The sequence below is a fragment of the Coloeus monedula genome (genome assembly GCF_965178545.1).
Source record: "Coloeus monedula genome assembly, chromosome: 2".
NCBI classification, from domain to species: Eukaryota; Metazoa; Chordata; class Aves; order Passeriformes; family Corvidae; genus Coloeus; species Coloeus monedula.
Window position 1 is genome coordinate 59671693 of NC_138782.1, and position 144179 is coordinate 59815871.

General features: G+C 40.5%; 2 protein-coding genes across 4 annotated transcripts; one reads left to right on the plus strand and one right to left on the minus strand.

Moving 5' to 3' along the window:
- Positions 1-659: 659 nt before the first annotated feature.
- Positions 660-42128, plus strand: IPCEF1 (interaction protein for cytohesin exchange factors 1; the record flags this gene model as incomplete). Its single annotated transcript, XM_082276745.1, has 11 exons — positions 660-826; positions 993-1122; positions 5631-5667; positions 6334-6503; positions 14247-14320; positions 15455-15526; positions 18435-18496; positions 22873-22961; positions 28329-28698; positions 38176-38369; positions 41928-42128. 11 exons carry the CDS (start codon positions 660-662, stop codon positions 42126-42128), a joined length of 1566 nt encoding a protein of 521 aa, XP_082132871.1.
- A 17309-nt stretch (positions 42129-59437) lies between these two features.
- Positions 59438-82356, minus strand: OPRM1 (opioid receptor mu 1; the record flags this gene model as incomplete). Of its 3 annotated transcripts, none has more annotated exons than XM_082301931.1 (4): positions 59438-59470; positions 65945-66465; positions 67419-67771; positions 82037-82356. In XM_082301931.1, the coding sequence occupies 4 exons, from the start codon at positions 82354-82356 to the stop codon at positions 59438-59440; spliced, it is 1227 nt and encodes a 408-aa protein (XP_082158057.1). The 3 variants fall into 3 exon arrangements, with proteins under 3 accessions (XP_082158057.1, XP_082158056.1, XP_082158055.1); XM_082301930.1 differs by lacking the exon at positions 59438-59470 and adding an exon at positions 59941-59979; XM_082301929.1 differs by lacking the exon at positions 59438-59470 and adding an exon at positions 63083-63133.
- Between the last annotated feature and the right edge of the window lie 61823 nt (positions 82357-144179).

Genomic DNA, 144179 nt, shown 5'->3' on the forward strand with positions numbered 1-144179 from the left:
GCCCTGCTTTTCCATGTAGACCTTTTTTTTCTTTCCCCTGAAACAGCCTCATATACCTATTTCACCCCGTTTTTTATTCCTGGGTAACTTGCAGGCTGTCCCTGACCCAGGACACCTGGAGCCTTTGACACAGCTCCCTCTGATTAGGAAGGGAGAAGAGCCCTTTAACCAGTGTTTGGGAGGCTCCTACCCTGACTGCAGCCAACAGAGCCATCAGTTTGTGCAGCAGGGTGTGAAGGAATGAAATAAGGGGCCTCCCTTGAAACAGTGGGGCTGTAACAGTCTTAGACATGGTGGTAAGAGGGCAGTTTCCCCAGAAAGTGCAGAAGCAGCTGTCCCTGCTAAGGCAGAGGCTTCCACACAGAGTGTCTGCAGCCCTTCAAGTCCCAGACTTCAGGGGGTGTCAGGGACCTCTCCTTGAGGCCAAGGGAGATGTCTCTTGGCCCTGCAGGAAGTCTTGAAGGAGCTGTGCTGGCAAGTGGAGGAGATTTGGAAGGAAGAGTGCAGACTGTGCAGCATCAGAGAAAGTGAAAGAGAGAAAGATGGGGTCTTCTCTGAGACACAACACTTGAAGACCATCAGTCCCCATCTGCAGTGGAGAAGCAGGCAGTGTCTACTCCCACTACCAAAGTAAGCAAAACCTCTGGAGAATTGGAAGGATGGAAGTTGATGACTTCTTGTATCAAGAGGAAGCTCTTGTCTCATCTAAGAACAGGCTGACTGTCCCCATAGTTGAAGAGGAGCCAGATGTGTGCCCTAGCAAAGACCTAGTTCACTCAACTGTAAACCATGCAGGTCTACCAGGAAGAAATTGTGAGACCCTGCAGTGGGTGACTCCCTGTTGTGAGGGACAGAGGACCCATCTGTAGGCCTGTCCAACCATCTAGAGATGTTTTCTGCCTGGGAGGGGCCAGGATACAGGATGCTGTGCAGAGACTGCCAAAGCCTGTCCAGCCTTCTGACTTCTATCCCCTGTTGTTATTCCATTTGAGAACAAGTGGTACCACCAGGGGACACCAGTGTATGCTGGGGACCATAGAGCTGGAAAGTAGCTTTGCAGAGAAGGACCTGGGAGTCTTGGTGGACATCATGAGCCAGCAACATGCCTATGCTGCACAGAAGGTAAATGGGTATCTTTGGCTGCATTAGACAAAGTATTGAGAGCAGGTCAAGGGAGGTCATAATTTATTCAGTGCTGCTGAGGCCACCCCTGGAATGATTCTCAATATAAGAGACACATGACATACTGAAGAGGCCTGATGGAGGGCCAGAAGAGTAATTAAGGGACTGTACATCTAAGATATGAGGAAAGACTCAGTGAACTGGGATGGTTTAACTTGGAGAACTGGCTCAGGGGGGCTCTTACCAATATGTTTAAATACCTGAAGGGAGGATGCAAAGAAGAGGATATGGTTTAATGGTGAACATGGTGGTGGTGCTAAGTTGACGGTTGGACTTTATGATCTTACAGGTCTTTTCCAACCTTAATGATTCTATGACTCTTTTTAGTGGTGCCCAATGACAGGACTAGAAGTGATGGGCACAAACTTAAACACAGGAGGTTCCCTCTGAACATCAGAAAATCTTTTTTACTGTGAGGATGATGGGGTACTGTCACAGGTTGCCCAGAGAGAGACTCTGTGGAGTCTCTGTGCTTGGTGAAATGCAAAAGCTATCTGAAATGGTCCTGGAAAACCAGTTGCAGGTGAGGAGTGGACTTAGATGACCTCTTGAAGTCCCTTCAGTCTTAATTATACTGTGATTCTGTGGAAAAATAGGACATCTTAATTGACAGAAGTCTCTGCTAAAGTTGTTGCTTCTCTCATATGTTTTTGTTCATCACTGGAGTCTGCCTGGCACAGAAGTGGCTGTGAACAGTGCACAGTTGAACAGAATCCTTTGCAACTCATTCATGGTGTGTTTGCCAAGTGAAGGAGTAATGGATAGCAAGTTTGAAGTCTGTGTTGTTCTGCAGGATCACTATCCCTTCCTGTTCAGTCCTTAGCAAACCAAAGCATACCAAAACAATTGAAACCTACTCTCTATTGCCAGTCTTGCACAAAAGTGTGCGTTTTGCAGTTATCAAAGAGCTTTCTCAGAACTATTGCTCTCAGATCTTCCCTGGTAACAAGAAGAGATAGAAATACATCTGTCATTCTTGGTTTGTTTTTCAGTTGAACCTGTGATAATGAAATAAATCACTTTCCATCAGGAAACTGAAAATCATAGGAAAACATCCACCATTGTCAGAAGCAAAATCATGACATTTGGTTTAGTTTCAGATTGTTCCAGTGACTATGTCTGCTAGTTACAGTACATTCACCTCTGAATCTGCTGTTATACCCCTGGTTTTATCGGTAACAACTCTGCCTTCCACAGTTTTCTCTTTATTCTGCACAGCTAAGAATCTCTATGAGTGAAACTTTAAAGTATCTCTTAATCAACGCTCACCCAGGTTCACTGCAATAAAAGATTATTGACTTTTATAAAAGAGTTTTCAGTGACGAAAACTTTAATTTATTTCTTGAGTAAAGGTTTGCCACTGGAGACTTGCTAATGTGTTGTATTCACATGGAAAATTGAATCCAAACTGTGCTGGTGAGGCATTTATGAATTTTGTGGTAGATTCATTTAAATATAGGGTTTCTATTGGTTTGAGAGAAAAACAGTTTTACTGAAAACTGTTTGTTTATTTCATAGAATATCTATCTGACTCCAAACATTGTGCTTTGGAGAAAGAGGGGTTTTTTTTATTTGTTTATAGATCAACAAAATTTGAGAAGGCAATTTTGTGAATCATGCCAGATTTTATTGCTGCAGTTGGGGATTAGAGCTTTCTCTTGCACGGAGCAGAACACATATTTTTTTGCAGGATGAAGCTGGGTTTCTGAACAGCACTAAAACACAATGAAAAATGCAGAATTCCAGGCTTAGTACTAATTTGTTGAAAATTTACCTCAGTTTTCAGGGATACTTGGAAAGATAACAAGAAATGTGTCTTAGTTTAAAAAATTTCATTCAGCAGTTATTTTGTTAGAGATTTACCACTAATTTTATCCAGGAAAACTAAATACAGTGCTGGGTGGGGAAACTGCTCTTCCTTCCACCATCAATTTCCCAACTCCTCCCACAATATATGAAGAAAAGAGGGTAGGTTCATGACCCCTATCAGCTTGCAGCAGGATACCATCATTGCCACAGATTAATACACGTAAATTTATAAATTTTTTTAGCTAGCCCAAGCTCTTACTTGGTAATCAGTTTTTGCCTCAGTCTGATAATAAAGTGGGCCCCAACAGATGACTTACATAATGTGGGTATTAACTCTTCCTTGACAGATGAGCAATGGACCATGTTATTTTGCTTTAGATCGTCAACAAGGTTAGTGGAAAGATTACTTCCTCCTCAGTTGTGTAGAAAGAGCCACATCCTGTCTCAGTATTGCTCTTCTTGTTGTATGATTTTATGTTGGTTATGATGCCATGATGATTTTTTGCCTTTTCTTTTATACCCCTTTTATACCTTTTTACAACTTCTGTATTCTTTAGTGCTTTTTGCCTACATTCTTGGACTTGTTTGTTAAGCTAAGAGACCAAACATTTTAGAAGCTTTGTATATAGGGATCAGTGTGCCCCAGACCCCAAGGTCCTCTCCAGAACATATTCTGTAAACCAAGATAGAACCATCCAGGGGAAGGTTCCTTGGGGAGGGGGGCTCATTGGAGTCTCTCATTGGGGAATTTTTGATAGATATGCTAATTAGTAAGACCTATAATGTTATACCAGATCTTTTGGGAGTGTGCATTGAGGTGCATTCAACCTAGACATGGTGCACCTAAAGATCCTTTAAATAAATACCAAGGTAAAATCCCTTTTTCCCTTTAACCATGTTTGCCTCTTGATTTTAAGACCAGGGAAAGGCATCAGTTAGAGATGAAATGACCCCAATATAGTATCATGGCAAAGATGTGATGTTGCTTTGCTACACAGTTTTTGGGCCAGGAGACCTGATTCGTATTTGTTTTTCTTAATAGCATTTTGGATAGCTCTAAAGGAAAGCAACTAGTTTGTGTGACTCATTGATTCCCTGAGGCCATTTATTATTTCCATGTGTCCTAAATAGGGCAATACTTTCTCCCGAATGAAGACATGAAGGGTGGCCTATATAGGATGGGGAAATAGCAGAGCCTCTAATACAGCTGATGTGTTTTCTTATTGCTTTTCTTTGTGTGTTGTCATGGAGAATAGTGTGAGAGAGAGGGTGGTAGAATAAAAAAAAAAATAAGGGAAAAAGGGAAAAAGAATACTAGGTGATTAAGCAGGAGTCTGGGATTATTCATGCCTTGTAAAGCCTCCCACAGGAGTGTTGTTCAGGTCATGTCAAATAGGCACCAGATAAGCACAGCACTGCGATCCATGGTTCTGTGCTCTGTGATACACGCTGCAGAGATCCCTGCTTCAAAAAGTTGTAGCTCTTGTAAATACTGGTGACAGTGGTCTCTTCTATCATTGTTTGCAGACGATCTAGCTTTACTCACCTTCAGTTTGCCTGTGAGAAGAGCTATCAAATTTTTCAAGAGAAATGTGAAGTGGGGTTTTGTTTCCCCAAGAAGCTGGCTGGTGAGGCAGAGGGGCTACATTAGGGATGTTCATAGCGTAGCTCTGCAGCGGATCAGGTAGCTACCGGCTTTGCATAGCAACATTGTGGCCAGCATATTAAATCATACATCACTTTATCCAGCATTTGTCATCTGGCAGCTTCAAACCCTTCCTAAAAATAGAAAAAGGTGAATACTTTAGTTCCCACACTAGAGAAGGAAAGGTTGAGGCAAAGAGAAGTCAAGTACTTTGTCTGCAGTCACACAACCAACCAGCCTGTCTGGGGAGAATTGACTCCAAAAGGAATACCTTCCATTTTCCATTACCTGCTTTTTTGTTATTTGCTGGTCTTCTCTTTTAGTTTCATTTTCTATGTGTTTATGCAGGATGAAATATGCAGACTGCAAATGCGTAAATAAATTCAATTGTGTTATTTTTGCAGTGACTAAAATGTCCATACATTTTGTGTGATTTTTTTCTTAAGAAATACTATGAAACACTTTCATAGGGAAAAATACATGTTCTGAATTAAATAAAAAAAGGCAAAGGTGAAGACCAATTTTTTTTTTTCTTTTTCAAGATTTCATAGAATGAGCTAAATAATTGTCAGTCACCTGGCATGTATTTTAATTTCTCCATGTTTGTAAATGCCCCTTGTGGAGTGTAATGAAGCATTGAAATGCTGGAGTTTTAACTTTTAATTTTTAACTTCAAAACACAGATAACAATTCAGGCAAACACAGCAAAGTAGAAGCTGCCTGTGGATGTGAAACAGGAAGCACTAGTAGGTAGACACATGTAATAGAGTTGCATTTGCTCTTGCTCAACTAGATATACATCAATTTTAATTAACACATTTTTTGCTTCAGCTGCTCACGTCCCTTCAGCAGTGAGTGGGTTATGCGTTTCCATCCTGCATATACCACCAGCATCACCACACGTCCTTCTCTAGCTTCCCCCTCCCCTTTCTACACAAATGTTGCAACACAATCTGAAATTTCCTCTTTTCTTTCCTTCCTGCATTTCTTACAGGTTCCTTTGCGTCAGAAGGCAAAAAAGAAAAGTCAAGGTAATGAGAGATTGTTTTTTCTTTTCTCTCCTGGATTCCTCTTTTGTTATTTGCTTAGTATGTCTTATTCTTGGGAGGGTGAGGATTTTGTACTGCTACTCAGCTGGTGAAAAGCTGCTTTTTATCTCCACTGATTCTTACACTGATTCTGAGAAAAATGACAACGGGCTGTTCCTTTGGACTAAATCCTTGTGGTATGTTAATTGAATCAAAGCTGGAAATCAGTGAGGTAGAATCAGCTGCCTGCACAGATGTACACACTAGTGGTTTTCATGTACTTGGCATAATAGTTTTCTCTAGCTGACTTAAATAGATGTATTCTTTTCAGTGCAGCTGTGTGAGGGAAAATATATGCGTGCTTCTCTTAAAAGGATCAAAGGCTGTATTTTTAATTTGCAAAAACTCATTTATGGTTATCTTAGCATTAATTACTATCTGCATTATCTACAGTTTACTGTTTTATTCCTGAACATCAGCATGCCTTTCAAATGAATGTGTGTTACTGTCACAGCCATTATAAAACTGAGTGACTTCTAAGTATATTTTAAGCTATGCTTGGGTGACTTGCTGAGATTCCTCAGTAAGGATGATATCTTTAATTGGCAGCAACATCTTTCCTGGAACTGCACTTTTAAGCAAGCACAACACTTATTTTTAATGGCACAGGGTTCTTTATAATGAGCCGACGGAGGATATCGTGCAAAGAGCTGGGGCAAGCTGATTGTCAAGGATGGCTCTACAAAAAGAAGGAAAAAGGAGCTTTCATTGGCAACAAATGGAAAAAGTTCTGGTGTGTGCTAAAGGAGTCATCGCTGTATTGGTACAGCAGTCAGCTGGTGAGTACAGTGTACATCCAGCTCTGGGTGCCAGACAAACAGCATCTGCTGAGAGAAGGGAAGCTGGGGTCACAATTTAGGTGCACCCCGGAGGAGTACAAATAACTGGGTTTATTTCTCAGTCCTGGCACTTCTTGTGATCTGGGAAGTGTCTATGTGCATGTGAAATATGCAGAAAACAATGTGTTTTCTAGTTCAGCAAGTACTTGTGAAATGTTAACTTGCTGTCTGTTTTGCCCTGTAAAGAGCTGCTCTTTCAAGGCTCTGGTGGCACTTGAATTTGAGAAATATTTTCCTGGGTATAGGCAATTTGCAAACACTTGCTATAAAAACTCAAAACAGGAATGTTTCTTCATTTCTTATTAATTTAATTTTCAGAAATGTCTCTCCTGTTTCTTTTCCCATCCCTTTCCACACTGAGGTTATTATTTTTATTTGTCTGCTTGGTTTCTTTTTCTTTTGTTTTCAGTATTTTTCTTTTTTTTCCTATTTAATTTTTTTCCTTTTTTTTCTTTCTACTTTTTTTTCTTTCTTTCTTTCTTTTTTCCTTTCAAATGGTAGAGGGCAGCTGGCTTTACTCTGGGCTTGTTTGATTGGGCAGAGAGGGTGTCTTGCCCATCCTAGGAAGATTCAGATATAATTATTCTGTTCACTTTGCTGTCTGGCACTGATACCTCTAAAAAGCTCTTAACACATTCAAATGATGGCGTGACAAAGCCCAGAATTAGGGTGTGAAGAGAATTAGGGTATGCCAGCAAAAACATAGGTTGAAAGTCAGCAGCTTCAGTGTTGAATTGTGGATGGACATGAGGTTCTCTAAATGCAAATTAGCTGCTCTGGAAATCAGCATGTCCCAGGCACAGCAAAGGATGAAAGATTAAAGGAACCTTTATTAATTCTTAGAGCATTAAAAAAAAAATCAAAGGCAATCTGGGCTGTTTCCACTTGTTTATTTCCATTGCAATAATCCTCATTAAAAATGTTGCTAACAGTCTCAGGAAATAAATAAAATAGTTTAAGCCATTTAAAAAAATCCTCATACCCTAAACAAAGCTTTACTCATGTAGAGTACGTCACATTCTCCCTTCAGTTGTGGGTATAGTGTTAGTGTTTTTTGGTGGGGTTTTTTGTTTGCTTGTGTGTGTATGTGAGAGAGAGAGAGATTTTTTTGTTTGCCTTTTTAAAATAAGAATAAAAACTTTGACTGGTACTTCAAGATGATATTAGCTATTTCTTTTTGAGGTAAAATGAAAGCAACTCTGCTAGTCTTGGGCTGTTGTTTTATGATGTTGTGGTAGTCTGATACAGATTTCTTTCAAGACTAAGTTAAATGCATGCATAAGAGAAAGCAAAGAAATAGAAAAATTAGATTAAAAAAAGTTTTAAAAGGCACTTTTTTCCCTAATGCTTACAATATCTCTCTTTGAAGGACATGGCCTGGCAGATATTCTAATCAGCAGCATTAATACGTTGCAAAACCTTATTAATATTGTCTGTTATAAATCTGTATTTGCAGTTATACTTCCGGCCAGCCATTTTAAGAAAGGTGAGCTGGCTGGCTGAGGTGTCTTTTTAGACATGGAAAGTATCAGAAAGGAGTAATCCAGAGGAGTAACCAAGCTGGGAGGAAATGAAAAGGCAAGACTACGAAAAATTTGCCTCTGGGAAGAGAAGGGTGATGGGGGAGAGGTGCAAATTCCTCCTCTTCTTTCAGTTGTTTTGGCCAGGTTAAATTCCACTCCTGAGATCCAGAGAAACCATGATCATGCTGGTCCCAGTGCTCCTAGACAGCAGTCATCCTTTTAGTCCATGCCTACTTCCTGACTGCCACTGGCTGCCCCCAAATGAACAAGGCTGAAAAATAAGTGTCAGTCTCACTCCAACTTATTTAATTTCCCCTGGAGAGCTCATATGGCTTCAAAATACTGTTGTCTTGTGTCAGCCCTGAGTTCTCACCTGTCACAGTTGTTCTTTAAGCGTGCCAGCTGGTAATACCTCTTTGCTTTTAACTTCTGCCAACTCTCACACACTATTTTAAGTTAAAATCACAAAGATTCTTTGGGCAGCCTAAAGTGCTCTATGTAACTATAGATCCAGGCAACGTTTGCAGAATGTCAGTGACTGTGGGGTTTGCTAAGACCTGCTTTCTTAAATTCTTGAGAGCATGCTCAGAGTCGTATGTTAGATCAATTAGACCCAGATATTCTCACTTCTAGATTGATGAAGGAGAAATAGCAGTGACATATTCACTTGCTTGCTTGACATTTCTTTTAAGTCTCTGGCCTGGCATTAGGACTGCCCGCACTTCCACTGTCTTCAGTAAAGTTAATCCTTGGTCCTAAGGTGGTGTACAAGATGACAGTCTAAAGTCCTGTTGAAACAGGAGTCCTGCTTCTCACGTGCCTGAGGCTTCCTGCGACCAGCCCTTTTACAGAGGCTGATGCCAAAGGTGGTGATGAAAGAGTGGGGCTGACGTCAAAGCTACAGGTTGCCTGTAGGTCTGCTTGAACAGTTCTGTTCTTGTGAGAAATGAGTGTGGTTTGTTTGTGGCTGTGTGAAAACCAGACACCGGCAACTGTAGCATAGCAACAGGGTGCTGGACCTTTTCTCTAATGGGGATGGAGAAAATAGAGAGTGGGTGGAATTTGTATGGGAATGTGCATTATCCTGGATTTGAGTAGATTACCTCACCTGAATATCATCTTCTTGGTCAAGTTTGTCTTCATGTGCCTCTGAAGCTCTGGATGTTTCTGTGAGTCTGGTTTAAATTTTCTTCAAGCCACTCTGGTTTTAGGTCTCTCAGGAGAGGCAGATTTTGGTATATGATATAGGACACTTGTTGTGACATTTGCATCTGATATTTCCTTCAATCTAGCATAAAAATATTTTGTGAATGCCACAACTAAAAAGAGTAAAAATAAACAGGTCAGCAATAGCAAATCAGACACCCCAAGAGCCAAGATTCTCCTTACTGAAAGAAAGCTAGAGAACACACGCAAATCTGAATAAATTTTCGATGAGCTAGCTGAGGTCAGGGCCTGGTGGTCTCAGCAGGTTTGGGTAGGCTGCCCTGGAGCCTGTTCCCACACACCCTTCTTCTTTCTGCAAAACACGAGGCACATAAACTTCTCTTTGCAGCATGGAAGCACTCCCAGTCTGGGGAGGGGAAGCTGTTTGGACTAGGAGGAAGCACAGAAGGGTTGTTTTGCAACGAAAACACAGGAAATGTCAGAAAATGGATCTGAGCAGTCAGACTTTCTGAGTGCATTCAAGAACACCAGACTCCTTGGACAATGGCTCTTCACTGTGTTAGTGTTTGGTTCCTTTTTTTTTCAGTACTGCTCTCTGTAGGCAGTTGCCTTGAAGAAAAAAGTGTTTAAATAGTACAGTTTGTGATCCTGCCTGACCCTTTAGCAGTTTCAATTCTCATACTGAAACTCCAGAGGGAATTAGTATTCTTATATAGGAAGAGGGGTGGTGGGGGAGGATTGTCACATGTAATCCATGCTCCTGGTTCTTTGTGCTTGTTTCAGCTATGTTGGATAGTGTTGGCTGGAATGGGACACAGTAATAAATGCCTCTATCTGGTGGGTCTTTAGGGTAGCTTGACTGGTTTTCCAAATAGAGTTGAAATAGATTTTTGCAGAATGTGTCAACGATGGTTGTCATGGGGATTCAGCAGAAAAGAAATATAAATATAAAATTAAAGAGTTGCAGGCTGTGATCTACTGTCACTATTTATCTTTGTACCTTTTCTCCCCGCCCCACCATTCACTGCACTTAAATTGGTCCTCACTCCACCAGCTTTGCTGGAAGCTGTATAATTACAGTCTTTTAAAAGTAAAGTCTTTTACCTTTGAGTTGTAATATCTGCTTACATGGATGAGAAAAAGTCATTGATGTTGGCTGATTGTGCTGAGAGGCTTGGGGACCTCTGGCCCAATATCTTACACAAATTATTCAATGTTCTACAGGATGGCTCATTGGTGTACTTGGCAGAGAGAAAAAAAGGCTAAAAAGTCTGAACTGCTTTTCCAGCATCCATAGGGTCTTCTGGGGGCAGTGCTGAAACACTGTAATGAAGCCATGAGGACAACCCTGATTTGCAGATTGGAGTTGTTCCGCAATAACCAGATATTTCATTTTAAAGCACCATTTTTAAAAATCTTGCTGCAACACTACACTCACTTTAAATGACTTACTAAATCTCCTAAAGCCACAACATTTAGATAATGTATTGAAGCAAGCTCAGAAGGACATTAGCCTCTTTCATTGGATTCATGCATTGTGTTTCATAAATAATTTTTTTTTGAGTGCAAAGCTTTTTCTGTGAAAAAATGGCTTTCTTTTTTTGCCACAAGCATTTGCAGAGACTGTTGTTATTAATGAAATTATTTTTCTACAATTTGGAATAGCGAAAGTACAGATTTATGTTAGGCTAACCTCCATAAAACCCACAAGAGATAACAGCTTATTCTTTTAACCATCCTGATTAAGTAGAAAGCAGGTCAAGGTTCTTTTTATCTGAGTTTTTAGAGCTAATTTACAGCTTTGCATCAAAATTTGAAGGAAGCTTGAGTGAAAAATGTGAGTTAAATAATAGCATGCTAAAGTCATGTTAGAGATAACATTTTGGAAGAAAGAAAGCACTTCGGATTTCTATATGCTTTAAAATGTCATTTTTATCCCAAGAATGACTGGGAAGACGACTTTCACATGTTCTGTTCCTAGGGTTTATTTGGAATTCCATTTGCTGACTGTAATAACACCCATAAGGTTTTAATGTTGTGACTTCTTTTCCTTTTTTCATTTCTTTTTTTCCTGATAATTATGAACTACATGCACATCAAGCCCCTCTTTTCTGTTACATAGATGGCACATTTGAGATGTGTACAAATAGTGCTTTCAAAGCTTCACACCATTGTCCTTCCTTTCACTCATACATAAAATGAAACATAATTTTTTCCTTAAATTAACAAATATGAAATCACAGACAGAATTAATATAAAATCTGAATGGATTGAGAGAGAATGTGTATGTGAGAACATAATCTTTTACCAACTGGAACATGCCAAATACTGCATAAGAAGTCTGGGGTTTCTCTGCTGTACAGCTGTTAACATTAAAGTACTGAAATCAAAGCCTACAGACTTATTTTCATTAGTAATTTAGAGGGTGCTTCTCTAATTTAGGTAGAGGAGTCTATCTAAATTACTAATGGATTAGTTCAGTGGTTCAAGTCCAAGTTCCATTTTTGCATGGGTGGGAGCATTCCAGGGGGGTGTCTCCACAGTGGCTTACGGGGTCCTGATAATTCACTAGTCCAATACAAAATCCAAACACTCAAATACTTTTATACATTGACAATAGAGACAGTGACTTATCTAACAGCATTTCATGGACTTAATCCCCTCATGAGTGCTTCTGCAGCACTCTAAACTGTTTGTAGGATGCAATCTAGACCAATGGTTACTGCACTGATAGACAGAACTGGCTGAGCTGTGATTGCATTTGAAACATTTAAGAAAGGCCAAACCTGTCCCAGAACTGAATCACCCACTCACCCACCTGATGGCTTACCTAGCTCAGGCCATGGATTTATTGCTGCATGGGTACCTGGGTATATTCCTTCACACAGGGTCTCATGCATAACTTTTTCTTAAACTGGGATTGTTGATTCATATTGCAGAGAAACAACTGGCACTGTATGCATTTCTCACTTGAGGCAGGTTTCTCATCCAGCAATGCCTGCAATAGTGTTTGTTGTACCTCATGGACAGCTTTTTTGAGATTGGTCTCTGGTATTCTCAGATTGGTCTTGGGAACTAAATAGGAATTTTGATGTTCCCAATACGGTAAGTGACCATCTTTTTGGTACAGAAATGCAGGACAATACAATCTCTATCTTTAGTACAGTGCAGCCCAAGAATAGAGCTCCTTCATTACTCACCCCTACTCATTTACTCATCCTTATATACTTAATATACTGTGGATCTGGGATGGTAATACTAGCTTTAGTTAGTTGTTATTTATCTCAGTGAGTTTAGTCTCATGAAATTCCAACCTACGGAATGGAAACAAAAGCTCCCTGAGCTAGTCTCTAAACAAGTTTTACAGGTACAAATACAAACAGAGAGTGCTAAAAGCCTACAGTAGCAAATAAACACTTTTTCATACAAATATTACAAAATGAATGTTTTTCAGCCCAGATGTAAAAAAATCATTTTTTCTCCTGTGCTTAAAGAAAATAAGAAAACCCCCTTCCACCAATGCTGTGTGTGTGTGTGTCCTGGAGCAGCAAAACCCTTTACTGGTGATGATGCAAAATACAAACCTCTCATGTGAATGCTTAATACATGTAAATGGCAGGAATGATAGTTAGGCCATGATTTATTGTATACCAAAGAACAGATATGCAGACGTGAGGGGAAGCCACCCATTGAAATATCCATTCTGTATCCATATTTCAGTTCTTGGAGATTCATACTTCCAAGCATTAAAGCTCAAAGGCTTTTCTTGATGAACATCTTTTTATAGTCTTGTCATATTCATGCATAATGAGACTTGAGATACTGTCAGTCATCTTCATTTATCCTCTGCCTTTGTAACTGCTGTGTATATTTTACCTGCTTTAACTCAGTGTACATTTTCAGAATTTTAATGTGTCTACGAGTAATGGCTGGGAGCAGCAACAATGTGATTCAGGAATGAGCATTCTGTGTTTTGGAAAGTACATTTTTTTCCTGATGTTATGTCCTACAGACTTTCAGCTACATTATATATTGCTCATCTTAGGAGGATTCCTAATCTTATAGTAGATGACCAGGTGTATGTAGATAGATGTAGTAAAGGAAGATGTTTCTGCTTCAGATGTTTCAGTTTCAGGCAGCACAAACAGGGATTTGAGGCTTGTCACTGCAGTTTTGCTGGAGCAACGCTCTGACTCAGAGTCCTGCTGACTGAGAGCAGAGACGTCAATGCTCAGCAAACCTTCTTGCATCCAGAAAGGGCTGACTGGATATAAACAGGGTACTGTAAATGTCTGCCTGGATTTTGCTACCTCTTGTACCATGCCTGCAAATTTCTGGGGGGAGTGATAGCTGGGTGACCAAAGCCATCTGAGGCAGGTTTGCAGTGTTTAAAAACAGAGCTCAGCTGCATGGGATGATCCCCTTGCACCTCGTGGCAAGGCAGCAGCCTACATTGCCTCTGCTTTGCTCACGTACAGGTGACCCTGAAAAATGGTCCATGCTGCAATTACACAGGGGACACCCTACTCCATTTCTACTTAGAATCATCTTGGGGAACTTCTGAATTGTATTTTTCAGCTATACATAGGTCATTTTATGTGCTGCTGTTACATGTAAGATGTACATGTGTAAGATGCATACACGCTGTGTCATGGCACAAACACACCTTTGAGATTGTAGGTACCATCCCGACCTGAACAGATGATATAACCCTTGTTCATCCTTATTAGTCAACGAAATCTATGCTCACACTCTGCCACTTGCACCAACAGGAGTGATGGCTCTCCAGCACCCAGGATTTGCACAAATATAGCTGGTATAGAAATATTTCATCAGGCGTTAATCTGTCCCCATGGTGATGAGCATATATTTTCACAGTATAAAAAGCTGTCAAAAACAAGCACTTGCATGTTAAATATTATTCAGCATTGGAGTCTACTGTCTTACCAGTTGGTTGATTTGGTGATATTTAATTTTTTTTCTTTTATGGAAGGCTGAAAAAGCAGAAGGATTTATAAGACTTCCAGACTTCAGTGTGGATCGAGCAACTGAATGCAAAAAAAAGCAGTAAGTTTATCTCTTGTTCCCACTTTTGCATGATTTTTTTACAACGTTGCAAGGAATGAATCTCTGTAATCTTTGGCAGTGAAACTGTGGGGAGTTCTTTTGTGTTGTATAAATAATGAGATATTAATTGAGCTACTGAAAGAAAACTATATTGCAAAAATATTTTTTTAAAATCTCTGCCAGATGTGCTTTGGTAAAACCACAAACAAAAAAAACAGGTCAATGTGCCAAATGCTTTCTTTTTATTTCTCCTTTTTTTCATTCACTGCTTATGAGTAAGCTGTAATTCTCAGATGCCCCCTCTTAGTTGAGGAGGTCAGCAGTGGTGCAATTAATGCTGCATCACTCCAAGCCTGGACTATTCTTTAGGCTGCTGTGGTGCAACTGAGCTTGGGCTGTACTTGAAGCCTTTGGATGTGCAGGGAATAAACACTTTCTTTAGCGGGGTGCACATTTAAAAATATTCTCTCCAAACTCCATATGCAGCACTGACTTCCAGCTGCTTCTGAGCACACTTCAAAGGTTTGGAGGGGTGCTGCTGTTGTTCAAAGTTAAAAGCTCAGCATGGTTTTAATTGTGTCACTCAAGAGAAAGTCTTCATTCTTCTGTTGGAGAAGTCAGAAGAGTCAGTCACTGTTCACCAGCTGTGTGCTGCATGTGATTTTACTGCATCACATGTCCCTTCCCTCAGCCATCTGTTTTCTGTGCTGGGGGGTCTTAGCCTTATTGACCACTCATGGAAGCCGTTCCATGTCTTGGGTCACTATCGGTGCTTTCTCCAAACCCTTTTCAGGTTTGCTTTACATTTCAGAGCTGGAGGAAGCAAAACTGCACATAGTATTTGAGTAGTGGGAAAGCAACAGGATTATGTAATGAAATAATGGAAGCCTTTGTTTTATTCTTTATTCCTCCCTTTTTAGTTCCTGTAGTTTATACTCTCTGGATACTGTGTGGCCTAGGAAATGAGCTAAAAATAGACTAGAGTTATAAAGAAAGAGCTATATTGATGACAAGCTAATCCGGATTAATTCAGTAGAGCGAATAAATATTTTAAATAATTCATTCAGCTATTATTTTTTCTTTTTTATGGAAACTAGTTTTCTTCATATCTCTTCTATTTTTCTTTTCCTGAAGTGCTATTAAGATCAGCCACCCACAGATCAAGACATTTTATTTTGCGGCAGAAAATGTTCTGGAAATGAACACGTAAGTAGGAGCAACTGGTCATGTTTCATCCTGTCTCATGCATGAGAACACTCGCTGAAAGTTCATTCTTTCACTGTCAAGCAGTTGACAAATTTATTTGCAGAATTACTGAGTCTAATTTTTCTGGTCACTAAATGGAAGAAAACTATTGCACTTTGCTCATTAATTATAACTGAAATCAGAATTGCATAATTAGCCCAATTTTGATACTAATCTTCCTAACATTTGCTGATATAAATCCCTTTCTCTTATAGAGGTGCTACGATTTGATAGCAAGTACATCACCTTGGAAGAAGTGAGGGGACGAAGGAAAGAGAGGGAAGAACTTAACACAGTTTTGTCCCAGAAATTGTCTAGGACTAGAATATAACAATTTCTGATTTCAGAGTACCACGTCAGCTAACAAGGAGGGTTAGAGGGGTATAAAGGGCTGTTTCTTTATTGCAAATAAGCATTAATCAAGCACCAAACTACATTGTAGTTGAATGATCCTCATGACAGGTCAGAAATTTTCCTTCCACAAATGTCCAGAAGAAAAACAACCAGATAGTTTTCAACGGAAGAAGTAAAAATGGATATGAATGCTGCCATTTTAGAAACTACCGAGCTATCAGAAAGATATTATTTTCTGCTGATCCAATTTTGGCTGATTTAGATATATCTCATATCTTTGCCTTTTCTACTTTAGATTGCAGTCTGTTCTCTATGCTATTGCATTAAATGGCCAAATACTAGATACAAAGCAGTACAGTTTAAATGGGAGGAGAGCTCCTATGACAGTCAGGTCAGGATTTTAATCCTGGCTCTACTGGTGATCTTTGTGAGAATTTTCACAGGACATTGACTACTCATTCCCTCGTACAAATTTACCACTATAGAATAAGAGGGAGGTTGAGAGAATGTGTGTGATTTTCTGAAAGGCCTATAGATACAGAAATGTACAATATTACAGTAATGTATGTACACAGATATGTATTAATAAATCTGTGCTCTACAAGTAAATATAGATGAGAAGAATCTGTCGCCCTTTGCAAGTTGGAGCAGCACAGAGCATTCTGGTGGGGAGATAACCATCCATTTCTGTGTTCTTGCATTTCCTACCAGAGCTCCTGAATGAAGTGACAAATTCCTGAGGCAGATAGGATAAGGATGACTGAGAATGAGGGACTTCTAGACAGGAATATTTCCATAGAGAGGGTAACCCTGGGTGAGAGCAAAGAGATGGAAGGACATATGGAGAAAGAAAATTAGAGCTAATGGAGGAGATCAGTGAGTGCTAACAGCCAGTTTGGAGCCCAGCTGGAAATTCTCATGTGAGAAATGTTTAGGCTCCTGTGAGTGAGTGACTGAAATCTATGCAGGTGTCTTAGCTCTTATGCCTCTCGAATGACTTTGTTCAAACTCCACTTCTGAGTCAATTTCATTTTGGCTTAAAGCCAGGTAGCCTAGTGTTAGAGCAGCCTGTGCTGTGTTGAACTAAGTCCTCACTGTTGCAACTGATGATGTTTTCCTTGGCAAAGTGTAAAATACATGCATTTAATCCATAAAGTACATGCATACTCACGCATATGTCGAAACAGACTGAAGGACATCTGTTCTCTTGGCTCCAGTGCTGCAAATACACGTGTGAATGGTTCCACTGAACTCACTGGAGCATTTGTGTGTTGAGTTTCTGGTGTGCATAAATGGTTGATGGAGCATAACCTTTTGTAACTCTTCATGCATATATCTATATACCTGCACATACATCTCTATTAAATCAACAGTATATTTATTAACACAGTCATTTGTTCCACTAATTTATTATGTATTTACTATTGTCATGCACACATGAAAAGTAAAGGCATGCTGACTAGCTGCATGCATTTACCTGGCCAGTTGTACATAGTTATTAGTGACTTGGCTGCCCTTGTCATTAATGAAGTCCCAAAATTATTTACCAAATCTTTTCCTTGTTAAGGTGGGTTTTCATTTAAAAAATCATTCTCTTAGAATTAGCTGTTAGAAAAGAGTCAATAGACTACTCTTACAGAAATGACACTTTGTTTTTCTGAATTGTTTGTGGCTCTATTGTTCATACTGTAGTCTAAAAGTGCAGTTACTTTGACGCTGATCTTCCAAATTTCCCATTGCTTTAGTAGAACCGAAATCAAACAAAGTGGTGTTTTTTCCAGTAATGAATTCCTGCCCTTCATACTTTCTCTATTAATGCCTTGAGTTTTAATCTTAAAAGCTTGAGCTTTTTTAGTTGTCAGCTACTTAAAATCTGGATAGATCTGAATGAGCTACAAGCAAACATAATATACAAAAAGTATAACTAGGGAATGTTTCTAGCACTGGAAAAATGCAGCCACCTAGGAAGACAAGTGAAAAGAACCCTGTTAATATCTTAAAACAACCCAGGAAGTGACTTACTAAAACGAAAAGTACATAGCAAGGTGAAGAACGTGGTATGTTATGATCAAAAACTTGGTTTCAAGTGGCACAGACTGTGCTGCAATACTTTTGGCCAGGGCAGCTGATATCGTCTTCTACAGCTGCCATGCCTTTTTCTTCATCTCAGGTGCAGGATGGCACCTCAATGGCTGGACTAAATCTCTGACATGGTGTTACAGCACAAAGACTTTTTCTTTAGCTTCCACAAATGCGACTCCTGGTCATCAGTAGTACCTTTTTACAGTAGCAGGGAAAGAAGATGTCCCAGACAACTAATCCTGTTCATTACAGGAAATATTAATATAGAGGTGACTGGTGCCTTTCTAGAAGATGATCTAAGAAATAGAAACTTTGACATTTAGTCTTCAGGCTAATGAAAACAGATGTGGTGATGTAGAGCACAACCGAAAGGAACAAAACTCATGAGCGTGAGAGTGTCCCTGACTCTGTGTTCTCTCTGTTTCAAACACAGGTGGCTAAGTAAGCTGGGAATGGCTGTAGACCCTCAGGCACCAAATGGGAAGAACGAGGAAGGTATGCTCCTCACCGGTTTCAGCGTGTAACTACATTGTGCTCTTCACAGTTTTTGTTTGGCCAAATTTTTGTCAGCTATTTTCTTTTTTTTTTAAACTATCATCTTGGGTCTGTCTACTCTCTGAGCTCAGAGAAAGCACATTGTCACAGCACAGAGTAATCACAGGAGAAGAAAAAATGGTGAGAAACTGTGTGAGTGAGAGACACTTGGTGATCTTGTCAGAGGTGTGTAACTACTTTCTGGTAGTTTGCTGGCTTGCTAAGCCTACCAAGTGTGAAGATGTACAGCTGTGCTGCTCTGGGTTTTGAGCTGATGAGTTATATTACAGGAGTTGTGCTGCAGCATGGCAGCTTGCAGGCCTGGGAACACCTTGTGCTCCGCAGACCCATCCCTACTGTGTTCTCCAGTCCTGGGGGTTTCAACAACCATAGTGTTGGGAGACAAGGGGGTGGTACTGCTATTCTGGAGCCTACAATTTGTTTCAGAGCCAAGCTCGAGAGTTCATTATGGAACGAGAAACTTTAGAAGTTCCCAAGCAATTTATTTATTGTCTTAATTTGCACACTGACCCAATATAACTCTTTGGTGGGAGGATACCTGCACTCAAATCACAAATCTGGGCAGAGGGAGCTGATTTAGAATGAGAAGTGCTCTGGGTAGTATTATGTTACCAAACCAGGAATGGACTCTAACCTGAGGAAGATGTGCCATCATCTGGGCTTTTAACTCTCCGAGGAATATGCGTCATCATCAGAGCTTTTAAGTCTCCATTTTTAGAGTATTGGAACCAAGTGCCATTTTTAGAACTGCTGAGCTTGTGAAGGAGCTGTCATTATGAAGAAGAAACTGGTATTTGCAGTAGTATGAACACTTAAGTGATGCAACCTGTTTTGCAAGGAAATGTTCCTCTCTGCATCCTTTCTGCTTTATCACAAAATTCAAGATTGGGGTTTATGTTCAGGCTTGGGACATGCAATTCCATTATTGATTAACTTGATTTGGCTCCATTTATGCTCTACCATTAAAAGCAGCTTTGGGGTTGGTAAACACAGATATTACTGATTCCTGAGATCCAGCAAGTCTCATCAGTTTCTTTCTTGTTTTCAGTTCACAGTTGTTTCTTGTCAGGAAACTTGTTAATTCCCACACCATCTAATTCCTCCTCTCTGTGTCCTCTTTGAAGCCAACTGTACCAAAACACTTTAGGATAAAGGGCTATATTGAATATTAGATTGTGTAGCAAGAACTGCAAGATACTTGTACTCAGAGAGGAAGTGTGCAAATATGTTGTCCATCTTTTCATGAAGGGAAGAGTTTGATGGAAAATGAGAATGGGCAAAATTTTATACATTAAACCAATTTTTTTAAGGCTCAAAATGTGATACTGGCTGTGTTGGCTGAATCAAGAATTACAAAGCAACACAAAATGAGTTATTCCACCAATCCTACTTTTATAAAAAAATGACCAAAAGATACAAAATAATCCACTCAATAATCTCTGCAGCAGGCTATCTAATAACCTTGCAATAACATAACATAGCCAAAATTTATTCAGCTTTTAAAGCTGGTGGGCCATCTCCCCTTCAGAAAAAGGCCTTCTGATTCTGGTGTCAAACACCTCCTTGTCTTTCCATGCATGTTTCGTCACAGGTGATCCAGCAGCTGCCTTCAGTGTGGGTGCAGCACCTGCTGGTGCCTGGGTGGACATGCCCTTACAGAAACATTGCTATGCTTCATAAAAGAACTGTCACTAGCCACAGTCACTTCTGTTCCTGCTGACCAGTTCTTCCTCTCTGTATCACACACCATAATTCTTCAGAAGCCCTGGCTCTTTTCATGGCATTTCTTGTGTATTTATGTACTTTCTGTGCATTTTAACATCCCCCCCCCACTACCATTTGTGTATTTGGAGTATCAGAAACAGCTGTAGATTATTTTTCAGTTCTTCTGTGTGCCTAAAAGGGGAGCTGTAGAAACAATAAGCTTTTTACTAAGAGTTACTCAAAAAGGCATTAATAGAGTATTAGAATTCAATATAGGCCTTATTGCAGCCAGTTTCAGTTCTTTATGCTCAGATGTGCCAGCACAGATTTCCAGTAAAGCGAAGAGCATCTATGCTACTCAAAACCCCTATGGTTCTGCAAAGAGTACAGGGAGAAAAAGTAATGAACCTCTTTAAATTTCTCTTTGTTAACATGTTATAAAATTCTCTCTCATGTACAACATTCTTCTCTCATAAAATTTTATACCCCACATTCTGTGCTTATTAGCACCCCCCCCCCCCGCCCAACCAATGACATGCACAAAAATAATATGTGTGGGTATTAAATGAGTTAATTTTAGATTAAATAATCTCAGGTGATTGTCCAGAGACCGTGCTAACACACTGCTTTCTAGAGGTGTGAGCCCCTGAAGTCCATCTCTGATGAAGTACTCCCTGAACTTAAGCAACCCCTGCTCTCTGGGGCAGAGCTGACAGAAGTTCTTGGACTGTCAATATCTCTATTTTTGTTTTGCCTCTGAATTGCGAGTTCTTTTACTCAGAGTTTGGACTGAAATGCAGGAGATGCCAGGCTTCTCTTCCAACTGATGTTTATAATTTCTTCTCTATAATACAGCTGCACAGAATGTGCCTCCAAGTTAACAAGGTGGAAAAATGGCTGTGAGTTCCAACTTCCAAGGCCTTTTAAGGTCCAAATTACCCAATTATGGAATGCAAAGTAATTTGTTTTTACTTATAATCCAATAACTAACTATTCATGATTTGCACTGTGGGTTTTTTTACCCAATACCAGAACACCCAGATTTATGAAGAAGGTGAAAAGAAGAACAAATCCACATCTGAAATCCTCCATATTGTTACACATATATATATTATTATATCCCAGAAACCTAAATTCTCTAAACCCAGGGTTCCAACATTGGACAGCACAAACTGCTGAGTGCATGTGGCCAGCAAAGGGCAGTGCTGGAACCCATGGAGACCACGGGGGCAGCCTCTGTTCTGTGACACTTGGCACTCACTCAAGTTGTCCTCATTAAGCTCTGACTTCGTCTTTGCAAAGTCTCATGTCCCCAGCTCAGTGGGGTGGGGGTGAGTTCTGTCACTCTGCACATATGGTGCAGGGCAGGATGCAAGCACTTGCTCCTGTAGAGGTTGCATCTGTGCTGGGAGATTTAGCAAAAGTGACCCTTGTGGCCCTTCAGTGCATAAAGAGGGCCTGTAAGAAAGAAGGGGGGAAAATTTCTTAGCAGGGCATACAGGACAAGGGGTAATGGTTTTACACTAAGAAAGGGCCAGTTTAGACTAGATTTTTAGACTTTAATTTTTTACAGTGAGGTTGGCAAAACACTGAAACAGGTGTCCCAGAGAGGTGGCAGAAGCTCCATCCCTGGAAACACTCAAGGACAGGCTGGACAGGGCTCTAAGCAACTTGGTCTAGTTGAAGGTGTCCCTGCTCATTGCAGAGAAGTTGGACTATATGATCTTTTAAGGTCCCTCCCAAACCAAACTATTCTATAATTGCATGATCTTGTCCCCAGGTCCTGGGCATAAGAACCAGCAACATTCTGCCTCCCTTTTTCTGTGTCTAATTTTATCAGTGATTACCACTTCATTTAATGCACCTTTAAACAAATTTTTAGAAAACGTTTCCACCTGCTGCACAGATAGTTGAAAGAAATAACAGCATGACTGTCGCTGACACATGTCAAGAGATACTGAGGTTCTTACCAGCTTGTTTTTGCCAAAAAAGAAAAAGAAAAAAAAAAAGAAAAAAAAGAGAGACTACTAGGGTAGTCCTACTGTGTTTGCTTTTGGTACTGCCTCTTCATATGTAATGCTGTGCCGTATGGAGTGTCTATGTGAGTTACCATGTGTGACAAAAGACCCTCACAAGGCTGCTCTATAGTTTCCAAAACATGATATGAACAATCTGTTTACTCCAAAACTGCAGCCAAACCCCCAATGCCTGTTGCTAGCTCCAGGAAAACTTACTGGTTACAGAGATTGTGAGATTGCCTCCGCTACTTGCAAAAGCTCTCCGCTGACTTCTACTACAAATGAAACTTTTCTTTTAAGGCTGCAAAGAGAGGAAAAAAACCCACCCCTAACCTACTTGTAAAGCTACCTAGAAGAGTGCAACCAGTGTTTCCTGTTACAGCAAATTAACAACTATTGTTTTTACTTAAAAATAAATAAATAAAGTCATGAAGTAGTGTAGCATTACAAGTGGGTTAGGAGACACTGACTCGTTAATGTGTGAACCAAAGTTCAGAACACCCTACTTCGTGATCTCTGGTTGCCACAGTGCTGTGAGGAATAAATATGTTGGTCTAACTCTTTATTTTTGCTCATTTTCCATGTCTACCTCAGAATGCTACAGTGAAAGTGAACATGATGATCCAGAAATAACAGACACGCCACCTCCTCCCTACACAGTCCAGACACCACCTCCTCCTTCGGTAAGTGTTCCAGTAACTACCTTGTTTCTTGTTGCAAGCAGGTTGAAACAAACTCCCTAGAGGTGGTGGGCCTGTAGGAATAACCTAAAACCATGTCTTGAAATGTTCACCCTGTGTTCCTGTGTAACACCTGTGCCCTGACTGCCCATCCTGCGGCAGAGAACACAGTTATCACATCCTGCACCACAGGGAGCTTTGCACTGTAGAAGATCAACACCTTCTTATTTATCTTGCTGGAGAAAGGAAGGTGTTATTCTACCTCATGCGCAAACTGTGTCCTTACTGCTATAAGCTGTTTTTTTCATACTATTCTCGCTTTTTTAAAAATCAATCCTGAAATCTCTCTCTTTTTGTGACCCCGGTAGCATCATCCAACAGTATTTATTTATTTGAGTGAGCTGTTTTTAAGACTGCTGAATTTGAAGCTGCTTTTGTGGCAGTGAAGTGAAGGGAAAGAGGCCTCTTCACACAGTGATAAAATCTGGTTTTTTTCCTCTACTTCTGAAAAATAGACTATGAAAAAAGAAAAAAGGCATTCTTCCAAAATCTATGTAGCATATTGTCCCAGAATATTCCTTCCTGTCTCACTTAATTTCATAAATTAGAATAAGCAGTATGCACCCTCATGAATCTAATCAAATTGACTTGCCTAATTATTATCTGCTTCTTGCCCTATTAATCTTGTTTCTATGTCATTGTTTTTCCCACTGATCTCATTGCTCTTACATGTGCTTTAAATGGATTTTTAAATTTTTCTTTAATTATTTTAATTTTTCAGGTTTTTTTTTTTTAAGTAAAAAGAGAAAAGTTGTTGATTTCCTATGATAGGTAGTTTCACAAGTAGGTTTGGGGTGGGTTTTTTCCTCTCATTGCAGCCTTAAAAGAAAAGTAGTAGAAGTCAGGGAAAGTTGCTGCAAGTAGCGGAGGCAATCTCACAATCTCTGTAACCAGTAAGTTTTCCTGGAGCTAGCAACAGGCATTGGGGGTTTGGCTGCAGTTTTGGAGTAAACAGATTGTTCATATCATGTTTTGGAAACTATAGAGCAGCCTTGTGAGAGTCTTTTGTCACCACATTTTTAATTTTTAAAAATTTGTCCGTTAAAATGGAAAGTCAAATTTACTTAATTCTGTGTTTAGAAATGAGTGATCTGCTTTGGGCTGGTAATATAGATGAAATAAGGAATCCTGAGCTTAAGCCTTTCCCTTCACTAGCTGAAAGTTAACACTGAGAGGTGTGCAGTAATATATTTAGTACTAAATGTTCTCATTGCACCTCATGGAAGGGAAGTGTCTGCTGCCTCACTGTTGCAGTACAAGTTCCTCTGTGTCACGCTGAAATGACATCCACTAGCTGGGGTGGGCACCGCAGCAGCAAAGCAGCAGCAAATCTGAAATAAACAGATGAGCTAGAGAATCTTGTGCAATCACAGGCATTAGTATAACAGGAGACCTCACGTACAGGGTTGCCTGTCCGGCAATCTCTAACTCGCTCACATAAAGCTGGGAGTGCATGTCACACTGTCACCCACCTGCCCACCTCATTTTCAGCCAGATAAGTCAGTCTTCACTTCCTCTCCTGAAACATGTAATGTTTATCTCTAGAACAATCCGCCTGGCACTCGGGGGTGTGAGGCATTCACTGCTGGTGAACGTGATTCTTTATTGCCAGCATTATCTGGAAGTTAAATGTGGCTGAGTGGCTATAAATATCAGAGAAAAGAAGAATTTTGGCAATATGTCTCCGGCAGTTATTTTGGGCTGTTGGTCAGTTAATGAAGTGTCTTGGATTTTATGCCTAAGTGGCTTGCCTTTAGGAAGCTGTAGATGTCTTTTCTGTCTGCTCACCTCTGGGTGAATGCCTGCATTTTTCCAGATGATGAGTTTTAAACAGGTGCTGTTTTTTAGTTTTCTGTTTTTCTGGTTTTCTGCTGCTTGTTGGTCTGTTGCTGCAGAGGCGATCTCCGGTTGTCTCCTTCCCACATGCTCCTCTTGAGTGCTGGCCTCCATGTTTTGGCAGGGTACACCTGAGAGGCAGGCAGGCTGTGGTGCAGATGCTGAGGGGTCCTGCTTTATCAAGCTTTTCCTTAAAGGTTATCTTCCCTTCAGCCTTTACCTTTGTCAGATGATTTCCCTTATTCTTATCCCTTAAAATCCCATCCACTGTGGACAAAGGTTGGTGTCTCCTGAGCAAAGCTGTCATCTTTTCACCCCAGAACTGGCCACTGGAATGAGCTCCATTTGCTGTGGGTCTGCCCTGTGCTCAGCTTGCTTACATAGTGAGTAGGAACAGCTCTGTTTGACTTCAAGCCAGAGTCTTCTTTTAAATATTGTATTTAATACCTCTTCTGGACAAGTGCTGAAACAAGAAAAACACTGGGAAAGGACTGGGAAAGTGCAGCTTCTACTGAAAACTCAGTTCTAGGATTGGAGCCTGTGGCTGTCTCAGGGAACACTGGTTAAACACTGCTCGCTGCCTGTTTATTTGATGCAGAGTTCTTGAACCAAGCTGTGAAATCTCAAAAGTGTGGTGGATTTGGGCTCATATTCTGTGGGCGCAGCACTTGGCCTGCTTTGATTTTCTCAGATTGCTACTGGAAGTGACAGTCATCCTGACAACTCAGCCCAGTGTCAAGAATGTCACAGGCATTGACTGGAGTTAATTTCTTTTTATTATTTTAAGCAGAAAGGCCTCCAAACTTCTTGACATCAACTCCAAACCCAAAACTATTAGTATGGAAACTAATAGACACCCAGGTGCAGGCTCTGTTACATTTTAGAGCAGCAAATACTGCTGTATTTCTAGCAAAAAGTTTATATTTGCTGTTCTATTCTCTGCTGACTCAAACCTTTTTGGAATTTGCAGAAGAAACAAGTAGTGATCATGAGCTTTCCACATGTATGCATGGGTTTGGGTACTGTGGAAGAAAAAAACAAGTGAGGAACAAGTAAATTATAGCATCTGTAGGACAAAAGTTAAATTAACCACTTGCATTAATTTGCCCACACGTGAATGGATTCAAAGTTCAAAAATCAGCAGATACGCTGAGAAAATAGATTGCAGCAGTGGCCAAGAAAGCAGCTGAAGAGTTTCAGAGTCAAAATTTTTCTCTAAAAAATATAGAGACTCATTAATCTCCAGTGAAATTTTTATGATCTGCTTTTAAAAATATCCCCAAATGGAAGTTTATTATCATATGGATGATTGCAAAATTTCCAAAGGAGTCACTCAAGTAAGTTAGATAAACATTTGTCACGCCAAAGTAAAAACAAAACACAACACATATGCAGAGAAAAAGAAACACCTTCTGGCAGTTATATTTATTCTCACCCATATTTTTTAATTAGCACACAATGAAAATGAAAACAAAAACATATTCCACTCAGTGAGGCACAGTCTTCAAGTCTTCATTTCAATAACACTTCTTTTTTTGCATGGACAAATGCCAGAAAAATAGAGGTGAGATCTAATATCTTCCTTTCCTGGCTTTGAACAATTGAAATTAGGCCATCTACACCATGTAGGCAAGAGCTTTCACTGTTCGGTTCTTCTGCTTGACTTTACAAATGCTTCAACAATTTGTCTTTGTGATAGGAGATTTTAGATGAAATACTTCATATCACCTGTGTTCCCAAGGGCATTTTTTAGCACTCATAGTTTACTACAGCATCTCCTTGTCCTTTGCTTGAGGATGCAGATGTGAAGGTTTCTATTTTAGAAACAAAACCACACTTGAAACACAGTGTTGTACTTCTCGTAGAGGAATATAAATGTCTGGGTCCTGCCATATTTGGAACAGTCCTAGGGGAATTGTGAAAGGACTAGAGAACATGTCTTATGAGGAATGGCTGAGAGAGCTGGGTTTGTTCAGTCTTGAGAAGAGGAGGCTCAGGGGGAGCCTCATTGCTCTCTACAATTCCCTGAAAGGACGTCGTAACCGGGGGGGTCCAGTCTCCCCTGATGTGCCTGCAGTGAGAGAACTGAAGGAAATGGCCTTAAGCTGAGACAGGGGAGATTTGATATAAGACAAATTTTTTTCATCATTAGGGTGGGGGGCCAGGGATTGGAATAGGTTGCCCAGGGAGGTGGTGACATCACAATCCCTGGAAGTGTTCAAGACGTGTCTCCATCTGGTGCTGGATGATGTGGTTTAGGGATTTAGGGGTTGCAGTGTGAATGTTGGGTAGATGGTTGGACTGGATAATCGTGAAGGTCTCTTCCAACCTTGACAATTCTATGATTCTATGAATGGCTTTGAAAATTTACAGAAGTGAAGAAGCTGCTATAAACAAATAGTACCCACAGTCTGATATAAGTCCTCCTCATCTTCTGAGTTGACTACTCATTACATGATGCAGCTGTATTAGAAGCACAGGAAGACTTTGCTGTTTTTAATATAAGAAGGATGTAGTATACATTACAGAATACAACACTGACTTACGGAAGTTTATAAATCATAACAAAAAAATTGTTACTCTTGGTTTATTTGAATAAAGCTTATTTCTAGTTTACTGGGCTATAAATAGGTATTCCAGGCTAGTCTCTTTACTGTGTTTGCAGCTTTTCCAGGTTTCCCTAGCAACACCTTCTCAGTAATTTTCAATATTTTCAGTCTAGGTATCATCTGTTTTAATCCTTGCACAGATCTATTCTACATAAATATTAAGAACACAAACTTGCCAGAATTGTGGTCCATCAAGTCTGGTATTCTGATACTGGCATTGGCCAATAGGACATGATTTGCAGAAGGAGTAAATTTCTGCAGTAGCCAGAAATCTGGCTTTCACGTCATGGTGATCTCATCACAATTTCTGATAGTTTCTGCTAAACCTTCTTGCCCTGGTGAATGATTATCCGTTGAATGGACTAGGAAAGATAGTTCTTTACTGTACTATAGACCCCTTCTCTCTGTCTCTGGTTATTGCAATGGTGGAACTGTTGAGTGCTTCAAGACAACTACTTGTTCAATGGCTAATTTGGGTCTTTTCTTTGGGTCTTGATCTTGATTAGATCAATAAAGTGAAGACAAGTTAAAGAAAGAAAGAGAGTGTGAGACCTAGCATGGAAAGCTACATTCAACACAATAATTTTCCTTGGCCTTTGTTTCTAGGAGTTGACAGGTTTGTATCTCCTTTGCCTTTGGTTTCCTTGTGGCTTGGTTTCTGAAGTTACTGCTCTGTAGGAGATTGACTGCCATACCCCAGGCTTGTTTGGATAAATAAGTAACCAGATTACATCAATTTTTGGTCACTTAGCATTTCAACTGCATATCTATATATAATATAGAATCTAGAAACAGGAGTAACTTGTAAATAATTTTTCTTTTTTCTTCCTCCCCCTCCTCCCTTTCTCCTTTTGCTTCTGGAAAGAAGGATCAGCAGAAGTCATCATTCACCTCAATGCTGTCAAGTGAAGCATCTTGTTCTCTCTCCTCTCCTGAAAGCACTTTTAACTCCCAAGAATCATCGTCTTCCTTGACATCCAAAGTGGTTTTTTCTGAGAGGCAGTCCTGGCTTGACCTGGTTAACAGCTCTGCCACGGAAGAGGGTGATCAGCCTTTAACGTTCTGCGTGCAGATTCATTCTGATGAGCTGCCAGAAGTGGTCTGTGGAGATGCAGCAGAGAGACAGGAAGTCCGGCTTTCCGAACCCAATGGTGGCTCCCAAACCTCTTACTTAAGTGCAGATACACATTGTCTAGCTGTGCCAGATGCAACAGGACAGCGATCACTTGCCAAAGGTGAGCTAATGAGAGAGGAGATTTTTGCTGCAGTTGTACAATATGAGAGTTACGGGTTTCCTTAACTTCCTTTCACCTTCCTTCCTCTATATGTGTCACTGAAGAGTTTTCCAGTGGCACATCATTTATAACAAACATTTAATTTATTGCATGTTAAATATATAACCTAGTATCTGCTTGCTAGGTACCTTTACAAATTTTCTCAAATTGTATCTATATGTTAGATCATAACCTCTGTATATAAATCTAGCATAGACATAATTTTATTAACAGTCTTTATTTCAATGCAGATGTCTTTTATTAATTAGGATTGAATCAAAATGTTAACAAAGTGTGTCACAGAATGGACACCCTAACCAAAATGGAATATGTAGGACATGGTGAACATGGGGTTAGGTCAGTCCAATTTTACAAAAAAATGCAGCTGCCTTTACGTGAAGTACACACTCCCTATTTGCTTCATTAAGATTCTTTGCAATCAAGAGAAAACAACTGAAATCCTGAATGAGAAAGTCTATTAAGACTGGATTTTCTTTAAGCAAATAGGTATCTGCACAGTATCCTCCTACTGAAATGTACTTCTAATTAAAAAAGGTAGCATTGTTCCAGAATTTGGTCATTGTTACTAAGTCTCCTGTGTCACAAGGCAGTATCTCCTTCCTTTTGAGCAAAGCTACTTCTTTCTGAATTAAAAGCAGTTGAAGCCTAAGAGCTGTTCTTGGCATACAATTATTCTGCCTAGAGGGGTAATACATAAGGGAACAACAATGTTCCTGCACATCAGCTCTTCCCGTGATTCCAAATCCTTGTAAAGATTTGAAGTGAGTACTTCGTTGCTGAAAGAGAAGCGTTGTCTCAGCACAATGCAAAATAAAGGTGCATCTAAAAGCTTAGGCTGAAGGTAATGCAATGCTGGAAAGAAACTGCACTGGAGCTGTTGGGAACAGGGTATTTCTCTGTAGGTGAACTTGTCACTGAAAAATGATACTATAAGGCACATTAGTTACATTGTCAGTCCCCCTATTGTTTTACAAATATCAACACTTAGCAAGTTGGCACCCCTTTATGTTGTCACACCATTTTCTGATTTTACAAAAAAATAAAAAGGGCATTAATCAAAGTACAGTTTTTATCAAAAGTGAAAACTAACTCAGTGTTTTATGCTCACCTTCATTATCCATTTTCTTGGCTTCTCTGCTAGAACGTTCTGCAGCAAAGAAGATCGGAAAGAATTAAAATCCAGAGTGAGCATATGTGCTGTTTCTATGTACTGGAAAAGAGTGCTGTGCTTTGAGGGAGTTACTGTGAAATATAATTCCCCTGCTTCTGGCTTTGCAAGTTGTGAAAAGGCTGGGGCTGGCAGAAATGAAGTCCCTAATGAAAATGTCACAAAGACATATTAAATACATTGTTTTCTGTAATTTTAACTTCTGGGTTATATTTGACAAACTAATGTCTTTGGAAAACATTACTAGGGACATTCAAGTGGATTGTTGAAATGTAGGTCATAAATGGCATAGTGGCTTATAGATCCTGTTGACAAAGATTCAGTAGTTGCTCTTCAGAAATCTAAACTTTTGCTTAGAATACATTACTCTGGTATTGTCAGAAATCCTGCAATAATGCGTGGGTTAGTGCTTTCCATTGTAATGTAAGCGTGACAAATACTTTTATGGATGGTCATAAAATTAAATTAGCATGACACATTCATAATCTCTTATAGTTTGATGGTCTCAACCGCACTAACCAATAAAAATGGGATTACAATGTAAATCGAGGTACATTTTGGTATATTACTGCTGTGTGCAAGATGGTTTAATTTTGCTAGGATTATTCCTGGGGAAATTAATTCTTCTGTTGCTCACTGTGAAGTTGATGGGCAACCCTGACGGCAGAACACAGAACACCTCTATCCTAACCACAATGGTCATTGCTGACAGAATTCCAGAAACAGATCATTTCACCGAGACAGTCACAACAGAAACTGCACAACCTCACTAGTTATTGTCTGCATCATAACCCATTGTTTACTAAGTATAAAATGTACACCATACACAGGTTTGTCTTTCCTTTATCAGTCTGCATATTATGAGTTGGCTGTGGAGAGTGTTTCTGTGTGGGGCCCTCCCCTGCAATGGCCACTGAAAAAATTAAGGAAATAATTTGCAAGGAGATTAAACTACTTCAATTTGAGAATCAGGCAGGTAAAGTAGGATTAATGTAAAATTGCAATTCACTTCCAAATGAAAGTTATCAAAAAGGATGCAGTTATGGTTCTGTGTCTTATCCCCAAGAATTTCCTTCTCCAGCGAGTTATAAGGATGTGCACAAATACTGTGAGACGAATTCAAGTTGTTGGGTAAAATCTAGCTGCAAATTCTCCTGATTTACAATAACTGGTAAGAACACCCTTGTTATCTGATGCAAAACAAGAAGGCATACCTCAGTTCAGTTGGTATTATTTGCTTTACAGTGCTTCTGAATAGTGCATTTCTGACATATTTCAAAGTCATGATATTGCATCCAGGAGGAGAAAAGTCTGTCTTGTGTTGACTTTTGTCCTGAAAGCACATGTTCCCTGTGTGTTAAGATGGCTCTGCTGTCATCAGAACAGCTATATAGTCTTTGATGCCCCTCCCCACAGAACCTACAGGTGTGTCCATGCTCTCTCCTTCTCCTGGTAAGGACAGAAACACCCTGCCACACTGTTTTCTGACTATGTTCTGAGGAATTTTTGGTTGTAGCTAATAAGAGCCCTAGACCTGAGGTAAAAATTTTCTAGAACTGAAGAGCACTTTTGCTGCACAAAGTCTAGAAATGGAGACCAATGTGAGAAAAGTTGGTACCTAGAAGGAAGGAAGAGTAGCTGTGGTTTTGTGGGAAGAGATTACCAAGAAAAAGCACAAAAACTTTGAAGAAACCTTAGTGATGAATTAAACAATGAAAGAAACATTTTTCAGAAATAAATAGATGAACGTCCATAAGAAAAGCTACAGATTCAACTAAAAGACGATGGATTATTTTTCCAACAAATATTACTTAATGAACTCTGCTAAGCAACTGTGAGTATCTGGTGCAAGGAGCATATGGTATTTTTAACAATCTTTCCAACCACTCTTAGTGGTGTTGTGAACATTCTCAGCATTAATTCTCTGCACCAGTTACTGGGGAGATGTTACATACCAGAGAGTGATACACAGGTACAAAGAAGAGAAGTTTATCAGTTTTCTCTTTTGAAGAGAGACCAACATTATGCATTCATTTACTTTTTGGGAATATTTAAGACTTTGGTGATGCAGCTTGCTACATGTGCAGTGACAAAGGATTCTAAGCTGTCCGTGATGCAAAGAAACTGAAAGGTAAACAAAAAACAGCTGAGAATACAAACAGCTATCTGACTACGTGCGCTTTATCCAGAAGCTGGCCTCGCCCCCTCCAGGATGCCTGGACATGCTCTCCAGCCAAACTTCATCCTTTGTATTTCTTCTGGCAACCACTGGAACAAAAAGTATCTGATATCCAACTGTGACCCACCACCAGTATGATCAAAAAACATAACAGCAAAAGGAAGCCACAGGAAATGAAAGGTTATATAGAAAGAAAACAGGAATGTGCGTTTCTATTTATTTAGGGATCTACTAAAAACCAGTAAGATCCTTCTTTCTTGCATTTTCTGAGGGTTTCATGACCATGTGAAGTTACTGCATCTTGGCAAGGCGTTCTTATTTTACCACTTCTGGTTTATTTTGCCTTAGCTCACAGTAGCTGTGGAAGATCTGGTGCGTGCTGATATTATCAAACCTAGACAGCTTTTCAAATACCACTTGGATTTTATCTGGGTTGGTTTTGTGGGAAGGAGTTGGTTAAATAGGAGCTGGAGGCATTCAATTCCTTCTGTTCTCAGAACTGACATCCTCTTCCTCTCTGGAGTCTGTCTGTGCCAGTAATAGCCTGAACAGATCCTCTGGTGTGCTCTGGCCCCCTTGTTCCTTCTGCAAAAGTTATAGAAAATAGCTAGATCATGGCTGAGACTACCCAAGAAGTGTGCCTATGGTGAGAACAACTGTGTAGAGAAACAACTTGAATAATTATTTTGTTTCTCATCAAAAAAGCTTTAGAAATCACAGTGAAAACTGTGGTGCAATGGTTTTTCTGAACTCTCTGAAAAAGAGATGCTTATTTGTTTCCAGTTCAGTCAGTTAATTAAAGTTCTACTCCACACTGCTGAGTCCACTATACTGTCAGACAACAGCATCTAATTGTTGGTGGTAACACAGTTTTCCTATTATTTTCTTCCAATCTTTCCTACCTTAGTTCTGCATTTGCCAGTGAGGAGTTTGCCTGAGCTATGCTCACCTAATTGAAATTTTCCCTGTATTTTCTGTTCCACAGTTATGTGGGAAATGTGATTTCCCTGGGGTGACTTCATATTCCTGTTGAAAAGTCTACCACCACTATGGAGAAGGGCTAGGGGGTGGATAGGTAGGTAAGGACAGAAATAATTTATGACTTTTTTTCCTCTGCTCTTCCCAGCCTTGGGTTTATGTGTTCTCTCCCATTGGCATCAAAATTTTTAGCAGAATTAGAAACAGAGGTGCTGGCAAAGCTACAAGAAGCTCATAAGAGTAGCAAGAACAGGAGGAAGAAGCAGAGTTTTTTCCCTGGGATTAATACACAACTGGGAGTCTGTGAGATCTCATTTACAGAATGGCAGAAAAAATATTTACATTTCAGATAAATTTAGTCAGATCCTTTCTGTTGGAGGTGTTTTTCAATGCAAAATGCACTTTTTGCCAAAGATTTCCAATTTCTATATCTTTACCACTGGGAAATGATCAACTTTATTTTTCACAGCTGCTTTTTGAAAAGTTCTGGATAATTTCACTGGTCTAGGCTTAAAGAGCATTAAAGCTGAGATTTCAGACAAGCTCCTGTACTGATGCTCCAAGACGGGGAGTCTCAATACCTTAATGTCTCCAGCCTGTGGCAAGTTGGCTGACAGGAGAGTAGAAGCTGAAAACTGAGGAGGTGAAAAATAGGCATGTTGAAATTCTGGCGGGTTGTTCTTGTCTGTGTTATCTCCTGTTAGAGGGAAATTCCAGATAAATGGCATCAAGCCTCAGAATTGTGTTTTACTTCCCCTAAATCAGCATTTTTCAGTTGTGCCTGAAATACTATTACTACTTCAACCTAGAAGGTCTCTTTGTCTCGAATGTGAAACTATCTCAGTGCAGAACTTGCCTTTTCCTCATGTCAGTGGCTCTTTTCCACTTTGCTCACTGTGGAGTCTGACAAAGTTAAAAGAGATATACAACACTGCAAAATTTTTCTAGAAGTGCTCAGAAGCTTTAGCAGTCTGCGAGGCTTGGGAGTGAAGGGCATGGTGTAGAATCCCAGGAAGACAGGTCCTTCCAGTGGCATCCCTCAACAGAATTGCTTATAGTTAGTAGTGCTAAGGGAAGAAAAAAGTGCACCATGCACGTGTTCCCCTGATTGCATGTACCCCATCATAGATGCACACAATATGTAACATCCTTCCACTGTGGCCATTTCTTCCTTCCCACTAATCCTTCCGTAGGTCCCAGGAGAAAAATGAATGTGTTTTATCTTTAAAATAGGATGAGATAAAGAAATGCTGTAGTAGTATTTCAGTTTCCTAACTTGCGTGACTGAGACAGAAAGTGCTTAGCTTGAGGAGTGGCTGGTGGAAGAGATAACTTGCTGTAATTTATTCTGAAGTGACTTTAAATGAGCCTGATATGAGCTGTATGACCTGGCTGGAAAGAATCACTCCAGAGCAATGCTAGTGGGGTTCAACCTATCCATATTATTAAGATTTTTTTTGCCAGTGGAATATATCTATCCTTATAAAGCTTCAAGGTTAAAAAAAGCGCAAAGTAGGGATAGTACATTTTTTTTTTTTTGAGTCTGACACAGACAATCTATTTATTTTTACACCAGGGCCTGAGTTTATGTACTGTGTGCTTTTTGCACATATTTTTACTTTGTGATAGAAAGCAAATATTTTGTAACAATTTGGTAGTGTGGTCTAGACACCACAGGTTTCTTTCACAGGAAGAATCCAAATCACTGCAGCCTAAGAGTACAGAACTGGTGAATGCCTGTGCCTCTTCTAGAGACCTGCTCCTCTGCAGGTCAGTGTTCTGACTCCAGGTTCAAGCAGTACCAAGTTCTGCGAAAATGTGCCACGAATGTTTGAGAGACTGAGAAAACCTCCAGTCTGCTAAAGTCTTGAGTTACATTGCTTTATTTCTTTTATCCAATCTTAATTTTCTCTCAGGTGTTTCATGGGAAAAACAAGCAAGTAAATTACAGGTAGGGCTTTCCTAGTTTGCTTTCACGGCATTAAGAAATACTGAAAGGCCTCATGGTGTGAGTGAGGTTAAATATATTTTCTTATCACAGATAATTTTATTTGGCTTGTTAATTGAATGTTGATATAATGCCTCTGCTCTTCCTCCATTACCTCTCCCCTTTTCAGATTTACAGCATCAATCTAGTGCATTAAGTGGCAGCTTCAAGCCTGCAAAACGTGGGCTTTTTTGTTGTAGTGCTAGGTTTCGTTTAGCAAGCTGCAGCTTTCCCTAAGAGCTCAGCGGAGTTGCTCAGGGCAGGGCAGCCATTCCATCCTCCCGCAGTCCATTTCCGACGGCTCCGCACTTTTGCTCCGGTAGCTACCAGCCTTACAACACAGTGACGGCAAAGGAGATGAGAAGGATCTCTCCATGAGGGTTTCAGAGGACTTTTAATCTTACACCTTGTCCCATCTACCCCCAGAGGCAGAGAGACCGCCTGATCCAGGCGCAGGGGATTTTCTCAGGGGCTATGGGGCAGTACCTGGGCGGGGTTGGGGTACAGGAACCAATAGGGAGAACTGGAGGGAGCGGCCAGGGCTAAGGGCGAGGAAAAGCGGGTTGGGGGGGAGCAATATAGGATGGGAAAAGCCATGGGTAAACAGATCACCACACTTTTTCTTTCTGGACTTGGCTCAGCGATACTCAGGACACTGAAGGTAAAATTACAGATAAGTAACAGACAGTCTGGCCTCAGTTTGTAGTAGTTTATTGGCAGACATATCCTTTGTCAATAGCAACAGTATCTGCTTCTATGCAAATGCACAATATTAGGATACTCTTCTATTTTTTAACTGTAGTTGAAATTCATCAAAGATGGAGACAAAAGTGCTATGTAACTCATACCTGGCTCTACACAACCTGTAAGTTCCACACACCCTTGTTTTCCAAGTTTGCTGAAATTCCATTTAGTTGCTTTACTGCCACTTCCTTTATCCACCTGATATGAAGAATCTGGCACACTCCTTTCCCTTTGAAATTAATTGACTATGATTAATCTTTTGGAGGATGAGAATGGTGGAAGAATAAGAAATAGGAGAGGAGTTTCAGGTTGCAGTCTTGAAAGACTGCAGAAGCTGAGTACACTTTGCTGGGCAAGTGCATCATCTGGGAGCCTTTTCCTGGGCTTTTCTGACTTTGGCTCCATCTTTTTCTGTGCTGAGTGTTACTGTCCTCCTTACAGTTATTCACAAGTGCATGGAAGATACCAGAATATTTAGCATGGAAGAAGAGTGTTCAGTGAGGATGTTTTCTCGTGCTTGCTGCTTTGTAACCCTTTTAGGACACTGAGGAAGGTCATGAGCTAGCCTCAAAAGGTGTCTAGAGCAGGGGACCTTATGTCCCCTGTGGGTTGACTTTATCTAAAAGTTGCTGGACAGGATGGAAGCAACTCTTTTTCTTCTTATACACTCTTTCTTGGATAGCTGATAAAAGTCACTTTATCCCTCAAAGTGTTACTGTGCACAGTCCTGATGGGTGATGTTTAGAGTAGAGTTGAGCCAGTCCTGTGCAGAAGCTGGCTAATGAAACAAACAGCTGCTTCATCCCAAGAAAGCAGGCAGGAAACTAGTTATTACGAGCCCCATGGCATGAGCCAACAGTTTTCAGGAAATACTACTGCCGTGTATTATGCCTTACACTTCCATTCTTTTTCTGCTTCCTGCAGCTTATTAAATATACAACAGTTCTCCTTTTCCTCCCCCAGCAATGTACCAATGTTGGAAGTTATATTTAGTTTTTGTCAAGTTACAGTAGGCTTTTTATAATCACACAGTAGTGAAGAATAGGCCAGCAGCACAGTGAAGGCAAATATTTGCTGCGTATCATAAACCTTTCTTGTAACCTAAATATTTACAAAGAACAGAGATGTAGGAGGATGCTCTACTCTATAAAACATGGAAAAGATAAGAAGCAGCCTCCTAAGCATGCTGACATATTGCAGAAGTATTTTTGCTGCAGCATGAGTGAGCAAAAGGACTTGTTCCTTTTGTTCAGAATATATTTGCTGACTGCAGATGATTTAGAAAAGTAAATGCTTAACTTTTCTTTAAAAGAAAAAAGTGCCCAGCCAGTTCAGTGCTAACAGGGAGGACTGCAGTTGAGAAGAATCAACACCACTACCCCCAGTGATATAAACCCAAGTGTTATCCAAAGTGGTTCCTGAGGTATTCATTAGCACCCTGAAAGCAGTAATAGGTGTAAGATTTTCCTTTAGAGATCACTGATGCTGTGTGGACTGAAGGACAAGAAGCAAGTTGTGCAGTCTGTTGCTAAAAATGGCCTTCTGCTAAAATGCTCCTACATATGCCTGGCACATTTTTAGTTTCTGTCTGTTCATTTTTAAGTTGTTTTATTCTGAGAAATGCATTTTCATCTTATTTTATGCTATTCTCAGCTGTTTACTCGCTTTTCCTTTCATGTACTCTCTGTCTTGGAAGATGGTCCTGCAGAGCCATCAGAATAATTAAGGTGGAGATAATCAAGGCATTGTTGTGAGGCACTACAAGAAAATTCTCTGCTGCAATCTGTGAAACTCGGGGGCAAGACATTGGATGCCCCAAGGGTTCTTTCTTTAATCTGTTTTCTAGGGACCTTCTCTTTAGGCCCTGAAATACTTCTATGTTTCATTTAATTGCTCAATTTTTTAAACTCCGTTTTCAATAATTACCAAAACCTGGTGATCAATCAGCACACCAAATAGAATTTGCCTTTTGAGTTTCCCGGTAGAAACATAATTCACGGTGTGTAGCATGTAGGGAAGGGTGAATGGGCATAGATGCTATCAGAGTTGTTTCATCCAGAGTTACTGACAGCTATTCAAAGGCTGTGATATAGTCAGAGCATTAAAGCAGCACTTTGTTAGGGGAGATACAGGCTCACATCTGTTGGATTATTACCCGATTCTTAACAACATTTGAGTTTGGAAGTATGTCTTTCTCATAGGCTTTATCACCCTAGAAATTACCGTAACTGCCCTTAGTTTTAACTCTAATACCATTGCTTTTTGACCTGTTTGAGAGCCTTCCTGATGGCTGAACATAACATTTCTGTTATCTGCTGCCACATTCACCTTCTCATACCCAATTTATTCTTTTCTTTGCAGACCAGGAAAAATGTGATGATGATGACGAGATGGAGAGACTTTACAAGTCGTTGGAGCAAGCAAGCCTATCTCCCATTGGTGATCGTAGACTGTCAACTAAGAAGGAGCTCAGGAAGTCATTTATCAAGCGCAGCAAAAACCCCTCCATTAATGAGAAACTCCACAAAATTCGAATGCTGAACAGCACATTAAAGGTGAGTTTGCAGATCTTGCCAAGGAAAACCTTGACAGAAAGAAAGAATTTGGCTGAAAAAAGAAGCAGCATAGACTTCAGCCAAACTCTAATTATGTATTTACTGAAAGCCCCAGAGAATTTTGTTAAGTTTTCCAATTTTTTTTTCTGCTTCATTGTGAATACTGATCTGTGTTACGTTGTTCAATTTGAACTGGAAGCAGAGGCAATAGCTCAGGAGGGACTCTTCTTGCAGAAATTCCAGCCCATTTGGAAAATTTAATAAAGAAAACTTCTCTTAGTTAACTGGAAAACTTGCAAGCTCAGCTAAATGCACTAAACAGGGGAGCCTTAAAAAAGGAAGAGCAGACAAAGTACACTGATGATAAAGGACATGAAAATGACCCTGAGCCAAAAAAAGTTTTCCTTATGTGATTATTAGAGAATGTACAGGATGTGCCAAAGCTATTGTAAAGACCTGTAACTAAAATATTTTTAATAACAAAAGCATCCTGCTTTTATGTTGGAAATATATCACGAACTGGAGGAGTGCAGGGGTTCAGGAGCTGTTCCATGAAGGGACTGGTAAATCTGTCTGGAATATGGAGATTTATGGAGCTGTTTACTTGCCAGCATCAAGTGTTACGGGAATTCAAAGCCTGCTTCTGAATGGTACTGAGGGAAATAGAAAGCTTAACCAGAGCATTTATATTGTAAGGTGATGAAAGAATAAATGCAAACTTGAGGCTTCACTTGTTTCTTTTCGTATGCATTTGAAGCAGGAATTGAGTATCTTGTTTCAAATGCATGTTTCTGGCATCAAGCACTGTGAGCTGGAGAAATGCATGTAAAATGGTTGGACTTGATGATCTTAGAGGTTTTTTCCAACCTTAGCAATTCCATGACTCTAAAAACTTATCCTATCAGCACAATCATTGGTTTGATTATTAGTTGCAATGGGAGGCTTGGCTTTGGCACCTCAGCCTGTATTGAAATTTCTGAAAGGTACAATTGTAAAGGGAATTGGGGAGAGAGGCATTCTTCCTGACTCCATATGAGACCTGGTGAAGCCTCTCCTTAGTATCAAAGAGTTTTCAGTGATATGGCAGTGACTGTTGAGATATTCATTTGCATCAGCAATAAAGGGAGCCCACCACATAATAGAAAGTCAGTTTAAAGAGTATGTGTATTTTGTAAGATAGGAAGCTTCATACAGAAACATTCTGCAAGGTTTTCCCTGACAGGAGCCTCACTAATAAATCTAAGAACCAGTTAGTACAAAATGGAGTTGTATTTTGTGGGAGAGTCACTTTCATTAGTATGGAGCTGAATGGAAGCCTTAATGTCAGACATGAGCAAGGAGGACAACTGTGCATTGATTTAGCATGGGAGTATTATATGTTGTGATTAACTTAGGCTTGTCTAACACTTGTATTTAATATGGAAAAATAAGTTTTGGAGTGCTCATAACATATAAAATGTGTTGATCTCTTAGTTTTTGTTGGGGTTTTGTGTTTTTTTGTGGTTTTTGTTTGTTTGTTTGATGGGGTTTTTTTGTTTTTTTTTTTCCTTTCTTCAAACTAAGAAACTGGAGTATTGGCAAGACAAATATAGCACAGGCACTTTCTCATAGACAGAGAGTTCTGTACACAGCAGTGTTTAAGTTAGCCTGTCTGAAAGGCCTGCAGTGGGAAAGTGCCATATTCTTTATATCAGTGGAATTATGTGCTTTTAAAGTAAATTTTCTTAATGTATGAGATATAAGATAATTGGAAATGATCTACTGAAAATTTAAAAATCAGGAATTTTTTGCTTCTAATCCATATGTACTCTGCTTTAATTAAAACCCTATTAGTTTGAGAAGTGATTCATGCAAGTCTCAGTGCAATTTTAGACTTTTGACTCCACATATTTAACAACAGATTAATGTTGCTGCCAGAATATATCATTAGCAAAACATGCTTTGAATACTTTGGAAGAGAGGGAAGCTATGTGCAGATGCATCACAGTCTTAGTGAATGTGGGAAATAGTTTTGGTGCTACAGGAGAAATTCCATGACATGACTTCTTGCCACCAGGTTTGTCCAGTAGAAATACTTCTCTCCTTTCTACCTATCTCCTCTCTTCTTCTCTTAAGCTAACTGCACATATCCCTGCATCAATGCCAGAAGTCTTCCTAAAAGGGCTGGCACTGGGTCTTGAGGGTAGGACATGTGTAAACTACAGTTGAACAAGCTTTTGGGTTTAAAAAGCAGCTAAGGCATCACAGAGATTGGAGCAGTTGAAGGTTTATTAGAGTAGTAGTGGGATATGGATGTATAAACAGCTGATTGCTGCTATCAGAAGGTGAAATGAATGCATGGGAGTCCTTTCAAGGTGTTTCCAAGGCAGCCACCAGCACAGGGTGTCCTCGGGTATGATGAATGGGTAGCAGCAGGAGAAGATGGTTAGAGCTATTCCATCACTTTCACACACAGACTGGAGGGATGGAGCCTGGCAAAAGTTGTTAAGGCTTGTTATTGCAGCATGGTGCCTCCATTAAGAAGTTACACCTGCTAACTAGGGCTTCTTTATCCTGTGGTCCATTGCAGGGATAGGCAATATGGGCTGGAAAAGCAAAGTGGTTTGTTATGCCACAACATGTGAGGACATCAAAGAACATCAATATGTGAAAGGAGGATGTAATGAAGACAGAGCCAGGCTATTTTCAGAGGTGCACAGTGACAGGACCAGAAGTGATGGGTTCAAACTGAAGGTTTCCCCTGGATATCAAGAAACACTTTTTTACTGTGAGGGTGACCAAGCACAGGTTGTCCAGGGAAGGTGTTGAGTATCCTTGCAGATATTCAAAAGTCATCTCCACACAGCCCTAGGCAGTCTGCAGTAGGTGGCTCTGTTTGAGGAAGGGTTTTGGACCAAACTACTGCCAGAGGTCCCTTCCAAGCTCAGCCATTCTGTAGTTCTGTGACATACAGAGTCTCAGTGTCCTCGCATCTGTCACTGCTCACATCTTACAAGTGAACCAGGGTGCCTGCAATATATAGTCTGAGCTGCTCTTGCCTAGAAGTAGATACCATATTTATTAGTAGTAGCTGGTGGTAGACGGCAGCCATATGTGCTGTGGCCACTCTATTGCCAGTGCACAAATTATGTCCAAAATAGTGTGCAGTCCAGCTCCCAGAGAAAAGACATCTATAAAGTGGAATAAGTATTTTTTGAGAAAGTTAGAAATGCTGTGAATTACGGATATAAATGCTGTTGTGTCTGGTTTCATGCAAGTACTGTCTTGTTGAGAGACAGCATAACAATGTGTAATTTTCACATGAATCTTCTCTCATGAATATTTGTTATGAAGCCTGTAAAAAAAATCCAGATGAAACCATAACTGCCTTTAACTGGGAAGAATTTTTGCTGCAGACATAACTTTGACGACCTATGCTCTAAAAATGGGAACAAGCTGCAAGGAGGATGGGTAACTGTCCATCTCCTTGTGACATGAATCTAATGTTCCCAGAGTGTTTTTGTTAGGGAGAATTGTCTTGACAGTTTCTGTGGAAATAACCACTTGTTCTCTTCCTAGTGTAAGGAACATGACTTGGCCACAATTAACCAGCTGCTAGAGGACCCAAAGTTGACAGCAGTGAAGTACAGAGAGTGGAGGAGCACAAATATCATGCTGGTCCAAGATATTTATCAGCAACAGGAGGTCCAGGACATGTCCACAGAGAATTGTGAGGAGCAAGAGATGACTCCACAGCCAATCACTGAAAGTGCTATTTGATCAATGGCACATGGCAAGATTTTTCTCCCCGGGTCTTCACGTACAAGCAATTTAAGCTGCTGTACTGGAGGTTTGTTTTTTGCAAGTGTGCTTCAGAAGGAAAACAACCCACTCTCCAAAGTTTTGAATGCTCTTGAAGAACTTATTTAATGTCAAAAGGGCAAGTTCACCAAGGTAAAAAAGCATGCCTGAACTTGGCCTGCGCATGTAAGTCGACTACTTAACAAAAGAGGCAAAGAAATGTTTTTCGGTTTTTGGAGAAGAAAACTGTAAGTGTCCAGCTCCTGGAGGACACAGAACTATGGAATATGTACTGTATAAATATGAGATCATTGGGATTGTTTTAACCATGCAACTTACCTTGAAATGAAGCTAAACTGATACCAACAGGATGTAATCTACTCTACTTTTACCCTCTATGGTAACCTGATGTATGCATTTTCATCTCTGCACCCATTTACTTTCACCACTCTACCAGTTTAAACTGAGATAAGTAGAAGAGTAATTATGCATTAATTGATGCTATAGACAGATGCCAGGCACCCTCTTTGGGCTCTGCCTGATGTTTAATGAGTTTCAAGTTTATTTATGGTCCAGACCAAGAAGGTACTGTCTTTCTACATGAAGAAGAGGTCTCTCAGTTTTGCTAACATGTAATTTACTCTTCAGTGAGACAAGTTTCAACTTTTTTTACGGACTTGGAAGAATTCCTTTCTTATTTTTGACAATTGGGAGTATACAAGGTACAAGCTCATCCCAGAGTCCAGCTTAAGGAAGGTGATCAAGTTCACAAGGCAGAAGCTAAATAACTAAACTCCTAATGTGGACCTGGAAGTGTAAAACAAAGCTGCAAATATTTTTGTAAATATATGTAATTTTATGGCTTATATGAATGTGACTATGTACTGTATAGATGTTTTATTTATATATTTATATATGCTGAATTTCCTAATATAAATAGGCACATGCGGACCAAGGCCACCCAGATGCGAGTGCTTACAGATTGACTTGAAATGCCTCTTTGTTTTGTGTTCCATTATAGATCACAGTAACAGCTCTACAGCTGAGACTGCCCTGAGACATCTGCTGTGACTCTTTCTTCTGCTTTTATAGCTTTGAGTTTTAGATGAAGAAAATCTGTTCAGTTTAGGGTCTGAAAAAAAGGTTTTCTAGAAAGTTTCAAGATTTCCCTTTGGGAGAAAAAAAAAAAAGAGATTTTGCTGCAGGATCATGATATTTTGGCTTCATTGTCCTCAATACAAGGTTTTGGGTTTTTGTCTTCCCCTCTTCTGAAGTATAAGGAATTTTGCAGGGTGTTGAATTTTGAAAAGGAAGAATTACCCCACTATCCTCAAATTAATGCCACTACAGCAACTGTGACAATCTGCACTTCTGTTGATATTTCATAAAGATATTTTTTGTCATTGGTTTTAATACAGTTTATCTTTTAAAGCAAAATACACTATAGAGATGCAGCCATATTCATTTGTCTTTACACATTATATGTTTTATCATAGCTTGACTGAGAAAAAAGGTAATGGTGTTAGTGGGAACATGTGAAATCTTTTCCACCTGTGTAGTGATTAGTTTGACTGTTGATATTGCATTTTTAGTACTCAGCAGCTTTTCTTTTAAAATACAGACATGGAAATAGATGAAAATTACTAAATGGGGAAGCAGACAGAAAACCCTGGATAGTTACAAAGCTATTCTTTTCAGGAAATCATCATATAAGCAGTGATTTCATCACTAATTCTAACTAGAAGTTAAGCTTAATACCTGATGTAATTTGGTTTAGAGTAATTGCATCTTAAAAAGGGAGCCCATTTTTAGGATACTTTTTTTGTTTGTTTGTATGGATTTTTTTAAAAATAATTCTTCCACCATTCCCATGGAAATGCTGTCAATTAACTTCTGAGAGCACCCTGAAAATTAGGAGTGTAGGGATTAATCTACTTGGTCCATTTCATTTTTAACTGCCTGGTGCTAAGTAATTGATAAGTACTGGAGGTCAAATTATATGTACATTTTCTATCACACATGTGAGTTTCTCACAAAACAAAGCATGTAAACGCCATTTTTCTTCAAAAGCATCTTCACTTAAATGTTGAAAAGAAGCACATGCTTAAGTGGCCTGTTCAGCTGGGCCAGACAAGTCAGTGCCTTGCAGTTCTGAGCAAAGTCCTAGTCAACTCCATTTGCTGAAGTAGATTTGCAGTATACAAAGAAAAGCGCTATGTGGCCTGTACGTGCTGTGTTGGCTCTTTTCACACTGTACTTGTACAAGCACATACACAACAGCCTTCCCAAATAGAGAGACAAACAAATGCCCTTGGACTGCCCAAGCTCTACTATTGGTTCTGACGGATTACATAGCCTAAAATTGCTTTTAAATTACTCTCTTTCAGATGGTCAGTAGATAATTACTCTTGAACTATTGAGGCTTTGGAGACCTGCTGAGAATGGGCTCTATCACCTCTTAGAAAAGAACAGAAAATTCTTGAATGGGGTTACTTTAATCCAGTTATAATTTTAACAAATTTCTGTGTTCAGGAAAACAAATGTATGGGTTTTATGCAAGTACTGTGCAGGAAGTCTAACTCCACTCTCTTCAGCTACTATATAGACTCAAAAAAATGAAAAGTGTGAAAAATGCAAAGTGAAAATTGCAGTAAAACCGGATTAATTTTCTGGTATTACTAATTACTGTGACAGTTTTTGCCTGGGTTTATCACAAGGGGTTGCCCAGCAGCGTGAAAGCCATAATCAGAGACAGAATTATGCACAAGCTGACAGCTACAGCGGGGAGCCACCTCAACAGGAGAAATTTGGACAAGTTCTTGCTCTGCGCAGTGATGCTTGGAGTAATTTGTGTTTCTTGGTCTGGATTTGGAAGACCTGCACTATTGACTCATAGCATAGGGAGCTGTACATCCCTAGTGTGTGAATGTCAAGAAGCCTTCAACCCTCTGCCTCAAGGGACTTGTTTTGTGTACTTTTTCAGGAGAAAGTATGTGTGCATGGATATGTGCACGTGCACAATTTTTCCTCTGTCAGTAAAGCCAGCTGGTGCAGTAAATGCAACAATGGAGATTTTGGAATTCCTAGTAACAATATCTAATTTCAACTCTTTCTGCAGCTTTTCTGGAAATTGAATCTCTCTGTTCTGGTGGTGTACATCTCATAAGATACCAGAATGAGGTGGGATCACATTTCCTTTCCTATAATGCAAGAGATTTCATGTGAGGATTGTGAATAATTTTTACATCTAGCTCTGATGATTCAATAAATACTAGGGTTTCACCTTGTCATGGTTTTAAGTCCAGCTGGAGATGGAGCACCATGCAGTTGTTTGCTCAGCCCCCCTCTCTTTTCCCTCCCCATCCCGGTGTAATGGGGAGGAGAACTGGAGGAGAACTTGTATGCTGAGACAAAACCAGTTTTTTAATTTAAAATAAAGTAAAACACAATAATAATGGTAAACAATAATAATGATAATAAAAAGGAAAGAGACCCAAACAAGTGATGCACAATGCAATTGCTCGCCACCCACTGACCTGCCAGATCCCTCTTCCCAAACCCAGATCAGGCCCCCCTTCCAGGTAACCCACCTGGTTTATATACTGGGCGTGCTGCTCTGTGGTGTGGAACATCCCTTTGGTCAGTTTGGGTCACCTGTCCCAGCTGTGCTCCCTCTAGTTTGTATTTTGTGTACTTCCTCACTGGCAGAGCACAAGACAAGGGAAAAAGTCCTTGACTTAGTATAAACACAACTTAGCCAACAACCAAAATATCAGCGTGTTACCAATACCACTCTCATTTGGAATCCAAAACACAGCACTGTACAGCTACTGAAGAAGAAATTAACTGTACCCTAATTGAAACCAGGAATAAACAGGAATAAATAACATGCTACTTCTCTTTTTTTTTTTGCAAATAATTTTAATTTTGGAGGAAACCTTCATATTGAGAGAAAAGGCTGGTTTGGGACAGCCAAAGAGGGAGGGGAAGAAAAAATGTGACAGTATTTGATTTAAAACTGTGTGGAAATTCAGAATTTAAAATTATTTCTAACTTGGAAAAATTATGGGGTGTTACATCTATTGTGTGAGCCTGTAAGCTTACATGTCTATTACAGATTTAGTATGAAAACCTGTAGTTTTAAACTCTTCAGGTAGCAAAGGAGCCCATGTAAGCATGCATCTATGAGAGGAACTCCATGTGTTGTGGCTGGGGTTTGGGCTTTGGGCTTTTTTTGCTGTTTTGCTTGTTTAGTCATACAAAAGTAACCAATTGTAATGATGGTCTGGGCTTACTTCATTTATATGAGACATGTCTTTCTGTCTAACAGGAAGCCAAAGTGGTTTTCTTATAGTAGTAGAGCCAAAGTGGAATTTCCTGTTTTGTGTGGGGCATTTCAAAGCAGCAGACATTTTAAGATGTCAGTGAGCATTTCCTTGATGCTTGCAGATTTATCCCATTTTGGTTTGCTTCACGCTGCAACATTCTTGCATTTTTTAAAAACTGCCTTCATTATGAACTGAAACAAAATTTGAGGTGAAAAAAGGAAAACAGAACAGAAAAAGCTCTGAGCTAAGATCGTGCTGACATCCACATCTCTGCGTAGGGTAATGGGAGCTAAGTTTGCCAAAAGGTAAGAATTTCAACACTCAGAAAAGATTGTAAAGTGTTGAAAAGAATACTACATTCCTTGAAATTCGCTGTGGGAGAAGTTCCAAGACCTGTCTGCTCTGGAAAAATGAATATTTTCCTAATTTATTTCCTCCTGATCAAAATCCAGAGGGAGTGGTTTATAAGCTGGCAGCAAGCTAAAGATGAAATATGCATGTAATTCATTGATAGCTCAACAGTGTTGATGTATGATCTGGAAATGATGGACTTTAGATGACTCAGCCTGTAACACACAAAATCTATTTCTTTGGGAAAGCACTGTAGCTACCAGTGTCTGTAGCTTATGCACCCCATCTGGTCCACATGAGGTCCATTTTGAGGATGTAGGTGAATGGCCTTTCTATAGGGAAAATATCTTGTGTCATCATACCATAGCTTAGGAACCACTCCCTGTATCCTAGATACCTTAGGACCTGCCCAAATTATTCTGACTCTTGAAGTTGCTTATGGCAGTTTTATCTTCTCCCAGCTTAAGAAAAAAAAAAAAAGGATATGAAAACACATCTCCCACTCCCACATGAAAAAAAAACTAGCACTAGTCTAGCAAAGATTCATGTAAGTCACCTTATTTATGAGCGTTTAGCAAAATAACTCACCTGGTGAAAAGCCATTTGTGCACGCAAATAGCAGTGCTCTTGTGCAAAGCTTTCAGTGCAGGGGACTGGCCCAAGGGAAGAATGGGTGTGTTTGAACTGCACTCTATGTAGAGAGGGAAAGTCATGCACAGAGGAATATTTGCAAGGACATCTATCAGGCAGGGGCAGGGCCTGCAGCACCATGAAAGCACATGGAACCCAAATTTGGTATTTTACCTGCTGAGCCTTTTTTTTTCTTCACTGGTTTAAAACTCACAGCATAATGTTGGCACTCAGCGCTGCCTTTTTACTGCTTGTTGCCCACACGTGTGAATCGATTTTCATGGAATGATGCACACATCTTGCAGAATGAGAGCCTTATGTTTGCACTTGTCAATTAAACACTGAAATGAGAGAATATTTTGCTCAGCCTTTTTTTTTAATTTTCACTCTTGATTTTTTCAGTTTACTGCAATAAAATAAATTTTTGCTGGTTCTTTGAACAAGCTATTTCCCTGTGGGACTAATATTATTATTAAGCTGTATAATCTGGAACCAGGAAGAGTCAATGAATGGTTTGACTGAGGAATACCCTCTACTAGTTTGCAATGTAATATTTGAAACTGCTGTTAAATTAGTTAACTCTAATTGGTGGTTGTAGGCATGCTTTAGGAAGATTGGTCTCTTCCGACAGGTATGAGATGTTATTGGATTTTTTTGGCTCACAGAGCAGCCTGTTTGCATTAAAAGAAGATTGGGATTTTTGTCAAAAGGGTTTCAGTTTAGCTGGATAAGCCAGACAGGTCGCAGTATGGTGAAGGTGTGTTTCCTAGGAAATGAGCTTGTCCTAAGGGCTCAAATGAAGGAATAATATCCCTGTCTCTGTCCCCTCTCCTCTCCCAACCTTCTACATGCTGCCACTGCTTGCTTTGGGCTAGTCAGCTCATCATTTGGCACCTCTGTCAGCTCAGCCATGTCCGGCAGCAGGGAACAAGCACAGCAAGCTGGATACTCATCTGCAGCGATGATAACTAAAATTGCCTCATGGAGAGGTTCAGTGCCTGACAGAGTCCTCAGAAGGGCAGCAGCTGGATTCTGTAGGCAGAACCAGAAGGAAGAAGAGCTGTGTAAGTGGGAGGGAAGAGGGGGACATTTTCCTCTCAGAAGCAGAGCATTAGCTTGGCTCAGCTTCCCACAAAGTTATACCTTTGCTTCTACCAAGCAATGATTTCTCTTTTTCCCACCTGCTAGACAGGGAGTTGTGAAGACAACCCGAGGAAACAGTTTTCATGTGATCTCAGCCTGTGCTCTTGCTTTCAGTGACTAATGCACGGCCAAACATTTGGTTTCTGGGCCTGAAAGCCAAATTCTACAAAAGAGCATCCAATGACATCTTTCCCTAGGATCCTTCCTGGTATGCTTGCTGCGGGAATGCTGACAGGAAAGGCAGTGGGGCACCATCTGCCTACCCTTATGCCTGCTGTAACACCACACCTCACTGGCTCCGGCTGCCTCTCGTTTGGCTCTTGCTTTTGCTTTACACCCTCTTGTGGTGGTACAAAACACAAGCTGTTCCAAAGTTTTATAAAGGTATCATTGAGTTACTCATTATGATTTGAACATTTGTCTTTTGTCTGCTTAAGAAAACCCGCTGGGCTTTATTGGGCTTGCTTCCTGTGAGCTTGGGCATTCCCTGTGAGCTTGGGATGAGTATGATCACTGGCAACAGAAGAGGGCAAATGCTCCATCCCTGGCATCTGACCCTATTTCATCACTGCTTGTTTTGGAATGGCTCAGTCGTCATTCTTCTTATTATTGTGGCTTTTTATTATTGCTGGAAGAAATTGCCTACTGTCAGTGAGAAAGTTCCTGTATTATCTTCTTGTTCTCAAGAGATATCCTCATTGTCACTAGGGGATGTTTCATACTGTCTAACAGAAGCCTTGGCAGTACATGGGATACAGAGTACAGTGACAAACTGCTGTTATTTTGATCGGGAAACGTGCATCTTTCCCCTTTCCACTTCTTGGCAAGTGGTGTCAGTCTTGGGCAGACAAGTTCTTGTACAGCTGGTGGGAAAACACAGCTTCTGCAAACGGGTCTCGGCGTGTTCCTGATGAAGAAAACTTATCCCTCAGCACAGCCTGCTGGCTGCTGGCAGCACGACAAGCAAGGGGGGAAATGACAGGTTTGTATGTGAGAGGGGAAACAAAAATAAGAGGTTTTGCTGCAGGATCCTGGTTTTTTTTTTTTTTTTCATTGTCCTCAGTAAAAGGTTTTGCGTTTTTGCCTTCCCCTCTTCTGCATGTGTACAACTGTGTAATGGTCTCAGCCCACATTTGAGGAAGTTTTGCAGAGAGGTGACAGCATTTACTGCAGGTGTGAACATGGAGGTGCTTCTGGGACACCAACCCTCTGCAGACCTGAAACAGAAGCAGTAAAATGAAACCGAGGTCAGTCTGGGGATAAAGATGCTCTATGAGGAAGAGTGAGTGAACACCTGAGTGGCAAAGGCAGACACAAAGAAAGGAGAGCTGGTAAATCTGGGGGTGTGGAAAAGGGGTAATTTTGCCTGTGGAAAAATGGGTGGCAAGAGATCAGCGGAACACCACAACTGGCCATACAACTAATGTCTCAGAGGGGAGGATTTTTAGTAGCTGGCTATTTAGCATCCACATATCTCATCCAGCAATTTGTCAAAGCTGTTTTGCAGAGCACCCTGAGGGTTCAGATGTCAGAGATTGTTTTATGGAAAATGCAGTTAAGGTCCATAGTGTGTTTCTGTCCCTTGTGAAATGTTCTGCACATGCCTGATGAAACCCCAAAGCCACTATCATGTTGTGTCACAGGAAAACAGCTGAAAAGTCAGAGGCATTTCCAATGTCCTCAACCCTTGCAATGGCAGCCATGTCCTGGTAATGGACGGGCCTGCCTGTGCTCTTGCAGCCCTGTTGCTGAACTAGAATGTTTGTTTCTAAGGTGCATTTTCCTAAATCTTATTTTTTTACAGACAGTAAATTCAGTTCACCTTGGCTAGCATTGCTGCTGTTACAGCAGCAATGAAGATGACTCTGATAGTAGTGTCATTGGCTGTGAAATTTGGAAATTTTGCTCTACAAATGTCAGGAGGAGCTCCAAATAAGATTTCATACTCTTGCAAAACACACATATCACCTTCCCAGATAAATGTGATATTTCATCATGAGCATAATTTGTTTTCTGTGAAGCAATTTATTCTGTTCATCTTGCTGATGACAAATTGAGGCAATTCAGGTGGCTGTGTTGTTGCTGAAATGGGTTTTCTAACACAAGAAAAAGAATGACTTATGGTGCTGATATTATTTGGAAGAAGCAGATGAGAATCTCAGGACTGAGGCAGCAAACAAAGCTCAGCACTTTGGAGACAATGACACAAATGATATCTTGAAAAGAGGATATGGAAATTTAGCTCATTAGAGAGAGAAAAGAAGCCTATCCCATAAGGAATCAGAGAAATGATGAAGGCAGAGTTTGTGTGACAGCACTGTTCATACAAAAATCAGTGTGTGAAATAACCCCTGGGAATAAAGTTCAGATGCAGGAAGGTATTGACTGGTTGAGGAGCACAGCTGGTCTGGAGGATTGTAGGGTGACCTGGTTGGGCTATAGCCCAGGCAGGACTGGACAGCTCATCAGCTGACATCAACTAGCTTAATGACACAAGCTTGGCAAGAGGATCCCATGGAAAGAAAAACACAGGATGCAAAACTACCTTAGTTCCTAAGTTCCATTTGTTTCATAGACACCACCTGGCAAAGTAAGCAGAGCATCTAGACATAGTAAAACCTGTCTTGGTGTCAAGACAGGATGGGAAGGTGACATGAGGGAAATCACAGTAGGTTCAGTTCCCAATGACATGTTTGTATGTAGTAGGCAGCTGCAATAGGTCAGCACCCTGGGCCTGAAACATGATGGCACTTTTGGCAATGTTCACAATTCAGTTTCTCCAGCCTTCAGTCTTCCAACGATTTTGCTGCTTTGGAAGATATGAAATCCCAACACATGGGTTTACACCTTCCCTGATATACTATTTACATCCTGGGTAGGAAACGTTGATAAATTCTGTTTATAGCTTAAGGGAAGCTACAGAGACATGCACAGCTGCCTAGCAAGACATGGCTATCTCTGGATGCCATCTGCAGCCTCCCAAAGTTTCACAGTAAAATGACTTTGGATGAGGATCTTTGCAACCATTTCATACTCCTACTTGTCTGTCAAAATTTACAGTAAAGATCAGAAAAATAACTATACACAAACCTGTATTCAGTTCTTAATGTAGCATCAAATTAATTCCACTGCACCAAATTAACCCTTGGCATTAGCTGAAGAGAGAGATATGTGTTTTCCTTTGATTCAGTGAAAGTTTTGGAATAATTTGTAGCTGCAGTATCAGGCTAAATTCCTAAGTGCTACATTCGTGAGGAATATAAAAGTAGTGTAGATCAAGATGAAAGAGAGACATTTATTGTGTATTGCGCCAATTAATAATTTATAATCCAGTAGGCTTTTCTGGAATACACATAAATTTGCACATACCCACAGATTCACAGATTAAGGTGCAACAAAACACCTTGAATTTGAAGAAAGCCCGTAAACTATTGAACACTCACTGTATTTTTTTTCTTCATAACACTTTTTATATAACATTTTATTTCACTGTTCTTTTCATCATAAACTTAAAAAAAAGAGTAATGCTTCTTTTAACACTCTCATTGATATCTCTGATAAAAGCCCAGCAGCAGCCATCAAATACATTATTAGAAACTATGCATTCAAAAGGAAGAATGATTTCTACAAAAGAATAGGACAAGAAAGAGCGTTGCTGCCGTGTTGGAGAAGAGGCAGCAGTAGTTCCACTGAACTTACACCAGACAGAAGGTAAAACAGTAACAGTGGGGGAGCGGAAAGGGGAAACCTTATTAGGACAGCCTGTGGAGATAATCACCTATGTGACATTTAAAATTTGCCCTAAGTTGTACTCCATTACAGGTAAAACTGCATAATAAATTTACCTATACTGTTTACTTTCTTCTCCTCACTCACTTCTAGACTGTATTTTATTACTGACTTATGTTAGTTTAGGAGATTTGCTGAAGTTTTGCCATTGTTACCTAAAATCTACTGCAACTAGGGACCTGTATTAAGCCAAAACACTGTGAGGATTTCTTTAGATGGTGTTTTGCTCACAACCCTCAAAGGCAAAACCACCAATCCAGAGATTTGAAAGCCAAGCCCAAATGCTACAACCTTCTGTTCAGACTCTCTACAGAAGCACTCTGCTAGTCTTTTACCAAGTCCAAGTGGTCCCAACACATGATGTTTTGCTTTAAGAAAAGTGGAGAGGGTGGGTATTCTTGACTCAATAAGTTGAAGTCCCATTATACTTTCACAATAGTTCTGTCTAAAACATCTCTAGTACATGTATTTTCACAGGGGAGCCACCTGAATTGGCCACTGCTTCACTTCCTACCAATTGCAATCCTTTCCTGACTGTTTAAAGACCCCTTGCTATTAAAGGGACTAAAACTTCCAACTGGTGAAGGGTCTGGAGCACAGGTCTTAGGAGGAGTGGCTGAGGGAGCTTGTGGGTATTTAGCCTGGAGAAAAGGAAGCTTATGGGAGACTTTATTGCTCTCTGTGACTGCCTGAAAGGAACTTGTAAGCAGGTGGGGGTCTCCTCTCCCAGGTAACAAGAGATGGGAAGAGAGGAAATGTCCTCAAGTTGCTCCAGAAGTTTAGATTGGATATTAGGAAAACATTCTTCATGGAAAGGCTTGTCAAGCATGGGAATAGGCTGCCCAGGGAAGTGGTTCTGATCCCTGGAGTTATTTAAAAGATGTATAGATATGGCCCTTGGTGGAGTGGTTTAGTGGTGGGCTTGGGAGTGCTGAGTTAATGGCTGGATTTGATGACCTTAGAGGTCTTTCCAACTCAAGTGATTCTATGTGATTCTACTTCAGCTCAACCAATAGACAGAAGTACAGGTAGTGTGTACAGTTACAAGTTCATTACCAGAGTAATTCCACTGGTACTTCTACTTTCATACAATGAACATGGGGTTTCTCTGCCCCATCTAGTGCATGGTTTTCTTGGGAGAGAACAAAAGCTTTCTTACAATTATCCCATATTCAACTTCCAAATTACAGAGATGATGATGGCAGTATAAAAGGAACATAAATGCACTATTAAAAGCTTTTAAAAAATTAGTCTTCTGTTGCTCCATAATGAACTGCATTAAGCCAGAGACCATCAGCACAGGGGGAGGTTATAGTTATTAGCAACACCAATGGGAGGCCTCCTGTTCAGAGTTCAACTGGTGATATTTATCTTCTCCATTGCCAAGAATTAATGTCAATACATGACATTCTGATCCATCATAATTGGATACTTTGATGTGGTCTGATCCTCTCTTGAAAATAAGAGTCTCATAAACATTGTATAATAGCTTTTGTGTTAGTGAGTGTTATGATGCTACCATTCTCTGTTTTTATCTAATAGCATTACGATACATGGAAGCAATTTTGATTTGTAAATCTTTCAGAGTAAGAAATTTTGTCTGCCTTCATCATCAGACCCCTTATCACATTTGGATCTACCAGGTTGTATTTATCCCTCTGACTCAATGTACAGGATTCTGGGAAGAATGAGTTCTTCTGATGCTGCCTACTGACAGCTTTACAAGAGAAAAATAAAATAGATATTTACAGAAAGAGAGTGTGACAGTAAATTGATGTGCAGAAACAACGTGATGCATCATTTACTTGTGAAGAGTGTATGCCTGGAGCTTGCCTGCTCCCTGTTCTTTTGTCTTCTGTTCTCTGGAACTTTAGATACAAGAAAATATCCCAATGAAGGAATACAATTAAATTTGAACAGCCTGTATCATCTCTGCACTATTGCGTAAACCAAGAAAACATTTAATATAAGAGGTTGAATATGTACATTCGCAGCATTGGTAAGCAGTGAGAGAGAATTCAGATTATCCTGAACTAAACTGCACCTTATTCACAAATATATTGCCTCCTTGAGAAATTGAAAAGAAAATAACTAGTTGTTAGAAATCTGTGGTGGAAAAAGAAAAGGAGAAGAATATGATCCCATGTCAAGTAAAATGTTCAGTCAAAAATATATGAAAGTACAAGCACTTTTGCCTTAACTTCATTTGACAAAATGTAGTACATGGAAGCACTAATCAAAAGAAAATTTAAAAAACATAGGGAGAAACAGCAGCTGGTCAAATTAGGAACTGGATACCAGTAAAGTGTTGATCTTATCACCTGGTTTGGAGATTTCAGTATTGGCAATTCCTAGATGATATATTTTTCAAGCTGTTAACAGTCCTGACACAACAGTTATCACTTTGATCCTTGTAGTGGGTTGAACCTGAGTTGATGGACAGTCTTTTAGACTAATGACGCTTCTCACAATTTACATATTTAAACCGCACGGAAAGGCGGGAGTTGCCTTTCGTTCAAGCTGGTCTGCCTGAAGGTGGGGGGGCTCCGAGCCTCCAGGCCCCGCTGGGCTGGGGCCCCTGCCCCCCCTTTCCCAACGCTGCGGCACTGACCCTGGGCCGCTCGGGGGGGAACTGTCCCAGAGCTGCAGGCAGCTATAACCAGCCATGGACTGCCACACAGCCAAACCCATCCGGCATGGCTTCTTGGGAACAGGCAGGCCCTTATCCTCTCCACACGCAGAGCCGGCAGAGCCAACAGGAGCCAGCGTAGCCTCCTGTCTGCAGCCAGCACACTTCGTGCTGAACTGAAGACACCACGCAGCCAGCAGCACAGAGGGAGCGAGGCTTTCCCCACCGTAAAGGCTGAACAAGAACACTCTTCAGCATGGCGGTGTCAGAGTCAGAGAGAAAGAGAAGTGAGTCACGTGGGACGGAGCTGGAAATGGCGACGGGAGAAAAGAGGGCGGTGCCGCGATTCTGGCGCGCAGCTTAAAAGAAACCTTCTTGCATGCCATGGTAAGAAACTGTAATATCACAAACAGTTTGTCTCTTTAATCCATTTGGAGTACATGGGGGGATGGAGAATTCACGTGTGGCCCATGAAGATTGTGAAGAGTGCCTGTGCCAGGCTATATAGAAGCAGTGAGAGGCTTTTAGAGACTTGTGGTGAAGAAAGCCTTTGTGTTCAGGCCAAAATAACTCATCCTTAAAAAGATTAATAACCCCATGTGATGGGGCTCATGTTTTGCAGTGTGAAGGAACTGTGAGATTTTTCATGGGAGAGATGTTTTACACCACAGCAGATTGTTTCTTTCCGGGTGGGTCTGCTGTTGGTGGCAGTTTGGGAACCATATGAAGCAGAAGAAAACCCTTTTTTTCCTTAAGCATATGAAAGAGACTTTTCAAGAACTGCAACACCGACTAACATCCCATGTTCTGTTATCCTTTGTGCAAGCTGGGTAAAAGGAGGAAAGTGCTGGAAGGGGGGGAAGAGGAGGTTTGCTTCAATTTCTTGTTATTTCTTTTTACTTTTAATTCTATTAGTAGTAAAACTCTTTCTTCGTACTGCAACTGTGTAAGTTTTGTGCCTGCTTTGCTTTCTCCTAATTCTTATCCCACAGAAAGAAAATAAGTAAGTAATGGATATTTTGAACTAAACCACCACAATCCTACACATTGAAGAAAATGTTTGATACAAAGCAAAAACTGAAAGAACGTCTTTCCGTTTATTTGTACGAAAAGGCTTTCAAGAGAACATGATCTTAAAAAATTAGTTCTGAGAAAATAAAGTAACTCAGAAGTAGGTCACTGAAAAAAAATTATTGAATTTGGAAAATCAGAGCTAAACTGTTTTTTTGTAAATTTGGCAAAACACTGACCTTATATAGAAAACTGCTTTGGTCACCAGAACCAGTGAAAAATAGGTAGCAAGGACAGGGACACCCCCCAGAGGACCATGTTTGCAGGCAACCCACACTGGGGCAGGGACCCACTGGAGGACACCAAAGTAGTACTTTCACCACTGCAGTTGGTATATTATTGATTTCTAGAATTTTTCCCGATTACCTGAATCCTTATGAAAACTTTGTGTTAATTAGCAAGAATTAGTTGAGACTGTTTTGCCCATGACACAATCACTATAAAGGCCCTATTTTTTTATTAATTTGGAGATACAGAAGGGCATGATGTAGATTTCTAAGGTTTCTTCCCATTATTCAAAATGAGAGTAAGATACCTGTAGCACAGGTAAGCCTACTCATGCTGCCTTGACTTTAATAACAATAAAGCCAAAAAGACAAAGAGTTCAGCTGTTGATGTCTCCCCTCCCTTTGTTAGCTGAGTGAACAGGCACAAGCCAGCTCAAAGCCAGCTCAACTGCATATTTCTTCTGCTAAAGCATCTGCAGGTACACTCAGCTGCATTCCAGCTCCAAGAGAGACAAACTCACATAGACTTGGGTTCATGGAGGCTGTCTCTGCAGTGGAAAATGTCAATTCCAGGATCGAGCACCTCTTGTCGAGGGGACACTTAAGTAGGAAATCTCTTCAATTTTCCTCTTCCCTTACATAGAGGCTCCTGAAAGTAAACAGGGAATTGGCTGATGTAGTTGCCAGGATATTCTCCATCATACTTGAAAAGTCATGGCAGTCAGGTGTAGTCCCAGGTGACTGGAAAAAGGGAAACCTTGTACCTGTCTTTAAAATGGGTAGAAAGGAGGCTCCTGGGAATTACAACCACATCAGCTTCGCCTCTGTGTCTGGGAACATCACGGAACTCCTAGAAGCTATGTCAAGGCACATGGAGGACAGGGAGGTGATTTGGGACAGCCTGTATGGCTTCAACAAGGGCAAATCCTGCCTGACCAAGCTTTTGGCCTTCTACGATAGAGTGACTATATCGCTGGGTGAGAGAAGGGCCTTGGATGTCATCTATCGTGACATAGGTAAGGCCTCTGACATGGTCTCCCACAATATCCTTCTCTGTCAGTTGGACACATATGGGTTTGATGGGTGGACGATTCAGTAGATGAGAAACTGGTTGGACAGTCACATCCAAAGAGCAGTGGTCTAAGGCTCAATATCCAGATGGACATTGGTGACAAATGGTGTCCCTCAGGGGTCTGTATTGGGATCAGTGCTATTTAATGTTTTCATCACAAATGTGGACAGTGGGGTTGAGGGCAAATACACAAGAAACACAGACATTTTTATTAAAGGTTTACAATGCAGATACAGAATTTGTGTAATGATATGCTACTTACTGCAAAGCACTATCAATGAACATTTAAATCTGGAAAAAAAAAAAAAAACAAAGACACTTTTCTACTTTTTGCTAGTGTTCTAATAAAATTTACTTCCTCATATCCTTAAACCATCAAGGCTGCAACATTATTACTGATAAATATATTTACAGTCAGGTTTCTCAATTGTTGAACTGCAGAAACAAAAAATATCCTTAAAATTATTTGGCTGTCTGCTGGCAAGTCACAGTATGTCACTTGTGCGCTTCATCCAAAGTAGAGAAGAAATAAAGACTTCAATCAATTATGTAAATTTTGTGAAAACTGAACTTTCGACTATTCACAAAACTATGATCCTAAGTTTACTTAAACAAGTTTTTGGTCTATCAGTTAAGACTTTTCAAATATTCATTCAATACTTTAAAATTCTTTGAAATTGTTTGTGAGCATGTCAGACTGCTCTGAACCCATCAGGTAGTAATGATGTCATAGGATGGTAATCCATTTGCATCTAGTGTATTCTATGTTGGTTTTGTTATTTAAAGAATACTGCTGTGTGGTAAAAACCAATACAATAACTTCTTCCAAGTGCCTATCTTATGCTGTTTAAAAATTAGATGCAAAACCGCTTGGAATGGTGATGACTGGGTTAAACTTTAATGATGACTATGAGGTGATACAGCTAAACTAACACAAAATTAAACATAAATCCATATGACAACACAGTGGAATTTTCAACAGAAAGAGAAAAAAAAATAAGGCACTTCTGTTATATTTAGCTTCATATTCTGCTGATACATAGGCTACATATTTAGCTTCAACACAGTGATGAAACTCAAATAATCCTTTAATTTACAACTTGCAAGGATTTGGTCTTCAATCTTTATTATGCAGTCTATGGCAAAACCAAACAATTTCACATTGTATAACCTTATTGTTACACAGACTTTAACAATGAGAATAAGAAATGCATTTTGGCTGCAGAAAGAAAAAAGACAAAAAAACCCCCTGTTCCATATAGTTGTATTTTAGAATACACTTAAATTCATCAAAGTACATTTCCCCCCAGTTAACTACTGATGATTTATTTACAAAGCAAGTAAAGCAATGTCTAGAAAATGCCATTGCACCACAAATTATCTACATGAATATTTCTATTTTTCATACTAGAAAACAGCTAAGAAGGCATTTGCTGCAGTACAATGTTTCTTCCTGAAATACTAATGTGTTTTAGCAGCTAATACGAAATACAGATGCAGGATGTATTATCTTAATTAGAAAAGCAAACATATTATGGGTTTGGTTAAGAAAAAACTAGATAGTGAATTTTTTTAAATTTCTTTTTTAAAAAAGGTCTAGTGCATTAACTGCTCCAAGTACTTCACATAGGGGCTGTCGTTTGCCTACAAATTGAAAATGCTGCTGACAGAGCAGCTGAAATTTGAGTAACTACTTGAAAGAGAAGACATCATCAGTCTGTGCAAGCTCTGACAGGCTTATAGCTACATTTTTATTCACAATTTATGTTAATATATGCTGTTTTGGGGATCATTTGACAATCAATAACAATGTGGAATACTTTCATTTACTCAACTCTTTTAGAAATGATAGCTCATTGTTTTGATTTTAATGTCTTTTTTTTATATGTGAAATAGAAGCAGAAGGTGAAGCTTGGAGTTTTAGGGGGTTTTTTGTTAAGGGATCACTGAAAAAAATATTTTTCCTTTGAAACTGCAGAACATTCAATCTTTGCAAGACAAGACCTCTTGAACTACAAATTTGTTGTTCTAGATGACCTTGTGAGACTTCAGCACGTAAACAACCTGCACAGAAAACACCTCTACAAATAAATTTTAAGAGTAAATAGAGTGTACCCAACAGTATTACAATTTCATATCCCATTATTTTTCATCCTCAAAAGGTCACCTTATTTTTCAAACTATAGGTATCTAGCCTTTGAATTTTTGTTTCCAACCTCTTTTAACACCTCTGTAACTCACCAAGAGCATGTCAGATTGCTACAAGCACAGTAGCTTTGTTTTAGGCTAAGGTATGTACTCCTGGTAAACATGACTGCTTTGAACACTGGAGCCTGGAAGGCCCCCAGATCTCCTGGCTCTGCTTGCTGTTACATTTCATGCTTCTGTTATGTGCAATGTAGATGTGCTGCAGAAGCAATTTTTGACAGACCGGAAAAGCAGGCACTTTCCTCTGTGGTATTTTTTTGAGGGAAAGCATATCCTACATGTTCCCACTAGCACACTTGTGGCAGTGGCAACTGCTCTGAGAGCCATGCAGCAGGAGACCCTGTCACGGCAGTGGAGTAGTTTCAGCTTCTTGAAGTTCCAACTGAAAGGAAAGAAATTGCAAATACAATGAACAATTGCTTGATATCTTCCCACCCGTAAGTTTGTGTTTACTTGTGTGTTGGGTTTTTTTAGGAGGAATTTTTTTCTCATTTGCAGCTACTGTTCTGCTGTATAAAGCTAAACACATAGCCCAGAGTAAGGCAAGACTATGGTTTTGCCGTGAAGCAACAAAGGCAGAGGAAGTGATGACAAAGACAAAGAAACATTAGTAGGTCTGAAATTCGAATTCGAATTAGAATATACCTCACATCAAGCCAGTTCTTCTCTTTTTAGGGTGGAACTCTCTATGAATTTTACTAGTATAGAAAAAATTCATTCCCTTTCTGTATTCTTTCTGTAGCAGTTACAGGGGAATTATTATGTTAGTTGAATACATTCTGTGCTCATATCAGGACACTGTCTAACTTTTGGATTTTCAGTTGAAGTCTAGTTTGAATTCTGTGTGAGGTGGACTTGCATCAGCAAACAAACCCAACAACCTCTCAGCCCTGAGTGTCCACAGTACCATGCTGAGTTCTACTTGCCTGCAGGCACGGTAGCACTACAGATGTTTTCATGAGGAAAACCTGCTTACTGCACAGCACGTCCTGAAAGCCTGCAACCCCTTTTTGCTCAGCCCAGCAAATTTCGTACCAGAACGTGTTGAGAGCTCCGTGGGAGACACTGCATATCAAGGGTTTATGGAATGTAAAGCAGAGACACAGATGAAGCCAGGAGATTGACAAAGAGCCCATGTCAATGCATGTCAGCTACAAAAGAAAGGCAAGTTTTAAGGATCTATTGAACTTAGACAAGTGTTTCATAGATGCCACTATCTTGCCAGAAATGGGCTTTTTAAGAAATCAGTACTTTAAAATTATTACTGAAATACAGCATAATTTACAAAGGAGATACATCAATTTTCTAAAAATACACAGGAAGGCCATTCTCTGTTAACACAGGTAGATGTGAATCTGCCAAGGTTTGGAGTAATAGAAGCTGCCCATTTTTTTTTCAATGTTTCTGCAACAGGACTCACCAGCATTCCCCATATTTATTCACAGTCATTCATATAGCACTAGGAAAATTAAGAAGAAAACACTTCATTTATTTAATCAAAGTGAAGCTAGCTTTCAGTTTTTCCTTGTTTTAACTTACAAACTTTTTCTTGAATCCAATATCTTTTTTATTTCTAGATGTGGCTGCCAATTCAGGCAGTAAAGGCAGTAAAGGCAAAGCTTTCAGGGCTGAGCCTTTTGTTAATGAACATATCTGAGGCCTCATTTTCATCATACGAGGAGGATTTGCAGCTTCCATTAGGGCATTCAGACATTTCAGTAGTTGAGGAGAAAGCATCAGAAGCTAAAATTCTGAAGAAGAAAACAAGAGTTACACACAGGATGACTAAATATTCCTGAAGATGTGCCTATACATAATTTGCTTATTTGCTTGGATACATTCAGGTGAAGCTGCTATAAAAGCAGCTATAAAAATGGGTCACAAAGAAACAAATCCACTGAAACAAATCAAATTTCTCAGATTTCTATAATTATTAATAACCTAGTTACCTAATTATTTAGGAATTTTTGTTATTAACACATAGATACTAGCAAAAAACGTAATATATTTGGAAAACACAGTTTTCAGGGAAAACCAACTATCAATTGTTTTTACATTTAAAAAAAATTAAAGCTTCTTTTATCTCAGAGACAAATTAATGCAGAGTCTCTGAGCATCTGAAGTAAAAGCGATTTCAATATACTTGCCAAGATATTTGATACGAATCAGTTAATATCAATGACATCAAAAACCCTCAGCCATTTGCAAAAGCTGGTATTTGGTCCTTTATTCCCCTCCCCTGCCAGTACTTGGTCGTACAGAGAAAAGATTAAAGAAAGCAGTTTAGCTTTTCAAGCATTTTCCCCCCAGGATTACATCACTCCTTCTCCATGCAAATGCACTTACAAGATTGCATAAACCCTCCTGAAAACTAAAGTGTGCCAGGCCTTTAAGCTCACTCTGGAACAGATGTATCCTGTGCATTTTACTGCAGGAGTTAGTGTAACACAAGATACACCCCCCCAGATGTGAAACAGCTCAGTCTTATGGCTCTTCCAGTTTCCACATGCCTGATTAGCCACTGCCTTTTCTCCCTCAGAACTGTATTTCTCCACTGAGCATTTACAATTCCTACAAATGCTCGCACCATCAGTGTTATGGGTCAGATGCTGCTCTGTGCATTCACAAGATGTTGCATTTCTGCAGTTCTGAACTTATTTTGCTCTTTCATTTTCTGTAAATGCTGGTAAAACAATAATCAAGCACTTAATCTCAACCTTTTGGTAATGCCAGGGAGCCACAGAGTAGGCCAAAGGCCAGTATATTAACTCAGAATAATATGAATATTTATGTTTCCTGTTGGTGGTTTCAAACTGATAGAAGACACTGCTGTTCATTCCAACAACTTAAGTGCTTAGGAGTGTTAATTTTAAATGCTTTTCAATGCTTTGAGTGTTAGGCCTTATGTGATTGAGCCTTGCAATTCTCATTAACTTTAGCAGGAGAAAAGAATTCTCATTTGGCTGATGCCTTTTCCTGGTCTTAAAATCAAGAGTCAAACACAGTTAGAAGGGGAAAAGGGATTTTACCTTGGTATTATTTTAAGGATCTTTAGGTGCACACGTCCAGGTGGAATGCACCGCAATGCACACTGCAGTGCACACCCCCAAGAGATTGGGTATAACATTATAGGTTTTACTAATTAGCATATCTATCAAAGATTCCCCAATGAGAGACTCCAATGAGCCCCCTCCCCAAGGAGGCTCACCCTGGATGGTTCTATCTTAGTTTACAGAATGTGTTCTGGAGAGGACCTTGGGGTCTGGGGCACACTGATCCCTAACTACGAAGCTTCTAAAATGTTCAGTCTCTCAGCTTGACAAACAAGTCCAAGAATGTAGGCAAAAAGCACTAAGAATACAGAAGTTGTAAAAAGGTATAACAGGGGTATAAAAGAAAAGGCAAAAAATCTTCATGGCATCATGGCAAAAAAGCAACTTGTAGAGCATCTTTGTCTTAGAAAATTATGTGAAGTGTGCCAAGTACTACACAGCCTTGCAATTAGAATTCATACCAAATACTCTCCAAGGCCTTGTCTATACAAGAAAGAACTTGTCAGTATACTTCAATCAATAGATACACAAGCTAGACTTTCTTGTACAGAAAGCACTTACCTGTGAAAAGAATACCCTGTCTATAAAATTTACAGAATCTCACTGTCTGAGAAAATATTGGTTTGTCTGAGGGTTTATTTTCTTTTTTCTTTTCTGAGAGCTAAAGCTGCATTCACTCTAGGGCTTTTTCTGTTTAACATAATAATATAAAGATATTAGGTATTACACTTGTAGTTACTATTCCAGAGAATCCTTTTAGTGTAGATTAGTTGAACAATCTTGTCTCTCATTCTGATAAAAGCAGACATCAAAAAATGTCTCTTACAGAAATTTTTGCTGGAGAAAAAAAAAATAATTAAGTTTAATGTTAAGCTTTGAACATGGCTTGCTGTGAATGTATTTTACAGACATTATGGAGAGTGAGAAAGACTGCACCAAATAGCTGCTGAGCTGAACTCCAGGGAGAAGGCCCAGGTCAGCATTTGGGGAGCACATCTGGCAGAAATAAACCAACGGCAGAATCAGCAGCTGCCAAAGCAGGGACTGCAGGGATGGTGGTGAGGAAAGTGGAGTTGGCCACTCCAAAGTCTTTCAAGTATCTGAATATGCAAAGACCCACCTCTGAGGACCTGAGCTACCAAGCGTTGTCTTCTTCTCCCTGACTCTGGGGAAAACTAATGGTTAGATGCTAGGAAGAGCTAACAAAGTAGTCAAACAATTTCTTCCAGCTCTGCATACACCTTTTTTGTTCCATGCAGATTGGCTCTCTGCCTCAGTTTCCATCCTTACTGCCTCACTTGGACTTCATTCCTTATGTTTCCCTTTCTCCTCAGCAATCTGCCTCTCACCTCCCTTTCCCTTCACTTCCCTTCTCTTTCTATATGCTTTATTTCTTCATAACTTATTTCATCACTATTGCCTAAAGGAAAAAAAAAGAAAACAAACTCTAACCAACAAAGAACCCAACTATAGGACTAGCTTCCTCCTTACTGCCACTCTCAAGATCACTTCACTTGCTTGGTCCATCCCTGCCCCAGCAGGCTGTCTCTCTTGTTGGTGTAAGCTGAAACATCTCTCTGGGAAACATCATCTTCTATTCTGTGCTTGCTCAGTGCTCAGGGAAATAGACTTTATTTCACTCAGCCTCTAGGCAGTACCACATCAATCTTTTCTATGGGTAGAAGTTGAGAAGGCTACAGCTCTCCTAGAAGTAATATAAAGATATATAACTAAGTGTAGAAAATGGATGCATACACACTGCACTCTGAAAAGCTGGAATTGTACTAGACAGAGATACAATCTTGTTGTCAGACACATGCACAAAATTGACTCCATCGAGGGTTACAAATGCATTATTAACAGATGAATCTAGTAATTTGCTACACCTAGTAAATACTACACATATATACATACATACATACATACATACATACATACAAACATATATATGTGCACCTATGCCAAGTTTGGCAGTTCTGCTTCACCACCAGACTGAGCCAGGTGCCGATTTCACAGGCCACAGTTTGGCATGTATGAGTCAGACACTGGTGAACAATACCAACTGCTGACGCTTAATAAAGCTTCTTTAGCCCTTCTCCCTTTAGACTGTTCCCTCCTCTTTTCTGGTGCAATTACTGTTTAGTCTGCTTGGAGATGGGAATACTCTGATTTGGGCTATCTGGCAGCAGCTGAGTGGCAGGTGGGTAGCTGCTTTTGCAAGAAGCCACTGAGTTCTGCACCTCGAGGAGGCAGCCAGCTTGTGGCTGAAGTGGCAGCAGTGGGAAAGTGGTGCATGAGCAACCTAAGTATATTGCTGAAAGGTGACATGGCAATGAATGAACTGAGCTTATGCCTTTTGTTCTTATTTTTAGACAACTCAATCTTCTTCTAGTGCTTGCAGTGTGCTTGAATTACTTTCGTGAATGTTAAGATTTGCTTTCATGTTTTGCTGAGATGGGGCTTGCAAATTCTCAAGACTAATCACAGGACCATGGATATTGAACACATACAAAAGAGCTTCATTGCAAAAACTATGCAAAAGTAGGCTGAATAAAAAAACCAAAACAACTCTTTCTTTTGTAATCTGATGTGCCATGAAATCCCTACTTCTTAAAGGCTTTTTCTACATGGAAAAGGTATTTTCTTGGTATATGTGAAATGGCGAAATGACACATTAGTCTTTAAGACGTGTGTATATATTTATATACATATATATATATACACATACATATCTAACCCCACCTTATTCACCACATAATTATCTGATACAAGAACTGCATGTAGACAAGCCTTGGTCTATGTCTTACATGTCTTTCAGGACAAACAAGGCCAGGTAGGCCTTCATTGTACATTAATCAAAAGTGAACAAGCACAGTTTTTTATCTTTTTATTCACTGTTGCAATGGGACAAGAAGAGTATTCTGTCCCAATCCTGTCTCCATCAGCAGACAAGGAGTATGAACAGAGAAATCTGTGATTAATTTTCAACCTGCTGTAAACATCCTGCGAGTGAAATGCTGCTTTATGCATTTTGTACATGCATGCACACTGGACCCAGTCACTCAAGGTACCCTTTAGAACCCTCAGCTTCTGAGCATCAAGGAGGGCAGAGAGCAACTAGCACCATGCAGGACTAGGGTCTCTGTGTATGCATACATCAGTTTCAAATACAACCTTGAAGGTGTTCAGACCTTCCAACAACTACAAATCAGTGTAAGTGGTAACTTCAGAACACATGTCATCTCCAAGCGGGTGGCCTGGATCCAGAGATGACATCTCCACTGCTAGTCATACCTGATGGTTAGTCCTATCCACAGTGTTGGCAGTGGAAGCATGGTCACGAGTGTTTTGTCGGACTCGGGTGGAGTTTTGCTGCTCAATGGTTGAGGAAGTGGGGATGCAGAACTCTCTGAAACACCTTTTGAAATTCTCATCTAGAAATGCATAAAGGACTGGATTAAGGCAGCTATTTGTATACCCTAGAGCAATACAGAAGTGCCAGGAGACAGTCTGGAAAGTAGTTTCTGGGATGTTGACCAGGGCTTTAATGATAACATAAATGTGGATGGGAGTCCAGCAGACAATAAACACTGCCACCACTACAAGAACCATCCTTGTGATTCTCCGCAGGTTCCTATCCTTCTCTTTGGAGCCGGATAACATGCGAACACTCTTCAGGCGTAAAATCATCAGCCCATAACACACGGTAATGATCAGCACTGGCATGATGAAGGCAAAGATGAACACACAGATTTTCAGGAGGTTCTCCCAGTACCAAGCAGGGTGGGAGAATGTAAGTGTGCAGTCAATTGAGCCTGGGGGAAAGGAAAACAGCACAGAAGAACATGCAGGTCAGTTTTTAATTTCCTTTTCTTTAAACCTTTCTTTAATTAAATATCACAGGCAAATATATGAAGACTTTATGCCTAAGTAAACATGTAAAATGAAGCAATCTGTGACCTGTCATTTGCACAAACATTGGTAGGACAGAGTACTGCAAAACATGCATGAAGTGTGAGGAAAACAAAACCAAATTAACATGTTTCTCTTTTGCATACTATGGCTTGGAATTTAATGTACACTGAACAAGGAAAAGAGCTGAATTGTCATAAATGCTTAAACTTTGACTCATTTTCCCTTTCAGTATAAAACATGGTGAAAAGAAAGATTGCTAAACCAGCATGTATGCTGAGAGTTTGGGCATTTCAGGGCAACAGGGAAGAGAATGACATGACACTAGGTAACTACGCACTGTGAAGGGTCTGGATTTATGTTGACATGCTGTCACTATCCCTTTATGGAAAGTCTTGGAGTACCAGTGATCCAGAACATGCTCTCTGCTCTGTATCATGTCCTGCCAGACAGGGTGTAACATACTTATGACTGCCAGCTTCCCAGTGGGAGTATCCTGGGTTTATAAAGTGCTGGGTCCTGTGCTGTAGGGCAACGCAGAACTGCCCCACAGCAGAAGGCAGGCAGGCACAGATGCTTTTCCAAACACTACAGTAACCATGTGGGACAGCAAGACTTGCAAGGACCCACAGAAGGAGCTGGAGCTGCCTGTCATAAAAGACAGATCACATGCACTGCTTTCCCAGTAATCTACAGCCAGATGAAAAATTGTTGAGGGGGCTCATTTGCACTGATAACTACTTTGCAGAGATTGGAGGTCAGAAGTTAATTCAATGCCTCTACACTACAGTGAAGCAATGCAGAAAGGAGAAAGGAACTGCTGAATACTCAATTTAGGAATGAAAGCCAGACTTACCATGCCTGTATTTAGTAGTTGCCATGAACATAACTGGCAGGCCAATGGCAGAGGAAAGAATCCAGTTGCAGACATTGACAATTTTGGCATTTCTGGGGGTACGGAAATCAAGGGCCTTAACTGGGTGGCACACAGCCACGTAGCGATCCACACTCATGGTGCAGAGTGTGAAGATACTGGTGAACATATTGTAGTAGTCTATGGATATAACAATCTTACAAAGGATGGTACCAAATGGCCACGTTCCCATCAAGTAATTCACACTCTGGAATGGCAGAGTACTTGTTGCTAGGGCATCTGCCAATGCAAGATTGAAAATATAGATGTTGGTGGCAGTCTTCATTTTCGTGTACCTAGAAAAAAAAATTGGCAGAGCATGTGAATGACCACAACTGATATTGTTAAATAAAACTGAATCCATAAAACTGAGCCTATAAGAAACTTCTGTAAAATAATGTGCTAGATACTGTCAAAGATCACATTTTGTGCTTTTAACCAAATGACCTTTTAACCAAATGACCAAATGATTCACCTACATGATGGCAGTTCAGTGAGACATCAGCGAAAGGGTGTAAGGAAGAAAAGATTAATTTAACTTGTGCAGAAGGAAAAGATACACATAGACGAAACGATATTACAAATGCTAAAGAATTGAGAAGCTGAAAAAATTGTATCTTTACAGATCAGATACTGTACTACATGGATAGATTTTCTGTACCTGATGATGTTATGCTAAATATCATAACCATGTTCTGTAGAAATAGAGAATTCATTTGTAGGTTGTGGAGTAGTGAAGATAGCATTCTAGTGAGCAGCACTTGAGACCCACTTTCAATGTGGATGCTGTACTTTTGCAGTGGTACAAAAGATGTTTCAATTTAAGTAATGTTCCTGGACATGCTGTCCTGATGCCCTGATTGCTACTGAGGTTGCTGGGCCCTGTGGCTGCTTGGATTTTGGGGAGTCAGATGGCTTGCTCTTTTGATGAAACTTCCTTCAGTTTCTGCAAAACTAATAAGCAGAGTGTTTGATCAAACATTTTACAATTTACAGAGTGCTTTTCAAGAGGAACAGCCCATTTCAAAAGACCTGTCAGGGAACCTGCTAGGGAAGACAAAATGTAAAACACACTATTTAATGGGTTTTATCTCTCTGAGTTAGATCTCTTCAGAACATGAGTCAGTTGCAAAAAAATCCCAATGAAAGGATTTCGTAGGGAACATGCATTTGGAACTTTTCTTTAGTAGGGTGTGGAGAAATGCAGACTTCATGTTGAATTGACATAGAAAGCTTTTATGATTAACATTTGAAGCCATTGATACTGGATTTGTTCTCTCATTTTTAGCACTGTGCATGAGAAGCCACTAATAACCCTAATTTCAATTTAGGGTGCTTCTAAAAAACATGTTTTCAAGTAGATCCAAACTCTATCTTGATGCTGCCTTTAGAAAGTATGATCTGAATATGACACCCTCCAGTTGTAAATAAACTTCATATTCTCAAAGTCCTGTAAAAACTTTTCCATTTATCTAACAAGTTTGTAACACTAACACAGGAGGAGGTAGATGCTGCAAGCATCCATAACTCTCTCCTCTGGAAACTGGAAAAAATGTACAGGATTGCAGTGTGGGAGAGGTACAGCTCTAAAAACTGTTTGGAGGAAGGAGAAAATATTTCTTGGGCAATTTGCTGGAGAATCTTGCAGATGAGAATGAAAGCAGCAACATTTATATTTTGTTTTTACTATTATCCAGTACTAAGCCCTGTGGTTTATCAAAATGAATGTCTTTCTGAAGGTCTGAGATATCCAGGAGTAGCTGAAGGTATGTCCAGAGCTAACCTGAAGGTTTGATTTTGTTGTGAGCAGGCATGTCCAGCTTTCTCCCACCCGATCTGCTCAGGCAAGTACAGCAACAGAGGGGCAGTGGCTCTCAGCTCTGCATAGACAGGTAAGGGTGACAAGGATTCTGTGCCCTCACCCAGGCTGCTGATCCCTGCTCAGACCTTAGATGATTGCCTGCCTTATCTTTATGGCTGGATAAGAAAGCACACTTGGGAATGCTGCTCAGAGCTGCTGTCATCACATGTGATTCTGGGACAGGTCTCTCTGGAGAGTGCATCATCAGATAATAATGACACTGCTTTGTTATCAGTAATTAAAGCCACTATGATTTAAAGGGAACACCTGACACAGCAAAAAAACCCCAAACCATCAACCAACACGTAAATGACTTTCAGGTTAGCGTAACAGAGGATGGACAGAAAAATTCTCTGAATAAATAGAATAGAATAAATAGAATAAAGTTTCTTCACTGGGCATGGGCCTTATCCCACTTAAATGCTACACATTTTTCAGTTTTGCTATCTACTTTTCATTGTCAGTTTAAAAGTTCTTGGACTTACTATGTTTAATGGCCTCTGTAGACCACTAGTGAAGGGTTTTGCTTGAGGTACTCTGTAATCTTTGTACTTCTAATCATGCTGTTCTTACAATGAATAGAAGCAGAGCTCTTATGGTGATGGAAAGTATTTACTATGCCTACGCAACAAAAGTCTATTGAAATTTACAATATTCTTTTCAGTGAATTCTATAGGATTTGGGCGTTTCTCTGTACTGAATATTTAACAACTTTATAAGGGGCTTATTTCTGCAAGGTACATTTTGTAAAACATGTATTTTTCCAAATAAGTAGATTATCAGTGCCCCCAGGATTATTTTTTGGCACGAACAAATAAATACCAAAGCAATTGATTAAATGTAATTTTAACAGCATGAAAAGTAACAGTCAATCAAAATGGAGCTTTTCAAAGTCTTTATTTTAGCTGTCATTATACCTTTTGCTAAGGTATCAGTCTACCTATTTGAAGAAGCAGAACAAACATTTCCATTATCCAGACATAGATGTATATGGGATGAGATTTCTATACTTGAGAGTGACTTAGTAATACCAAAATGTATAATGCAAAAATTTATAAATGCAATCTTTTAAGGTACTGCTTTCACACTTTCTTTCAAACCCACTAGAGAATCTAAAAATTAACAGATGTGTAAAGAAAGAATCTTAATTGCAAACTCATGAAAATCTGAATACTGGTATTTAGATTACATTGAAATTTCAGCATCTAAAACATCAAGTGTATTAAATTTTGCATGACAATGAGCAAGGTTGTAAGTGAAGACGGAAGTTTACTTTGGGTGGCCTTACTTATATTTTACAACTCTGCAATGAAAAGAGTAATAAAATATGATGATTCAGGGTTTTTTGTGAATATTTAGCACAATACTGCTCTTGATATATACCCAAATTAATTATGTTCATTATAATACTGACACCCACTAGTACACCCCTTCTAACTCCTCAGTGCATGATTTGTATCATAAAATATCTGTTAAGTGTTGTTTTATTGGTAATAGTACATGAGACTAATCAGATTTACAACAGTAAGAGTACACTTTATATCTGTCTAATTTTTTAGGGAAAGCTCAGCCTTGCCTTTATCTTCAATCCAACCAAGCTTTAAAATAGACTTCAAGTTTGAAGACCTGAGCTGTACTGGTCCACTCAACTGGGATTTGCTTGGAATCAGAAAAAAGCAGTGGAGAAAAGAGTGAGAATTCAGCTCAGATAGTCACCAAGTTCTTAGCATTCAAGGATTAACAGAAAGTCTTGAAATGGACCACTCAACTGGCTGCCCACAGGCCACTTGTAGTTTGTAAACCAAATAAAACCTTCACCAGATTAACCTCAGAGAGACTCCAGCTCCCTTGTAAAATGTGTAACAGCACCTTGGACAGGAGCCAGGACCACCTTCCCTTCCACTTCTCATGCAACAGGAGAGATGTGAGCATGCTTGTGACTCTCTGCAAAGACACCTGCCACAGCCCTGTTTCTGGCCTGTCCACTCCAGTAGTTAAGTTACCACCTTCAAATATCTTTTAAGAGTCTCTTCTTTTAAGCTTCTTAAAATTTAATGAAATCTTTAGTTTGCATCATACTTCATTTAAGCCTAACAGATAGAGTTTGTGTACTGCTATCATGGTCTATACAACCAACTTAGTCGTGTCCCTACTGCTCCTTGGTCAAGTGGTTTACATCCATGTGGATTGTTGAGATATCCCCTCCTCCAAAGCCTTCTGCCCTTCTGAACCAGATCAGTTTTACAGCATCCTTGTGCCATTGGGCTGGTGCAAAGAAGCTAGAGAGGTCCACATTTAGCTCAGTGTAATACAGAGTATAATAATAATACAGCTACATTCTTGCTTTTTATTATTATTATTAATGATGCAGCTCAGAGTAATACATACCACTGCAAATTAATTTGAAAAATTTCCTATCTGAATAACATCAATGAGGAGGAAAGCAGAAACAGTCTTTTGCACTTAGGGAATAGGCTGGTTGAGGACAGACTCATAATAATTACTTTCAGCAACACAAAGGCACGCAAGGTTTTGCCTACAGAATGCTTATTTGGAGACAAAGACTGCTTCAAGACCTGTGTCTAAGTTCAGTGCAAAATACATGAAAAACTGGAGAAAATCGCTGGAGATTCACTGCAGAAAGCAGTCACTCTCAAAAATGGTTTGGCTGCTGAAAGAAACAACAGCCAACAGCTCGGTCTTGGGTACAGACAACCTGACAAAACTCTTGTTGATGCTGGAGATGAGGTTAGCATTTCAAATTCATGTTCTTCTTGCATAAATGACTTGTTAAATAAATGAAGAATCATTATGTGAATACACTAGATTAGTTGAGGTCGCCTTGGCTGGGAAGATAAAAGCATGTCAAGTATGCCTAGTTGAATCAACTCAGATTAACATTTTTTCTCCGTGATTGTTCTGGTGCACCTTGTATACGCAAGGAGGAAACAGTAGGAAAACCAGATTTTTTGGCATGTTTTTCTGAGATATCAGGTACTTTCAATTTTTGTTGAGCCCTTAAACCTTTGAACAAGGTCATGACATATTCAAGGTGGTCTGTAAAAACCCTCAAAATTTTTTCTGTCTGCCAATCCAATTAGTATATTTTACACTGAAATTAAGTCTCTCAAGCCTTATTCTGGAAAGTACCTTTGAGCTAATGGGTCTCAAATGATGGACTTTACTGATGTCCATCCCATTTTATTGTCCTTTTTCTTTCTTCACATGGTAATGGGTCTCTATAAAGTGAAAGACCTGTACTGTATCTCAGCCACAGCTGTGACGTGTGCTGTGGCAGGCTGTAACCCATTAAAAGTTTTGAAGTCATATATATTCTGGACAGGTCTAACCTTCCTGTCTGTGAGCACATGATTTAATCAGCTTGAAAACTTAAGTCTTTGATTTTTCTATTCATGGGTACTTCTGAATGCTTATTCCTTACACTATCAAATTTCATCTCTGGCTACAAGCACCATACATTTGTGCACCACCCTGATAGGTTATCAGGCAGTAAGGCCATCCAGACTTGAGGTGCCATCTTGTGGTTAACAATCTCTGCATCCTTTTGATCTATGTTCTACTCAAGAGATCTTATACAAGGCTGTAATTTAAACATAGTAAGCCCTGAGTGAAACCAAACCAACAATAAATTGAAAAAAAAAAAACTTGAGCAGGTACAACAATAGAGCTGAAAGCATTCACATTTGGTTGCAATTAAATTGTGCAATTTGCACCACATTCACTTACTTCCTGCACCCATCCCGAGTTTGGGGATAAAAGCTGAAATGGGGAAGTGAGGAAGCTTTCACTGCCTTTAAGAAAGACAGAGGCAGTTGGTGTTCTCTCCTGTTAAAGTCTTGCATCCTGACTGCCAGCACAACGCTACCCAGTCACTGCTGTGACCCGTCATGGTGACTTAATTAGAGAGATGAAATATATTAGGCATCACTTAGGTGTCAAGGCATGACTTACTGAGGGAGTGCAGTACATCTAAAATCACAGAGTTTAGTTATTTGACAAACTTGGTCATACTTCACATACATCGGAGCAGCTTTCTCTCCTTTCTTCACTTACTGGCAAGCAGATGTCCATTTTCTGAAGGAGTTTGAGTGTATATGTGGTCAATGTGGACCTGATCACATGACAGGTAACTGCTGGACTGTAGTTGCTTCAGTTGCTACCTCTTTTCTCCCTAATAATTTGTTTTCCCACTGCCAAGTTCCTTTTTCACTTTATTCTCCTCCATAGCACAAATGAGATTCAGCCAGAATGTCACCAAAGTTTACTTCCCTCGGGTTACCTTGTTAGCATCTTTGACTTCCCAGCTTACCCCTTCCTCACATCAGGACAGTGCCAAGGCATGTGCAGATCCAGCAGTATCTGCTTACAGGATGCAGGAGAAACAAGCAGAGCACATCACCTCCCAGGAAGCAGCACCAGCTCAGGGCCATTTTTTTTGTACTCAGAACCCATCAGGAATTTCTCTCATACCTCAGCTTTGTGAGAGAGTGAGCTAAACAACAGCCTTTTTAGTCAGAGTCACCTTTAGACTCCAGTGCCAATCTTTTTGGAAATGATGTGGCACCATGAGAGTTGTGAGGGCATAGGACATCATCCTGTTTTCCTGCATTGGGCTTTGGACTAAAAATTACTTGCTGCTGTCTTTGTGGCTCTTTCTGATTTTTTTTTCTTGCTACTCAAAGGCATCATATAGAAGTCCTCTTTCTGCTGTTTAGTTTGAGCCAGTGAGTTTAGTCCCTACCCAGAGAAAATGAAACAAGCTTTTTTCTTTTGGGAAAAAATAGCTATTTTCAGGAGGAAGGCTGGTCCTTTCCATTGATGTCTGACTGAGAGGATTAACAAGCAAGGAGATTACTTCAGAGAGAAAACACAAACTTCACAGGAGTCATAACAGGTAATTATTTTACGATTTCTTATTATTTTCATGCCTTTTTAAGTTACATAAGTGTGAAAAATATCCTGGCAGAAATCCATACAAAATAAAGATGATGTGATACTTTTTTTTTTTTTTTTTTTTTCAAAAAAGGGTAGAGAACCAGTCAAGAACAAGTATAGGTATATCACTTGCCACAAAAATATTTAAGATGTTGCTATGTCTTATAACTCCTAATTTGCTCGTCTTTTCCCACACATCATAAAAAGCTACTTAATGATAAAAAAAAAAAATGACAGTAATAAGTATGCTCCAGTGCCCAAACCGTCATCTGCTGGTACACTTCCTTCCCTTCCAGCCTAGTTAAATGGGAGGAAAATTACCTGCCAATTATTTCAGAACTTAATCTGCCCTGTTTGCCAAACCACTTTTATTTGAGCCTCTGTTTGCCTGGTGCTGAGGCATATGGGTCTCCAATAAAGGTCGCTGCTTTCATGGTTATTGTGTAACATATCTCTCTGAAATAAATCAATGGTGCTAAAAAGACTAACTTCAATATATTGCCATTATCGAGCAGCAGGTGCTTATTGTTGAAGGTTTTGCTTTGCTAGGAGGACATATAAAGGAAAACTGTCAGTATATTCAATTTAACTTTCTCCCCTCTGCCTTCAGGGAAGTGTGATTGAGAGTAAAACTGCTGACTACATCTCTGATAACTGTGGTGACATTTTTCCAGAGGGGACAAGTTATCAGCTACTTTGTCTGGTTTCCAGGTGCTGATACCCTCCTCCTGATTTGTAGACTGATCACCTGAGATAAGGACTGTACATGAAATATCCCTGGTCAGCAGGGAAGCTGGCAGGGAAGCCTTTGAAGACAGTTTTACTGCTAGTAGATGTGAGATCCGTAAAGGTGTGGTAGGGACCAGCAGGTAATCAATGCCTCTTGGCCAGAGGGGAGCAGGGAGGTGGCATAGGGCTGGAGGCCAGGCCATACACAGACTGTACAGATCAAAGTAACAGCAGGTATACAAGGCATGGCCTCTTGCATACAGGAGATTGGGATCTTCTGGTGAAGCTGTTGAGTGTGATCTGGAAAGGAATGACAGAGGTGAGACAAAGGAACTAGAGAGAGAATAAATGTGGAGGAAGGCTTGCCTGTGATGGGGGAAAAGCGGAAAGCAGGCAATGGTGGCAGCTGGTGTGACAGAAAGAAGGAACACAGTTATGTGCTATGTGAGAAGACCAAATCAGAAATACTGGAAATCATGGACTCGCTCTACATGTCAAGGATGAGATTGTGTCTGAAACTGGGGCTCTGAGGGAGTTACTAAGACCACAATCTTATGAGAACAATTTGGGTAATTGGCTCCTTAGATGATTTTTCTATAGGGGCAGCACATCCCAGGGCTGAAGATTAGCACTGTGACAACTGGTGCTCCCTGTTCCCCCTTAAAAAAGAGACTTCACTCACTTGGAACTGCTCCACACAACACGATGAGGAGGAGATGCTCCATTTTGCACAAACATTTTTGTTCTGAAGTTTTATTCCTGATCTGAGGTACAAGATCTTATAGCTGATAATTGAACACTTCTCAGTAAGAAGGTGGAAAAAAAATCTATTTCATGTCCTTCACAGTTATTTGATTAGCTATGGTGTGTCATCCCTACCTTTTTTCATCATGTAAATTCAAAGGGAAATAGAAATAAAATTTAGAAGTGTTTAACATTAAATGGATGAATAAGAATGCTTCTTATCACAGCTCAGCTAAGCTGTGGAACTGCTTGAGAGTGAACACCATTAAAAGTCCACTTCCAAAAGGGACTAGGGGTCTTTGAAAGATAATTATAATATTCCCACTTTCAATATCATAAACCCAAACTTCATGATATAAACCAAAGAAGACAAAGATGATTATGAAAAGAGCTTTCTTTGAGATCAGCTTAAGCACAAAAATTCAGAAAATAGCTGCTATTGGATTTTAAAAAAATGTAGCTACAAGAGTGGATTTGTATTTTGAAGAGACTTATCAAGCATTGGAAACTTGTTTCCACTTGGAATCATCATGAAAATAAATAATTTTTTGAAAATGTCTGTTAATGAAGATCTCTAAAACAACCATCTCAGAACACCTAAGCTTAAAAATAACCAACTTAGAATCTTTAAAAATGCTTCAAATATTTGTTTCAAAGCAGCTTTGTTTAATAGTGGCAATCTTTGTGACCTTCTTTTTCCAATCTTATTTTTGATCCTTAATTTTTTGGGGACTGCTGCATGTTAGAAATGTCCACAAGAAGCTGCTGAATAAATGCTGATGCAAAAACTGCAGCTCAAGAAAGTCTCTCTGCAGTCTAACTGTTAGAGTGATACTCACACAGTGTTGCCCTTGCCCCTATTTCTTCCACTCTGTGACTAAACACCAGCTGCTGGCTATGGCTGGAAAAGAGGCTAGTAGGCTAAATTATTATCCTGAGACATTTGGACTTGCATCATGATAGGTTTGAGATTTTTGTAAATATGTCACCTTTTGATCTAGAGAAGTTATAAAAGCTTATCCACAGTGTTTAGCAAAAGTTATGCTTGATGGTTTGGAAAAACACCATAAATTGAAATAAAGCAGTACTTAAGGATTATATTAGCTAAATAGCTCATTAGTCATTAGCTTGCTAGTAACTATGTAATATAAGCAATGTGTGCATACATTGCTTATATTACATAATTATTGAAGCCACGAAAAGTTGGTAACACTTCATTATTTTTAAAAAAAGAAATTAAAAGAAAAATCAGGAAGTGTTTAATACTATTTTTCATGGGACCCATTGCCATAGTGGCACTCCAGGAAAAGTACAGTGGGATCAAACAGCTTTTTAAAGAGAAATTGAGTGAGAAGGGTTGTTTTCTGCCCAGAACTGCCCAGTGGTACTACCAGAGCCAGAGGGTCTGTGCACCTGGGCCTGGCATGCTGTCTTGTGTGCAGGAGTGTACTGGGATGGGGGCCAAGCACAGGGTCTGGAGATGAGTCTGGGGCTGCAGAGCTCTCACTCATCCCTCAGGTGCCTCTGCTTCCTCAGTGAGATGGGTGTTACCCCCAGGTTGCAGCCTCATGTATTTTTTGGTCAAATTTTGACCATGTCTGTAAAAACATAATCAAAAGAAAAGGAAAGAAAAAGAGAATACAAAGGTGTACATTCCATTTTATCTGTCTGCTTTCCTTCATCTTGGGGTAGGGAGGGGAGCTGCTTGCTAGTTAAACATTTGCCCACTAGCAAAGGTTGGTAAACTCTGTCACAAACAGTGTGCAAACAGGGACACCTGCCTTTCTGTAAGGCAGGATGCTGAGGGTCACCGCCTTGCTATGCTGCTGATTTAATTCAGCTCCTCTGCTGCTCCTGCCCAACAGTGCTCCCTCAGTTCTGTCCCCAGATCTTCTCTGCCTGGTGCTGTGAGCTGTATTAATTCATAATTGACATGATTGGATAAGGCTGCTGAGGCTTTCAGCTCTTAGCACAGGGGTGGAACCTTTGCAGTCAGTGGAACAGGCAGGACACACACTCACACGTGCAATGCCATACAAATGCAGAGAAGTTCATGAGGCTGTGGACAGGAAAGAAAAGCAGGAATCTTATGCATTTCTTGGTTTCTAAGCTCCCTGATCTATGGTGCTGCAAAAGATGCTGTAAGCTGCCTCACATACTGCATCCATAACATCATGTCACCTTGCAAAGAACCCATTTTTTAGAAACACTTGTTTTGCTTCACCCACTTTCCAGCTTGTGATAAAAAAAATCTGAAAATTTTCTCTAAAAAGACTCCACACTTCTGTGCATGTGTGTGAGAATATTTATTCCCCTGGTGATATCAATTATTTCTACAACTGAAATTTCAACTCTAAGTCTGTTCTACTTAATAAAACAGTTTTTCTGAATTGCGAGTGAGCTCAGCTGAACTAACCAGAGCTTTCAGGCTGCAGTCTTTCCAGATTACATGAAGCTCTTTTTTTTTTTTTTTTTCAAAACACTATTAAGAGGCTGTTTTGAGACACATAGAAAGATTTCTCTTAATTTCAGGGAGAGGACTTCTTTGACTTCTTTCCCTGTTTACCTTGTTTTTTTTTTTTAAAGCATTGTAATAATTTACACAATGAAACAAGTCATCTCCTTCCTCTGCAAAGGATCACAGAGAACCTGAGACCCCTTTGTTTATGGTATGTGACGAAATTTATAGCAAAATAAATGAGAAATTACTCTGAACTTGAGTGACTACAGTGGCTGTTGGGGGAATTACAGTCCTCCCAGGGTATTTGGATCGTGGGGGACTGGGGCCTCTGTGAGCTATTCCTCTTTTCCAGACCTGCAATGCTCAAGATTTTCATCTAGGATCTATTACAGCTTTCTAGCATATTGCCTTAATCACAAGGCATATTCTTCTTCCCACTCTAATTGTGAGACTAATATACCACCGACTTGATGAGAAAGCTGGAAAAGCCTTTGGATTACTGTGTAAATTAATTCAATGCCACATGGTACTAATTGTACACTGTCTTGTTGTACTCTGCAGCTGCTAGAAGTAGCATTTGCTGTTGATATAGCCATAACATCATTGTGTTCATATTAGTAATTTACACTTACACAAAGCACACGAGGAAAATAGATAATAAAAATTATCTACAAATTTTTCAGATTACAGGAAATTCACAGCTGGCAGCAAAACCTATTAAACTACTACTTCTGTCACTTGAAGGGGTTTTTTGGTACTTGAGAAAGGAAACAGCTCAGTGTTAGTAACATGAGGTTAAGCCTCACACACTACATATAAAACACATAAATATTAATTCAAAGATGAGAGCATTCAGCTGGACAGGAACCATCTGGAAGAATGTGGATGAGAATGCATTAATTATAAAGTAATACGTATAAATTGGAAATCCATGGACCTGCTTTGCACGAAGAGCCTTATTTTCCCATTGATAATCACAGTACATTTCTAACTCCTCATTGCACATGTCTGCTTTCTGATCTCTGTTTGCCCCAGCAGGGATAGTAGGGTGGCATTGTGGAGTGATAGTGATAGTTCCCTGTCAGGCCAGCACTTGCACAGCTCTGGCTCCAAACCCCTGGATTTGCCTCATGTGGAAAAATTGTAAGAGTAATAATGTTTATAAGAATAATATAATTATTTAAAAAATATTTCCAAAGAAACCAAACATGAGATGTTAGCATGCAGCACACTCGATCTGAAGCCACTGCTGCTTTCACTGGGGCTGGACTCTGAAAGGTGAGTCGGACAGTTTCAAATATCTAAGCATCTACCTCCCAACTCCTAGTATTTTCAAGCCAAACTAGGTACCAATGTTACTTAAAAACCTTCATTTTTAGTAACGTCAATTCCTCTCACAATTATTTTGAAGTTCAATATTTTGTTCTCCCTGAGCAGGCATGATGGGAAAGGCAGATAAAGAAGGGGAGTTTCATAGGATGAAAAAATCAATCCAGTGAAACACTGGCCTCCTATGTGTAGCTGGATGCAAGGAGGCGTGAATGTGAGCACACAGGGTCACCATTTCATAGGTACATTTCTATGATTTGAAACACTGTCATGTTAGTGTAGTGGGCAACAGGAACTAAATCACTAAGCTCCCTATTGCTGACCAGATGCACTACCCCTACAGAGAAGCACAGAAAGGGAATGTATTTTTATGTTGCTTAAGCCACAGATCCTATTCAGCCATTAGCATGTAAACTCCTTTCCATCCCAATTGCTAAACAGCTATGTGGTATTAATTGGGAAGAAATTCTGTCATACTAAAAGCTGTTCTTGAACAGGAGATGTGGGGTTTGCCATAGAATTCCTGATGGTATTGGACAAGCCATTTAATTTGTGTTTTCCTCTGTAAAATGAAAATGCATTTCTCCTACTGCTTCTGGCCTTTGTTTTTAAGCTGTCATCTCAGGGAAAGATGCTGTCTTTAGATAGAAATCTAAATACAAGTGCCTCATTCGATTTGACTTTGTAGTGCAAATGTAATTCAATTAATTACTGTAAGAAATATGAACCTAGTAAGGGTTATGCCCAGGATAATAAACACATAATTCCAGGGACAACCTGTGGCATATTTCTCTGGTGACAGCTCTCCTGTCTCTGTTACACTGTGCATCTGCTTTTTCTCCCAGAGCAATGCATTCAACACAGCTATGGTGATTGCAGTCATGCCCCCACTCGGAAGCCTTTCTGCAGATGTATCTTCACATAGACAGCTTGAGTTTTGGACTGACCAAAAAACAGACAGGATGGAAGAGAATCTGCCCAGCTGTGTACATGCAGCCTCTAAAGTATAGTTAAACCCACAAGGTTTCTGAACTGGTCTAGCCTGAGCCTGAACCACTGATGGATATTACTCGTGCTCTCACTAGGTCTACCAGATGCACAGTCTTTGCAATGGCATCCCTAACACGTGCCGAAGGAATCATCCTCCACCCTGCTGTAAAAGCCCACCGTGACCGCCACCCTCACCCCCGGCTTTCTACAGCTGGCACTGCCAGCGCTGCACCCACGCACCACAAAGCCAGCCGGTGCCGCTGGTCTGCAAGTGATGCCAAGAGACAACCCCTGTTCTGCGCCCACGGCACCTATGCCCGACAGCCGCGGCCCCGACTCCTCGGGGAACGCAGCGTTCAAAGGGGGAACGGACGCTCCAGACGGGGGGGAAATTGGAAATGCCGGGGCTGCCTCGAAAGGAAGGGAGCGCGCCCCTGGGCCACTCCAGTCTCCCCTCTAAAAGCTCCCGCTGGGCTCTCCAGGGCTCAGTGGATGCTTGGTTTGGCAATGACGAGCAGCCACGAAAGGACATGAGCTCAGTCAGCCCCGTCCTGTCGCGCCCCGCTGTCCCGCTCCCGGCCCATCGCTCCCGGCCCATCGCTCCCGGGAGGTGGCAGTGTTCCCCCACGGAAGCCACCCGCCCCGCTCCGCTCCGCTGCCAGGCCGGCAAAGGAGCCTCTTTCATCTACCTCTCACTCGTTTTCCGCTCATTTACGGGGAATGGATTTATCGCGCGGGATCTGATCTGTAATAGCCCCAGTGGGGCCTTTTTCTCTTGCGGGCGAGAAAGTTGCGAAGTGCCGCAGCACAGCCGGAACGCCGGGATTACGGAGAGCGGTCGCGATCACGGCATATGTATTTATTTATACACGTGTATATGCACCTATGTCTATACACACCTATAAATGTATATCAATAGACACACAGAGATCTAGACATGAGGCAGAGATCTCCAAACACGGGCATAGAGAAACGTTTAACCGCGGTGCCATTTACATTTTGTTCGTGCATTTGGGAGAGGTGGGTGGAAAGACAGGTGGATGCGTGCCGGCTATCCGTGTACCACCCCGTACCCGTAGGCGCTCACAGGCAGTGGCTATAGTCCCTTTAAATCCTCGCTCCTCAGGGGACAGGTGCGGGATTCAGGCCCCGTTGGCCAGAGCCGCTCGCAGAGGTGCTGCAGCTCGGAGGGTCCTCAGAGCATCCTCGGACGCGCAGCGGTTTCTGACGGACCGGCCGCCCCTCACGGCTCCACCGCAAGTTTCTTTACCCCCATCACCCGCTCCGGCTCTTTAACAAAAACCTCCTTCCCTTTCCCTCGGGGGCCGGCGCCCCTCCGCACTCCCCAGTGCAGTCCTTTGCGCGCTGCCCGCCGGAGGAGGACCGCAGCATCCCCGCCGGGACACCGTCCCGTATCCCGGCTCCTGGCAGCGGGGTTCCGCCCCGACGGCAGCGGCCGTGGGCTGCGGGGGGGGGCGGGGTGGCACTCACCTGACGATGACATACATGACCAAGAAGTTGCCGAAGAGCCCCACGACGCAGACCACGGAGTAGAGGGCCATGATGGCGATGGCGGTGACCACGGAGGGACCGCCGCCCGCGGGCGCGCAGGGCCCGCTGCCGCCCGCGCTGCCATTGCCGCCGCCGCAGGGCTCGGAGCGGTTCCAGCCCAGCGCCGCCGAGGCGTTGCCCCAGGCCGGGCAGGGCGCCCCGGGCGGGCGGCAGGCGGAGGCGTTGGCGGCGAACGGGACCTCCAGGGCGCCGGCGAGGAGCGGCGCGGACGCGTTGCCCAGCAGGTAGGCGACAGCCATGGCGTGCAGCGGCGTCAGCGCGGCCACCCGCTCCCCGCGCCCGAGGGACGCGCGGCGCTGCTGGCGCGGTGTCGGGGAGGCGACGGCGCCCGCCCGCCCCGACGGCGCGTCCCGCCGCTGGGTGCGGGCACATGTGTGCGGCGGGAGGGGCGGGCCGGGGCGGGCCGGGAGGAGGGGCCGTGTCCGCAGGAGCGGCGGCCGGCCGCGGGCGCGGGGAGGTGGCTCCCGGCGCTCCTCCCAGGCCGGCGGGGCGCGGTGGACGGCCGCCCCAAGCGGCGAGAGAGGCGCACCTGCGGGGAGCGGCGGGCGGCGCGCCGGCGGCGTTCCCCTCCCCTGCGAGTGGCACTTGAAGGCAAAGCGCTTAAAATGTTTCCTCCCCCAGCGCCACAGGCATCGGTGGCAAACAGCGGAGAGAAAGAAGCGGGGGAGACCGACTTGGCGGGATAAAGGCCGGTGCAGAGAGGAGATCAGTGTGCGACTGATTATCGTACTGAGTCAGGGATCTTGGCAAAACGATGTCCTCAGTGATTATAGAGATAACAGAACCTTGTAATAAAATGTGATGAACTTTACGGCAACACTTTGGGAGGGGTGGTTGTGACGAGAGTTGTCCTTTGGAAATGACTTGGATCTCATGGATCCTCAGGATTTTCAGAGAACCTTCTGTTCAGGGCTCCAAGGATGCTCCCCTAGATGTTGGTGTGATTGTTAATGGATGTGATAACACAGATGAGAAAGTTCAAAACCGTTATCTTCCGCTGTGCATTCATTGTTATGGGGTGCTTGATTTGCACACTGCTTGTTTGCGCCAGCACCTTTTTGTGATCAGTTGCTCCAAATGAACACAGAGGTGCATCTCCAGGACTGCCTGATGGCTGATCATTAGGACTTGGCTCTTTTACTGTCTCACTAATGAAATCAGAAGAGATCCTTAGCAAGGCAGAAAAAATACCTCCTAGTGAACAGGAAAGTGATAGAGTAGCAGTGATTGCTCCTGCTGCCTCATCATGGATACACACTTACTCTGTCTGCTCACCCGGTGCAGAGCACGTCCTGCTCTTTCAAGAGTGGTAATGACAGAAGTGGAGAAGAAACAAGTTTCAACTTAAAAAGAAAGATGCAGAATCCCAGGCATTTTAGTCTAAGGACTTTCTGTGTGCTTGTGCCACAAGCAATGGGAACCAGTGCTGCTCAGGGCAGGTAACAGTAGCAGAATTGACCACACACTCTTTCGATGTATATTTGATAATTTGTGGGGAGGAAGAAGAGGGAATGGGAAAGGAGTGTCACTGGACTTAGAGAGGGATATAGATCTGGGGAATTTGTATTCCTTTTTTTCATTCTAAAGTGGACTGAAAGGAGAAGATCGAGTAAGCTATTAATGGGCACTTTCAGTAGATAGCCTGTATTGCTTCATGGCCAGAGAGAGTATTTTCAGCGTCCTTCATTGGTAGGAGAGAGCCATTTAGCATCGCATTTAGGAAGAGCTTTAGAATAGGAGTTATTTTGTCTTTGGAAAAAGCTGTGGACAAGGGGAAATGAAAGCAAGAACTCAAGAGATTTTACATGGTCAAAGATACTGCCTCTTTATCCCCTTCTGAAGTATGGCATGTATAGTCATACACAGAGCAGGAGGAACAAGGCTTTAAAACTGGGCCATTCTCAAAGACTTTAATCTCTGGGTATGTGCACAGAGTGTGGGAGCCTCTCTCTGTGCTTGCCCTTTGTTGCACCAAAGCCATCAGAAGAGTTTAATGTAAGCCTAGACGCAATTAATATTTAGCCCTTTGAATACAACTGTGCCTGGCTGTGGAAGGAATGGGGAAGATGGGGAATAAAGTCAAGGCTGCCAGGAGATCCACTCCATACCTTGTGTCATAGCCAGATTTGTATCATCCTCACTATCAGAAGGCCCCTCTGTGCATTAAAAATGACTTAAAAATTACATTAAAATGTCTTTAAAAAACCCTTAGAAAAAGATGCCGAGGTAAATTGAGTGTTATATACAAGTCTTTATGACTGCTCACAGAAATGTGATTGCACACACAAAAAATTATTATGCCCAAATAAATCAACCTTTTGGCAGGTGCAGATGAAAACTTAGGATGCAGAGAGGGCTGGCAAGAAGCCCTGTGAGTTGAGCCTTACAGGCTTCATTAAGCAAAATTTCAAGGTAGGCGAGCGATAGTTGAATGCAGCCCTTTGCAAAGTTATTACAAGTGTTCCTTCTCAAGGACATAGGCAATGTGAAATAAATACTTAGAATAATGCTTTCAGATGCTGAAGGTCATTTTAGGGTAATAATGTGTGAGACCTTTTCCTCAAATAATTTCAGATAATATAGGACTGTGTAGCCAAGATTCTGGTGAAGGGGTGTTTGTGAAGTTGAAGACCAGTAATTCCTTCTTCTTGGTAGCAGTTCAGCTTTTTCCTTCTTCACAGAAAAAAAGCAGTCTCAGTCATTTGCATTATTTCTATTTTCACAGATCACCTGTGTCTCCTTCCTAGATTGTGATAGTGACTCTGCAGATAAGGGCAATCTGCCGAGTGGCAAATACTGTATCCATTAGTTGAAACAAAGTACTTTAGGTTTCAGCATCTCTGAGTTCTTCTGCCCTTGTAAAAAATAAAATGTCTCTTCAACGTTTAATAAATGTAGCTGTAAGTGATAGCTTTTGTGTTTGCATAACAAGTCTGAACGGTATCAGTTGCACCACACTGATGGTTGGACTAGATGATCTTGAAAGTCTCTTCCAACCTTGATGGTTTTGTGATTCTGTGATACAGTCTTCAATTTCTTTATCTGGCAAGGCTACAAAGCATATTCATGATGGTTTGTTAAGGACTATATTAACTGTCCTTGATAGTCAACTATATTTTCAACTATCCCAAAACTAATAGTTTTGCTTTTGCTGAGCTGGAGCTACATACTGAATGAGAAGAGTCACAATTTTTCCGAAAAACTATCACTGTACTGAATGACATAATGGTCTAGAGGAAGTTAGTATGTGATATAACTAAATACTATAGTAAGGGGAACAGTTCAGTTCATACAACCTTGCATTTTCTAACTCTTAGGTATTTTGACTCTGCAAGTTTAATTCTTGGTCGTTGGTTAGGCTTTCCAAATCCAGTAGCTCAACAGAGGGGGTGGTTGCTGCAGCTCTGTTCCCTCAGGTCCAACTACAAGCCAGACTGGGCTAGTATTCGCAATAGTCATGCCTGCAAACACCTTTATGGAACTCACACATAAGCACATACACACAGCTGGCCCCACAGAGCAGCACAGACACGAACTCAGCACTAACAGAAACACAAACTGCACCAACAGCCTCATCCTGTTACCCTCTGGCTGTTCAGGGTGAAAATCTGCTAGTGGGAATATATATATACATACACGTACACCATATGGCTCTCCTCAGTGAGCATCTGGATGAGACACTCAGTCTGCCCAGTAGTTGGTCCCTGCCTCCCAGCACATGGACATAGGAGCCCTGAGGCTGCAGCACCACTCCAGCTGTGGAGAGGGACCCACGTACAGACACCCAACACACATGGGAGGACACACTAAGGGCCCCTAGGAACCATTCTTAGTGCACCCAGGAGCTGGCCTGTATGATTTCCTTTTCCTGCCTGTGCTTCCTCCCTTAGGCATCTCGTGATACATTTTTGTGCAATCCCAAGGTACTCTTCTCCTGCATCCCATATTGCTTCCCATATCCCTAGGCAGTGACACCCCTCAGTTTGGGAGGGGCTCCAGGAAACTGCTTCCCTGTGGTGCTGGATATTGTGCTTGGCCCATGGGGCTGAGTCTCCCCTGTCACAGCCTGGGGACAGTCTAGGGAGAGATCTCATTTCTCTGATGGCATTATTGGTGTTCCCTCACCTGCCCTTGTGCCCTGGTGCTCCTCCCTGTGCAAGGAGATGGGTCTTTTTTGGGCTGGTGGTTCCTCTGGTGGCTCCTGGAGTAGCCAGGGCAGAGAATTATCTAGGTTCCCCTACCTGCTGCTATCTCTGTGTCTCTCCCTGCATGTGTGCAGTTACAGATCACATCACTTGAGTCATCTTTGGCAATCTCACTGGTAAATAGTGATTTCTCTGATATGCCTGACAGGCAGCATTAGACACATACAAAGGATGAATCTGTTGGAGAAATACCGTCCACAGAGACTGACTGCTCTGCACACTCAGAGACGGTAATGTAGGGAGAAATATTTATGTGGCCATAAATCTGGCTTTTGCTGAAGGGAGGAGATTCAAATAGGTAATTTAAATAAAATTATATACTTCTAGGAAATCCTCAGAATGCACTAGTAGAATATTTGTTACAGGCCTCACAGGTTCCACACGGCACTCAGAAATAAATGGAAAACTGTGAGCCATCATAAATTGCCCTGTGACAAATATCACTTCTAAACTACAGTGCAATGCCACTTTGGTAACAGTAAAAGTAGAGCATTATGTGACACTAAGCAAATGCCACCCATTATGTGATTAATGAAATTAAATAATACAGTGTGGCAGAATAAAGAGATGACTGGTTCTTGGAGGGGAAGGACACTAGTGAAATCTCTACAGGATGAGCATGGTGATATCTGACTTTTTGATTTATCCATGTGATTTTATTTTGAGAACTAAATTATTTTCAAAATCAAAAGGAGAGAGAAGATGAGGGAAAATGAGGGATTATGTTTTTGAGAATTTTCCAATGTGTGTTTTCATTAATTTTAGAAATGATTAAAAGTTACAGAATTTAAAATCTGACAAGCTCTACTTACTTTCAAATGAGGAAATAGTCTCAATTTGCTCCTGTGTGAAGTGTGAGCTTATGATTCTTTCCATAAATCCAACTGTGGGATCTTGTAGCTTGACATGTTTATCAAATTTAACATTTCATTGCCTCTACCCGCTTACATTTCTAAAACTTTTTCATGGGCATCCTACATGGATCTGTTTTTAGGACTGCATTATTTATTCTGTCCTTTAAACTCATGTCCTGTTCCCTTTCAAATCCTTCCTTGTTAATTATTTCCTTTGCAGCCCTTACAAGAAGTGATAAAACATACATTTGATCTTCCATAGGGAAATCTGCCCAGTGTAACTCTACTGATATAATTGCTGTTATTCATGTTCCCATATGAATACTCTGAATTCGAAATAATGGGAAGTTGTAAACAAATGGATACTTTTACTTCTAATTACTCTTGCATATAAAAGTTAAGCATGTCAAAGATAATGCGTATTTTGGTCAACAGCTGTCCAAACAATTTGACCTTCACATTGTGTTGCGATTTGACGCTGGCTAAGTGCCAGGCACCCACGAGAAAACTATTCACTCATTTTCATGAGTTGAGATAAGGATTATTGAAAAAAAACTTTAAGGCAAAACAAGTCCAAAATTTAAACAGTATAGAGGAGATTTATTATTGACATAATTAAAAGTAAAAAGGGTAATGTGAACCAAAGCAAACTTTCAGAACACTTTTCTTCCCCAATCCCTCCCTCTTTTTACCAACCATGCAAGGAAACACACATGGGGTTTTGGTCAGTATTTCACTTCTTAAAAGTCTTTCTTTATGTTTAAGGAAAAGAGTTTCTTCTGCTGTGCCGTGGGATCCTTCCCATGGGAGATAGTTCTCTGCGAACTTTTCCAGTGTGGTTTTAACTCTCACAAGCAACAGCCCGCCCAAACCTGCTGCCATATGAATCCGTCCCATGGGTCAAGCAGTCTTCCCACAACTGCCTAGCGTGGGTCATTTTAGTTCATGGGGTTTAGTCTTTTAAGGATGAGCTGTTCTAGTTTGGAAGCGAAGGCTCTCTTCCTCGATCTCTGAAAGCAAAGGTCCTCTCTCTCTGTTCAAGTTCCTCACTAGATTACAGCTTTTCAGCATCCACGTGCTCCAGCTTCACAGGCTGTGTGTGGATCTCTGCACCGCCCCATACACCTCATGAATTATAGGGAAACAGTTTGTTGTATTATGGTCCTCACCACAGCTTGCAGGAGAATCTCAGCTCCAGTGCTTGGAGCACCTCCTCCTTCTCCTTTTATTTTCACTGACCTTGGTGCCGCCAGGTTAGTTTTTCTCATGTGTCCTAACTTTTCCTTTTCCCCTGACTTGGAAGAATGTTGGTGTCTGTAAGTTGCAATTGAGAGGTTGATCTTGCCCGGGCTCCACATCAGGGGATTACTCGCCATGTCTCTTGCTGCTGGCTGCGTGGTTCTTGCCGGCACCGCATGGGTGGTTCTGTCCTCAGGAGGGGCCCAGCCACAGGGTCCCGGCTTTAGGATGGGCCCAGCAGCCCTCCCTGGGAAGGGGCCCAGGGGCCCCCTCGCCACCCCTCGGAGGGGAGCAAGAAAGAGATTCTTGTGATTTTTCCTTTCTTAAATATGTCATCACAGAGGTGTTACCAACCTGTCTAATTGGGCTGGTAACCTGCCCATTGTCAAAGCCTTCAGCGATTGGCTCTGTGCCGGACATAGAAGTTTCGAACAGCTTTTTTCTTCTTTCCCTGCCCCCTCAAACCAGATTTTGTTAAACCAACATATAGGGTCATTCTCACACAGCCACTTGTTGTACCACTTGTTGGTTCAGACCTGAATGTATCATCACAGTGTGCATGTTCACCTGGTTCTTTGTGTCTTCATCAAATCCGTTCTTCACCTGCCTTACAAGGGAGAAGATGGGGGGCCATTGCAAAGAAAAAACCTAACCTGTGTCTCAGTACCTGTGCAAATGCTCAGGATGCTGCCAGTGTCCTAGGTCATAGACATGACAGAATGGCTGAGGTGAGGAGGCTGCTGTGGAGATCATGGAGTCCAATAGCCCACTCAGACCAGGGTCATCTACTACAGGTTGCTCAGGGCTGTCCTGTCATGTTTTGAGTAACTCCAAAGATGGAGACTTCACAAGCTCTCTGGGCAGCCTCTTCCAATGTTTAAGCACACACAAAGTGATGAAGCTTTTTCTTATGTTTAAATGGAATTCCAATTTGCTGGCTCCATCCTCTTTACACTATCCTGTTAGGTACACGCATTGATAATATCCTCCTCTTCTCCAGGCTGAACTGTCCCAGCAATCTCAGTCATTCCTCGTATACCAGATGCTCCAGTCCCTTAATTATTTTTGTGGCCCTTTGCTTGACTGTCTCCATATGTCCATTTTGCCTTTGTACTTGGGAACCCAGGTGTACCTCACTAATGCTGAATAGAGTGGCAGGATCACCTTCCTCAATGTGCTGGCAATGCCTGTGAGCCTCTGCCCCTCTGCAGGTAGATCCCATCTCTTCTTTGCAGTTCTTGATCCTCAAAGTGGGTCCCATCATGGTACCATCCCTAGAGCCATGCAGTCACTTCATCTAATATGTTCCAGGTGTCCCCTGCCCAGAACAAATCTGTAGAGAGCTAATAAAAATATAATATGAGCTATGTCTTCCTGACTTCCTAAAATATTTTTAGACATAGAAAATGAATGCCAAATCTGAATAATGGTCTTCCCAAGTGATAATCTCAGTATTGGGATAGGAATATCAATTTTTTGAAGTTTAGGTAGACCACATATGGCAGCTGGCTCTCAAGGCAAAGTCATGATCTTCAGCCATTAGGAAAGCCATCTGTTAACTTCTAGGGTTGGAAAATTGAAAATGTTTCCTGGCTAATGGAAAGATGGAGAGAGGAGGAGAGAGGATTTGATTTTAACAGCTGCTTATCTTAGCATGGTTGAGGGTTCCCTGTACCACTAAGTGTATTTATCTTTGTTGACACCTCTTTTAGTCAGATTCTCAGTCTTGTCTTTTGACAGGCAGCAGTGACGTTGTTCTTTTTATCAAAAGGAACATGGGGAATGGTCCAAAAAGAAAAAGGAGTAAGTAGTAGTGTCTTCAGTCACAGTTCCTTTCCATAGAGAATTTTCGATGTCTCACTTCTCAGAAAGGGCTTGGCTCTGGAAATTGCTCTTCCCTGTGCTGGCTAAGATTAGAGTATCTGTTATTCCAATCCTAAATTTATGCAATTTAGGAAAAAGTACATGCCAAGATAACTTAAAAAAGCTCCCTAATGAAAACAGTTTAACCTCACAAGCCAAAAGCATGGTATTAAAATTATATCTGCAACTTCCATCTGGATATCAGAGTTAATTTTGTTTTTTGATGGGAGAAACGGTTGCCCCTTAAGGGGCTGTATTTTGCTATGTTTCAAGAAGAGAACTTAAAATCTAATGACTGGCAAGGCTTTGGTGTATTTTCTTACCTCTTTTGATAGTGAGATCCTGATGTTATATGTATTGCAAAAGTCATGCTGCAGAAGGATTGCCACGTCTTCGTGTTATGTTTTTACTTTATTGCCTTTTTGCTATTTGCTCACAAAGGATAAATACACTGAGACAAGATGAAAGCACTGTAAATAATGTGCAACTGAAGCTGACAGATGACAGCTCAGTGTAGTGACTTCCCTGGATGAGAAAGATGTACACTTTTTCTTCTTGTGAGTTCATTTGCAGCTGTGATATACTGTAAGGATTAGTTAGATTTAAATATTAGGTGTCCAGCATCCTAATGGATCATCCAGGTAATGTCTCCCACTAAGGGATATGTTGGCTTTTGTGAACATTTAATGAGACTTTAATCCTCTGTGTTCTTCTGAAAGGACCTCTGAATGTCCTTGGTGAACTTCTTTTAGGTTAGGGGGTTCACTCTTTCTTGTCTTCAGTTGCTATAGATACTCCTTTAATCTCAATACACTTTACTTAGGAGTTGTAATTTGCCTTACATGAACCCAAATATCATCCTATATTGGACAAAAATATCAGATCTCAAGAGACTCTTGGTCAGCAGGATACCAGCATAGTTTAGGTGTTGAGGTTCAAAATTATGAACCGGTCAGTTGTATCCTGGATACATTTGAGATCCATAGTCACGTAGATTTTCACCTTCAAAGTTGCTGAGAAACTTCTTGATTATGCTTAGATGAACTTCACCCTCCACAATATGAGACTGAGGATTTTTTTTTTGTAAGGATGTGTGCTTTTTGGAGATTTCTGCTCCTGCTGCAAAGGTTGTTTATGTATTTTGTATCAAGTGATAAATAAAATATGTTTGTTTCTAAGTGAAAATAATTTTTATATGATATAATAATTGTATTATAATTTATCTTTTTTCTTTCTTCTTCTTCATCCACTGAATCTTGAATTTTCTTCTATTGGTCAGACAGGTCTGGCAGGAATAGACTGCTTTCCAGAGGTTTTCATAGGGTAAATGAAGGTTTTGAACCCAAGTCTGTCATCATCTAGAATTCAAAGAATCATAGAATATTCTGAGTTATAAGGAACCCATCAGGATCATTGAGTCCAGGTCCTGGTCCTACACAGGATACCCCAAGTGTCACACCATGTGCCTGAGAGTGTTGTCCAGATGCCTCTTGAATTCTGTCAGCCTTGGTGCTGTAACCACCTCCTTGGGGAGCACTGTTCCAGTGCTCAGTCACCCTTTGGCTGAAAAACCTTTTCCTCGTATCCAACCTAAATCTCCCCTGACTCAGCTTCAGGCCATTCCCTTGGGTTCTATCACTGGCCACCAGAGAGAAGTGTGTCCCTTCTCTTCACATTGCAAGGAAGTTGGAGGCTAGGATGAGGTCTCCCCTCAGTCTCCTCCAGGCTGAACAAACCAAGTGATCTCAGCCCCTCCTCATACAGCTTCCCCCAAGGCCCTTCACCATCGTCATGGCCCTTCTTTGGACACTGCCTAATGGCTTAATGTCTTTTTTATATTGTGGCACCCAGACCTGCCCCCAGCACTCGAGGTGAGGCTGTCCCAGTGCAGACCAGAGCTGGACAATCCCCTCCCTTGCCCAGCTGGCGATGCTGTGCCTGATGCCCCCCAGGACACGCTTGGCTCTCCTGACTGCCAGGGCACTGCTGGCTCATGTTCAGCTTGGCAGGGACCAGGAGCCCCAGGTCCCTTTCCATGGCACTGCTTTCCAGCATCTCATTCCCCAGTCTGTACACCCAACCAGGCTGCCCCATCCTGGGTGCAGAATCCGGCACATCCCCTCACTGAACCTCGTACAGTTGGTGATTGCCCAGCCCTCTAATCTGTGAAGGTCTCACTACAGGGCCTCCCTGCCTTCAAGGGAGTTGACAGCTTCTCCCAATTAGTGTCATTGGCAGATTTACTTAGTATTCCTTGGAGTTCTGGATCCAGGTTGTTCATGAAGATGTTGAAGAGCACAGGGGCTAGGATGGAGCCCTGCAGAATCCCACTAGCCAGCCTGACATCACCCCATTCAGTATAACCCTTTGTGCCTGACCTGTAAGCCAGTTGCTCATCCATCATGTGTGGGTGTATGCTGCATATTTTGTCCAGAAGGATACTGTGGGAGACAGTACCAAAAGTTTCACTGGAGTCCAGAAGGACTTCATCTACTGGCTTTCCTAGACCAGCTAGGTGGGTTACCTTTTAAATCAGGTTCTACAAGCAGGACCTCCCCCTCATGAAATTGTGCTTGCTGTGACTGATGACTGCCATGAATTGCTAGCTGTTGTCTAAAATCAGTCTCTTCAGCTTTATTTTTGAAGATAAAACTGTCCTTTTCCAGGACAGGTGGGAGAAGGATCAAGTGGAGGATGCTACCCATTGTTACCTCTGAGTCACTGAGAAGGGCAGGATGTCACAGCTTTGTCCTTGTCATTTCATGTTGTCTAACAGTGTGGGTCACACCCGTGGCAAGGAGATTCATGGGTGTCATTCTGAAGTACCTAAATCTGCTTGTTTTGTCCACAAGGAAAGACGAACCAATGAACTCTGCGTTCTCTGAAAGCTGGACCACCTCGTCAGCTAAGGACACTGTGGTCAGTGCTGTGGTAGTTAAGTTGGTGGTTTAGCATTCTATGTATGTGTGAGTCTTGTCTCTAAAACAGTACTTTTGAATTCAAATAAGTCCTAAAGACAGTATTTTGAATTTAAATCTTAATCAAGGAGTTATGATCTCTTTTTTCTTAGGATCACTGAAAAATTAACATGTTTTCCTGAGAAGCTGTTACCTGTACTTTTCAGATAATTATTGATTTTTAAACTCTTCAATGATAATTTGCACTCAGAATGCTTCTAATATAAGAAGTGGTAATACCAAATGATTTTATATATTTCTTAACACACACAAGCATTTTATTTTGATATCAGCAGAGATATGCTTGATGTTAATGTAAAATGTTAAAATAAACTTACTTGAAGCTTCTGCCATTCAGAAAATCTAAAGAAATAACATTGTTTCAGAGTATTGCACTGGGTAACTGTGCATACTGCATGAAGTTGGCAGATTTCAAAGAGCTAATAAAAATATTAGTTATACTGTAAACTACTGTGAAGAGAAGCAGAGAAGAGATTAATTTCTTAGCTCAGCTTATTAACCTTAAATCCTAGAAAAATATTTTCTAAGAAATGTACTTTAGGAAGTTTTCTTGCTATTTTTTTCTTTTTTTTTTTTTTCAGGCCAAGTTGAATAAAGTATATTAAATGGGAATAAAGAGAGAAAACTATTGATGTGCCCTTCAAATATCCTGTTTTCCCCCTCATGAAATCATAAGCCAGAGCTGAGGCACCACTGAAATGAGCCAAAATAAAAATTCAGTGCACCTCCTTGCAGCCTTTATCTCTCTGTTCTTCCACATGCAGAGGAAGCCACTTTACCACCATATCTGCAGTAATTTGTAGGGAGATAGTTTTAGAGGCTCATATAAATCATGAAAGCAGTGTTCTCACAAACAGTGCTTGCAAAAGGCACCCGTAACGTGCCCGACTGAGAGCAATTACCTACAGGCATGCCATGGGCTTTGTTTTTTCAAACCTTTCCACAGTAAGTGATACTGTGAAGTGAATTAATCTCTCTTTTGTCTTCCCAGTAAGTATCAATTAGTGTAAAATAAGGTCCTCTCTTCTCCAGCTCATAATTGTTGCTTCTTGCTTGATTTGTCTGCTCTGGCAATTCATACTCAAAAATGCTCTTGAAGCCTTTGTGTGCATTCTTGCTGTGTGCAGCATGCCTTGCTTCTCTCAGAACGGAAAGCTGCCTGTTTTAGTAAGACAGCTCTACACTTTAAAGCTTGCACATAACAGATGTAGACCAGAAGACTGAACAAGGGCTAAAGGCTAAGCAAAGAAAAACAACAGGAAAGGAAAAGACACGCTGGAAAACTTGAATTCCATAGAGAGTCTGATGTCAGTCTTCTCATAACATCAGGTACAGTCCTAGAAATCCCTGAAGATAGTGAGGGAGGCTGAACCTCATTTTGTATTATTGAGTAGTAGGAACAATCCCCTTGAGATGCAATACAGCATGAGTTCATCAAGTTCAAGTCGTCAGTTTAGCCACAAAAGGCCAGTTTGGCCAACAGGTTTAGATATTCTATCACAGAATCACAACTCCTTTCCAAAATGTAAAGTTCCATACTTCTATTTGGTTGCCATTTGTCACTAGATGCTAAATATTTTGTATTTACAGTGTTCACTGGAATAGGGATTGGTATTAAAATTCACTTCAGGAAGCAAAGCTTCTTAATAGCTGAACTGGGAATTATTGTTGTCCCTTTGCTCTGGCTATGTAAATGCTTAATTATCCACAACTAAATTGAGCAGCTTCCAAAAGGAGAGATCCTTCACTTCCTCTTTTCTCCCAGTCTCCCCTGAACTATCATCTACTGTTTAAGCACTCTGCTAAAATTGTGCTTAGGTTCTTTTGATGTCATGAGAGATGAGAGCTCAGGCCTTCCATCTTCTTTGCAGGGTGTCTTGTTCTTGAGGTGCAGATTAGGACATATGAGCAGTAGCAGCAGCAGCAGCAGTGATTTATGAAGCGACACGGAGATGGTCACCCAGCAGTGGAAGGAGTTGTGTCTGTGATTTCAATTTGAGGGAGGCACCTCCCTCAAGTACTGGGTAAGGGAACTTATGTCCCAAAGAGAAGTTCTGATTTTGGTGCTGAAATTCACTTTAGCACTTGCAAATGCTTGCTTTATAGAAACCTTGGGGTTTGACCTCAACCCACACAGTGCTCTATAGATGGCTGTTGCGAGATAATGACATTGTCTAAATAGAGTATCTTAAGCAGAAGGCTGATGTAATCTCAGTTTAGATTTATGACAGAAAGCAGGGCATTTCTCTTTCTGAAGTTGTTTATTTGCATTCATCCTTGTCATACCTTTGACAAATGTTTGAGTTTGCATCTTAACAAGTATTGTGTCTATATAAAAAGAAAGGCACTTGCACTTCACTTACTTTTTCCTAAGTGCCCTGGATTTAGCTGGGATAGAATTAATTTTCTTCTTAGTGGCTGGCACAGTCTTGTGTTTTGGATTTAGTACAAGGATACTGTTGATAAGACACTGATGTTTTGTTTATTGCTAAGTGGTGCTTACCCTAAGTCAGAGACTTCTCAGTGTTTCAAGCTCTGACAGTGAGGGGGTGCATAAGAAGCAGGGAAGGAGTATGGCCAGGACAGCTGACCCAGACAGGCTAAATGGGTATTCCATATCATAGAACATCATGTTCTGTATATGAACTGGGAGGAGTTGGCTGGAAGGAGATAATCACTGCTTGGGGATGGGCTGAGCATTGGTGAGTGAGTGGTGAGCACTTTTATTGTACATTGCTTCATTTTCCTGTGTTGTGTTCCTGTGTCTCTTTCCTATTATTATTATTATTAGTAGTAGTAGTAGTACTGCTATTGTTCAGTTTGTTTCAATTATTAAACTGTTCTTATCTTGACCCACAAGTTTATACTTTTTTCCAATTCTCCTCTCTATTCCAGTAGGGTAGGGAGTGAGTGAGTGGCTCTGTGGTACTTAGTTGCCAGCTGGGGTTAAAACCTGACATTCAGAAAGCAGAATGGTATTGGGATGATGCTTTTTTCACTTGTGGCTTGCCAGTTCATGGGCTGAGAAAAGGGTGAACTATTGTAGCCATGTTTCCGCACTAATCCATTTTGAACAATGAACCTGGTGAGGGGAGATATTACAGGACGGAAAAGAGTTTTCATGGCTAATTTTTCTTGGAGAAGTATACCTGCTCAGCTTATTTCTTTACTGCAAGTAGAAGAGACAACACATGGACAGGTAATAATCTTTCTTGGTGCCATGTGGCATAGGATTTCACTGGAACATGGTGATGTGTTACTGCATTCCTAGTGCAGTATTTGTGTTGTGAATATGTGCAAGCATGCAGAGACTCTGCTCAGTGAGTTATTAAGCCTCTTTATCAAATGCATAACAGAATCAGCAAGCTACACAAATTGGATGTCTGAGTCATAGTTTTCACATTTGCATAGGAGGGATAATAGTACTACTTACGACAGGATGAAAGGTCGTATGTCCCGTGTTTATGTATGTATTTTTAAGCAACATAAAACATGAAATTTGAAGTAAACTTTTATTTCTGATTTTTCTGATTTATGTTCTCTCTTCCTTCCTTTTCTATTTTCTTTTTAGTTGCAAGTAGTCGGCAGTTACTAAAAAGAGAGCATAGGAGATGATTCATTTCCAAATAACCACAATAGGAGAAAAAAATCAACTTGAAGTGAAGCTTTCACACTTATCTGTATAATAAGCACTTGCAGTTTCTCATCAATTAGTGATTGCAAAAACTAATTTGCAGTAGGATATGACATATAGGAAGATGACCTTTAATTTCTCACTAAAATTCTGAAGGCTAACAGCCACTGACAATAGAGAGATGTCCTGTTAGGGTACACTGACATTTGATGGAAAAAAAGAGTCCTTGCACCCCTACCCCCTTAAATTGTAGAAATGATTGTTTATTGATACTTCTATAATTTCAAACTAGTTTACAATATCTTTTCTCACTTTGATTTCTCCCTTCCATGAAACATCTGCAGTCTATTAGGTTAAGATCTCTTGTAACCTCTGATGTATGACTTGGTTGTCTTTGCCTGCAAGAAAAACAGAGTGAAGAAGCATGTGTATTTTTTGCCTGAGGTAAATAGGAGCACATATGGGAAATGCAATGGAAAGTTGCATGATGGATGACTGTAAACATGGATATTGTAGATGCATAATTATTTTTTAATGTTTTATGTATTTGAAGTGCTTGAAATGATAGAGTAGTAGTATCCATGGTAGCCTTATTCTTGCCTGGTTTGGATATCCCACCCTTAGCATCACATTCAAAACTTCTCCTTTTGTGGATGCCATTATCTTTTTGTACCATAAATCATTTAATAATAAAGAAAACTATGATAATAATTTCTCTTTGATATTACTGGAGTAAGTAAGCTATAATTCTGCTGAAATCAGTGGAGCTTCACAGGGCAACAGGAACTTGAGGAAAGATTTGTTGGTTATTGTTACCTAGGGGAACAGAATCTGTCTGCTCTGTTGATTTACTTAGAATGCAAGTTCTGGGAGGTGGGAAAGATCTTTCTTTTGCCATAAGCAAACATGTAGAGCACCAGGGAAAAGTCATGGCAAAGGAGGTCACATGGAAAATAATGGGGTAGTTGCTGACAGCCAACACGGCTTCAATAGAGGCAAATCATGCCTAAAAAATTCTTCTACTCTGGAGTTACAGCAGGAGCAGAAGAGAAAAACTCAGCTGACATCATCTATGTGGACTTGTGCAAAGCATTTGACATTGTCCCATGACATCCTTGTCTCTAAACTGGACAGACATGGATTTGATAGATCAACTATTTGGTGGGTAAAAAATTGGCTGGATGGTCACAGCCAGGGAATTGCAGTTCACATCTCAGTGTCCAAGTGGAAAGCAGTGACACAAGTGGCATTCCTCAGGGGTTGGTATTGGAACCAGCGCTTTTTAACATCTTTGTTGACAACATGGACAGTGGGATCGAATGCACTCTCAGCAAGTTTGCCAACGACATGGAGCTAAGTGGTTCAGTCCACAAGCTGGAGGGAAGGGATGGCATCTGCAGGGACCTTGACAGGTTTGAGAGGTGGGTCTGTGCAATCCTCATGAAGTTCAACAAGGTGAAGTGCAAGGTTCTGCACCTGGGTTGGGGCAATCCCAAGCAAAGTATAGACTGGGTGTAGAAAGGATCAAGACTATCCCTGGGCACAAGGACTTCAGGATGTTTGTGAACAAAAAGCTCAATATGTACTTGAAGCCCAGAAAGCCCACTGTGTCCTGCACTGCATCTAGAGCAGCGTGGCCAGCAGGGTGAGGGAGGGGATTCTCCCCCTCTGCTCTGCTCTTGTGAAAGAGTGCCCACCTGGAGTGCTGCATCCAGCTCTGGAGCCCCCAACACAAGAAAGACCTTGACCTGTTGGAATGAGTTCAGAGGAGGACCATGAAGATGATCAGAGGGCTGGAGCAGCTCTCCTATGAAGAAAGGCTGAGAGAATTGAGGTTGTTCGACCTAGAGAAAAGAAGGCTGTGGGGAGACCTCATAATAACCTTCCAGTACCTACAGAGGACCTACAAGAGAGATGGAAAGGGTCTTTGCACAAGACCATGTTGTGATAGGACAAGAGGCAATGGCCTTTAGCTGAAGGAGAGTTAGTTTAGGCTAGATGGTAGGAAGAAATTCTTTACCATGAGGGTGGTGAGACACTGGAACAGGTTGTCCAGAGAAGTTGTGGATGCCCCATCCCTGGAGGTGTTCAAGGCCAGGTTGGATGGAGCTTTGAGTAAACTGGTATAGTTAAAGGCATCCCTGCCTTTCACTAAACCAGGAGTTGGGAGGGAGTTGGAACTAGATGATATTTAAGGTCCCTTCCAATCCTAAGCATTCTGTGATTCTATGATTCTATGTTTCTAGAGCCTTGGTTTCACAGAATTGGCCTGCCTGGGGCCACACCACTTCATGCTGCATCCATACCATGACCCATAGTGGGAGGCTGTACAACAGCCGTAGTTGATGGTATAGCTGCTGTACAGGGACAGCAAATGATGCAGGAGGTGGAGAAGAGAAACAACGAATGTTGCTTTTTGGCAGAATTTACTGCAGCGATACTTCAGAAAGAGCTTGGGGCACTTGTATTACTAAACAGTGAGCTAATAGAAGAGAATAGTAAATTCCTGACTTGTATTTTTGTTAATGTTTCAGTGAATCTGAAGCAAAAAGAAGTTTTAGCCTTCTGGAATAAACTGCTACTGAATTCCCTTTATTTCAAAGTAATATGCTGACATTTCTCACTTCCTGCTGAAGTGTTTATATACTGTCAGATAATTTCTTGGTTCTCTCTTGGAAGCTACTACAGTTTACTGAGGAGCTGAAGCATTCATTACATCTTTTATGTGTCTCAGAAGGGTACTACGAAGTTCAATTAACATTTAAGAAGTGTTCTGCAATTCTCAGATGACATGTACAGTGGAAGCATACAAAGTGGTTATTATCCATTGAATGCATTATATTTGCTGTGTATCTATCTTTCATCAAGCTGCTCCTAGGTAGAAATGTTCTCTTCTTGAAGACTGCTTGAACTTGTGCACCAGTACTGGCCAAATATAGCATTAGGGGGTGTGAGATTTTGCTGCTCATTGAAATCACTTACAATTGAATGGGGAGTGACAAATCATTGTTCAAGGCTTCATTTATATAAAAATGTTAACAATTCTCAGTCACACATCTTGTAAGGACTTTTGAAGTAATTGTGAAAATAAGCACAAAGGAAAGGAAGTCTAGGAGGCAGGAACCATGATCCTGCTATTGTGAGTGTTTCACCTGGCAGGCAATGATTACCTTTGCAGTCCCCGCACCACTTCTAAGGTCAAGTAAGCAGAGTAATTAGAACATGAATTCAGAGTTCAGATTGTCCTCGTAAGTTTGTGCCTTGATATGGCAGATTGTGGGAGGATGGGTTGCCAAAACCTTGACATTTCATTATTCCTGGAATGAATCATCTGTGCAGAAGAAAGGCTGAAGTCAGTCTGCCCTCTTTGAATGAATATAGGTTTTTCATATTTAAGTATTGTGAAGCTGGTTTCAGAGCACCCCACGATTCATGCTTTCCAATAGCACACTTGGTCAGTCAGGAAGCCCTTCCAATGGGGCTCCCTAAATGCAAGTGCCCAGGAGAGCATTGGACCATCAGATGCTGAGTGGGGTTAGGGTATAAGCACAAAATACAGGCAAATGCATAGGATCCTTCAGGTGCAATACAGAAGAGGTATTTGCAGCTGAGAATCTGTCTCTAATAATTAACTCGGAAAGCCAGATAGTTTATTTCTTCCCTTCCAGGTCCTACTAGGAAAACTTTCCTTTGTTCATGAGTATCACAAGAGTGCAACAACTTCCAGTATCTCTTCTCTTCTCTTCTCTTCTGGCACCTGCTATTATTCCAGCCCATCCATAATGAAATTCCCTTTCTGCCAGGAGTGAAGAAAGAGTTCCAATTCTATAAGATGTACAGGAGGGATGGAGAAGAGAGCTACAGTGGGGAGAAGTAGTAGTGGCAGAGTGGGAAGTGACTTGAATCATGCAAGAGGCATTTGTCTCTCCTGAGGAAGCATCTGTCTTTGTTTCCTGTGTCCATGCTGGACCACAAAATCCCTAACATGGGTGCCTCTGTTAAGCACCCAAGTAAAATTTATCTAGTCTTCAATTTCACAAATTGCCAGGGGATAATTTGCCCATGAGAACATGTCATGACCATGAAATTTTTGTTGACTGAAGCCATGGAGTTTATCCATCAGTTTATCTGTATCTATTTCTTTTTTTTTTTAAGGCATTGTAACAATAAGGACCATCTTCTTTCTCTATTGGGTATAAATTGAGGTAGGATTTCAGGACTTGTACCTTTTCAATACAGCTAGTACTGTATTCTCTTGAATTAATTCTGCTTAGTTTTCCTTTTAAGTTTGTGGTATAATAAAGTATCAACTTGTTCCTTTGAAATAGACTCTGGTGCTGCTTGTCCCAGCCCTGGAGAGGGGGAAAGGGATGCAGGTGAGCTGCAACCACTGAGCAGGGGTTGTTTGGGTCTCATGATCTGTGTGGATCTGAGAAAGGAGTGGGGGAGAAAAGATCAGTTGACCCACCGGACCTTGCTGATCAAAGGAGTTGTTTGCTACTCCTCACTTCTGCTTCCAGACTACAGTGCATGCACAAAGGTATGGAATCCTGAAATGGGGGTGGGCACAGTCCCTGTCTGGTGCCTTGTCAGACAGCTCATTGCTGGTGGATGTGTCAACATGCATTCAGATCCCACGCTGTGCCCTCACTGCATTGAGTGTCCACAAAAGCACCTGCCTGTTCTGACAGGTGCATTTTGGTGGTGCCAGGACTGATTTCTCACTTATTACCTAGGGGTCTAAATTTTCCTCACTACTTTTTTGTGGTGTTCTACACACAACACTAGCAAATAAACCAAGGTGTATCAATCACCATATCTGTCGTCAGGTATTAGTGGACTGTGTGTCTTCTCACCATAAATATCTTTCTATTTTTAACTACTGATTTGAACTTTCCTTTGGTAGCGTGGAAAAATATGAGTAGAGTAGCTTCATGCAACAGCAGACACTTTGATTTTTAAAAGAGTGAAGGACTAATTTTGTCCCAATGTGCTATTAGAACTATCCAATATCTTCTATTTACAGTGTTTGCTCATTCCATCTAATAGATATTTGTGTGGCAGAGGCAATGAGGCATGATTACCAGATGTTTCCAGTCATCCTGGGAAACAGATTTGTGCCCTGAAGGCTGGAAGCCTTTCCCTTTTTATCAAAAAAATGCTCATTTAAAATCCCAGAACAGTGTTTAAGGATGTACAAGTGTGGGTATTATCAATGTTCACATTATGTGATCTTTAATATAAAGATGGATCTATATTTCTATTTTGGCCTTAACTCTCACCTCCTACAAAGACCACCAAATTTCTGAGATTTATTTCTAGCATTAAGAGTAGAAGAAAGGGGAAAGAGGGAGAGGAAAAGAGAAGACAGCCTACCTGTGGAGAGACATTTTATGTATACAGCATGTGTCCTCCTTCATATGGTCCTCCAGATAGAAGAAAAGATCAACTCCGTTGCCTCCCTCAGAAATGTCTCTCTAGAAGGACACTGTAAATGCAGTCAGAAGTCTATATTCCAGATTGAAACTGGGGGCACCAAAAAATAAGTGACCCACCCTGATACAGTTCATTTATATCTCAAACAACTCCACAAATGGAGAACACAGGCTGCCTTCTCAGTCTGGCCATAACACTACTTTAATTTAGAATACCTTGTCCTTATGTTTAAGCAAGGTTTGGATGTAATTTAGAAGTCCAGCAGCTAAAGAGCAATTCACGTTAAAATTGTTTAATAGAGAAAATGTCAATAATTTACTTTTACTTGCATCTTTTCATGTATCCTTCAAAAATTCCTTGTTCCAGCCTAAATTTCTCAAGCCCACACAGAATCTGTCTGAGAAACACAGACTACAAATTCATTCTCTCAGAGAAGCTTACAGTTTTAAAAAATTACTTTAATTTCATCTGTATACAAAACCTGACATTTTAAAATTTGCCAAGAAAGAATTGCAAGAAAAAATAATTTCACATGGAGCAAAGTTTTACTTACAAAATGCTTTTTTTTTTCATCTATGATTTGTTTTTATTAGTCTCATCTGCTCTAATTGAAATTTTAAAATGAAAAGTTGAATCAAAATTAGTTTTTAGCACTGTCATGGTGCTCTGAAATGTTTTAGCAATCTCAGAATCTCCAGTTCAGATACCAAGACCTTTTGTCTCCTTCTATCCCTCCCTACCATGAGGTTCACTGTGTTCTTCTCTGCATGGAATGATCTTCAAACCCAGCACCATTGTATTTGGACTTGCTGTTGTTTCTCCTATTATTTTCAAAGGGTTGGAATTACATTAATCAACCAAATGAAAGAAATATTCAAGTTCTGACCTTCTCCAGTGCAGGTCCCAGGGCATATCTTTACCTCTGGCTTTTGGATATTAGTACCTTCTTGGTGTTCCAAGGCAGCAGAATATTTAAGTGTGCATTATTAACAGCTAAAAAAATTCAAAACAAAACAAAAAAAAGCTTTGTGAAATGTGGGCCACTCAATTTGAATTAGAGGGCTCAGTCTTGACAAGGGCTTTCTCAGTGACCAGTTCAGAGAGGATGAAGTTCAGTTCCTTGAACATAGACATCCATTGCCATTAAAGATATCCTTTAATGTTCACGTGGTCTCCTGTTGTGTCTTCAGAAAATCTTGTGTCACTGACTCCACGTGGTGCCCTTAGACAGTACAAGAATCCTGTCCTTAGGGTTTACTTAAAGTGAGTCATAGCAGCAGTTTCACTGAACTCAGTAGTAAGCAGATGCTGAAGTTAAGATCCCACCTAGTGATATGTTTCTGTAGGACTCAGACCACTGAAGGATCAGGGCTATGTTTACTTGGAAAAGCCAGAATACTATTTATAATTCACAGAACCATATATAGAGTAAGAATTTAAAGATGTCAGCCTAAATCCTGTCTTTGTTAGTGATCAGTAGCAGGTGCTGTCTGTAACACAATAGTAGCAGGGCCAGCATGTAGTAGTGCTTCTTCAGATTTTCTTATGGTTTCCGTAAGTTTTCACATAGGGACTTCCCAAGACAGGGAGGATATCTTTGCATTTGCTAAGAGATGACTTATCCCTTCCCTTCCCTTCCCTTCCCTTCCCTTCCCTTCCCTTCCCTTCCCTTCCCTTCCCTTCCCTTCCCTTCCCTTCCCTTCCCTTCCCTTCCCTTCCCTTCCCTTCCCTTCCCTTCCCTTCCCTTCCCTTCCCTTCCCGTAGATGGAAGGGTTTTTGTTATGAATACCATAATAATGAGCTATAATAATCCATGAGGAACTGTCAGTGAGCCTTCCCTGGCATCTATTTGTAACCTTGTTTTTTTTTCACAGACAAATATGGTATGCTAATGCTATTTTCTACTGTCTGAGAACCACTTACACCTATCTTTATCCTTACACATTCATCAGAAATACACTGTCAGCTGTAAATAACAACAAAATTGAATTGTAGGCATTATGTATTTAGCCCTGTCTTGCCTGAAACACCCATCTATACTTAATGCAATATTTTCAAATGTCAATGTCTCTTCCTCTACCCGTGCATCATGACTGCCAGTAGGCAATGCAGTTAAGGATAGAGTTCAATTACTTCCAAAGATATAGCACTATAATAATAGGCATGCAGATATTTTCTACAACAATTCATATTCTTGTATGATTGTCTGCTCTTTTTGGCCACTGTTTGCCATCCACTGCATATGAACTCTTAACAGTGCAATGCTGTTGCATTAGGAGAACTCCTGGAAAAAGGCTTGAAAAGCCAGAGAGCCTTGGGGTTGTAAAAATATTTTTGTCAAAGAAAACAAAGTGCAAAAACAGAAAAGCAAGCTCTTCTTTTCTTTTTCCCTTTTATAAAAGAAGACTTAACACTTCCTTTTTCCTTTTCTTTTTCTCTTTTCCTTTTCCTTTTCCTTTTCCTTTTTCTTTTCCTTTTTCCTTTTCTTTTTCTTTTTTTTCTTCTTTTCCTTTGTCCCTATCCCACAGATTAAGGAAAACTGGGTTACAACTGCTGGTCTTACCTAGTTTGGTTTCTCCTCAGGAAGAGAGTGCTGTTTACTGCATGAGCAAAAACCCAATGATGGATTAATTTTTAGTGTTATTTGAATTGCTCCCTGCATTGTAGGGAAAAAAATCAAATCTCCGGGCATGCTTTATGAATGTTAAGCAAGCTGTGATTTAATTTATGAATTCCTGATTTGCAATTCAGCCACAGAGGTATTCATGCATTCACCTCCTATTTAAATTACATGCTTTAGGTTAATTAAATCAGGACTAGATCTAAAAACACCCAAGATACGCAGTTCTTTATGTATCTGTATTCTTTATGCATTTAAACCAATTCTTCTAGCAGGCCTGTGGCAGTTACTGTCAAATAATATAGTAAATAATACACGATAACCACTTGGGACAGAATAAGATGTAAGTAGCACTGCAGCATTTATAAGTAACTGTTTCAAGTGGTTTGTGTAAGCATAGCTCTAGTTAAGTTGAAAATCAGATGACTGGAAAACTGGCATGAGAAAAAGAGGTGAACTAGGGATTTCCACTGGCAAGAAAAACAGTGGAATTAGCTTGACTGCAAAGGATGCAGTCTATTTATATTTTATCTTATTTTGCTAAAATGGTACCCAATCACCTAATATACATTAAGATGATTTTATAGTAGTGAATAAGATAATAAAAGAATAGTGCTTTGCAAATGTAGTGCTCCTTTGGCACTGAATTCATATACATGCTGAGTTTCCCAGAAACTTTGAAACTTTTTTCTCATCTTAGGCAAAATTTTCATAGAGCGATAGAATATCTGAAATTGGAAGGGACCCACAAGGATCACCAAAGTCCAGCTTCTGGCCCTGAACAGGACTACCCCAAGAGTCACACCATGTGATTGAGAGTGTTGTCCAGATGCCTCTTGAACTCTGTCAGGCTGGGTGCTCCCACTTCCCTGGGGAGCCTTTTTCAGTGCCCAATCACCCTCTGGGTGAAAAATCTTTTCCTGAAATCCAACTTAAACCTCCCCTGACACAACGTCAGGCCATTCTCTTGGATTCTATCACTGGCTTCAGAGAGGAGGTCAGTGCTTGTCCCTCCTCTTCACCTCATGAGGAAGTTGTAGACTGCAGTGATGTCTCCTCTCAGTCTCCTCTTCTCCAGGCTGAACAAACCAAGTGAGCTCAGCTGTTCCTCATATGGCTTCTCCTCTAATCCCTTCACCATCTTTTTTGCCCTCCTTTGGATTCTCTCTAATAGCTTTATACCCTTCTTATTTATACTGTGGCACCCAAAGCCCGCCCCAGTGCAGACCAGAGCTGGACAATCCCCTCCCTTGCCCAGCTGGCGATGCTGTGTCTGATGCACCCCAGGACATGCTTGGCCCTCCTGGCTGCCAGGGCACTGCTGGCTCGTGTTCAACTTGTCTTTGAACAGAACCCTCAGATCCCTTTCAGTGGTTCTGCTCTACAGCCTCTCATTCCCCAGTCTGTCTGCACAGCCAGGGTTGTTCTGTCCCAAGTGCAGAATGCAGCACTTTCACTTGTTGAACTTCATATCTCCAACACAGGAAGAACATTGACTTGTTGGAGTGAGTTGAGAGTAGGGCCATCAGGTGGATTAGAGGGATGGAGTACTTCTCCTCTGAGGAAAGGCTGAGACAGTTGGGGTTGTTCAGTCTGCAGAAGAGAAGGTTTTGAGAAGACCTACAGACATTAATTTTAATACTTATTTTTTCTACCGTATAAACACCAATGATATGCATTTGAAGTGCTATCTAATGCATCATCAAGTAACTAGAAACAACAGTAGAAAAGAGATGCTTTGAAGACTGTAATTACCTTAACCCTTCTTCTAAATTTTATAGCTATAGATTGTGTTTATGTAATACTCAGTGCCTGAATTTTATTCAGGTAGACTTCCAGTTTTTAGAGAAAAAGAACATTTTTGGAATTCCTTTCTATCACTCAATCATTTTAGGAGCCTGGATAAATAGAATAATTGATTTAAAATAATTTTTTTTTAACATTTACTATGGCGAGTTTCTTTTTTCAGCCTTTCTTGATTTGTGGGCTTGAGTCAAATGCAGGGTGGAAAGTTAAAGGGAGGAGGTTTGGTTTCATTACAATGGTGTTATTTGTATTTGATTGATTTGTTTTTTACTGGAATAGCTGAGCTCTTTTTTAAGTGAAAAACCTGTAAGTAACTTTGTAGTAAAAGTGTAAACTTGCTCTTTGAGGCATACCCTGGATCGGAGGCAGTACAACGGCCCATTGCTCTGCCTGATGCTTTGGGGATTGCTGTGTCACAGGCAAGACAGGACCACCCACTGTCTGGAACAACTCTCTGGTCCCACAGTGGCATGTCTTGCTTGGGGACTGCTAACCCTGGACTAGGGACATCATGGGATCTTCAGCATGCAGACTTTTAAAAACCTGGAGAGTGGCCCACCCCTCACTCATCAACAACTAATCCTAGAAGAGATGACCTTCCAATTTTAGAGTAATTTTTAGTTTAATCTTTTTTTCCTCTATTCAGTCATTCTGAGTAGTATTCTCCATAATTTCTAGTTTATTTTTTTTCATAACCAGGGGTAAAAGTGGGGTGTCATGACAGGCTGAAATTTTGGCTGAAATTCTTAATCTTCACATGGGATGCCTAAAGGTTTTATTATGTGAAGTTTGAAGTACATATTTAAGGGAAGAATGAGAAAGAAAAGAGAAAGAAGACTCAATAGGCAGATTTGCTGTCCTTCCAAAGATTTCAGGGCAAGGTTTTCTTGAGAACAGGTTCTGATACCTGGGGAAGGAATTGCCACATGGGTCAAAATTTGAGAAGATTTCAATTCAACTGAACATGGTGACACCTGCAATCTCCTCACTGGTACATGAAAGACAAGTGCTCGTAGCATGCCCCACCCTTTATGAAATTTTAAACAATGAGCTAACAATATATGTCATATGTCTGCCAGTGTTTAAAAAAACATAAGAAATTAATTAACGTTTTTCTTATGTGCAAGTAATTCCCTTGGAGATCACAAAGCTCCTGCAGACTAGCTGAACTGTAGGTAGGTATTGACCACTTACAGATTATTTGAGGGCTAGTTAGGCTTTCTGTGGATATGATTTTTGCCATGTTTTGGCAAAATAATTGTAAAAGGAGAACGAAATGCTGAATCCTATGTCAGTGCAAAGAATGCTGATGTTGTGACAAGCACAATGTTGTCAATTCAACATTTACAGTTTGTTCAATATACCATAAATTAATGAGCAAAAGAAGGTCATCTTATGCTCAATTTCTGTGGAACATCTGCACAGTTTTTTTGATGGTTGTGAACTACTGAAAATGGGAAAAGTAGACTTCCACAGCGCTATAGCTAGCTGTTGTGCATGACTGAGAAATAGTATTGTATGGAGGTACATGTGTTATAGAAATGCTAGGTTATGGCAAGGTCTGAGAAAGGAATGTGGTCATCTGAAGTAAGACTTAGTGCTGGACTAAGTTAATTTCAGCTATCCCCACAGACAGCTGCCTGAGATTATTAAATAAACCAATTTGTATCCGGTTGCCGCCTGTGAGCTCTTCTCTCAGCTGAGGCACTGTATCAAACAGTGTGCCATTCCTATTTTATTGAAAAATAAAGGAATCCGTATGAGATCTCATTGAAGGTGCTCCTCCACCTGTCTAGATTGAGGAATTTGATCTTGTGAGCAATTTGAGAGCATGCTGCCCTGGTTGCAGGTGACAATGCAGGGTCCATTGCTTTCTTTCCAAGTAAGTGTCCCCTTGCTAAGCAATAGCTCCCTGGTTACAACACATATACAGAGTTCTGCCTCTCCTGACATCCCTTTCCATTTCCCTCTGAAAAAAGAATCAGTATTTTCCTTCTCCAAAGACTGTGCTTCTTTTTTTTTCTGTTTGTTTTTTCGTTGTTGTTACTGTTGCGACATTGTTCATAGGATTTGAGAGTAGCTGTGAAAAAAGGTGTAAAAAAAGGTCTGGTCTTTATCTACATATTTTGGCTGTTCACCTGGGAGATAAATAGCATGGGACTCCTGTTTCAAAAATCACTTATGTCAAGCAGTCTTTGACTAGAGTACACAGATGGTTTGTAAAACAGGGTGGGAACCTAGGTCTCTTCACTTTAATCTGAATGCTCAAGCTATTAAACTATGAAGCCATGCTTGCTAATATTCTATCTTGGCTGCCAATTCATCATTAATATTCTTTTCCCAGAGGTTACACTCACTAAGCAATTTGTAAACAACAGCAAATCAGATAAAAAGCCAAAAGCTGCCTTCCAGAGTAATAACAACAAACAATGAAAAAGACCCAGACTTGCCAATACTATCTAGATAAGATCACATTCAAAGTGAGAATTTCCACCATACAATGAGTTCTTTTATTGAGGTGTTCTGAGAGGAACATAATTACTAGCGAAGTGACTGTAGACAAGCTGATACTGTGATACATCACAGCCTCGCTGAAATGGTGTATTATTACATACCTGTAGTATGTCCTGTAGTCTATGGAAAAAAATATTTGCTAACCTTACTCTAGATTACCTGTATGTTAACTGTAGAAAATATGTTAATACTCTTGGAATGATGAAGTGCTTTCACTTTCTTTGTTTTTGATCTAAAAACCTTTTAAAGGTCTATATTTAAGGCACTGTGCCAACATAAGGTGAGCAATAGTTGCTGACCATTGAAAGCCAGAGGTAAATAGACTGATTAGGATCTGTGAAGAGTGAGAGATGAATACACAGGGAAATAAATTTACATCACAGAATTGTAAGGCTGGAAGGAGCCTTGGGAACATAGTCCTTCCCCAGTCCTAAGACAGAATTAAATATGCAAAGTACACTTTTGTAAAATGCTTGTATATCCCCTCAATACTGGGAGGAGGTTTCTGCTCCAAACAACAGGGTTCTGGAAACATTTTCGAAGAGCAGTAAAGGGATTGAAATACTAAATAGTGTCAAGATTGGAGCTTGACCAAACTTGACCAGGTCTGTGAAAGGGATCTGTGGTATAACAGCCAGTACTAAGAGGAGACTGGAACTGATCTCTGGAAAAAGTCTGTACCTGCTCTATAGTCTTAGAAGGAGCTGAATATTCTGCCAGGAATAATATTTCATTTGATTCTGGTTCATGCAGGCCAAAACTCTAGCTAACTGTAAATTTGTTTGCAGAGTAGGTTTAAGCAAGATGTTGCAGTGCAAATCAGCAGGAAATACACCTGGGCTCAGCCTTAGGTGCTCCTGCCCTTTGACAGGAATATAGGGCAGAAAACAGACAGAGAAACACAGACTAGAAGAGAGACAGGGAGGGATGGGATGGGGATGGAGCCACTGTCTAGGGCAGACAAGCTTCTTGTGTGGGGGATTGAATAAAAGCATGAGTGTGAACCCAACTCCCTCAATCCCCAATAACTCTGTCCCCCACCCTCACCAGCAGCCAGCCTGACCTTCCAGGACCCTGGCATGAGCAAAGGAGGTGTCCAGCCTATGACCAGTGCTTGATGTCCTGTTGCTTTAGGGAACTCCTTACATCACCTCTGCTGAGCCATCACTGCCTGCTTGTAAGCAATCACCATCAGAGCTGGCAGACTCCCCCCCTAGCTGGCCCAGGAAGAACTTGTCCTGATGGCTTGGTGCCACCAGCCAACCTCCCATGCCTTTTTCTTTACTCCATGGGCCATACCAAGTCCTGATGGCATATGACTGCCTCTCAAGAGCCGCCACAATAATATTAGACTGAATCTTCTAGAAGTTATGCCCCTGCTTCTCTCCCCTTCATCCCTGATAATGTGACTTTCAAATGTGAGGACAACCTGCATGGTTCTGTTAGGGCTGAAATCTGGGGCTTTTTAGCTGATGTCTAATCATGCTAGATGCTGGTTTGTGTTCAACTTAAAATTGCAATCCAGATTTCCTGATATGCCATGTCTCCAAATTAGATATTGTCTTAAATTTCTCAGGGGTCTAATAAAAATGTTTTCAGAATAAAACCATCAAAGAATATTAGCTTTATTAGCAGTAACAGAAATGAAAAGCAAGCTGTCTTGAGTGTACACAAGATATAAAACTCAGTGAATGCAGATAGAAGGACAGATTTTATGCAATGACAGCCCTAGATCAAGAAACTGAAACAGGTAAGTGATAAACATACCAAAAACATAAGGTTCCTTGGTATTAAGAAAACATTAATTTTATCTTGCATACACAAGCAGAACTGAAGAAATTAAAATATTAAATAAAGACTGGCAAATGCTGAAAATCATGTAATATAATATTTTGTGTAGATTTACTTTGTAGTATTCAATTTCTCTTTACAAAGTCCTACCTCAGTTTGCATCAAATTCTATCACCAAATAAGAGTACTTTCAACAGGTTCATGCTCTTTGATTCATACACAGGCAAAAACTTTAGTAGAGCTCAGGCTGGAAACATATCTAAATAATTTAAGTTGTAATTAACTTGTATGAAACCAGAAATAAAAAATTGAGAGAATGTATTATTTGATAAGTGAATCTAGACATTATAAGGTATAAAAATATGTCTGGTTGAGCTAGGAACCTGTAATATTCTCTCTGAGAACCTTCCCAAACCCTCACCTGGTTTAAAGGCTGCAATCCTGTTCACTAAGTACTTCAGAGGTTGCCTTCAATTTTTCTTCATTCATCACTAACGAAATGACCTCCTTTGGAAGAAACCTTCACTTTCCTCACAGTGACATTGTGCAAAACCTACAAGGCTGTGTTTGGGTAACTTTAATGTTTGTTGATCTAAATTAATTTACACTATACTAATTTTTAAATCTCATACTGTTTTATCTCCAACTCCTTGATGGTCTTGCTATAGGAGAAGGCAAGAAATGTTGGTAGGGATCTGGGGAAGGTGATGGGAAAAGACTGGGTTTTTAGCCCCAACTTATTTTGTGAACTTTCTCCCAGTTTGCAAAGAAAGGTTTTAGCTTCTTGTTCAAAGCAGGAAGGATGAGAACTCTGAGTTGCGATGGAAAGCAGGAGTGTGTTTATACCCTGTGGTGGAGTGCCAGAGGAAAGGACTTCATCATGTTTTCTTTAAACAAGCTTGCGTGTGTGCAGGAGTGCAGCAGCTGTGGGATCAGTGCAGGACAACTACTGTGCTATTTCCTCGTTACCTCTGGCCTGGGAGGACAGCCTTGGGTCCTGCCAATGATCTTCCCAGCAGCATTCCCACAGCAGCGTCTGAAGTTGGCTGAGAATCCAGAGGGGCTTTCACATGGTTGTGTTGCTGTGGGATGATAGCTGGTACCCCTTGAAAATAATTTACATGGCAGAAAGGACTGCTGAGAGACATGCTGGTGTTTTTCCTTTCCTGTGGAGATGGTGCTCAGGAACTTACCGTAGGCCTTTCAAAGTGTTGTCTTCTGTCAATGCTTCTTCTTACCTTCAGTACTTCTCATTCTGTTGTAATCCCAAAGCCCACTGAAGTCCATTGCAGGATTCCACTGGCCTGTGTGGGTTTGGGACCATATTCTAGCATATAATTTATCTTCAAATGTACTAGAAGTGGACAAACATGAGCATAATTATGCCATGTCTCAAGCTGAGCCACTTTTCATTCAAATGTTTTGAAAGTGGATAAATGACAACATTTAAAAAAAAGAATCTGAAGGCATTTGACATTCTCAATGAATTTAGCATAGCTAATGGCATTCTAAGAGTGTTGTGATTTTTATCTTGTACCCTCATGCATTGTTTGGGCCAGGGAGAGTCCCCCCCCCTTCCAGCTTTTGACCAACATGATCAAGCCACTCTTATTACTTAACTCTTCACAATGATTGGTTCATTGTGAGCCACAAAGTTTGTAGTGTTGGATCCCCAGCTGTCACAGCTCAGCATCTTTAGGTAATATTTGTTACAATGACAGCATTATGACAACTGTTAAGGTAGTATCTATGAGAAATCAACTAATGTTGTCAAGTGAACCAGTAAGATCACTGTTGCTAGTTACAGGTCACAGGCCCTACACTAATTTTGGATTGTGAGGAACAATGCTTTTAGGGTTAAAAATGCTTCAAACAGATATATGAGTCAGAAGCTGATGTAATTTTTATTCATTGGCCTCTCAGAAGGAAGGATTGAAAAGCACTTGAACTTCAAATGTGGCTCTGGAAATATGCTCAGTGAAAAGGAAGATTTATCAAAGTGAGGGAAGGCAGTGGTTGCTGAGAGATAAATTCATTGTTCTGAAGATCCTGACTATCCCTCTGCATATGTGACTCTGGTGAGATTCTGACTGGGTGGGATTTTAGACTGTGGAAAGCAGGGGACCAGCCAAATGATGAAGAGCAGTAACAGATCAATTTTTAACAATGAAGTTCCGTAAATATTCTTTTACCTGGCTGTAGGAAACTGTCTGTACTTAAGGTGGCTGTCTAGAAAATGAAGTATTTTAAAGAGAATTGTTGTCCCATGATCAAGGAGAGCTGTCAAAACCACTTGGCAAATAAACAGACAAAGTAATTAATGCCAGAGATATTTATGAGTTATTCCTAAGGAGAAAACATTAAACCTAAGGAGAAAAAAAAGTCATGCTGAGTGTATTTGAGAGTCTAGCACAAGTTGCCACACAAGTTTTGTGAGGCAGAAGGGATGGGATATAAAGAGCTCAGAAACTGGGCTCTAAAACTGTATTTCCCTGTCATTAAGAACAGAATAAATGTGTCTCTCATTTTTGGTCAATCAGATCCACCCTAAAACAAAGCTCTTTTAAAATATTTTATGGGTTTCTGGGTCTTATTTCTAGCGTGGCTAGTCATCTCCATTGCCCTCAAACTTCACTACTTCAAGGGCTATACTTGTTGGGATTTACTGTCACACATTTTTTCTTAGACAGCCATCTAATAAATGGAGGCAAAGAAGAAACTAAAGATCAACATTTTTTTAAATTCCTTATCTACAACTTTCTATGTGCTGAATCAGCATTTCTCCCAAGATTCCTACCTGTTCGTGCATGATTTTTTTGTAACCTACTACCTTCTTTTTCCTTCTGGTTTTGCTGTCTAGCTTAAGAACTATCCGAATGGAACCCGAAGTGTCTAGTCAGGCTCATGGTAATGACTGAGCAGTAGGATGAGCTGCAAGTCTCCTGGAAGGAGTGGCAGGGCAAGCCAGTCAAGAGTTTCTTAGTGGTAGGAGCATGATGTCAGTGTTTAAACACATCTCAAGGTGATGCCAGCAGCTCCCAGAGTGTTTTGGACATGGAACAGCAAGGTGAGAAGGGGCACTTCAGTTCTTCCTTTGCCATTTAGCTCCCTGTCTCCTTTTTTTTTGCTTGAGAAAGAAATCACAAAAGGAGCAACAGAGGTGATAGCTATGGCCTTATCCCTGTTGCCTCCTTTGCCTAAGGAGGGATACTTGCAGCCAACCAATTTCGTTCCAAGGTTTTTTTCCTCCTCTAAAACTCAGAGAGGAGGAGAGGGAAAGTAGCTGCACCGCTTGATTTTCTCACCCGTAAATACCGGCTTAATGTTTGCTTACTTGAACAGTTTGTCAAGAAAAAAATCAGCCCCTGACAAGCAGGCTGAAGCGCAAGGGACTCGGAGCGCTGCGGGGGTGGAGGTCGCGCTGGTTCCTCCCCAGGGAGGGAGGCAGGACGCGGGCAGAGCCGGCCCGGGCTGGGCGCTCCGGCAGCCTCACCCCGGGTGCGGGTCAGCCCCTCGGGGCTCCCGGCCCCGGGTGCCATTCCGGCCCTGCAGGTGCCATTCCGGCCCTGCAGTTGCCATTCTAGTCCCAACAGGTGGCAATCGCCGCCCGGCTCCGCTCCCCCGCCTCCACCGAGCACCTGCACAGAGGGCTCTGCCTGCCGAAATCCTCCACATCCAGCAAAGCCGGCCCCTTAAAATGCTGCTTCCTCTGCACAAGCTGCCGCCTTTCAGGTTACAGAACATTTCCTGAGCCTGATATCATTCTCTGCTCCATACCAGAAATCTGAAGTAGAAGTAAGCAGCCGTAAACTATGGCGAAAGCCATGATGTTGTCTCAGAGACATTTACCTGGAGTCACACCGAGGTCCTCAGGCCTTTGTAGGTTTTAGTCCGATGCAGGATTTGCCTGTCTTGTTCTGTTTTCATTTCCATATTTGTTCCTGAGGTATGACAAAATAAATAATCTCAGAAAATGAAGGAGTGTCTGTGTGGAGAACAGTGCTCTTAGTGAAGCTAAGAGTTCATGCATTGCCATGGAAACGTTCACATCCTAGCAACAGCTTATTGATAGCAAGATGACATGAAAAGACAAGAGCTGATGCCTTTGACTCATGGGAAAACAAGCTATCCTGCATTTCTACTTCTCTACCTTCTTTTCTTTTCCAAGAGAGTACAGTGGTTTAACATAAAAATTCCTAGTGGACATTTCTTTTCATAACTGTTTGTGGGTTTCTGTTGAAACATTACTTGCTGAGAAAAGTTCATACATTTGAATTATTTTAGTTGTCTATCCGACCAAAAAAAAAAAAAAATTAAAAAATTAAAATACAGCAAAGAAACACAAAGGCATTAAACTATTCTTTTCTTTAGAAATGTAGCAAGATGTTTTTTGATTAACTGAAAACATGTAGAAGGTTAATTCAATGTTTTCTCTCCATCTCTGCATTTCCCAGAACATTTGGTAAGGCTGAAATCATTAGGGTGTCATTTGGTGGGATGCAGGGTGGAATCATTTGTGGTACGGTCTGCATTCCTCATGATGCCCAGGGAATGCATGTGCTGGGAAGTACTGAAGGTCTCGATGTGCCTTTGGGTATGGGTGGGCAGAGCAGCACTCAGGTGCATTTGCTGAGGAGGTGCATTTCCTTTATATTCCTGACACAGTGTGGTACAAGAAGCTTCACCCCAGTGAAGACAGAGTACCACAGCAGTCACTGTGTGTGGAAGGACATGTCTTTGAGAGCAAGGATCATACTGTTGTTAGCACTGTTATTAGCACTGTTATTAGCACTGTTATTATTGCTAGTAAGCACAATGGCATTGTGGAGTCCCAGTTGTAAAGCAGGATTTAAATGTGACTTGTTCCACACAGATGCGGGAGGTGTTTTTACCTGGGAACTTACAACTAGTTTGTTTGCCAACGTGATTATTCTTTGCTAAGTTATTCATTGCTAAGAAGAAAACCTAACAATTCCTTTATTAATTGTGTGTGTGAGTGTGCATTTGTGTGTGTGTGTGTGTGTGTGTGTGGTGGGTGTATGATTGTTGGAAATGTTTCTGTCAAACTAGGTATTCCAATAAACCTCTTGGAAAATCAAGAAATGTATTATATCGTTTGGTACATAGCATTAATATAGTGTAAGCATTAGTTTAAGAGCTTTGCTTAACTGGATCCATATAAAGGACTCCCTGAACATTACATTTATTGTGAGAATAACAGTGAATCATAATATTTTCACAGTTAATAACAACCACTTTTCACAAATGTGACCCTTTAGCTGTACATGAATTAAAAATGGAGCTAATGAAATATCCCAAGAGTATTAGTGATGTTTACAAACCCTGAGTTTAGAAATACTGCTTATTTACCTACGGTTTTTGATTTAAATAAAATAGACTTTTGTGCACTTTTTGTTCCTTTAGCAATATTTTCTCCTTGGAAAATCACCAAGGACTGCTTGGCTGATCAACAAGCAGGCTGATGTTTTGATACTACCATTGCATTAGGTTTACAATAAATGAGGAAACTAGTGGAACCATTGTGGGAGCAGTTAGAAATGTGTGAATGAGAGGAAGAATACAATAATGCCAGCAATATAACTGGAGATTTTTATGCTTGCTGCTTAGGTGCAGGATTTCTAAAGAGAGAGAGGGAGAAGCAGCATCTAGAAAAGGATGATGATAACTAAAGCAGGACACAGATGGACCCTATAGTGGGGCCATTGTTTTCACCCTAATGCAAACAGCACTTGAACAAACTTGATACCTCCCGTCCTGACCTGGATTTCCTCCAGTGCCAACTGTTACTGCATTTCCAGGGCAGGATTTATGTGAATTACAAGGTGGAGGACTCTGATCAGCTCCTTACTTGCTTCCCAATAGTAAATAAATAAATCAGAAGTAATCCTGAGAGCAGGAACTAGTCTTGCCAGGCTCTTCCCAATTGACACTGACTTTAGCATGGTCTCCCTGGGACCCCTAGATATCATTTTAGGTCCAGGTTTGAGACAGGTGGAAGACATAGAAGTGGGGACTGCCCTAAAGGACTATAGTGGAGCCTCCTGCATTACCTCACTGGTTGCAAAGCAACACGCACTGTGAAAGGTGGACCAGGCTCTGCCATGATTTTTGCTCGCTCATTCTTGTATTTGAAATTTTTTCCCATTCCCTGTTCTTGGATGAACTCTTCTTAGAGTTAGGGCAAAGGAAGGCCATGGTGAAGGCCATGGTAAAGGCCTGTCAAGGTTAAGGGCAGGTGTGCATGTGTTTGTGTGAATCTGTGTAACAGCATGTCATCAGGTAGCTTAGATGAAAATGCGTTTTCCCTCCACTGACCTCTTGGAAGTCTTTACAGATTTGAAAAGGTATGTGTTTTGGAAAGGAGCAGGCAGGAAATAGCTGCAAATTTTGCTTCTCTCTCTCCAAAGAAGAATGAGGAAACACTTCTGCATGTTGAGGTTCATGATTTCTCCCTCTTTACTGGAGAATAATATGAAGAAGTTCAATTCAAGCTTTTCAAGAAATGTCATTAACAAGATTAACTTTCTTGCAGGGGCTGCTGGAATATTAACTTTTTGGATAGAAGTAATTTTTGAATTCTAATAATTCACATTCATTCAGGGCCTGTGGTACATAACTAATGCTTCTGTTCTCCTGATTTCTCTTGATTGACTTCTTGGGATTGATTTGTGAAAATGTCCTTTTCCTTTCTTTCAGTTAAAGGTGTGTTACCTGTTAATAGAAGATTGATTAGTCACCATTAACACCTGGGAATGCCTGTACTTTTATCACTTCAAGCAAACATGTCTACGGCTAGAGTCATAATTATGTGCATTACTGAGACACTTTTTTGTTCTTCTTTTATTATATTTTGACAGAAAATAAATGTCAAGGGAGTAGCACTTGCTTTTTAGCTCTGAAACATTTACATCTGTTGTACATATTTGTCTCCTCTTTGTCACACTATCCTTTCAAATCTTCCTTTTCCTGCCTTGTAGTTAGTGCCTTACCACTGTTTCATGAATTAATGTCAAGCTTTTATACAAAGATTTAGTGAAGAGCAGCTGCAGATTGTCTTCTCTGGGGCTGTAAACCATCTTTGTTCAGTTGCAAAGGCTGCAGTTCAGTTGCAAATCCACTGGAGCTTTAATGATTTATAGCAACTGCAAAGCTGATCAATCTCTCTAACATTTCATCCCTGGCATGTATTTTTTTAGTCAGACACCAGTGGAGTCTCTATCCTGTGTGACAGAAGTAAAAGGCATTAGTAAGGGTTACACATGACTTCAGGATTAGTGTGAGTATTTTAAGTCTGTTTTTCTGGTGTTTGATATGTATCAAACAACTGGGAAGAAAAGATAAAAACTAGGAATGCCAAAAAGTAATTCTGAATTTTTGCAATATAAGAGGTAACATTTCTGTCTGTATGTGTTATTTTTTGTGCAACGGCCGAGGACCAATCTCATCTGCAAGTATCTGTAAATGGCTGAGATACAAAGCAAAAATTAGTCTGGGCTTGTACCAATTTTTAATGAATATAGAGTTTGTCCCACCATCAGCAATCATTTCCATATTCAAAGATGTGTTTCTAACAGGAAAGCTCACTATTACAAAACATCTCAAGCTAATTAAAAGAACCCAGCTCTAAGGGGATATAGGACAAACTCTCACTGGACTTATGACAGTAAACAACATCTAAGTAGCTGTCAGTGAATCCCAACTGTAAGAATCAAGTCATGTGTGGCACTCTTTCATCTAAGCTGTACTGAGAAGCTGATGCGAAGAACTCCGTGTACTGTGTCATTTCCTTGAGGTGTTATGTTACTTGTAATTGAGAAATACTCTGAGGGAATGACATACCCTCCCTAAGTGATGCTGATGCTTTGGATGTCACATTTCCCATAAAGTTATTACTGAACCATAGCCCTGTTGGGATGTTAGGAGACACGGTATTGCTTTGAGGAACTGTCATACCAGGCACAAACTTCAGGATCCTGCTTGTTTGTTGTCCTTAAAGCTGCTGTTATCCCTTTTAGAAGCAAGAAGGCATTCTTCTGAGATTTCTGCATGCATAACCATGCCTTTTATCCCTACTACAGGCGTGCAATTCAGGTTGACCTCTGAATTGCTGCTAGTTTTTCTTTCCTAACTTCTCTTCTTTCTAGCATACAATCTGGAACAACACTTCAGAAAGGTATTGTAGCTAGCCTACCATCCCCAGTTCTACAGGGCTTATGATCATGATTTCTGCAATAAATAAAAAATTCACAGAACCCCAACTGAATGAAAACATGTCACACACTCTATTAACCCTTTCTTCACTCCCTCAAGTTGAATTATTTCTACTTGAGCTGGAAAAATACCTGTTGATAACAGCTATTTTAATAAGGCTCTTTTTCTCTTTGCACTATGCCTTCAAAAATGACCATTTCCCTAGCTGTGCTAACTTCTGAATATTTGGTTTTAGTCTAGGGCCCACCACTGAAATCAGCTCAACCAAGTTCAGTTGGCTCAACCAAGATTGCACGTGGTTCAATGGTTCATTGGACCATTTCTCTGCAACATGTACTTTTGAAAATTGCATCTCATGAATGAAAATTCCGGGTAAGATTCTTGGCAATGGCAGAGAGAACGCAACTGAACTGAGAGGAAAGCAGGAATAAAAACTGGTATGGAGAGACACTGCAGACAGTTTTATCTCCTGCTGGTTTTTTTCTTACTGTTTTTTTTTAATGCAAGAAACCAAGCCAACATTTAATGACACACATTACAGGGTTTCTTAAGCTTCATTTTTCCTGCTTTCCCTCTTTCCTCTGGTATTACCACCTCAGCCAAGCAAGGCTCTGTGTTGTCCAAAACTTTTTTTCCCCAACCTCATTGCTCCCTACCTTCTTTCAGGGGAGGTATATTAGGTCTATGAGCAACTTCAGAGGAGTTATAAGATGGAAGAGGCAGCAGGAAGGCTCAAGTATATGGAGAAACCTTATACCTTACACCTTATACCTTACACCTTATACCTTATACCTTATACCTTATACACCTTATACCTTATACACCTTGTACCTTATACCTTATACCTTATACAAGAAGATAAAACAGAGAGTGTGGCATGTGAAGGACTGGCTACACAAAAGTCCTGGCATCAAAAAAGAGGACAGTGTTAAAGAGGATAGGGGAGACCTTTTGCATGGCAATACGGCAAATGGAAATGTGGGACAACAGAGTTGAAGATGAGCTGTTTTGGCGGAGGGTGAACAGGGGAACCACTTGGATGAGACAGAAGAAGAGGATGGGAGTCAGATGGCACACAGGGAGCTGAAGGAATAAAATGAAGGAAAGCTGTGAGCCCCTGCTTATGCAACACTTGCTCAACTTTCAGAAGCTGCGATGAGTGTGATCTTTTAGGACTGGGACACAAATGACATCTGGCTACTGAGGTTCTGGATGGCATGAGGGCTAACTGATTATAGTCAAGTTTCCAACCAGTCCTTTTGAACACTGGGTTTTAAATCCACTTACCTCAAGTATTCAAAGATGTGTGTCTAAATTTCTTTTCTACAACCACATTATGCTGTTGAAAGTCAGTTGCTTTTCACCTTAACAGGAAGAGAACATGAAAGGAATGAGAAAACACAGGAAGTCAGTCAGCATAAAAGTCTGAGCAAATGCTCAGTGAACAGACATTTTTACACTTGATGAGTAGACATTTTGCTTGTGGTTCTTGAGTAAAGCCTTTTTCATGCTTGTCATGACAAGTGAAAAAATAAAAGATTTATTTTTTAGTGTCTTTCGGATTTCTGAGAAAGTGCAATGGATTGATTCATTGGTATTTCATGCCTGGCTACTGAGAACACCAATGGTATATGTTTAAATTAAGTAGACGAGAAACAGATGCAACCTTTACTATGATAGGTTATAGTAATGCTTTTATTCTAAGCTGCCATTTAGGCTTTTGTAGAATTGAAATCTGAGACTTCTCTTATGAATCAGCCCTTGTTTTGATAAATCATTTAAACAAATGAGGTGATTATCAGTTTTTAGTGTGAAGAAGAACATTCAAGTTTTGTAGAATGTGAGAATGAAAACAGAAAGGAAGACTTGTGTTAAGATTACTTCAATGTGAATTCTGAGTCATTTTGGGTCAGGGATCAGAATTTAATGTGTAACTGAAATATACTGTTGCACTTTACACAGACTCGGAAAGCAAGAGATCCCTGTCTTTGTTCTATGGACAATGCAAACGCAGTTGAAGATCTCGTTTTCCTCTTGGACTTTGGTAAGTATGCATTTCAGGCCAGGGGAAGAAAAACAGATGTTGATGAAAACACTTGCAGAGACTAAGCCTTGATCTAACCCACACAGCCTCAAAACTGTAGTTTTTCTGTACATGTATTTATGTATGTTTGGGGAAGGGAGAGTGTGTTCCTGTTACAGCTTATGTAATTTGAGGTAATAATTTTTCAACTACAGTAATTTCATATTTTCCAAATATTGTTCAACCTGCAACCCCAAAAAAGGGTTAATGCAACCAAATAAGTCAAAGCCGATTTTTCCCAAGATTTGAAAGCAAAATTGATGTGCAAATTAGATTCCACATATTATCTTTATCCTTTAAATATATGTACACTTTAAATTTTGAAGGAAAGATGCAGGCTTCAATATACGGTATGAAGGCTGGGGAGAGCATTTTTCTTAGTTCAGATATGTAAGCTCAAATTCAGTATTTTCCTCTGTAATAATGGGTCTTTTGGATTTGTGGTTTTGGTTTGGTTCATTGTGGTAAGGGACCAAAGCGTGAAATATGGATTCCCATCCTAACAGGGATTTCATCCTCACAGCTTCTCCCTATCTAGTCCATCATTCTGCAGCTGTTAAATAGTGAGATTAACTCAAGGCAGAAAACATTGCCATCCTGCAAAAGGAAACACAGGGGTTTAATGCTTCTTAGATAAAGGAGAAACAAAACCACAAATTGTAAAGGATAATGCATAATACAGAAACTTACAGAAATTTTATAGAGTTTTACAGAAATATCTAAATCAAATTTCACATGTTTTTCACTTCTGGGGCCACCTTATGTTCCAGGTGAGCAAAGGTCTTTTTGTCTATAAAATCTTCATGTCAACCTCATCTGTTCTGAGTCCTTTGAATTTGGTACTTGAATTTTAGCTTGTACTTAACACAGTTGGCCAGAGATGGTGCTGAGTGCTTGGATATTGCGGAGTGAAATGCAGTGGCAACTTGAACAGAAGTGATTTGAGACATTAATCATAGCTATACTCAGCTGCCATGAGTTACAACTTCGAGTGAGTTAAAAATTAGAGAAAAGTGTAAAAGCTTGTAGTAATGAGCAAAACAGCAGCAAATAAAATGATTTTAGAAAATGAGAAAGTGGTCGGGAAGATGTAACACAGGAAAGAAGATATATCTGTTTGGTGTATTTGCTGATATTTTATTCCTCAGTGAAATAAAGGTAATCTTCAGGAGGTGAATTCATCTAGCCTTATCAGATAGGTAGTAGAAATGGAAATAAGCTTGATTTACTAGTAGCATCTGTGGGTTGCAGCTAATTTCTTGCTGTCTTTTCTTAATTGCTCTCTTATTTCATCTCCTTTTCCCTTGACTAAATTTGTGTATGGGAAGGAAAACATGTGGATTAGATTCCTGGTATTTTATTCCAGTATGAAAGTCTGTGCAGTAGTGAGGCACTTAGGCCCCAAGAAGAGTTGTACCATAAGTGAAAGTCAAACACTGGAACCCTGTCCTTTGTGACGGGTTCTTATCCAAGACCAGCCCTATTGTAGTCAGTGCCAGGGTTCACTGGGGTAAGGGCATCTAAGTTTCTGAGATGAGGCTGGAGAGTTAGCCTACTTTGCCATGTATACTGGTCTTTTTCAGCTCCTTCTTACCTGTGATTTTTTTTCTCTAATAATAATTTTTCTGATTTATTTAAGTATAACCAGTATGTCAATACAAAGAACAAACAAAACCAGTTGAAAAGTCCTGTTCACACTGTTTCTTTCAGTTTTTATTCTGTGTTTGCTGCTTCTAGCAGCTGGGTCAAGCCCTTCTGGTGCTGTACCAGGATGTTCATCTCATTCGTCAATAACATGGGCATGCTGGGTGCAGCTGGAGGGTGTTCCAATAGATCAGAAAGGCCCCAACGGGATGGGTATGTGGGAGTAGGATTTCTTAAGAGGTCACTGGCTGTGGAAGTGGTGGCCCTATCAGCAGAAACTGTATTGACCTCAGCTGTCATCAGCTGATACAGCAACGAACAGGGGCTTCTCTCCCATATTAACAAAGCCTTTTGTGGATTGTTCCTACTGAGTACTCTTTGTTTTGGTGCTGGGGATATTCCAAAACTGGTATGTTCATACTTTTTCTTGGGAATAGAAAGCAGAAGCATTGATTCAGGGAATCTTGAGTGGCACAATACACTCTTTATGAGCTCAGTGAGCAGATGGTAATGTCATTAATACATGATTTTGAGTTTATTGCAAGAGCAAGCAAAAAGAAAAGATGGAAACTGGGGGGGAAACCCCCCCATATTACCTATCTATTCTTAGCTGCCGGTGAAGAATTGACCAATATTCATAAACAGTAGTAAAAAATAAGCAACACAAAAGCAGAAAAAAAGGTATTAACCTTTTACTTAATGAACAGTGGTGTTTGTTATGCTTAAAGTGGGCTTTGTCAGTGAAAATCTTTGAGAATCGTTTTCCTAATTAATAAGGCAGGGTTCATATGATGAAACTGAAACTACTTCCTACACTTTCCATCCATGAATATTTTGACTGAGGGAAAGCCTATTTCACATTCATGTTGCTTTTGAGAAAAGGACAATTTTAAAGCTCTTTGGAGCATTAAAAAGGATTAAAAAGCTTTGTGGAGCATTAAAATCTTCTTCCCCCAACCCCTTGCCCACACACATTACTTGTTAAAAATAAAGAAACCGAATTAAAATAAGACCTATTCTAACTCAAAGATCTGCATTAGGGGGACCTTAAACTGGGAAATATTTGATCTACTCTCTGTGTCTAGAAGATAAACAGGGAGCAGAGATCAGTATGCATTTCAGTGCTGAACCATTTACTTCACCTAGTAAAATGAATCATAATTGGACAGATGAGTGGAAAACATGATAATGAAGTGCCTGATTTGATCACACTCTTTCTGTTGTGTATTTTGTCCTGCACACCATGTACACACAAATAACAAGTTAGGAGGGGGTAATTATGACCTAGAGGGTCGTGTTTTGTGGGCACAACATGGAAGGCTCTTTGGTGCTAATGAGTAATCCAAATAATTTCCTACTTTGCCAGATAAATTTACACACCTTTAAATCCAAGTGTTCATTCCTTGACAGGCATAGTACTGGGCACCAGACAAATAGTGCATGAATCACTCAAGTTATTTTGACATGTGTGAGACAGATTACGATATGGAGGGGAAATTTCTATGAATTACTATATTTGGTGCTCCATTGCATTCAAATAATAGTTAGAAAGACCTTCCAGCTGTCTTAGAGTATGAATTAAAAGCCTGCTCTGAGAACTTCTGGAGTAGGTGACCCCCATAAATTCACTGTTTTCAATGTCTAAGAGAAGTTGGAATATACCACAGACAAAGTAATAGTGGACTGTGTCACCTGTCTCTCTGCTTTGCAAAAATTTCATTACTTTACGGAAATTTTGTACTGAGCTGGAGAGAAGACCTTCTATTTGTTTGTTGATAGCTATGTCACTTGTCAGATCTTCCCTGATGAGTATTTTCTCCACTGCTTATCCTGTTGATTGTGTCTCTGACCTTTTGTCAGTGCAGAATATCATCTCTGACACTTGGGACACCTTCCTGTGTAGCTGTCATCAGCCTTATTAACTTGCCTGCATTTTAATTTGAAAAGATCTCCTTTTCCCTTGACTAAATTTGTGCATGGGAAGGAAAAGATGTGGATTAGATTCCTAGATAGAATCCTGAGCTCAGCTGGCACCACTGCTCTCCTTCATGCCCAAGGTGCATTTTGGATGTGCATTTTCTTACACACCCACCTCTAGCCCATTTCAGTGCAAGGTAAATTGTTCGGAAGGCACCAGCAAGGACTCCTGGTTGACCACAGTCTTTCTTTCTCTCTAGGTGATCCAAGGAGCGCTGACAGAACCCTGACATGCCCTTACTTGTCAGAGCCCATTTTATTGCTACAGGAGTCGTCATTTTAATACAGATTTTTCCAAAAGGCCGTGAAAGGCATGTGGGAGGATAAAATTATATTGTCATACAGATATCATACAGATATCATACATCATACAGATGAAATACATAAGTACAAGGCTACCCAGTTTTGTATTACTGGGAAAAGTGCTTAGGACTCAGGTGTATAGGACACATTGTTTTGGGGGAGTTTTGTGGCTTTTCCTTTATTTGACAGTGAAAGCCATTACAGTTTCAACTCATGTTATCAGGTGGTGGTTAAGGCCTACATTCCAGAGAGGAACAGCAAGTGTATGGGAAGATGTTTAAAGAAGCAGCTCAGGCTGCCAGTGGCCAGTGTTACTGGCTGTAATAAGTAACTGCTGGTGTTCATGCTTGCAGCTTTTGCTGACCGGCTGTGGCCAAGGGCAGAGCTAACACACAGCTACCCCACGCCAGAGCACAGCACGAGCAGGTGAACTCTAGCTGTCATGTTGTAATTTCGGACCCCTGTTTACCACAGGATCCTATGTGTGTGTGCCTGAGAGCACCTGTAAGACATCTGAATTTAGTCATTTCCAGAGAAAACCAAATGCATTTAATGTCATATGCACAGAAATTAAGTGAAGTTCTTATTTTTTAATGGAAGCTGGTTTAGATATTTGAATTAAATTTAAATTTACATTCCATTTAAATTGCTGCTTCTGCTTTAAATTTTGTTTGGTTAAACCTATTTAGGTAGCCATATGTAATAAAGATATTATTAAACTCCTTTATTATGCAATGTCAGGACCTGAAGTCAAAGCAATATTGGCCTCCACAGTTGTGCATGGATATTCTGCCTCCAAAACAAAACCAGTAATAATTCCTCATGTGGCTTGAAGAGTATTTGTGTCAGTGAGATTTGTTTTCACAGCTTCTGCATAAGCAGACCTTTTGAACAAAAGTGTTTGAATAACAGTGCTTCAATCTGGAGGAGAAATAATAACAGGTTGTGCAAAGCAGTATGATGTTTTAAAAACTGTATTAGCCACACGGAAGCTGAAAAAAAAGTATGTTCTGCATTTATATATTTTTTTAAAAAATAATTTCGGAGTGGAATTAAAACCCAGTTAGCTGCAAAATAAAAAAATAAAACAGAAAAAAAAATACTATTATCTTTTGCCCATGAACCAGAAAGCTCACTGAACTCTCCCTTATTTTGAAGCGAAGAGATTAAAACAAGAAATGCAAGGAAAGGCTGTCATTACAAGTGAACAAGATAATAAGTGTCTCTTTCTGTATTTTCCATTAGAACTGGTGGCTTTATCACCTCTCCCTTCTCAGCACCCTTTTCTGCCCTTAAAATATAAACCAAGTTTTGTGCAAGACTCTATATATTTAAAGTTATCATGTTAAATAAAAATAATGTAAAATCATTTTTTTGTATTTATATTTAAAGTTCTCTGATTCTTGATCATTTCTGACATAGAGCTTCTGCCTTCAACAACATTTTACTTTTTCAACAATAACAGCTGGTAGAAAAAAGGGTAGTGCTTTTCACAAACTTTGTCACATTTCTAATATTTAAAATTTTTGGAAATTAGTTTTATCTTTCTTTGGTGCTCTGTATAATAGAACTGACACATTCCTGGTTGAATATTCAAAACTAATCTGAACCCTTTCCTTTTCCATCTTGGAGAAATAGATTTGTTTATTAGCATACCCAACTTTGTGAGACTGGAATTTTGAGAAATCAAGCTTGGATTTGTGATAGACCCAATATGATTTTTAGAATAAGGAGGGCAGGATAAGCAAGGATACACACTGTCTATGCTCTACAGTAAACTTTAATCCTCATATGTTGGCAGTGTAGTTATACCCAGTTGACTTTCATTTCTCAAAAGCCATTTCTTATCTGGGTTATGGTATTTGTATTTTCATCTGTATGGAGCCCTTCTAGCATCACCTGAGCTTGACACCCCATGCAAATCGTGGTGCCATCTCTGGAGGATGTGATGTCTGACATACAAGCAATGCCTCATATAAAACCTCCTGGGAGGAAAGGACTTCCCTTACTGTCCTGCCAACAAGTGCACCCGAATTTGCATGGCACAAATACACCCCATGGACCCCATTGCTTGGAGGTTATTCATATATCAAACTCACCTGTGTGAATCAAGCTGCATGGGTTCCCATCCCTCTGAGTGAAGGTGCAGCTGGGGAAGGTGCAGGATATCTAGCTGCAGTTGCTATGGAAGGACATACACCTGTATTTTCTTCCTTGTCTAACATTCATTCCCATTTTAAAAAATACAGCTAGTTACAGTTTAAGGGAATAAATGAAATAAAAAATTTTGGGTAGAAGGGATTGTTTTTATGTGGTATGGTAGGAGAGGAAGTAGCAGCATGCCAAACACCTTCACAGAGCAAATGTATTTTGCTATCTGTACCAGGTAATTTGAGGTGGAAGACAGCAAAGGGGATACCTCAGGGCTCTATTAAAGCTCTTGGATAAATGTTATGAAATCTCTTACGTCCTGAAAGTGGAGGTTCTTAAACCACCATGGATTTTTTTGTTAGGCTTTTGACTTGTCCATGTGTGTGGCATGGTTTTCTTAGGCACAATGAAAGGAGAAATCCTAATGATTTAATGGACCAACCTGTCCTGCAGTAAGTCTGTGCTTAGAGCTGGTGGAGGAGAAGTGGAATTACCAGGCATCAGATACAAAGAGCATCCTGATGCAGTTTGCATGTATAAGCCCACTTTCCAGGAGTCTTTGTGCAGCATGCAATACAGGGATTGCTGCAGGCAAAAGGAAATTGCATGTATGAGTTAATCACAGTTTACATTACTGGGGAGACGAATGAACTCTTATTTTGTGAAATGTTTTTTCCTCAAGTCTTCAACTTCACTAGAATCAGTAAGGTTTGTTATATGAATTTAATTAACATGAAAACCTAAATGTATCACTTGGATTAGGAAATAATTATTAGGAGCAATTCTATATCATCACTTATGCATGAGTGCCCCGAAAGGAGGAGCAGAGGGGCTCTGAATCACAGGTGGCTATAATTGCTCTACCTACTTTGATATGAACTTTCTACAAGCACTCAGTTTCTGGAATTTTAAGTTGCCTTGTCTTAAAAATGAACATACCTAGGAGCATAATAGTAAAATTTAGCAAAAATTCCTAGTGCTGAGAACTATCTTATTCCGGAAGAACACATTAGGAGTCAGACCAACATTTTCTTCAAGAGTTTCTGCAGTTCTGTCCCTCAAATGTCTCTCAGCAAATCAATCATTTTCTTTAAAGAAAATAAGTCTCAAACAGCAAGTGTCTCTCTAGAGAGCCTATTAGATGAGTAAAAAAGTCTTTCCAAAGTGTGGCAATCCTGGTTTTATTAAGCTTCTATGATTTCAAAGTTTTCCGTTTTGGGTTTACATGACTCTGAGGTAGACAGCTTGCTAGGGATCATAAGATGAAATTTGCAGAATATGATAAGCATACATTGTACATCTACTGATGAAAGCTTTCTGCAAACACCATTAAACACTCCAGCATGTATTGCTCAGCAGAAGAGAGGGCCAAGCTTCCATCCCTGCTTCCCAGTTACTAGGATAGAACAGCAAGGCTGTACAAAAGTAGGTGATAGCACTGTGCAAATCTCCTATCCATGCCAAGTGGATTTGCTTGTTAGAGAGATTTGTGCTCTCACCATGGCTATTAAAAGGAAGGCCATAACCCCTTGCAGTTACAGAAGCACCAGTATTTTTTGCAGGAAAGAGCAGAAGGCTGTTTCCAGTGTCTGCTCCAAATTTCAAAGTAAAGAGTTCTTGACTACATGTCTGAAGCTTTGACTTGTATGGTTTAGCCATTGTATGGCAGCAGGAAGTTGTATGGGTAGATGGGTTGTGCTTATATTCTTTCTCTGATCGATGAAGAGAGCTTGGGACTGTTTGGAGTCTGATTCATTGGCTCCTTTGTTTATGGACTTCACTGGAAGCTGTGCTCACAGGACAGGCATAGAACTTAGGATGTAAATCATTTATGGATCTGTTGGGCCAAGAAGCAGTGTGTAAATGTAGGACCATCACAGCTGTTCTCTGTATGTAAAGCCTGATTAAGCCATTAATGCACACAAAAAATAGAACCACAGAACTAAAATCATGCCTCTCAAGCTAAGTTGCTTAATTCAATTAACACTTATTTTGATGGATTTGAAGGGCCAAAACATTTTCAGAAGTTTTGTTAGGTGAATTATTCCTCAAATTCAATACCTTCTCTGAAGACTACAAAAAAAAATTATAAATTTTTCCCAGTAGATCATTCCCAAATAACCTATTTTGATCCTTGATATATTCACCATCTAAGCTGTGCCACTTGTTATTATTAGTTAGAGTCATAGTTTATTTTCATTCCTTGGCTTGTTCAAAGACAAACCTAACATGTAAACATCTTAGAGCTTGCTTCCTTTAATACTCTGTAAGCTTTCCTTCACAGTTGTTAATTGGGAAGTCACTGATTTTGCTAACAAATGTTTATCTGTAAAGTTAACAAAAAATCAACTTAAGTCATATAGGCACGGGCAAACTCAACAACAGTTCATTTGTCCAGTTTACAGACACAGGCAAACACTAGCCCCCCTACTCCACTGTTTATTATATCTTTATCTGCAAGATCACGGCTGTTCAGCATACTGAAATCACTTTTAAAACTTTCCTTTCAGCAATTTTTAAACATGAAATCAGATGAAAGGCCTTTCAGAGTAAACAAGAAAGGAATGAAAAAAATGTGACTAATCAGAAGGATTGAAATGGCCCTTTATTAAAAAGCAGTACAGAACAGGTATTTTAATTGTCAATTGTAAATGGACAAGCTGACTGTCAAATTATATATATTATGTTGTAGGGACAAAAGGGATGAAGAAAAAGTTAAGAAGAACTGTGAAAAACTGTTGCTATAAACTTTTCTAGATTAAGTTATGTTGTGAGGGATATAATGTTGCATCCCAGCATAATCTTAATTCAAGGCCCTCTTTAACACCTCAAAATTTCCCATAGTACCCCACCTTCCTCTAGAGTGATCCCTTAAAAAAACAGGTCATAATCTCATTTTGATGACTCAGACATAGAAGATCCTGCATCTAAAAATTACTTAGACCTTGGAAATAGTAGCAACTTTATATAAGCAGCCAGTGCAGCCTGTACTAAAAATGTTAATACGATCCTTGGGTATCTAAATAGGTGAGCAGTGAGGTGCTTTTTATGCTGGGACTGGAATACTGAGTATAACCCTACTATCATCTCTATTAAAGGACTTGGAAAATCTACAGGGAAGGCAGGAAAAAAAAGCCACGTATTTCTGGGATCCAGGGGAAATGCCTCTGACAATGGAGAGTTCTCAGTCTGCGAAAGGCAGTGAACTGTCATTCCTTCTTTGGGGTGTGTAAATATCTTCACTAAAGAAGATATGAGGATCTAAAATGCTACATACTGTGGCCTAAAAAGGCACACTGTGGCAAGTCATGGCTGGATTCTGCAACTTAAAAAACTCAGAACAGAACTTGAGCAGAATGAGAAATCCATTTTTGACTGTGACAACGTTCACCTGGTAAAACAGATGAGCAAGGGGAATACTAAAGGCATGTTGGTATACAATACATTTTCTGAGGAAAGCTGATGGACAACTGGACAACAACTTTAAGCACAATAATTAAAATCAGTAAAAAGAAAATGACTGTAAAGAAATTGAGGATGTGTGCTTCCTAGATAATACTTGCTTTGAAATATAGATTCTCAAACCGTAAGCTGCTTATAGAAATATTGTCCTTTGCTGCAAACTGATTTATTGTTCATTATAATTTGGTCATTCTTGTTTCTTTATCAACATAAATATTACTATGAGCAATACAGATCCCATAAAGGGTTTTTGCATTGTGAGGCATCAATCTGAACTTTACAAAACTCAAGAGAAAAAAAAGTTATCAGTAAAGAAGTAGATATTCCTGTTTCCTTCATAGGGAAGTAAGTTTGTTAATAACAGAAGCTCATTTAAAAATGATGAAAGAACATTAAGTAGCTGAAAAACTGCTGCAGGTCAGAGTTTTAGCTAGAGTTGTATGGCAGTTAACAATAAATCAGTTATTACTTTCCCCTCTGGTAGTTCTACACAAAGCAATAACTTGGACCAAATTAAAAGTCACTCAGGTATCCACGAGTAGAAAAGATGCAGTCACTCTCATTCATCATTTTTGCCCTAACCTCAAGCATTTCCAGTAAGGACTACATAAAGTGAAGAATCTACCCTGGAAGTTCCTGGGGCTAAGGTGGCTGTACAGGGAAAGTGCTCATACACTCCCATAGATACAGGTGGAGAGAGCATCTCTCCACACTACTGACCATCCTCTCCATTCTCACTGACTTCACTCACAGCAGGTTTTATTCCAAGAATTCTCTGAAATCTTAGCACTGAAGACCAAGTGTGGATCACCATGGACTTAGTTTTGTAACTGTGTGGCAGGCAGGATGTAAAATGTTACACCAAGCTGTTTTGATGCATTTTTGCCCTGGTGCTGAGAGGTTTGACCAGATCTGTGATAGTAATCCTAGAAGCTGGAGATATTGATAAGAGTATTCTATAGAATTTCATGCCCTCACTAGATTCCAAACAAGAGAACTGGTTTTTTTGGTTTTTTGGGGTTTATTTTGGTTCGGGGCTTTTTTTTGTGTTGGGTTTTTGTTGTTGTTGTTGTTGTTGTTTTTTGTTTGTCTTTTGTGTTTTTTTCCTTTTCTTTTTTAAAGGAGAAAAAACACCCCCAGACAACCCAGAAACACAGACTACTATACAGATTAGACAGTGGTTAAGTGTCTTGCAAATCTTACAAAGTAGAATAGCAACTGGTCTTCTTTCAGCAAGATGACAAGGAATAAAACTTTGCCAGTGCTTTTCTTAGTTTGCAGCAAAGAACTTGGGTCCCTAATATCAACAACTTACGGAATGGAAGGAAGCCACTTAATCACTGCCAATGTGCCTATTTATTATGCAGCATGTAAAAAGCATCTGTGAATTTTCTCATCGCTGCCTTTGAAATTACCTGCTTTAAAGTAAGCTGCGCAATTACTTCTTAAGGTGATAAAGTGCTCAAGAACTCATATTATTCCTGGAAAATGTATCTTAAGAGTCTTCAGTCTTCCAGAAGGTTTTCTCCTATCTCACACAATTGCTTTATTAGAAGATCAATTAGCATTTATCAACTGTGTCTCATCATGATATTTTCAAGACTCTCCATTTAATGTCTAATGGCCACCACTACAACACCTTAATGAAAGCGCATGGGTCACGGTGGTAGTAGACACCAAATGCAAGTGTCATTATATGGCATTATTATGTAAATAAGTACTGTACAGTGCCTTTCAAATGCACTTCAAAAGAAGTTGGAGGAAAAGCTGATAGACTTGACAAGAAAGTACAGTAGTATGAGGCAGGAGTTTGAAATGCGGTGCTCTCGATGTACGCGTATGTCAGTGTCTCGCATATGCGCTGTCGGGTTATCTAGGTGATGTTCTAGAGAAGAAGAACAGGGAGGTAAGAGTGCCGTATGTCAAGTGTGATTATTTTGAAGAGATTACTCTCTGATTCTAAGAGGATGTTCGGAGAAAACTTATTGAAGAATTTCACTGTGAAAACTCTTCACAAAGTAATTCTGTACAAACTGCAAGGGACAGAATGCCTCTAAGCACTATTTTGTAGGGCATTTTGTCCCTGAAGTGAATAGTGTCATATTTCAAACTATACCCAGAAGAATCTAATTAATTGAAGATAGTGTTTTGACAGCATATGTTTGAATATTCAGCAATTATTTTTACCCAGAGCCACTGAAAAGCTGAAGTGAGAAACCAATTATATTTTAGTAACACAAAACCACTCTCACCCAGCTACTTCCTTTAGTCAGTACCTGAAAGCTGAACTAATCTTGTACTGGCTGTATGCTTTTGACATTTTGCTGCGTTTGACAGGAAAGTGTTGAAACTCTAAAACTGAGAAGGGTCGAGGTGAACCACAGCCTGTGTTTATGTAATTATACATTCCAAGAAACCATTTCCAGAAGGAGAACAGAACAGAATATGTGTTTTACTGGTTATCCATAAGGTGGTAGATAACCCAGGATAACTATTACTGCCTCAGCAACCATATGCTGGGGAATCATAGAATGGTTTGGGTCGGAAGTGACCTTAAACATCCTCTGGTTCCAACTCCCCATGGGCAGGGACACCTTTCACTAGACTAGGTTACTCAAAGCCCGATCCAGCCTGGCCTGAAACACTTCCAGGGATGGAGAATCCACAACTTTTCTGGGCAACCTGTTCCAGTGCCTCACCACCCTCATTATAGAAAAAGTCCTTCCTTGGATCTAATTTAAATCTACCCTCTTTCAGTTTAAAATAATTACCCCTTGTCTTGTCACCACAAGCCCTGGTAAAAGGGCTCTCTCCATCTTTCTTCTAAGCTCCTTTTATGAGTCAGTTACAATAAGGTGCCCCCAGAGCCTTCTCTTCTCCAGGCTGAAAAAACACATCTCTCTCAGCTTTTCTTCATTAGGGGAGGTATTTCAGCCCTGATCATTTTTGTGGCACTCATCTGGACCCGCTCTAACAGGTTCATGAGTCTTTCTTGTGCTGGATATCAGTCAATATTAATAATATGGGCAATTAAAATGATTACTGTTTTATAAAACTATACTTCCATCGTTATAATTCCAAACATTTTTAAAAAATATTGATTATAATTCCAAACATTTTTAAAAAATATGGATTTTAATTACAGAAATAAACAGGTAACTCCTGGAATGCCAAATATTCTCTATAGTCATCCTCCCTCCCTCTGTCCACAGATTTTAAGCAATAAATAATAGTGCACAAAGTATTTTATATTTTTTTTCCCTGCAATGTTCTGCAGTCCTTAAGCTAGTGTTCTGAAAAACACAACACCAAAGTTTAGGCATGCAAAAACTGTGCTGACACTCTGAGTAAGTAACAGCAGCAAACGAAATGGTGTTTATGTCTCGGAAAGATTCATCTTCTAATATTTAAGTATAATCCATCAATATTCTGTCTATTAATAAAAATGACTTGTATTTACATTAAAATATCACTAAAATTATTTTTACAGTGTCATTTATCTTGCCGGAAGGCGTATTTCCTATATGCCACCATTTTAGTGCTGAGGTTTGCCCATTGTGATAATTCAGTATGATTGCTGATTAAGATCTGAAGTTTTATTTAAGAAAGACTTGGCCTTTTGCTTCAGCAAGAAGGTTTGTTTGAGAAAGAAGGTGAATTTTTATTAATGCTATCTAATAATTTCCCCTAATTTAATTAATCTACATGGCATATGTCTTCAGTGCTTTCTTAAAAATAGAAACTTTTTTATAAGACAGATTTTTTTTTTTTTTGCATTGTCTTTGAAGGACAGGAGGTTGACAGTATTTGTGACAAATTAAAAAGGCTAGATCCTATTATTTTTTTTTTCTTCCAATTAAAAGCAAATTCAACAAAATATCTTCTGGTTTTGCTTCCATCTTTCAATGGAATCCCTATTTCCACCGTAAGTCTTCCAGCTGGAGAACAATGCAAAACATAATAATAAAATTGAAGAATCATGATAGCCATGAAAATTCTGAAGTCTCTGAGCTGCTCATTTATCATGGTAACTGTTACATCCTAACACAATTCCTCACACAGTTCAGAGTTCACCTTTCAGACAAGAAAACAAAAGCAGGTGTGAAGGAGAGCTGAATTCAGTGTCTAAATCTGTAATAACCTTCTCTGAGACAGGTTCAGTGCAAATGAAAAGAGCTGACAGGAATCAGCAAGAGCTCTGCCAAATGTAAACGTGGCATTACAATAGCCAAGCTGTTGTAGTGCTAGGTTTCGTTTAGCAAGCTGCAGTTTTCCCTAAGAGCTCAGCGGAGCTGCTCAGGGCAGGGCAGCCATTCCATCCTCCCGCAGTCCATTTCCGACGGCTCCGCACTTTTGCTCCGGTAGCTACCAGCCTTACAACACAGTGACGGCAAAGGAGATGAGAAGGATCTCTCCATGAGGGTTTCAGAGGACTTTTAATCTTACACCTTGTCCCAGCTACCCCCAGAGGCAGAGAGACCGCCTGATCTAGGCGCACGGGATTTTCTCAGGGGCTATGGGGCAGTACCTGGGCGGGGTTGGGGTACAGGAACCAATAGGGAGAACTGGAGGGAGCGGCCAGGGCTAAGGGCGAGGAAAAGCCTGGGGGGAACAATATGGGTAGGAAAAGCCATGGGTAAACAGATCACCACACCAAGGAAACTCTTGAATGGTGATTAAATCTAATTTTGGGACAAGGCAGTAAAAAGCATTTGAATTCATCCCAAGTATAATGGGTGCACACCTGTGTATTTTTTTTTCTGTGGGCAGACTGGAACATCTTAATCATTTTATTTTGCTCAAAATGGTCTGTATACAAAAGTTATGCAGACAAACAGCACAGCTGTCTGATCTGGAAATTGTGCCCAGACTGCACATGTCCAGCCTGTGGACACTGTCTGAGCAGAGTAGCCAGTCTATTAAAAGGACTTCCAAATGGTATTTTCTCATGTTCTCTGTTCTTGCTCTTGGTGATTTCCCACAGTAGCAAAGAAGTAACAAAGGAATTGAGGGAAGAATTTGGTCACTGCAATGACCAAATACTTCGCCTGGACTGTACCTTTGTCTGTAAGTGCCTCTGCTCTTGCTGTCCCTAGTGACATCCAGCCTCTGTTCCCTTCTTCCTGATAGTAAGTGTAAAGAACAAGTTGCCGGGAAAATTTCCCCCCCAGCTTGTTGCTCATATGCTGGTGGCACTTTGATTTTGTTGTTGAGCTAGGTGATACTGCTTTAAAACATGCCATCTGTGTTCTTTCCTCATTTCAGTTTTTTTAGGGCCCTTTGAGGATGCTTGCTGGGGCCATCTCTGCGGTGATACTGTGAGGCACACTGCCTGTGCCACACTGTGCTATGTTCAGGCATATAAAAGTGCCCCAAGAGCTCAGCAGGATACACTGTAGACACCCAGAAGACTTTACTAGTTCACAAGTGGTCCCTGAACATGCCCTCCTGCTTCCCAGCACTTCTCAGGATGCCTCCTCACCCTGCTGTGTGCCCCAGCCAGAAACTGTCTGAGTGGGGCAGGCACTCAGTGTACCATCGTATGAAGCATGATGGTAGAACTTCAAGAATCAGGCAACTGGTTCTTTCCAGTGATTAGCAAATGACACCAAAGTAATCTCAAAATAGGTTCTTTGTAGGAGACAGCCGTTTGAACTGAGACTATAAGCATCAGATTTTAATAACTGAGCAGTCTTTGCATTTTTCTTCAGGACACTTAGGGATGTACTGGCAGCTGCAATAAGGTACAAGAAGTAGCTGCCCCGTGATCTGGCTGTCCTAGTGCATCCCTCCACTGCTCCAACCTGATAGAGCCAAGTAACATTGCTTTTTATTTTCTGTCCATCTTTCAATTTAGGATTTACCTGGGGCATGGATCTGTGTTTTGAAAGGTAACCAAGACATCTGCAACACTTCAGGCAGGCAATGTCCAATGCCACGTAACAAAACACCCTCCTCCACCTTCTCACCATGACAAACCCCAGAATTTAAGATGGTTCTCAAAACTGCTGAAGAATTGTCTGAGGAGTTGTGACCACATAAAAAACAGTCATCTTGAGAAAGAATTTTTTCACTTTTCTGCCTCTTGGGCTAGATTCTGGGTACAACTTGACACTCTGACTTTAACACTTCCAAATTGTCATGGTTTATCATAGTTTGGTTTTTTAGTAAAGAAGGCTCCATCAGCCACGGAAGATATTCTCTTGCAAAGAGGTGCTTACAGCTTCCTCTATGACCTAACAGAACCAATCAACTGGCTAGTTTGAATATTGGCAACTCTTTAAGCCGCTTAAGAAGCTTGACACTCCTCTGTGATCCACATTTAAGAACAAACAGAGCCCAGGAAAGCTCTTCTTGCCTTCTGGCTTTCGGACAGGTAGCAGGGGGGGCCTGCAGGTGGCCCAGCAGGGCCCAGCCGGGTCGGCCGTGGCGCGGCCCTGTTCCATACGTGACCCTCCCCACAGCCCTGCTCCATGCAGGCGGCATGGCCCAGCTCCCCACCCCCTCCTTACAGTGTGGCCGAAGATTCGTCTGAGGCTGCCCCGCTGCCCAGCAAAGATCATGTGACCAACAGCGATGAGGGAATTCCAGCTGCGGGGCCCGGGTGAGATCAACCCTTTTAGTGTTGTGAGTTCCCTCCAGAACAGATGAAGCCTGCAGACATTAATCCTCTCCCAGGTCAGAGGAAGAGGGAAGGTGAAGGCACATGAAGAAAGTGCCATAAAGACACCAAAGTCTGTGAAGCAGGAAGAGCTGAAACCCTGAGGGAGGAGGAAGAGGAAATGCTTCAAGCCTAGAAGCTGAAATTCTGTTGTAAAGCTATGGTGGTGATGGACTATGATCAGAGTACCCATTGTAATTTCATGAAGGCATGGGGGCTGGAGCGTTCAAACTGCAACTGTGAGCAAAAGTACTTGTGCTGAAATAAGCAAATGTTGAAGTAGCTGTAATTTGATGAGAAGCATGAACAGAGAGAGATGAAAGTGAGCACCCTTGCTCCCAGGGGAGGAGGAGGGCCTCTATTCCTAGAGATGAAGATGCTCCCAGAGATAGGTGAAGAGAACCTTTGCTTCTGAACAGCTCATCCTTAAAATGGTACCCCATTTGCAAAGATTGGATCCTCGAAAGCAGTTGTGGGGAAAGCTGTAAGTCGGGGAAAGGGACTCTCACACGCGAGCAGAGAACCAACCCAGGCGGCTGTCTCACTGTGACATTGAATCCATGAGAGAGCTGTTTCTTGTGGAGATGTCTCCATAGCATGAGCAAGAGAGACTCCTCTCCCTGAGTGAACTGAAAAAGATTATTATAGAGGTGGTAACCTAACTGGAAATCTCAAGGGTTGTCTTTTTCCATTGTCAGTGGGAGAGGGGAGAAAGGTGGGGGGAGGAAATTGTTCTGAATTTTTTTTCCTCTTTCTTTTAGGTCTGTTAATAAATTTCTTTATATTAAGTTTTGTGCCTGCTTTGCTTTTTCCTAATTCTTGTCTCACAGAAGCAAAGTAAGTAGGTAATGGATATTTTGAACCAAACCACTACACACATTTATTTTAGCAAGCTGTTTTTCCAGTGACAATGCTGTCTTCTGCTCAGGTTTGCTATGAGCAATAAAATGCACAGCAACATCTGAAAACAAAGTAAGATTCGTAACTGCTGCCAGAGCAGCAATTCCACAGGCTTCACTGCAACTCATATGTCTTTTGTGTTGACATTTTTGCTGTCTCTGGACATGTGCATCAGAAGCAATTTAATTAATACAGCATCTGCAGCATGACGGCAAATGGGAAATATTCACCTTTATATCCATTATGCTTTCTTTCTCATTAGCTACCCATGGCATAAAGACATTCTTATTACAGGAGACTTTAGGAAGATGGAATTTCAATTTTTCAAGTTTCAAAATTTGAGAGATATGATTGACTCTTGAGAAATCATTTTCTAACTCATTAAATTGGCCTTGAGGAAAGAAAAAAAAAGAGCAAAAAGAAAATCCACATATTTCTAGCTATCTCCTATAGAAATGTCTCCTATCCTTCTGTTTTCATGCTTCTCTTTTCCAAATAAATGTTTTAAACTTTTGGAAACACAGTGACTTGAAATCACTTGGCCAGGGAATACTCTGCAAGTTCTCTTCATGCCGCTGGTCAGTAACTCTCTCATATAGGGAAGGGAGTTGTAAACTTTCCGAGTCTGCCTTGTGGCCTGAAGTTGGTGGACTTTGCAAGTAACTGCAAAGATTTCTGTGACTGAAAATATATTGAGATTGTTTTCCCTCTGTACTTCCACCCCATGGGAAGACACAGATTAGTTGAAATTTTAGCCTTCTGAGACCAGAAAGTCTGTTTCAGTGCATTTGTCATTTGGCAGCGCTTGGAAAGCTTTTGAAATGACGGAAATGTTTCTTTTGAGATGGTATCAAATCAGAATCTCTGTCTCTGAAATAATTTATTTTTTAAGTTAAAATGTTCATGCTTAAATTAAAAAACTGAAATAAAAAAAAAAAAAAAGAAAGAACCTGTTCTGTTCTGATCTTTAATTAAAACTAGACATTTTGTTCTTCAATTTTATCTTTAATCTCTATACTGGAAATGGAATGATTTCTACAGCTATTTTGTGTGGCATTATGTGTTGTGAAAATACAATCTCTTTTGTGAGATAATCATAAATACCATTGTAGTTTCACTTCAAAATGCCAAATAATTAAATTATGGGGAAAGATGAAACATTTGCTGTATATACTATATTCTGAAGTTTAGTGAATGTGTTCATGAGTTCAAAAAAATAATAGAGATTGTTTTTAAAGCAGTGTTGTGGAAATCCTACTCTAAATACCTATTATTTTAGGCTACATGTCCTTTGAAAAGGTGCTGAAAGACAATATAAATCACAAGTTTCCTTCTTAGTGAAGAATACTTTTGATCCCAGTTTTTGCTGGCCTCTCTTTATGCTCAGAAAAGAACATAACAAAAACAAGTGGTTTTTTCCCTCCTTTCAGTGAAATGTCTTCTTTAGTCCCAATTTCTCCAAGCATTTCTTTATGCATGGTAACTCCTTATCTCATCAGGAGTCCTGCAGAAATAGTGCAGTTTCTGGTAACTCGTTTGGATTCTAAAGAATAGCAGTTTGGTGTTGCTCCTGTACCCCACACTGGATTTTTGGCCATTCACAGCAGCGCTGTGTTGATTTAAAGCAGTGCATTAAATGTCTCTTCCCAGTGTGAAGGCAAGTGGTGCTGAATGGCCCGTGTCCATGTCCTCTAAACTGTTATCTCCCAAACTGGGTGATCACATCAAAATGTCTTTGGGAAGTTGGTCTCAGCCAGTGTTTATACCCAAGCAGGTCTTGGAATCCTGTGGGTGATTATTATGTAGCTAAAGCTGAAATTTAGCTATACCTAAAAGCATCTAAGGGTCTAGCAATTTAACAGCGGGGATGGTGGAATTCCATTGCTCTGGAATGAGCAGGAGCTCAGGTGCTGGTTTTGGTGTGGGGCACAGGAATCTGCCCCACATGTGGCCAAATGCCTTTGTCTGCCGTAGATATTTCTGTGATTACACTGCTGCAAGGGGTGATAGATAGCAAAGGTACCTTTGCTTTTGGATGGAAACTCACATAAATGTATTTCAAATCTTCTTGTGAATAGCACTTGCATGACTGCATATGGCAGGGCTGGCAGAGGTGTTGTTTTATTTCATTTGCAGTAAAGGCGTATGTCCTGTTCTGCACAGTTGAGAATGAAGAACTGGCTCAAGGCTACGTGTGGTCGAATGATCATCCTAAATACAGCCCACCTGGCCAGCCCATGATAAGTGCTGATGATGACCTGCTCTTACCTCCAGCCTCAAACACCAACTACCCTGGCCTTTGTGTGATAGGATACAAGTTTCTGCACAGATCCATTTGAGACTATGATAAAGAGTGTTGGTTTACCTGTGGGGAGAAGGGAGAGGTGGGTAGTGTGTACTTTGATGAGTGTACAGCCAGAGGCCTTCTGGATGCAGTTTGACCTGGGAGTGTCTATGTCATGCCTCATTCATGAACTAGCCTGAGATGTTAAGCTGCTTCTTTCTGCCTCTAGTTTAGGCTGTCCACTTTTTCATTTTTTTACATCTCTTTTACTGTCTTACCTGACATTTTGTGGCAATTTTCTCATGATAGCTTCTTGTATTTAAGACTGATTATTTTATGAGCCTTTCATTGGCTCCAGATAAATAACTTGGCTGGCATTTACTCTTTCTGTCATTCTGTTGTTCATGGCATGGTTATTTTTGCTGAAGACTGCTCAGTTGAGCGATCACAGATTAATCATGTGGAACTCAAAGACCCAGGGAAGACTGGAGGAACAATAGCAGGCAAAAGAACCTTACTAGCCCACCCAGTGGAAGTGGACAACTCAGCTGCTCCCTAAGACCATCCAAGGGGTGGGAGAAAGATTGACCCTGGAGTGAAACCCACTGAGATGAGTTGGTGGGAAAGGACAAAACTGGGGAAAGAGAGGGAGCAAGGTGGACTAAGGAGGAATGAAAGTGGAAAAAAAGAAGGAAAATTTTAAGAAGGGCTTAACTGAATAAAGGCCAGGCAGCTTGTCTGACAGAGCCCTGGACTTGATGGGCACAGTCTGCTCTCTGTTCTACTTAAATCTGATTTCTGACTGCCTTCTTTGTGGCCTTGCTCTCTGCTCTAGATGTGTATGTATGAATGCTGGCAAACCTTAGCCCACACAAGCTGGTGAACATGAGAGGTCTGGGCCCAGCCGCAGGAGTGAGCCTTGAACCTCAGGGGCTCGTGGGTGTGGTGCCAAAAACTGGAGCATGGCAGGGGCAGTGGGGGCTGCTCCTGGAGAGACTGAGTAGGCCAACAGCAGCAGTGGCCCATATATTGTGTGTGCCACATGGCACTAGGAGACAGATTCCAGTCCTGATGAGCAGGAGAGGAGGAACAGGACTGGGCCACCTGTGCTCTTCATGTTCACCTGAGGGCTGTGTGAGGCTTTCTCTCTGTGTCCACCCATGTGGCTGGATGGGTGGGCAGTGTGAGTGCACATATTCAGCTGTCAGGAATGGGTGCTCAGCCTCTCTTCTGCCTGCACTCAGGTAGAGGGAACACCAGCAGCCCCACATCCATGGGGCTGAGACAGGAGGAGAGCCCCTGGCTCCCACTGCCCATCAGGTTCAGCTACCTCTAACACAGATGAAGTTTTCCTCTTGCCAAACCCATGAGCACTGTTAACTTTTATGGATTCCTTGCCATCTTAGTAAGTTAACTTCTGTCTGTCATCACTCCTAACGCACTTTTACCTGCCACACTCTGTGCTGGGGACTCAGTGATCCGTGACTTTCTTACTGTCCTGCTGAGGTGTCTAATCATGTCTCTCAAATAGCTATCTGCTTAATTTTCTGCCTGTTTTTTCTTACCTCCCTTTTTTTTTTTTTTTTTAAGAAAACTGCTACTGCAAAGCATACATGTAAATGAATACATTTATTAAGAAAAAGAAAGAAGAAGCAGAACTCTACTGAGGCACCTGGGATGAATTTTGTATCTACAACATTTTCCTGGAACAATATAATTATTATATTTTAATTTGTTTGTTTATTAAGATTTTTTTTTAATTGTTTTCAATTCTCATACAATTCGTTAGTATCCTGGAGGTACTCTTGTACTTTTGAACTGAATACTGCAATGTAAAGAAAGAATGCCTTAAGTCTCACTTGCAGATTAATATTTAGCTTTTGAACAGCTCCTTCCCAGATATTCAAAAGCCAAATTCTGTCTTGCCACAAGCAGCAACGTGCACATATGATCACGAATAAATTTAATAGATTGCCTTTGGTAGAACAGCAATGTCTAAAATGTGAAGTTAACATCCGACAAGAATATCTATTACCTTTAAGAAAAGGTGAACCCTGTATACACATCAGCCTTGGTGAATGGACTTTTTCACAGAAATAGCGTGGCATAAAAATGAAAAATATGTGAGTTGTGACAAGGTGAAAAAAGACATTCTGTATGTGTTCAGGACAAACTTGCCTGTGATGAGAACTTTTTTTATGCTTGATCATTTAACCCAGATTCCATATATTCACAGGGAAATGTGAGATTATTCAGTGTATGCGCTGAAAGGTGTGGGGTTCAGATGAATGAAGTAAAGCATGTCAGACTTCTGTGTAGAGTTCTCAGTCAGATATAAAAAAAAATTATTTTCTGCCTGGAAGCTAAATTGTAGTATTTTCCTCCAGTGATTAGTTCCAGTGACTAGAGAAAAGTTGGTTCTACCAGTCTGGACTGTAAGGTCCTGAAGGGAATGAACAGAAGGACTTGAAACCCTGCTGGATCTGTGGGAGAATAAATAATTGCAAGACTCTGGGGCTGCACACCAGGAATGTAATTGAATGCATCAACTTATCTCAGAAAGGGTGATAAGAGTCCTTAAGAAGATAATGCCTTTCAGACACACCTGTCAGAATTTCTAGAACAGTAAGATTGCCGCTGGCTATGATTTGCTCTTTATGGATAAAAGTATACGTATACATTCTGCTGACTCTTTAAAGTGGTTTCAACATTTCTGCCTTTATATTTTATTAAATTCACCATGAGTGAAGCTATTAAAGTCAGAATCAAAAGCAATTAGCTAAGATGCTGCAATTCAACATGCTCATAAATCAACTCAGTATGCTTTGATGTTGTTACTGTAGTCCATGCTTTTTACCTCTTCTGCTTAGACTATTGGATACATTTTGTTTATTATTTGAGAGTGGTTAGTAACTTATATTTATGTTCCCTGAAAGACTTATTCCATATGCAGTCACATCAAATAATTTAAATGGAAAAATAAACAGGGCAAAATAGAGATGAAAGAGAAAGGTTGAAAATGAGAAAGGCAGGCAAATGAGGGATTGGAAGGAGCACAAACTAAGAAGTGGAGAGGGAAAACTAAAACTGAAGAAAAGAAAGACGTGAAGAAAGTCAAGTTCAGATTCCTCAGTAAGAGAAAAATAAAAAAGTGGTCCAAGTAGAATCAGTGAAATAGAATCAGAGAGTCCAGGAAAACCCCTTGAGAAAAGCCTGAAAAGATATGTAAAGGGACAGAAAACCTCAAAAAACCACATTAAAACAACTTTCATGTGAAAGTTGTAAATGTAAGATTTTGCATAAATTCATCTGAAAGACTTTTAAAACCAAAAGGCCTGGTCTGATAACCTTGATAATCTCTTAATATAAAATGATGTTTTTCCTGAATGAGTTTTTGGTTTAATAATCTTATGGAAATAGAAAAG